Genomic DNA, 144,179 nt, shown 5'->3' on the forward strand with positions numbered 1-144,179 from the left:
TGCAGCAGCCTTCAGGTATGTGGGTCCAGTGAGATATACCATTTCTTGGTTACTTTTAGAGTGACATAATTAGCAAGGAGACAGGCAAAAAGATGTTGGCACTGAAGTACTGCTTTTATAATCTGTATTTTTTCCATGAATAGTTAGTGTAGCTATGAAACCTGGAAGCAGAGTACTTGCAAGATTACAAAAGAGAGAGAGAGGCGATACGTTGCAATGAGTGCACAGCATGCTGCTACAAGTGCACGAGATATAATTAGTTCTTTATTGTTTTATGCAATAAAGATAACTTCCCTTTTACTTTTGGCCTAAACCAGCCAAGCAGAGGTTTTAAAAATAAAAACAATAAAATAAAACGACACTCTTTTTGTTCATGTTCAGAGGATATTATGACTTGTATCCTAAAAGTTTTGCAGGGGTAAGGGGTTGCTTTAGGTAACAAAACCCACATTGTTTAAAGATCATTATATGGTACTTTCAGCTTCTCTGGTATTTCCCAATTGGTTGCGCCAGTGGATGGATCAGCATGTTGATTTTTGATCAGGACTTGGAACTGGCACAAGGAGTACACTAGCTTGTGGCTCCTGAGGCTGTGTTTGCGTATTCCTCTCTGTCACATTTAAGGTGAAAGTGCAAATAAACAAACTCATCTCAAGCCAATGCAGAGCTTTTCAGTATTCATCACAAATTCACTGGCTGACGTTTTAAATCCTTCATATATGCTTTTGTGGTTAGATTTCAGCATGTACAGAGAGATTTTCAGATTTATAGTAAATCAGGTAATAGATCATACTATACATTTCTTCTTTTAGCTGCTCTCTTTAGAAGTTGCCTGAGTTATTCATTCACCCTATCCCAAACATCCTCTGTCCAGCCAATGCTCTGCATGTCCTCCTTTACTACATCCATGAACCTTCTCTGTGGTTTTCCTCTTTTCCTCCTTTTTTTGCAGCTTCATCTTAAACACCCTTTGTCCAATATTTCCATCATCCCTCAACTGTGCATGACCAAGCCACCTTAGGCCTGCCTCTCTAACTTCGTCTCTAATCCGTTTGACCTGAGCTGTCCCCCTGGTATGTTCATTTCTAATCTTGTCATTCCTAGTCACTCCCACCTAAAATCTTAGTATCTTCAGCGCTGCCTCCTGTCTTTGTGTCGGTGCCACTACTTCCAAACTACACATCATAGCAGGTCTCACGTCCATCTTGTAAACCTTTCCTTTCACTCTCGCTGCTGTCCTTCTGTCACAGATCCCCCCCTAACACTCGTCTCCTCTGACTCCACAAGGCAAACAGATAATTCTGTAAATATTTCCAAACTGTTATTGATTGTTAAGTAGCATTTTTTTTTACATTTCATTTATATCTCATTAAAAAAATTTTTCTATAAGAGGTTTTTCTTTAGTGAGAAGTAAACTCTTCACCTCTCTACTAGTGCCTGTAAATCCTGTAAAAACATTTTGCATGTGGATGTCTTGGGTTATTTATATTTTTTTATGATAAACAAAGTAAAAGGAAAAATTAAATAGTCAAAATCAAGTTTTTTTTTCGTTTTTCCTTTTTTCTTGGTTCGCATGTAACGTTTTTTTTCTTGTAACTTAAATACCTTAAATACTTTTTTAAAGTGAGATTATTTATCCTCCATTTCTTTTTCCCTAATGTGGGCATACATTTTTTCGCTGTGCTTCATTAAAGGCTGACGTTTTTTTTTTTTTTTGTAGCATTGGGGCACAGTGTTCTCAGTTTCTCAGTGAGTCCACAGTATTTCATAAGGAGAATTAAAATGGGATTCATGCAGTCGGAGAGAGAGTGTGTGTGTGAGAGAGGTGGGATGGATGCGTGGAGGGGGGTGGGTTGGTGGGTGAGGGAGGCGTGGTGCTGAATGAACAGCTCCTCGGCTCATAAAGTAATCAGAGAGCTCCTCTGCTCCGTCAGAGCAGCACAGCCATGAGCCAGCCGAGTTCCCCGTCCTCAAGACCCGCTCTGACACTCCGCCTGTCCCCCTAACACACACCACACCACCATGAAGAGGCAAAACGTGAGGACCCTCGCCCTCATCATCTGCACCTTCACCTACCTGCTCGTGGGAGCCGCGATCTTCGACGCCCTGGAATCTCAGGAGGAGACGACCCAGAGGATGGAGCTGCACCTGAAGAAAGGGGAGCTGCTCCAGACATTCAACTTGTCCTCGGAGGACTTTGACGAGCTGGAAAAAGTGGTGCTGCAGCTGAAGCCGCACAAAGCCGGCATGCAGTGGAAATTCGCCGGCTCCTTTTACTTCGCCATCACTGTGATCACGACAATAGGTAAGAGAGCAACTTCTTAGATACTCTGCGGAAACTCGGACTTTAGTTTGACTCTCGGTTATTGCACAAAACGAAGAAAATTCGTCTCGACTATCAAATAAACCTGTGGAGCAGTTTTAGATTATTGGGAGTATAAAGACAAAACGCGATTGAATATGAGGGAGGAGGTACCCCGATTTAAGTAATTTTTGTCCAACACTGCTGATCACATTAAAATATGATCACTGCACAATGTCCTGGTCTAATCAGTGATAGCACAGATGAAAGAAACAGAGCATAAAATATCATGTTATTTAAAAACATATCAATGCAACAGGTTTATAATAAAATAGATACAGCCAAATCTGCCAGGAGACATGAAAACCGAGTATTTTAAGAGTATATGAAGGTAGCATGTGTGTGTGTGTGTGGGGTGGGGGTGGGGGGGGGGTGTCTTTAACCATAAGGGTTTAAATAATTTATATTTGTTTTATTCATAGTTAGGGAAATATACTTAATGTGATTGCTACATTTCTGGAAGACTACTGAGGGGCAGGCTTATCCGAGAGTTGTGCCTCAATATCACCAGTCCTTATGAATACGTGTGTGAGGAAGGTGGGAGAACATTTGGAAAACTTCTGCTGTCAGGAAATACCAAAGGTAACGTAGGAGTGCTGTGCCTGAATCAAAAAAACAAAAACAAAAAAGTAACCAAAAAGTCAGGTTAGAGCTCACTGGGAAAGCAAGCTTTGGATGTTACATCAGCTGGAAGTGGCCACATTTATTTTGAGTTCCAGCATTATAGAGGATCATTTAAAAGTCAGATTTGAAGCCAATGAGTGCGTAAACGTTAAGTGCAAACTTCTCGCCAAAGAATTCTTTTGCTCACAACTTTGTCATTAGACATGAGCTTCAAAAATCTGAAAATCTCTCTGTACATGTTGAGACACAATATGAAGGATTTAAAACTTCAGCCAGTGAATTTGTGATGAATACTGAAAAGCTCTGCATTATTGGGACCTTCATTTGCCTCTTCATTTGTGCTCAAATGCATTTCTCCTGTTCCGAAGGGTCCAAGGACAACACCACAAGCCTGGCAGCTCTTTACTCAATTTTTATCAGGCTTGAAAATTAACCTGTTTGCTTTAGTGGTTTCACTGGAGGTCAGCTTTACTCATTTTCCTCCATAGCACTCTCCGTGCTTTACTCAGTCTGACATCATATCAGAAAAATGGAACTAAAAAAAAACAACTTTAATTACTGTAATGAATCAAATTGTCTTGTGATCTGAGGCCAGGTTTACATCAGCTCATTTTGCTTTTAAAAGAGTTATAACCATTTGTTTTATCATTATGCTCAAAATAGCCATGAGAAAGTGCATCAGAGTGAAAGGAGGGGTGGTATTGATGCAAATACAGAGAATTATCACCAAATTTGCAGCTCCCTGCAGCTTTAGCACATCCTTCACTGTAAATCTGTCTATACAGTAGATTACGGCTGCAACAGGTAGCTCTACTCAGTGTAGGTTCTTTAAAATGCAATTATACCCATTGAGAATGATTGAATTCCCATTGAGATCACAATGACATCTTTTACAGGAGAGAAAAGTCGAGGTGGAAGTTGCATACAATCACAATCACTCTACAAAGTCTGGATTTCCAGGTTGTCAGTTCAGACAAAATATCCTCTGTACAAGGGGGAAAGTGAGAAAATGCTGGTTTCCCCACATAATTCACGCCATAAAACACACAGTTAGTAACTTGTGGATGACTATGGTAGGTCATTTAGCAGCTGATGAGTCACATACTTCCCCAGTGATTTGGTAGAGACATAAAACAATGATAAAAAGCAGCGAATGTTAAATAAGTTAAATATTTAGAAAAGTTAAAGCACTGTGCAACAAATTGTTGATCTTTTTTGATATTGCCTGAATTTTCAAAGAGTCTTTAAACAGTCCACTGTTCACAGACTTAATGCTTTTCCCTGACATACTGAAATAGCAGAAGTAATGGAGCAATTGATTAGCTTCTGTGTGAACCATGCGTGCACTTAAAGGCTGTTTTAAAACTGCACATTTTGCAATTAAGAAAAACAATTGTACTACCATAGTAAAAAATGGTTTGCATATTAATATATACCAATAAAATGTTTCATTAGATACTAATAATTCAAAAACCATATCCAATATAAGTCATAAACCATAGTTCTTAAACAGATAAGCTACCTCTGTTACTAGACAGCGAAAGTGGCAAATTCAGATTGTTTGCTCATAAAGTCATATTTTTATAGATTACACCACCTCATTTATTTCTATACATTTTTTAAAAAGGCTTCACTGTCTCCCTACATCACATTGTCCTTATCTGTCAGAAGCTGTTCTTATCTTCATCTCCTATCTGAGTCTTCCTCCTGTATTTAGTGGCCGGGGCAGCAATGACTATTGATCTGTGACTTGTAACCCTATCAGATGCAGGCAACTAATTGCACACTACCCCAGCCCCCGGGTGGCTGTAACTGCATTCTGTAATTGCGAGCCTCGAGGCTGCTACAAATACAGTGATTGGCGTTTCAGTCTGCCATTAAGTATTAATGACAACACCAGAGCCTCGCTGTTCCACTGGACTCCTGGCACATGAAATCAACAGTACGGACACTGTACTGTACACATAATATCACGCAGCCGTGGCTTATAGCAAAGTCCAAATATTGCTTCAGGATATGAGAGTGGAACGCCTAATTTGTTAAGCTGAAGCGTAAAAATAGACAAGAACCTCTTAATTCCTCGCTTATTCTTTGAATCTATAATTAAAGTCATTTTCAGAATGAGGCCTCAGAGCTCAGTATGATGTGCAAACAGCTCAGTATCAAGAATAAAATGGGGAATTTTCCATGTCAACTGCCAGCTAGCACATGACAGAATCAGTCCCTGCAAGCCATAATGATAATTTAAGATAAATCAATGAGCCACAATATTAAAATCACTGAAAGGAGAAGGTAATAACAGGGATCATCTTGATACAATGTAATGTTGTGCTAAATACCCCAAATGACTTAAAAACATTTCAAAGACTTTGAGTAATTGACTCGTCTGTGAGATACACCTTTAAAAGCCCAGTACATTAAGTTCCCACCCTGACCTTCAGGAAAAAAAGGCCCTACAGTCAGAACACTCTTCAAGGTATAATATGTTGACTTACACTATAGAAGTCTTTGTGTAACAAGCAATATGATATCACTGTATGATTACACAAGCCAAATTAAACGGTTGGTTCCCCGGAATTACGCTCACACATTCACTGAATTGACTTTCACTGAATCCAGACAGAATTCTGCAGAAAGAAAACAAATGATATTTATTGTTCTCACAAGTTTGAAAAACACGTTTAAAAAGCAAAAATAAAAAACTAAGAATTTTTCTATTAGTGTTGTATGGAAGGCCATTTCCGCCACAAAAATAAAAGTATCCATAACTCGAAATTTTGACTTACTAATTAAAAATTTTGAGAAAAGTAACTAGAAATTTCGAGTTAGCTCTGCCAATCAGTAATCTACGTGAATGACGTCATTTTCCTGTAACCCGGCAGGGTATGGTGCAGAGGAATGCACACTCAAAACCAGATCGCAACAAGTTGGCCCTTTCAAGAGTACATTTGCTGATAGTAACACCATGTGATTCAGCTAATAACACAAGGATTTCATTATTTGTGAAGCCCCGCTGAAAATACTCAGCAACTTGTGCATTCATGACTGGCTATAATACTGGTAGCTTAGCTGTAGCATTTGTAGCTGAGGGCTTCAGCTTCCAGGTACCAAGGAAATGACATCATTCACGTAGATTACTGATTGGCAGCGCTGAATCGAAATTTCAAGTAACTTTTCTCAACATTGATGTTTTTGGATGTTTGATAGAAATCACATTTGGTGTCACATATACAGTGAAAGCTGCTCACATCGCAGATGCACAAGATGTTCTTCAACACTGGTCCTGTGATGCACAGCAACAGACAGAGACCAATTTCTGCAAACTACAATCTTTTAATCAGCCTAATCAGGATGTTGTAGTGTCTAAATGGAACAGAAATGAAATCATCTGGCACCGAACCACAACAGCAGTCGCATCAAGGCACTTCATTCTGTAAGATAGTTCTCCTACAATAATAGAGAGAAAACCCAACAATCAGACAACCCACTTTGAGCAAACACCAGGCGACAGTGGGAATGAAAAAATACCTTTTAACAGAAAGAAATCTCCAGCAAAACCAGGTCCAGGTAGGTACTTTGCTGTGACTGGTCGTGGTAAAAAAGACAGCAAAAGTAAACAAAAAATCAACTGACCACACAGCTGAACAGACAGAGCTGTGAGTAAAACAGGACGCATCTGACCCATCACTAGGTTCAGATTTTGTGACATCACTGGCACCTCACCCCTACTTATATGGTCTTTGAAACACCGTAATAAACTTTATAATAACTTCCCAAATAATGTTTATAGGTGCACAAAATACCATTAAGCTGCAATTTTTTTAAGTTTTAGAAGATTTTGTTTTTGTAAATTTGTAGCTTTACAAAGATCTAATATTTTCATGCAAACTAAATATTAACCAACTGATCAACATTATTTACCACAATTCCTTTTTAACACTATAAAACAAGCTGGTGCATTTTAATTTAATGCAGTTCTGAGTGTCAAGACAAACCTACAATTGAAATGAGACTTTTTTCCCCTTTGTTTTAACATCCCTAACACTAGCAACACCTTGGTGACATCACAGCCTGGAAACGCATCAGGCCCAGCTTTAAGGGCTTTCATTGCAGGAAGTAGTCATGCTGCTCTTTGCACCAGTCAGTGTTTATAAATCCAGACAGCTTCACAAAAGCTAACGCAAAGCTGGATAGCATAGTGGCGTGGACTGGGTTTAACTGGGGCCTTTCTGTGTGGAGTTTGCCCCATGACAGCTGGGATAGACCCTGATAAGGATAAGTGGAAGAGAATGAATGGATAATACAAGGCTAAATTGTAATTAGATTACATCCAAGATGTATTACAAAACTGCATTTTTTCACCTTCTTGTTCAGTTACATCCACCTAAAGCCTGCATAAAAGTGACTGGTCAGTGGAAGTGGAGCTACAGGCAAACTGCAAGGCTTCTTTTACCTCTACTTCCTGTCCTTTAAAATCTTGTCTCCTACCTACATATTCACGTGCATGACTTTATAGAGATTAACGGTATTGTTAATTCACCAATAACAATAACTTTTCTCTAGCCACTCTTTAACTACATACTGAAAAGAAAAATGTTGTTTTATATGTTCATAAAATAATTATTACAATATATTTAGATTAGCTGTCTTAAACACTTGGACCACCTAAAAGAAAAAGAAACAAGCCTTTTCTAAAACATGTCCTATAATGGTGTGCCGTCTCTGACCCAATGACAGCTTGGACAAGCTCAAGCCTTCTCATAAGCCTGAATTTAATCAGCAATCAGTGGAAGAAATCTTTCTTTGCAGTTGCTGCTTCCTCTCTCCAACACCATCATATAAATAACTACAATTTTCTGAGGTGATATAATCATGCAAAAAGTCTCATAAAAGACGGGAAATTCAACAGGAACATGTCCCAGTAACTCTGAATAAACCGCAGACCTCACTGTGAGTTATGGAGCTGGTTCTTACAGATGTAATACTCTCATTAAAAGCACACTCTTCAGTAGATCACTCACTAGAATGAGGAAAACATAACTGGAAAGAGAAGAAAAAAATATGCAGGACAGAAGAAAAATGCATGAACGAGCTAATTGAAAATGAATAAATAAAAACCATTTCAACTTCAAATTCTTGTTGATTGAAGTTTTTTTCCTCCCACATGTGTAATATCATATCATGTACCTCAAAAAAATAAAATAAAATAAAAAACCAAAACCTTGGTTGTACTGCTATGACTCACTTGGTCAAGCAGGCAACCCATACACCGTAAGGCTAGGTTTGAATCTCCACTGTCCTATCTCAAAAATAGTTAAAAAGACCCCCCAAAATCAACATCTGTATTTTCTTTTCATGTCTTTCATTGGGCTATGTCCACTTCGGTCTGCAAACTATTTTCTGCAACTGTATTATTTAGGTGAATGATGCAAAAAGTTAGTTTTTATTTTGCATTTTCAGCAGAAAATTCAATATTTCAAAAGAGGAAAAAAACTAATAAAAAAATAAGCATCTCTTTTCCTCAGGATCATCTAATATCTAATCCCTGATGTCATTAACCTTCGCTTTGGGCTCATAAAAACATTTTTCTTTTGAATAGGATCTAAACCCACATGTTTATAGTTAGAAAACCATTACTTCAAAAAAAAAAAAGAGCATGTTTTGCTTGGACTTTTATGACAGTGAATCACCTCTTGTTAAATAGTTCTTGTATAAAGATCATTTGGCTGTTTGCCTATTGTTGATTCAGTAGACGTGAGCTCATTGTCTCAATAGAGACACATCATCATCTGTATTCTTTAAATCTTTAATCTTCTGAGGAGAAAGAAACTGAATCCAAATGTGTGCGGGACATGCTGTCTCTACTAGTCATTATAATCCCAAGATAAAGCCTTGGAGTGTTAAGGAGAATCCCCTAGTTTGTTTGCAGGACATACTCTGCCATCACATTAAAAGTGGCTTGGATCACAGTGCTGAAAGCCCTTCCAGCGCTGGTTTAGTTACTCTGTCACCAGCAGTACATCAGTTCTTGATGTGCTGGGCAGTTACCAAGTGCGTAAGCACATTAGTGTATGCATGTGACGTATGCTGCTGCTTAAAATGAGCAGGCGTGCTCAGCAAATCCTCGCTGGGTCAATGACTCTAATGTTTCTATATGTGGGCTGGAACTGAATAAAATATCGGATCATTTCTCTATCTCCATTGCTGGCAGCAGTTTGATTTGGCAGCAGGCACGAACCCGTCTTTTAGCTGTTGCATAATTACGCACGAGGGCACGTGTTGAATTATTAATGCAATTAATTACTTACATTAGAATCACCATTATTATTCAGTCAGCTTAAGAGGTTAGTGCAGTAAGTGGTTGAGTGCACAAAGAACGTAACTCTCAGTGGATGTTCCTCGTGGGCGCACCGAGACGAATACTTCAGCTCTTCTCAGAGGAGAGCGGAGAAAGTGTCGGCTCTGGGAAGATAAAAGAAGGTGAAGAGACAAGTGAAAAGACATCAGCAAAGATAAAAACAATTATTTATGTATTTATTTATTTATTTTTGTTTGACAAATAGTGAACTTTAAAACAAATTTTTTTGTTAATTTTGAATTTTACTCCACGTTTCAGTCCAGAGGTGTTACCAAGAAATCATTTTCCACCTGTTTTCTTCCGGTTTTCTTATTCAGTGACAGTGGCTGGAGCCTGCCTACATGAGGCGCACAAATACCTACAACTTAAAAAAAATGATTGTACCATCTGCAAGGCTAATGACTCAAAAAGTCATTGGTGTTATGGCCGATGTGATCCCATCTTAGTGTTTGACATGTGCAGTTCCCACTCATTTTGTAGTGAAAGTTTTAACTGAATTCCTAAAACATCAATATGAGAATAGAAAACTGGATGCATATCTCCGTCCACTAGTGTTATGCAAGCTCCTTAAGGTCCAAACTCTCTGTGGGTGCCACTCATGGATGAATTAAGGAGAACTGGATACTAAAAATGGTGTCTGCTTGCTTGAATGAAAATTGTTCGCCTGGAGCCCAAAAAGTTTCCAGCTTTGAGGTTTGCTTGTGCAGCAAACTGCACATATGCATTAGTGTTTTCCCTCAGTGGCCCTGAGTGTGGGTTTCTGCTTCCTCTGCTGGCTTTACGTTATGACGCACTAGCATTTATATAGTGCTTTTGTAGTCTTACTGCCCACTAAAAGTGCTTTAGAATACAGGCCACATTTAGTCATACATTTCATTCATACTTTATTCTATAGTCATTAATGACTTCATCTACCTCACGTACTTAATGAAGTTAGTATGTGAGCTAATGATATCATGAAAGAAACAACGTTTATGGGGGGAGAAAAAGAAGAGTAAAGATGCATACTGTATGAGTGTGAGGGAGGCTATACGGTAGTTGCCACATTACACCCTTCTGGTGTTTTCACTGGCCACAATTTTTACCCATGTCAACTAAACCAAGTCATAGAAATTCCTGGCCTGCATCTGCACATACCTGCAGACTTAGACATAGACAAAATTCAGGCAGTCCTGCTGCAGCAGATGTACAGTATAACATCCAACACCATGCAGGCTTCCTTTACGAACATTTGTGAAAGAAACGCTCATTCTAAACAACAACTAACTTCCAGTGTAGTACTGTAATAGGATGCCACCAGTGCAACAAGTCAGTTTGTGAAATTTCTTCCATATCAGACATGAGTTTCCGACCTCCTTTGGCATTAACATCAGCACAAAAACTGTGCATCAGGAGCTTCATGGCATGGGCCGAGCAGCTGCTGTAGATGGCAACCATAGAAAATGGTTTGTGCAATTAAAAATAGGATGAATTATGAGTAATAACTTAATGACAAATATGCACAAGATGAGTATCCGCTATGCTTTTCTAGCACATGTGCATGTCGCACCAATTCAAATTCAAATTCAAATTCAAATTTTATTTGTCACGTACACAGTCATACACAGTACGATATGCAGTGAAATGCTTAGACAACTGCTCGTGACCTAACGAAAAAAAAAGGAAAAGGTTATGAATAAGATAGGAAATAAATATGAAAAATTAAAAAGGGTAAATTTAACTAGGAAGGAATAAAATATAAAAAATTAAGGTTAAAAATGAAATAACTGTACAACACAAATTAGAATGAAGGGTAAATTTAACTGGGAAAGAATAAGATAAAATATATAAGTTGAAAATAAAATAACTGTACAACAAAATACACAATACACAGTATAGAACTATATAAGAATGTATGATTTACCAATTTACCAGATGCCCATGACAAACTAACAAAATAACTCAATGACAAAATAAAGAATTTATTTTAAGTGTCAAAATTTATGCAAAATTCATTTTCATATGGATTTATATGCACAAACTGAATGCTTGACAAAAACACAATAAACATGTAGAGCACACAGTCTTCTGTGACAAGTCACGTGTCTAATCACATTCAAGAAATCCTTTTTTAATCACATTAAAAAGGGAACAAGCTTTATTTTGGTTTGCAGCCTTTTTCATCCTTCAGGTCGCTTTGCACTTTATTAATAACTAATCAAGATCATGTGTTTTCTCTAAATTAAGGGGAAGAAGACACGTAAGATGACAGCTGTATTCCATATTAACACTTGAATTATTTTTAATGCTGTTGATGCATAAATGATTTTTAATGAATCCTTGTTTTTTTTATTATTTCAAAATATCAACGTTGCTCTTATAATGAGAACTCCCGAAACACAGTTTTCAAATGAAAAATAGTCAAATATTATAAAACTCATTTACAGCAAATAAAGAAAGAATAGTTATAATCAACCAGAGTGGTTTTAGTTTACAGTTTAATTGAATTAGCGGTGAACTGATCCCGATGCTGCTGGGGAACAGCTGCTATCTTTTCGGAGATTTCGGGGATAAGGTAACTTTAACTCTTCTGTGCTTCTACAGAAGGTCCCCCAAACAGAACAAATTACCTTACATAACCCAGTGTTGCACTCTGAATGTTGGGCTCTGCCCTCCAAACCTATCATGCAGACACACTTGGATGTAATGTGACATACACCTTGAAAAAAAAAGACAACCCTTTCCACTTCTCATTTTTACAGGAGTGACATAATACCAGTGTGTTTCCATAGCACATACCAGTTCCAAGCCATAAAGATCACAGCAAAAAGTGTGTATATGCATGTTAGTAATAAAACAAATGATTAGACTGAGAGTCAGTCAGACAGACAGTGTGTTCACAGGGTCGTCTTTGAAAGCCTGAAGAGTTGAACGGATGACTAAGCTTTCTTTGTTTTATTCGTCCAGCTCTGTGTCACTGAGGTTACAAGCAGATCACAAATCTGGAAAGGAAGACAGCTGAATAAGGCACACTGGTTAATGCAGATGATGGGGTCACTGAGGGAGACATCATCAAAAAAGGAGAAATATTACATAGAAGCCTCTGTGTAGGTTTTCAAATTGATATAATGTCAACTTTTGAGTCCTCCCACCTGATGCGTCTTTGTTTTCCAGTTTGTTTCAAGCAAAATCAGTTAAATAATCTCTATTATCTTAATTGGCCATGTTCTGATGCCTCCGTAAAGTCCCAATCACTGTGAACAGTGAGTTTAGCTGAAAAATACATTTTACTCTCACTTCCAGTCAAGCAAAGTTATGTAATATACTCCCAGACTCATACTTCCAGTAGTCTTAGTATGAACATATGATTAGAAACTGTAGTATCTCATTGAGCGGATGTGGCTCACTAATGCCGAGCTCATGTGACATACTGCAATGCACATAAAAATCCCACTGAAAGAGAGATAGCTCCTTTTAAATCCCCTCGTCTCCTTGTGGTGATGCTAAATATTGTTGTATTGATCTATAATGGACTTATGGTAATGATCGATGTTTTTCCTCAGGAAGCCGCAAACAATTGTGAGCTATAATAACATAAAGCTTGACTTCACTTTGTGGTCGCTGCTAATTATCTGCAATTACACGGTTATAAGTAAAGGGGTAGCTTCCCAAACAGGTTTTCTAAATAGAGATGAATGTAATGTTTTCCCTTTTGTCATGTGCTGGTGGAAGTGATGAATTGTCTGAACTCCCACAGAGTTGGTGTTCTTTTGGTTTACATCTGATGCCACCCATTGTTTGGATGGAAAGCTTTTAGAAGCCAGAGTGGCGGGCTGGTATTTATAATTCCGTTTCAATGATTTCATGTTGTTCTTTGCGTTACCATGTGACTTTTCCCCAAAATTCGCCCTGTAATTTATGATAGTGTATTTTGCATCCATGTTTAAAGCAAATCTGTCCTAACATTCTGCAGATTAAAGTGCACACTTTCTACTCATTTTCAGTTCCATGTTTTTTATTTGTGGACTCTACTGGAGTACAGTCAAGCGCTGTTCAGCATCTGTTTGTAACAAACTGTTTAACCTGTTCTCATTCTAAGCCAACCTTCTTCTGATTTGTCACCCTTTCAAACAAAACATTTAAGCAGGATGTGGGTGGGGCTTCTGTGCTTACAGAAAGGACTGTGTTCCTCAGCCATGTGCCTGAAATCCATAATAGGAATACATACATATATATTATATATAATATAATATATGCGTTTTAGAGGAGCCTGAAGCCTGAGCCCTTTGGCTCACAGGGGCTTCTTGCACATATGTGTTTTGACCCACTCTTCTTCACAAGACTGCTTCAGCTCATTGAGGTTTGTGGCTAGTTTTTTATGCACAGTGCTCTTAAGGTCACACTACAGAATTTCAGTCAGGTCGAATTCTTTGACTTGGGCTAATGATATTGCAAAATCTATTGCTTCTTTTCTGTTTTTAGCCATTCTCTTGTACATTTGCTGTTGTGTTCGGGATCATTCTGATTTTCCATGACTCACTACTGGCTAAGTTTTGGCTGCGCGAAAGATGGCCTTTTTGACTCTTGAATACTTTGGTATACAGAGGAGTTTGTGGTTCCTTCAATGACTGCAAGGTGCCCTGGTCCTGTGGCTGCTATGCTATGTTTGGTTTTCCCAACATGTGATGCTGTGCATTATGGCCAACTATCTCCACTTTGGCTTGGTCTGTCTAAAGGACCTTTTTCCAGAAGTACTGTGATTTGTTTAGATGAGACTTTGGAAACTTAAGATGTGTTGCCATGTTCTTTTCAGAGAGGCAATCCTTCCAAACAAGCCGTACTTGTTGAGTCTTTTTCTAATTGTGCTGTTATGAACTTAAACATTTAAAATGCTAACTGCCCGTGGAGTCTGAGATGTAGCTTGTGGAGTTGTTGAAGAGTCTCTGAGCTTTGTAAAGTAAGACCTTGGGGTGAATTTACAGCAGTCCACTCCTGGGAAGAGTGGACTGCTGATACCAGCAAAGTCCGCAAAACTTCTGCCTTTATAAAGGTTATTAACTGCATCTGATTCGCAGCACCTGTCTGCTACTTGCCCACTTAATTCCTGTGGTCACAGTAAGTTTTCACTCGGCTCTATATACTCTCTTCTGTTTCATATGACTGTAGGTCTGTTTGACTGTTAGCTGACTTCTTTACTATTAAAGGTAAACCAACAATCAGTTGTCAGTCAAAGATCTCTTTTCTGCCTTCGCGATATTATTGGCTGATGTAACTTTAAATTAAATACGAAATATTCAGAAATTTTAGTCAAAGTGTTTGAAAGTTGGCCAAACTTTCTCTGTTATGAATTGGGTTAAGCAAGTAACCAGCTTTTTAATTATGATGGCAGCACGCCACATAAACGAACTTTTACAAGACATTTTGCATCTAAATTTCAATGTTTCAAATTAAAAATACAGCACTGTATGTTCTTTGCATTAGTAATGAAGATGCAAACCTTTACACTCAACCACAGGCACAAACTAAGTGCATAAATACTGAAAGATGCGCAGCTGTTACTGGCTGAGGCAAGTTGTTGCTGGTTTGGATCTGAAGGAGTTAGGTCTGAGAAAGTTGATAGAAGTCACTCTCATTGCTGTTGCTGCTGCTTCGTTCACATGACCAGCCAATGTTTACCTATTGTGCGTCTGCTTTATGCTCCACTGCCTCTATGGAAAGTTGAGTACTTGCCTGACTCTCTAAACAAAACATGACATTGTATTTTTTAGACTTTATATCCCAGCAGGAGCTGGCTGGAGTTTAACCAAATAAAATAGTACACAGTAGTGAGATCTCCCACTGATTCTGTTCCAGAGTATAAATATACAGGATACAGCATGAAATCTTTTCTATATTGGGGTAAACTGGCTGTGTTATGGTTTATTTGATCAGAAATATGAACTCTTTCCTGTGTTTTTTCTCCAAATGTAAGAATGCCTATAATCTCATATCCTGCAATATTGAATTATGAGCCTCTTTCACAACCCAGAGCTTTTAGTGAGCGCTGGGCACTGCTGCTCGATTAATGTCCTAATCCTTCCATTGGAAATTTGAGATTAACTGAGATGTGTCCTAGCTTCATCAGACACTAAATATGTATTACAACTCAACACTGTAACAATGTAAAGAAATATTTCAGGGTGCATTGGAAAGAATTTGTGGGATTATACTGTTTGTCTGTGACAGTTTTTAAAATAAATTCTAAATGTAAAATATTGTTGTTAGATTTGCTAATTAACTCTGTTGGGAATGTGATTTATTTTAGTTTGTCTGTTTTTTTGTTTCTTAAAGTCAGGGACATGAGAAAAGCCTAACTCAGACCTTTGTGGGGAAATCTACATTATAACTTAGGATGTCACCGGAAAACCCTCCAACCTTATGCTTTAATCTTCCACGTAGTCAGATCTGTACCTTCTCAGAACTCTAACTATACATCGGGTCCACGCAAGCTACAATGACTAAATGGCATGGAAGGTAACAGCGTAGGGTTAAAAAGTGTTTCGACTTATGTTGTAAAATATAATATGGATTTCCTGCAGAAGTCTAAATCAGGCTAAATGCCTGGAGTCAGTCTTGATCCAGATTTGCTCTGAATTCAGGGTCAGATTCTTTACCATTGAATAGAATAGAATAGAATTCAACTTTATTGTCATTGCACATGCACAGGTACAGGGCAACGAAATGCAGTTTGCATCCATCCAGAAGTGCTTTAGTGATATAGATATATTACAATATATATTAGCAATAATATAGATATGTGAGTATATTACAGAAATGGGTCTATTATGGTATGTTATAATGTACACGGTATGAAGTATGTTGTGAATATTCTATAACTATAAGTATGTACAGGCTGTAGTGAGTACAAGCTATGTACAGGATATGAACAGGATATAAATATGAAAAACTATACAGAATATGAAATAAATAACTTTACAGAATCTGGGATATACAGCTATACAGAAATGGGAACTATGCAAGTTGTAAACAGTTGTAGGATTAAAGATTATCGAATGTACAGAATGATTATTTACACAGAGCTATACAGTAGTGCAGTTAAGATAAGTGAGGGTGTAGATAGTTTCTACAGAGGCTATATAAAGTGCTAGTGGTTGTGAGTGGTGGTTCAGTCCATGTTATTATTGTGTTTGAGGGTACAGTTGTCCATTGTGGGTGTGTGTATGTTCAGTCCATGAGTTTAACGTGGGTCAGATGTCAGGAGGCAGAGTTCAGGAGTCTGACAGCTGTGGGGAAGAAGCTGTTCCGGTACCTGGTGGTCTTAGTCCGGAGGCTCCTGTGGCACCTCCCAGAGGGCAGGAGGGTGAAGAGTCCATGTGATGGGTGACTGGGGTCTTTGATGATTTTCCCAGCCCTTTTCAGACACCGCTTCCTGTAGATGTCTTTTATGGCAGGAAGTGGTGCTCCGGCGATGCGCTGGGCAGTTTTCACGACCCTCTGCAACGCCTTCCGGTCCGAGGCAGAGCAGTTCCCGTACCAGACTGTTATACAGTTGGTCAGGATGCTCTCGATGGTGCAGCGATAGAAGTTCACCAGGATGTCTGAGGACAGGTGGTTCTTCCTCAGTCCTCAAGAAGAAGAGGCGCTGGTGAGCCTTCTTGACCAGCTTGGAGCAGTTGGTCGTCCAGGTGAGATCCTCGGAGATGTGGACTCCCAGGAACTTGAAGCTGCTCACACGCTCCACAGCCGTCCCCTTAATGTGGATGGGTGGATGTGGGTCAGCATTCCTCCTGTAGTCCACGATGAGCTCCTTGGTCTTCTCGGTGTTAAGCAGCAGGTTGTTTCTGTCGCACCACTCAGCCAGACGATCCGCCTCCTCCCTGTAGGCGGCCTCATCGTTGTCACTGATGAGGCCAATCACCGTGGTGTCATCTGCAAACTTAATGATGGTGTTGGAACCATCAGCAGGTCTGCAGTCGTGGGTGAAGAGGGAGTAGAGGAAAGGGCTCATCACACAGCCTTGTGGTACACCGGTGTTCATTGTGATGGTAGATGAGCAGCGGTTATCCAGCCGGACATGTTGGGGGCGGTTGGTCAGGAAGTCCAGTAACCATTTGCAGATGAGGGAGCTGATGCCCAGGTCTGTCAGTTTCCTGATGAGTTGTGAGGGGTGGATTGTATTGAATGCTGAACTGAAGTCTATAAACAGCATTCTGGCGTAGGTGTTGTTGCTGTCCAGGTGTGAGAGGACAGAGTGCATTGCGATGGAGACTGCATCCTCTGTGCTCCTGTTCCGGCGGTATGCGAATTGGTGGGGGTCCAGGGTGGGGGGGAGACAGGATTTGAAGTGTGCTAGGACCAGTCGCTCTAAGCACTTAGTGATGATGGGGGTGAGTGCTACTGGGCGGTAATCATTGAGGCAAGATGGGTTGGAGTTTTTGGGTATCGGGACGATGGAGGTGGATTTGAAGCAGGCCGGTACCACAGCGTGGGCCAAGGACAGATTGAATATGTCTGTGAGCACTCCTGCAAGCTCCCCAGAACACGCTCTGAGAACACGCCCGTGGATGCCATCAGGGCCTGCAGCCTTGTGGACATTGATCCTGCTCAGCACCGCTCCTACAATCGGTGGGGGAGAGAGTCATAGGTTGGTGGTCTGGCGTCATGTCTGCTTTGGTTGTGGTTGTGGGGTTCCCTCGCTCAAAACGAGCATAAAAGTTGTTGAGCTCGTTGAGGAAGGAGACATCAGCTCGTTGAGGAAGGAGACATCAGGAGAGACACTGAGCCTCGCGGTGTTCACGCGCCGCCATCTTGGATCTGTAATAGCGGGATAGAGCAAAAGTGGGCATGTGTATGTACCATATATCTTCAAATACACATGAAATTAAAATGAGAACTATAAGCAGAAATTTGTGTTTAATTAGTTTAAATCAAACTGTGATTTATCAGAGCCTCCATGTGGTTCTGAACGTAATAATCGGGTGAGGATCAAAACAACTGCACCAAGACTATTTTGAGATTCCAGAGACACTCCAAAGCAGTTTGTTTATGGTAAGAATGCCATCTGACCTCAGTCAAACCCAACTACTAGCTGTACGCAGGAAGTTTGAGCTAAACACCTTCCCATAGCCAGGTGTGCTTAGCACGTGTGCTGCCTCCTCTGCACTTCACTGTCTTAGACTCAGTGTATCACAGTTTCTTAAATTTCATATCAAATTCATTGTCCACAACACATCACCTGGTTTCTAGGCTTTCATTAAGCTGAAGGACACAACAGCACTTTAGTCTTTGTCAGATTTGTTATCCCAACCTCTGGTCAGGCCCATGGCGCATCTGTTTATTGAAAACATATATCTGTGTTCCTGCGAGTCAGCTGTCTTCAAAAAGTGATGCATTTGTGTTATAATATTTCCTCTGAATGTCTTAAATATACCCCTGACAAATACTCTCCATATTAGAATAATTAAGGAAAGGAAAGCTAACGGTGAAATCAATAAAAACTAGAACGAAACGAAATCATTTCAAACCACAGAAACTAAACTGAACTAAAAACAAAACTGAAAGTCAAAACAACATAAGAATAAAAAGTAATTAGGAGCTATAAAACTATAATAACTCTGGTTTTGCCAATGTTTGAATTCAATTACAGACCATAATGACTTCTAGGAACAAGATACATCAGGCTTTGAATACACAGTCTGTGTTTGTCAGCTGGACCAATTCATTTTTTTGTCTTTTGGTCTTTCATGTTACTTAATGACAGTATTAAGAACTTGTCTTTTTTTCGTTATAAAAGACAGGGCTGCTGTTGGAAGATGAGATGTGTGAATCTCTGCACAGAGCAGACTGACTGCTTGTTAAAACTGTCACTGGGCTGCGTTCGCCGTGTTTCTCTTCTCGTGACCTGAAAAGGAAAGGTATTGGGAACTTGTGCAGACAGTTGGGTCGTAACTCCAGGTGCAATGCTGGCAATAATGCTGTGAATATTACACCTCTTTGTTTTTCTGACTGGGTATGCAATGTACAGTAGAGGCAAAATGTGTGTATTACAGTGTGCCCCCCACCCACCCAGCTGGGCTGGTTTTATTTGACCGATTGATTTGGTTTTAGGTTGTAGCACAATGTGATAAGATGCCTCTGCTTCTCTAACTTCTGTAACTGAATGCAATCATTTCAGCCAAGAAGACATCTCTGTGGTTTACTTTCTATACAACAGACAGCTGTTTATACATTTTTACTTTTGGGACATCTCAGCCTGTCTCAACTTTGTCTGTTCTGGTCATCGAAGTTTGTGGATTTTTTGTTTTCGTAATCACTGATGTCCGAAAGCCATTAAAACGTTCAGTCACATATTTCCAGGTGGTATAACAGACATGTCTGAGCTAGCTGCAACCACACTCACTCATCGCTTCTGCCAGAACATGATAACGGTCCTTACATGACATAGAGATGGATGCACACTGCATACTGTTGAAAGAATCTGCATTTCTAGGTATCTGTGCAGTTATATAGACTTCATAAAAATTACTTGTAGGACAAATCTGCTATGTTCTGGTAGCATAATTTGTGCCATTTGGGCAGTTTAAACTTCAGATTTTTTTATTTGCTCTGCTACCCTTCTCTTAATGATTCTATAAGTGAGATTTAAAATTTTAATATGGCAGCACAGATCTATTGGGTATTAAAAAATAAAGCGGGGTAATGGGGTCTTTAGCAGAGAATGAATTCGTACTCCCTTTGTGTTTATAGTTATCCACATCATCATGCCAGGTTTATTCACATAAGTCTCTCAGTTTGAGCCTGTTTATAAAAAGTGTGAACATAAAACTGAACGCTTGATGAAAGGCTCCAGCCAAGAGAGTTTAGATTGCAATATAAAAAAAGAACAAAAACAGTATTTTATTCGTGTCATTTACCTCATTTATAAGAAATCTTTTCATGTAGCTCTGTCTCTGCAGCTGTTCCACTGCCTTTTGTTTCTCCATCCGAGCTACTAAAAGCTATAAGCGAAGGGCAAAATATGGAGATTGTAGAAGACTTATAAGAAAAACAAATGTATTTAAGAACAAAAGAAATGAGATACATAATCAGCAAATCGGTGATGCAGTTAGTTTGTAGACTTACGTATGCTGTATAAGTAAACCAAGAAATAAGAGTTCAAACAAAAAGTACATGGGACAGAGAGAGTAGTTGAATGCTTAGGACAGGATGTACTGGCGGTAAACCAGTGACAAAATTTACTCTCAACCAGGGGTGGGGCAACTCCAGACCTCAAGGGCTGGTGTCCTGCAGGTTTTAGATGTGTACTTGATCCAACACAGCTGATTTAAATGGCTAAATGACCTCATCAACATGTCTTGAAGTTCTTCAGAGGCCTGCTAATCATTTGATTCAGGTGTGTTGACCCAGGGTGAGATCTAAAACCTGCAGGACACCGGCCCTTGATGCCTGGAGTTCCCCAGCCCTGCTCTAATCCATCCACTCCCCTCATCTAGCCACAAAACTTAGGTTAATCTAGAGGCCTGGGAGCCATGCACAGTTAAACAAAGAGCAGAGGAGCGCAGCAAAACAGCCGTAAATACATATGATGATGGTTTGCTCAAGAATTAAATTTTAACCTTGCAACCTGAAAGTAATGATAAGCAGGGAGCTGGTAGAAGAGAATCTGGAGAGGTGGAGGTATGATCTGGAGAGAAGATTGAAAGTTAGTAGAAATAAACGCATATATGTGAATGAGAGGGATACGGGCATAACAGTCACAAGGAGTAGAGGTAGTGAAAATAGATAAGTTTAAAATACACTATATTGCCAAAAGTATTTGGGTGTACTTGAGTAACGTCCATCCATCCATCCATCCATCCATCCATCGTTTTCCACTCTATCCGGGGCCGGGTTGCGGGGGCAGCAGCCTAAGCAGTCTAAGCAGAGAAGCCCAGACCTCCCTCTCCCCAGCCACCTCCTCTAGCTTATCCGGGGGAACACCTCGGCATTCCCAGGCCATCCGAGAGATATAATCTCTCCAGCGTGTCCTGGGTCTGCCCCGGGGTCTCCTCCAGGTGGGACATGTCCGGAACACCTCACCCAGGAGGCGCCAAGGAGGCATCCTTGTCAGATGCCCGAACCACCTCAACTGGCTCCTTTCGATATGGAGCAGCAGCGGCTCTACTCCGAGCCCCTCCCGGATGGCTGAACTTCTCACCCTATCTCTAAGGGAGAGGCCAGCTACCCTTTGGAGGAAACTCATTTCCGCCGCTTCTATCCGCGATCTCGTTCTTTTGGTCACTACCCACAGCTCGTGGCCATAGGTGAGGTTAGGGACGTAGATCGACCGGTAAATTGAGAGCTTCGCTTTTGCGCTCAGCTCCCTCTTCACCACGACGGGTTGGTGCAGTGTCCGCATCACTGCGGCCGCAGCAACAATCCGTCTGTTGATCTCCGGCTCCCTTCTCCCATCACTCGCGAACAAGACCCTGAGATACTTGAACTCCTCCACTTGGGGCAGGAACTCATCCCCGACCCGGAGTGGGCGCTCCACCCTTTCCCATTCTTAATCCATAAGGTTTAATACGATGTTGGCCCAGCCTTTACAGCTACATCAGCTTCAACTTTTGTGGGAAAGTTTTCCACAAGGTTTAGCAGTGTGTTTATGGGAATTTTTGAACATTCTTCCAAAAGCACATTTGTGAGATGAGGTCAGATACTGATGTTGAACAAGAAAGTCTCTGCTCTAATTCATCCCAAAAGTGTTCTATTTGGTTAAAGTCAGAACGTTATTTCTTGACTGGACTTGTTGTGCAGGTGGCATCCTGTCACGGTACCACGCTGGAATTTATTGAGCTCCAGAGAGCAACCCAAGCACCGCTCCATTTTTTTAATCTGCCGCATCGCATTGAAGACACAAGTGTATGATTGTGTTGGTTTTTTAACACCATTTTAATTATATTCCAGCACAAACTTTGCAAATAACACTTGACAAAGTCTTGGCTTCCGATTTTGACGACTTCTCTTCCTGTGTCAGCGCTTATGCGGCAATATTGTCTGAGTGGCGATACCTATTGTTCAGGAGAATACCGCGGCAGCGGGTATAAATACAAGTGACTGTGAGATCGAGGTTGCAGTGGTGAGCGAAGCGAACATTTGTGAGTATATTGGCACCTTAATAAGAAGACAGGACAAGACTTGAAATGAGCACATCAGAGGAACAGCTCAGGTTGAGCAGTCAGGAGAAAAAGGTCAGTGAGGCAAGATAGTAGGTTCATGGATGTAGTGAAGGAGGACATGTGGAGGGTATGTGTAACAGAGGATGTTGCTCGGGTTAGGGTGAGATGTAGGCAGATGATCTGCTGTGGAGATCTATGATGGAAGCAGCTGAAAGAAGACGATGATGGGAAAGTGGTGGCAAAAGCTGAGCTGATGTTATTGTCTTCAATTAATATAACCTTTCTAGCTGTTAATGAAATACAAAGGGAGGGAAAGATGCAGCTTGTTTGGTTTGAAATGCCAGAACTCTGTGGTGGCTGCTCTCTGCACCTTTAAATCTACTGTCATGTCGCTCAAAAGGGACACTCATTCATAAATTATGTAATGGGCACACAGAAAAAAATGGATGGATGTTATGTTTATTGTCTCTGTCACATGGTTAAATTCAAGGACAAAAATTATCTGATGCAATTGTAACCATAGATTTGGATTAAAAATGCATCGCAAAGAGCATGTCTGCCAACTCTCAAGCACATTACAAGCAAATGTTCCCTTTTCATTCCCACATCTGTCACGTAAAAACAAGCCTGGATACACACATCTGCAAGATGGTTTTTACAAAATCAGATATTAGCTCTACGGCATATTTTCAACCAAGCTACACGTTCATTATTTTAAGGGACCTTAAAAATAAAGATTTGTTGTTGTTGACTATTTTTAATTGGTGAGTTCTAGCAGGAGTCCCCACAGGCTACAAATTCAATTCAACAATACTGTATATCTTACAAAAGATTTGACCTCTCAGAAATTTGAATGCGGATGACGTCCAAGCTTTTGCAGTTCATAGGTTATGAGCATTAATTTCAGAAATCCATGCAAAGCATTTCACATGAGTTGTCTGATAGGACTTGCATTGTGTTTATTAAATTTTGCAGAAATGTGATGGATAGCACTGACAAAACGTTTGGACAGACACTTTCTCTCAACCATGCAGAAGAAGCAAAATATTACAGCTCGCGTTCGGCTGCAAATTGCCTGTTTATTTAGGACAGAAATGACTAAAATGCTGATGAGAAAATTTCATCCCATAGCTCATAATGGCCACTCTGGTATGAGTGTGCTGCGCGTGAACCCTCTATAACCCATTCCATAAACATTACTGTACAGAGCCATAGCTAGATGTAGGATATGATGCATGCAAAGCTAATTCAATCAAGAAATCAGGAGCAAAACAACATCAGAAAACCAGAAATGATCTACATCTAAACAAATATTTCACCATATCATTTGTAATTACCCTCTATAGCTCTAAAAGGTCTACATCACTATCACACGACCGCACTATAAATCTCCCAGAGAAACACAGTGCCATAAAATGCACCCCTCACACAGATTTCTCTGTGTAATGGTGGGAGTGTTCATGCCAGCTGAGCCCTGATTGTGTGCCCAAAGCAGTGAGCTGTCTCTCCCGGCACCCAGCGATGGTGGAGCCCAAGTAGCCTTAGCTATTTTTTCCCCCCTGGCCTCAGAACATACATGTGGCAAAAAAAGAAAGCTCTGTCCATATCACACATAGTAGGCTTCTCAGCTGTGCGCAGTGCGTCCAAACACTGATGTGAGCGCTGAGAAGTTAATACTGCATGTTTATGGTTCACACTAAAAATGAGAGCCGTCCACGCCGTTCTTATCATAACAACCTGAAGTGATTTTTCTCACAATTCACTGGCTCCTGACGGCTCCAACTTCTCTGCATCCAGAGAGGGGGATTGTGTTGAACGCTTTGGTAACCCGGGTGTTGTATTAGTTTTACGCTACTCCAACTGGCTTTGAGCGCTGGAATGATTCAGTCCGACAGAGCCGAGCGACTGGAGCTCGCCTGGCTTATATACCGTCTCCCAGGGGAATTTGTTTTCCAATTTGTTTCCAGCATCTGTTTAATCTCTCAACAAGCCAACCTGGATGAAGTGGACTGTCACACACCGGGGCGTAATGATAATAACAGTAACAGTGATAGGTGAGTCATGTTTACCCCCGAGGGCTGCGAATGAAACATGAGAATATGAGTACACATTTAATTTCCATTCAAACAAAAAAAACCAACGAGAAAAGAAAAAAAAAACCCACAAAAGAAAACAAGTGTCCTGTGAGAACCGTGGGCTAAAACAACAGACTGCTATTTTCTCTGGACTAATCCTAATATCACAGCTGTCAGAGTGTTTGCTCCTTATCTACATGCTGGTTTGTGCTGGTGGAAAATGGTGCCAGGGCATTTACACCTTTGAACTATCAATGGACAGCAAAAAAATAAAAGATTTTAGTGGTGTTAACAGCTTCCATATTCGCCTATATGCTACCTGTTCATTTCTGGAGTTTTGGTTTTCAATTAACTTGCATTATGGCTTTCAGTGATGTGGACTTTGCAGTCAGTCTAAGTAAAGTTCAGTTTTGTGTGACCAGTCTGTCTTTAAATTTGCAAACTCTGACAGCTTCTTTATTTTTGTTTCAGTATTGGACATGACTGCATTCTCAGTTTCTCATGGCTGCAGGGCACAGAAAAGTTGATAACAAATATTTTGTCATATTGTGTGGCGCAAATCAAAAACAGAAGCTGCTGTGTAGGTGCAGCGCTCACTGATCTTTTGTTCTAATAGAGAAGAAGCACGATAGACACATACCTGGGAGTTTATCACTACATTCAAAACAACAGTCTACTACAAAGCAAGTTTAACATTGTCAGAGTTTCTTTGTGTTAGCTTGCTTGACAGAATCCCAGTCAGAGATAACAGGTATCAAGTTGGTGGTTATCAACTTTCTTTGTTAACCCAGGTTTCCTGCTCGGGCTCTGTGTGTCCTCACATAAAATGACGCATTCTCCTTTTAAGCAAAATGCCAGAGGTGACAAAATTACAGACATTCTGTGCTTAAGTAGAAGTACAGATACCAGTGTTGAAAAATACTCCAGTGAAAGTTGAAGTGCTGATTCAAATTTTTTACTAAAGTAAACGTGAAAAAGTACAAGTTCTGAAATGTACTCACAGCAAGAAAGTAAAAAGTAGCTCTTTGGAGGATGTTTCTAACAGCTATTTTTGTGCAAAGCTTGCTGAACCTTGTTCTATGTTAATGTAATAATTAAATAATATCAGTAGAAGGGCATAAAGAATTTGAATACATTTGCTTAGCTTGAATTATTTATGTTGAACATGAGCAGAGAAAAAGAAGGAAAGTAAAAAAGCTGTATTTTCTTTGCCCCTAAACAGGAAAACAAGTACAGTCAGGAGTTAGAGTGGAATTCAGGGAGTGGGGGAACCCTAAAAACAGTTTTAATGGCTCAGCGTGGGGGAAGGAAGCACAGCTCACAATAATTTCTATTGAGAGCTCCAGTAGATTTTCTTAAGGTACAGACCTGCTGCCCTTTGCAGATTTAAACACCTGAATTCAACCAGATGTAAACAGATGTTTCATGAGTTGTCCTGGCTGGTTTCCATTCTCAATACCGACAGTACACTGTTTATGCTGTCTTTATACTAGATGGCCACTGTGCACCAGTCACACACTGGCCTTTACTTTAAATCCATCACAGTACTGCAATCTGTTTATCCTTCACTAACCTGCAGAGGATTTTTATGCATCCTTATAATAACACAGTTAGTCTACCTCAATTTGTTTTGCAGCACATTTCACAATATGAAAAAGACATGTCACATGTTTACACCCAAGATCTGATTTAAAAACCTCAAGCTTTAAATTTCCAGTTTATCAAATACGAGTCCTCACCACCTCTTCTTCCTTTACTGCCCTGTCTTTCTTATCTTTCTCCATCTCTGAATGAATTTAGCTGTTTCTTTTCTCTCCCTGTGAAATACAGCTAGCAACACACTGTGCGACAATCTTCACACAAGCAGTTTGTGTGTTTGCTGATGTTTGTTAAACTGGTAGAAACGTTGCATTTGGAATTACCTGCCAGTTAAAAAATATTACTCCCTTTATCTTTGCAGCTCCTTTTTCTTGCAAGATACTGAAGTACCTGAAACATAACTTAAAGACATTTGCCGTTTTTCTGCTGTGGTGCCAAATAAATAAAAGGAAAGAAAGCGGGTCTAATGGTAATTAATTAATATTAATAATTTTAATTTGATTAAATTTGATCATCACTGCTAAGTGGTGAAATAAACATATTTACACAAGGCAGTAAAACATATGAATGCATTTATATGATCGCTCAGTGCAGTCTGTTTATTTCTAAACTCTAAACTGCATACACATTGACATTAAAAATTACTCAGTGTTCAGCTCTTTTGCTATTGGATGGATAGCTATTCTTGGTGATAAATAACAAAGACTTGGGAGTAAATTATGATTAAACATAAAAAATGTATCCATTTTCTGCATCACCATCTGAATGCAAATTCCAGTAACAGTACAAAGCACAGTTTGCACTGCTGTAACTTTACGTCTGTGCTTCATTTGGTGGTCGCTTTCAACTGATAAACTACACTCTGAACATAGCCTGCTTATGTGTTTTTAAAGTGCTATATAAATAATCTATGATGATGATGATGCTTAGGATCAGGTTGTTCAGCATAAATTATCCTGGTGATTTTACCACGTAAAACGACACTCAGCTTGTGACAATAAAATGTAGAATTTAGGCTCAACGTACCTCCCTAATGCTTTAATCTCACTTTGTTGACACACTTCTTCTGGATGGTCTGCTTAGACCTGGTAGGGTCTAGGCTCGTAATACACTCTTTTGCATTCGTATTAGATAACAGCGATGCATGACTTTGTCGCACTAATGATTAACAAAGTCGGCCTTGCAACAAAAAATATAGCTGTTTTAAACATGGATGGTGCTGTGAGATGAAATTCAGCCCAACAAGACTGATTTCACTATCTAGTGACATGAAGAAGTATTCAGATTTAGTTGAATATTGCTATCTTTCAACACCAATACAACTCAGGATGACAGAAATATTTTCTGTTCTCTTCAAAACATTTACAAATCCGTGCTGAAAATCTAAACATAAGACTATGGTATGACTAAGTATTGGTAACTTTTAGCATAAACTTGTTAGAGATCAAAAAGATCATCATAAAATGACTGAAGGACTTTATTAAGGTGAAAAATCATAGTTTGTGGCACAGTGAATACTCTCTTACAGTTTTAGATGCTGTGCTGTCATCGTTGGATAAAACAAACAGTTATAGTTGCGTAGCAGATCAAACTAATTTTCTGTGATGGATTGAAATAGGAAAGAGGAACTGTTCTCGTGTGTGTAATGTTTAAATAATTCATTCATCAGCACTGGCTGTTTACTTTTTAATTCATTTTGTTCACATAATATATGCCCATTCTTGCTGTATCAGCCAAATATTTTATCAGCTGGACAGTTTGATTCTAATAAATATAAAGTGTAAACTGGAGTGAAAACTGGTTTTTGTTTAACGCACTGAGTTTGTTACATTATAAGAATATAAGTCAAGACAGGATTTAAACCAAAAGTGGTGTTTTCTTCAAACTAGGATTCACGATAAGTAGTATTGACTGCCTGATGTATGGTATCAGGCAAAACATATTAAATGAAACACATGAAGTCTGGAGTCCAGCTCTCCAAGTAGGTTATCATGAATGCCACGGAGCGATTTGCAGATATTATGTGATCCAGCAGATTGAGAGGGGGTGGGGCACCCTGTCTCTTTGCTCCAGCCATATGGGCTGCCCGAGGCAGCAGTTACCTCACCAAGGTGACAAAGAGACCTGACAGTGAAAACTGGATAGTCATTCTGTAGCAGTTTTCCAAAGTTACTACACTTGCAGGATTTGATTAGGAACATTTATTGACATGTGATGCATTAGTGTACATTTTGCAAAGGCAGGTCAGTTCAAAGGGCTGAACACCCTTCTTGTTATAAGACCAGAAAACCTGGACGAGCAGGGACACTCGAGTGTATAAAATGATTGAATAATAAAGAAAAAACAACCAGAGCTGCCCCATTAGCACACTGTCAGCCTGACTTGACTTGATATTGAAAACCTGTGATATTAAAAGGTACACCTAACCTCTAACACACACATTATATTTGCCTGTCATCTTTAACTTAACAAGAACAAGTATAAAGAAATGCAGTACAAGCTCAGAAAATCCAATAAACATGCTGCACTTGAAAAAGACATTTGTTGCTGATAAAGACTTTTGTGCTCCCACAATTTTTATTGTTTGGCTTTTCCAGCCATTTCAATCGAGGTATTGAATCCCTGCTGCGAATGACAGCATGACTCTCTTATGAAAAACCATTAAGCCAAATGCTTTTTGCTCTTTTGTTCAGATTTATCTGTCAGTTTTGCACAAGAAATATAAAATAATCACAAGATAAACAGAACAACATACTGTCTTTGCAGAGGCACACAAGGAATAGTTAATTCTTTTTAGGGTTCATATAACACCTTAATAAGATCCATTACATGATTTAATTGCCTCTGGTCATTAAGTCAGGTGCCAGCATTAGTCTTGTGCATCACATGACACGACATATGATAGTTTTACAATGTGGCAATGAGCCTGGTCGACGGCTCAGCCAGGATGTTGATGGGCAATTGTGTCTCCAGCCGTTGTCTGACGACCACACATGCTCCTATCTCTGCGAGAGTGCTGTGATGCACCCACACATTCTCTCATGTGGGCTTGTGTTTGGAAATGTCTTTATCAAATTCCATTTTAAAAATGCCTCTTGAACTGCTGAGATCATCAGAGGACAGCAAATGGAAACCTGCTTACCTCTGACAAGTTAGTTTAACACAGGAGTCCTTTTCTCAAACTGCACCTTGTAAGTCACAAGAATGAAAAGTCAGACTCTTTTGCCATTGAACTGTACTGAAAATTAAAATAAAACGCAGCTAATGTTTGTTCTGGTGCGTGCTTAATAAGGAAATCCTATAAGGTTGAGTCTGTTCAGCTGGATGTATGCTTTTCACTTGAATGAAAGATTTTTCTCCCAGTATAAACGCATCAGATGAACAGGATCAACTTTCTGGTAATTAAACTTTCTTTCCATCTGATATCGCTATTTATGTATATAGAGCGGCTTCTGAGTTGCACACATCATTGGGTGCCATTAAATTCTTGCAGAAGAAGTAAAGTTAACGACATGATGTGACTGTAGGGGCACCGGTTCTGTCTTAATCAATAAATCAAGCGTGTGGCATGGATATGTGTTTGGCATTTTTTCCTTGTGCCTATTAATCCTGTATCAAGCCCCCACACTACTGTTCTGGTCTTGGCTACTCGCATAAACTAAAAAAAAACCCCCAAAAAGCACACTTTGAGACTTGACTAATCAATAGTTATAAACAGTGTATGGTTTAGGCATTAAAACTACTTGGGAAAGCCCACTGTGCAGGGTGGACCCCGACTCTCACTCTGTGGTAGCTGGGATAGGCTCAAGCCACCCTGCATATGGATAACTGGAAGAGAATGGATGGAACTAGCTTCTGTTCAGTATTCTTGTAAATCATAATAATGGTTCTGGAAAGACGACAGAGAGGTGGCCTACATAACCAAAAAAGGTTCACAATCCTTTAAAAAAGCCACAGGTCGGGACTGGGTCCGATGAACATGGGCACAGTTTAAGTTGTTTACGTAGCGAGACACGTGTCATTGCACCTCCTCGTGTTTCTATGGCCTCTTATTTAGTTCTGAGTTTTTCCATATTATCTTTTTGCTTTGAGTAAATTGATCTTTCTGTGTTATGTTCCAGACCGCCCCCCTCTCCGTCTGTCAGTTTAGGACAGCATCTGCTCCCTTTGAACAACTGAATCAGTTGAACATGAGCCAGAGCGAGCACGCGTATATCACTGGAATCAGGTGACAGAGGCAGGTACAGGCTGTAAAGACAGAGCAAATACAAGACTGAATTAACAGCTGAGGGGTCAGAATAAATAGATACAGAAGAGGATAAAGGAAAGTCATAAATGCAGAGTAAATAAATGTGAAAGGGTAAGCAATAGTCATGGAAACATGATCGCAAGACAAACAGCAGCTATTTTCTAACAGGGCATTCAGCTGAATAAAATAATACTGCTGTTCAAATAAACATAAATCGAAAGAAAAGTCAAATCATAGCAGTCTTGTTATGTATTTTGTTTAACACGCTGGACTAGACAAAGCCCCTCCAGTGTGTCAGGATCAACAACCATACAGTGTTGCTCAGGTTCTGCGGTACATCTGCTGCTTTAGCTGTCATCGCACGTGACAAACACAAAACACTTTTGGAGTCCAAATGGATCAAAAGGCATTTCATAGTGTGTGGATTATAGCAGTCATCTCCTCATTCACACTTGACCTAGTTCCTAGCCTAGATGTAAGTGTGTCTGTGCTTTTTATATATTCCACAGAAAATTGTCCTCGTCATCCTCGCCATCGACACCTGTGAGTAAATGTACCAAACCTGTGATTCCCAACCTTATTTGCATGTCAGGACAGTATATTGAACTAAAGTTTGTATTTCTGACCTGATGCGACCGCTTTAGAGGGGGATTTGATTATTTCAAAATATTATACCTCAACTGTTTGTGCATTATTGGTAGGTGTACTAGCGAATCCAGCTCAACCATTGCAGGGGATGGTCTTTCTTAATTAATACTGTATGAGCTATACTTAATGGCTTATGCCAAAGATCCAGTTACACAGGTCTAAAGACCAATCAGTGCCTGCAGTTTGTATGGAAGATCCTGACATGTTTGCATACAGTTACCAACTACTTTGCAACCAGTTTTACTGAAGCGGCAGCCAGAAACCTCCAGCAACCAGCCGGGGGATACTAATTGTTTTCCTATTAAACGGTGGCTCCACTGGAGTTTCTAAAACCCTGTTCTTACCTAAAATTGTGCCTCCTTGTGTTTTTTGCTGTCCTTTTATTAAATCTTATTTAGTTAAATTACATATTTGTTTATTTCACTAAAGCATTCAAAAAGGTTATAATCACATATTACTCTTTTTAAACATTACTAATTCATTATTCATTACTTTTATCTTTCCGGCTAGCCAATTATCCACTGCTCTTACTGCCCACTGAAAGTCACACTCTTAATTGCTACATATAAATCTACTTTCCAAGCCTTGAATAAAGCCTAGTCCTAGACTGAAGAAAACTGATGAAGACTGCCATTGAGCTCTAGGATTCGGCTAAATCTATGCCCGGGAAACTGAGCCATAACACTGAGGCATACCTCTCAATGTAAAGCTATTTTTACAGTTCTAATTGATATTTTATCAAATGGGTCGAGCTTTTCGACATTCTTCACTTCCTGGCTATGACTCGGCCCAGACTCATTCAGCAGTCAGATCGTGTCATTATTGTGTAAATCTCTGCTTGTTTTGGCTTAATGCGTCATTATTACCGGCATCGATGCTTTGCACGACCCAGAGAATTTGTATCTATTCCCAAAAGAAACTCTTTGAAATTCCCGTATCATATTACACAACATATTCTCCCTTTCTCCTGATTTTTTCACTCTCCCTGCCCACACAGGCACACTTTTAAAGCAGATAGCCCAAGTGGAGCACTTGAAACAGATGCGTCTGTTATTTGAGTTGACCTCCTAAAAGCGTAGAAAAGAAATCCCAACTCGAGCTCCTACATTAGCCACAACTACAAATTAGAGACTTCCTCCCACCTAAATTAAGACTTGAATGCGTCTGTACTTCTTTAATAGCCCTTTTTAAATTCACAACAATGCTTCAGAGGACACGATACAGGATAAAGTCATAATCTGTCTTACTTTTAAGTGATATTTCTTAACCTTGAATTTCTTCACTTCCCGTCATATTTCATCCCTACTGTCCTCTTCTGTCCTCCTCTCCGCTCTTACCTCCGTGTTGTGTACAGTGTTAGTGTATGTGAACCCATTTAAATACAGCTGTGTTGTGAGATTTAAACAAGTCCATATCCACTGTGTATCAGGTACATAAATCACATGATTTTTTTAATTAGCTAAGCCTCCCAGAGATCTCACACTCTGCTTGGAATGCCTTGCTTACTGACCTCATGGAAAACTGTGGCCTGCCAAGGTTTCCTCTCATATCCCCTAAAAAGGAACCTAAGGAGTACGTTTGGAAATAGACGCTGATAGGGGTTTTTTTTTCACAGTGAAAGCAAAACATATGACTTGGATGTTTGGACACACACAGACACAGCCACAGTGCTTTCTATTGTGGACAAAGGCGATTTGGCAGATAGCGGATGCTGCGGCTGTATGGCATGATAGTGAAAGGGTTTTACTACGAGACAGGTATATTTGGGGCACTGGCAGCCGAGTCGCAGCTCTCACATCTGATGCCTGGTCGCTTTGGTCTGAACGCTTGTGTTTGGGCCTCAGCTGTGTGCTGGATGAAAGCACATGCTCCCAGGCCCACACAGGGGTAACCAAGTTAAAGTGAACCCAGACAGACGCTCTGCCAATGCGCTGTCTCCTCTGGCGTTACATCAGATTGCCTGTGATGAATACATCCCGCATCACCCACTTTTTCTCGCTCGCTCTCAGCGGCTGGACAGGCTCCTTGTTCACTGTTGAAGCATGTAATGACAGCCTGATTGAAGAGATTATTCTCACTATTTCACAGTCAGCTGACAGCATCATCTGAATAATGTAGAAGCTGACAAATCTGACATCATTATCAGTATGTCAAAGTACAGCCTTGCAAAGAAATCTCAGTTAAAAGGCCAGTTCATTATGTTGTTGGGTGTTCTGAGATCTGACGCTACTACCAGTCAAAAAAGGCTATGATTTTTACAGCAATGGGGAACTATCGTCACCCGGGCAGGCGGGTGAGCATTAACTCAAGAACAAGGTGACATAGGAATTTCAAGTTGATGCCATAGGTGCACCAACAAGTAATCTTGGATGTTTTCAAATCTCAGTGACCCTGACTTCAAGATCAGAGGTCCAGTATTCTGAAAATCTTGACTTGAGGCCAGGGCAACGTAGGATTTTGAAACTGATACCATAAGTGTGTCTGCTAGGAAGCTGAGGGGTTCCAGTGGCTATCGCCAGTATTTTAATTTATTAGCTAGAGAAATACACTTGTTCATTCACACACTGACGGCAGTGATTTACACGACTAGTCATGTGTTGTACTGTACAAAGGAGCCAGGGACTCTATAGCTGCCAGTCAAAACTGTTATTTCCTGCTCTGCCTCTCCCATTTGCAGGATAGTGTTGGTTTTTTTTTTTGTTTTGTTTTTATAGGCACCTTTTTAAGCTCTCTTCATTGAGCATGTCCAGACAAATAACACCTGTTGATATGTTTTGGCTTGAGTTAAGGTTTATTTAAGGTTTAATGGGAACCCATCTATCGTCTGATGACTTTGCCTTGAGATGACAAACAGTGTTTTGAGGCTGTGGCCAGCAGATATCAGGGCCAAGACTTCATGTTCTCAGTTTACAAATTTTAAAAAGCTAATTAAAAACAAACAAACATTGAATTACTTTATTATTATTAATTAATTTTTTTAAACCAAGATTTCATTAATACAATTTTTAAACCAATAAATAAAGTGAAAAATGAAAATGTTGCATTTTTAGTTCTATAATTTCTTAAATACAAATGAAAAAGAAAAGTATAATTACCAAAAAAATAACAAACGTTAGTACAGATTTAAATTATACAGTTGTTCATGATGTCGATTTGAGCTCAAAAATGTCTCTTTTTATAGTAAAATTTAGCGACCCCTAATTTAAGCTAACTAGTATTGAAAGCAAAGGAAATGTTTGTGGTCATTGGTAAAAAGAAACATTGAAAGAAATGATGTCACCACCCAATTCTCGTTGGGTTCTCATTGGCTCTGCTTTGCGAGTGACCATGATTGCTAAGCGGCATATCAAAGACTACGTTTGCGCAAATTAATTTCATGTTGTGTGGTCAAATGTTTGTGCATGTTGAATGTTTTTCCCCTTTTTTGTTGTGGTCAGTGCAGTACTCCTGACATTACTTTGATTTTTTCTTTAATATGACCTAAAATACACTGCCTCGTAATTATCATTGAACAATAAAAAACTTTAGACCACACATCAGCACAAATCCCTGTCCTAATGAGGACACACATACTGTATGATCTTTCTCTTAGTATTTAGGTGTGAACACAAAGCTGACAACACAAGGCAAAGATGAAAACCAAGAGAGAGATACTTTAAAGTGATTGCCTAAGGGAGTCTACTTTAGGAACATGAACAAATAGAAATGGAGGATGCAGCCAGACTTCTCATCACTGACTTTGTTACCTGTTGAAGTTCAAGGTCTGGCTCCCGGGCTGGGGTCGGTATTCACTCAGCTTTAATATCACTCCAGGTTCTTGGCTAGCCTACAGCCAGCATGCTGTGCAGGTGCTTGCAAAGAGCTGAAGTTGTGTTAGCAGCATAAAGCAGTTGTTTCTGTCCTGGATGCAGTTTGCACTTTACCATCATGCTCTCTTCCTTTTGTGCAATAAATTAAAAGCATTGTCCATATCCACGTTGTAGACCGAACCACTATCCAGTTCCCAGTTCCCGTCTCTTGCGACTCCTGACTTAACACTGCGTGCATTAAATCAATATTGTTTGTGTGGAATACTACTTTTAAGTACTTGAGTTCAGCATTTAACTGTTGCTGTCATTATCTTTGGACAAGAGGGTTGAGATAATCAGCTGAAGCCAGTGCTAAAACCCTAGGTTGGTTAGCAAGATGGGTCTCTCATATAAATTGGGATGCTTTTTGGTCAAGATAAAGTACCCTAAAAAGCAAATATAGCCTTTTTGGAAAGACTGAACAGGTGATTTGGTTGACAATTAGTCCAATTATTAAATGCTTGACAAGTGAGAGATGTATGTGTCTGAGACGCCAATTTCACTGCAATTGTAACCCAACGCTCAGAATATCTGCTCCATTGTCTGTTTTACCAACACTCTCACTTGCAATTTGTCACATAAGGATGCCTGGTCAGAAACTCTTTTTTGTCACCCTTTAAAACTTGACCCATGAAATTGCAAGAGAATTCCCTTTAACAAACAAACAAACAAACAAACAAACCAATCATCAGGCATTTTTGTTTTTCAGGAAAAGTAAGTCCCACTGATAATGTAGAGGTCAAAAATCTAAGACATATGACACATGTGACACATTCACAATAACACTACTCGAAGCATTAATATCTGACAGCTATGGCTGCTGATCAAAGATTGGTATGTGAAACAATAATTTGCTAAATTAACATCAAGAAGTTTTTCAGAGGGTTTGAAGCAAATGATTAACACCATAAACCCATCAGGAGTTCATGAATCTTACTTGATTCATGATCTCAGTAAACATTTTCCTTCTGGACTCTTTATCATCAGAGGAGCCACCACTGAAGGCTATTAATACAATTAATGCAGGTTTTCTTCAGACCTTCTCTAAAGTCACTAGTCACTTTATTAGGTGCTCAACTGCTTGATAACATGAATATTCAATCAGCTGAACACATGGCAGCAAATTAATGCATTTATGTATGTTCAAATAGATCATCAAAGGTGATAAGGAGACTGTAATATGGCATAGTTGTTGGTGCCAGATGAATGGTCTGAGTATTTCTATTGGGATTTTCCCCACACAACCCTATTTTCTCCTAACTGTCTAAAAAGGAGAAAATATCCAGTGAGGAGCAGTTCTCTGGGTGAAAATGCCTTGTTGATGTCAGATGACAGAGGCTGATAACCAGACTGGTTCAAGCTGTTAGGAAGAAGATGGTAATTGGAATAACTACTTATTAAACCAAAGTATGCAGAAGAGCATGTCTGAATGTACCTGTTTAACCCTGAAGTTGCTGTTGTCTACTAAAAACAGGTAACTGAGGCTACGACTCAAACCGGCTCATCAAAATTGGACAACAGAAGACAGAAAAAAACATTCTGAAAACATTTCTGCTTTGACATTTGGATGGTAGGGTAAAAATTTGGTGTAAACAACATGAAAGCACAGTTCAGGCTGCTGCTGGTGGTATAATGATGTCAAGGATATTTTCTTGCCACACTTTGTACCATAGTACCAGCCAAACATCATTTTAACAGAATATTAGTCTTGTTGGTGACCATGTCCTTCCCGTGACCATGGCCACAGTGTACTCATCTTCTGGAATAAGGCACCATGTCACAAACACATTAGGTGAACATGACATTGAGTTCACTGTACTCAAATTGCCTTTATGGTCACCAGATCTCAATCCAATGGAGCACTTTTGGGATATGGAATGGGGTTAGGATTGGGACGATCAGGAAACGAATCTGTGTAATGCTATCGTGTCGTCCTTCTTGAGTCTGTGCTACAAAGAATTAAGACAGTTCTGACAGCAAAAGGCGGTTCAACTCAGTAATAGCAAGGTGTACATGATGTGTATAGCGTATATAATTTACTGTATGGGAGGAACAAATGGAATCTTAGAAACTGCGTCCACTTCACATCTTTATCTTGGCAATCAGGTTGGAGCTTAGAGGTGAATTTCTCCTCATTTTGTATAAAATTAAACATTTTCAGCATATGAGAACTCTAATTTTTCAGGTCACTGGAGTTACTTGAAGTCATCAACATGCCTGAATGTATTTCTTTGAAATCCATAACTCATTTCAAATAAATCAAGCAAGCGTGTTTCTGTTTTCCCAGTTCGTGATTACACTCACTCACTCACTGTAAATATTCCACTAAAACTGGTCTTAGAATTCCTGCCTTTCACACACACACGGACATTACGCAGCAGCTGTCAGCAAGGCCTTGTGGGTCAAAAGCCAAACGGAGTACTGGAGGGAGGTGGGAGGACCAGTGCTGAGCTGGAGTGCTTGTACTGTATAAACAATCGTGAGGTCGTCTGGAGTTTGAAGTGTCTGTGAATGACAATTAATGGGGGGGCTTTAGGTCCACATTTTAGATAAGAGTGGAATTGTATTTGTGGGAAATACAATGTCATAATGGCCTTTTAATGTGCCATCTTTAGGTGTTATTCTTCGAAAAGTTTGATGCTTACAAGTGGAGAAGACTTACAGTTTGTTGGGTCATACAATGATGTCTTTGGCCAGAGTCAACGAGAGATGAAAGCGGGCTGCGGGGAAGGCAAGCAGATTGGGCTGCTGCTCAAATACAGTCTGTACCAAGAGGATGACATGATGATGATGTGTTTATTTGCACACTTGTACAGAACATTCCCCAATCTGCTCAGCATTTCAGGGATGGTGTAAACGCAGATAAGGGTGACCTCACGCTGGGATGCCTCCTCTGGCCACCTGTACATTGAAGAACTAGGATGGCCATATACGGCTGAATATTGTGATTGTGTCCAACACCTCAGAGCACACTTCAGCTTTGCAGAAGGAATTTGTTTACAGATCACGACCGCATTACACACTGACAGCCATTCCCTCTCAGCGCAAATTATTACAACTCTTCTAGGTATGCTGCTTCAGTAGGTCTATAGAAACAGGTGGTTTTTGTATGCACATCCAAAGCTTTTTGCAGTTTTTTCCACTCATTCACTTTTGGGTAGTTCAACACATAGCTAGATAAGAGGCACTTCCTCCCCCCAGGACTCATGGGCTGGGTGTCAAACTACTCAGCCTTTTATGGTGCAACATGACACACGAGATAGGCGGGGCTAGAGTAATGCAAGGCATGTCAGGATATCATACTTGTAGCTAGCCCTCTGAGCATCTGCTGTGTTTAGCATGTTAGTCTATATATTTACAGCATGTTTCAAACTCCTTCCAAAATGCGCATCTTGTATAAATACTGTAAGGCTTTGGTGTTACACTGTAAGTGTTTCCTCTCAGCCTCTTGTTCCCCCAAAAAATTAATTAAAAAAATATTTAATTTTGACTACAGTTATATAACCACACCTCATCTTTAAGAAGTAATTTTGGAAACCCTAGTAATCATTTTTCTTTTGGGAGGTGAAACAGAACCGAGATGACAGAAGACGATCTTAAAAGGGATCGTGTTGGCAGAATCTGACCGATCACAAACATGGGCGGGTCTGTTGGTAGCAGAGCAGCTAAATTTCACAAATGATTTTAAATTAGAGAAATATAATAGTAAAAAATATGAAAAAGTTAAACATACATACCGCTGCTGCAGCCAGATCAGCAGTTTTTATTATTTTACCTGCAGCCGCGCTAGAGTTTCATAACCTGAGAGTAATGAATAAATATAAAAGACAGAATTAAACTTTAGGCTTAAGGTAAATGCAAATTCAATACAAGGCTCAAAAGCACAAATCGCTGCTTTAGGATCATGTGTTTATACTTGTACAACACAACAAATTGTTGTAAAACTGTTTGGAACCAACAAGAAAAAAACAACAACAATAATAAAGTTGCTTCTAATAACTTATATTTATTACTGAACCTGTTCTGGGAAGCACAAAGACTTTTAGATGCCCTTGATGGGTCTTTCAGGATCAGTGATGCCATTTTCCAGAGACCTGATTGCTCAGTAGGCAGTGATTTCATACCTGCTGATTTCTAATCGAGAGGGTGACCGCATCTAGAGCAGATTAGGTCTGCAGCATAAGTTACTATGACAATATACCCTGGCAGGAAGTGAACTGCTGTTGTAATACTAAAAATTGGATAGACAGAAATCATGCATCGTAGCGCGGGCCTCTGTGTACTCACAGTCTGTGAATGACATCGTCTTTTACATGACAGACATTAATGTTTTATTTTGGTTTCTGACCTTTGTTTATTTATTGTTACATATTTTACTAAATAGTTGTTTTAAATTTTATTTAAGTAAGATTTTTCTAACTTTTTAGATAACAATCTTTTATGCCACACAGTAAATAGGATAATATGCTAATTTTGTCAAAACATTAGCTTAAAATCTGAAATAATTCTCATCACACTTATTAAATAGACCATTCAAATGCTGCACATGCCTCTAGAACACCTTAACATGCTACCCAGCAAACAGCATCGTTTCCACACACTGAGAGCTTCTAATTTATTCAGTAATACAAAGAAAAGAAAACCAAACCCTCCACTCATTTCACCTTTGTCCCTCAGTCTTGTGTGAAACCATACACACACATACACAGAGAGAGACTGATGAGTGCACTACCAAGTTTGGTGCTGCCTGGGCTTCAGGATGCAGAGATGTTTAAGGACGTTATCAGTTGCCTACCCTAGAGAGTGTAGTGCTGCCACCAGCATCTAAGTTACAGACTCCATATCCTGAGATTTTGGATCTTTTTACATATATGGTCGCATATTGTGAATACACGTTACCTCTGTGGTGTATGCTGTGGATTAGTTGCATGCAGCCTATCCTTACAAATTACTGACAAAGAGCCCCTGATAAATGCACCACCTCTTTGAGAATCCCTTCCCATTAGGTGAGCTGATGAATAGGTTGTGCTCCTCGTCTTGCTGGCGAGAACAAATTGTGCCTGGTAATCAATGAAAATTTAATTGAGTGACAGAGAACTGGAGCCCTGGGAGCTGCATTTATGCCATTCTTTGATGTATTTTCAAAGCCCGTTTTGCCCCTGCCTAATTAATCAGCGTAATGAAGACTTTAGATGCAGTTGGGAAAGCGGTTAATGTTTTGTTTAAGGAGCAGGAAGGAACTGTATACACTGAATTGTTATCTGTAAAGGCAAACTAGAGTCATAAATGAGATATGACAACCAGCACCAGTTTTGTATTTGCATTGCTACAGATGAGCAGTGTTGGAAGGTATCAAACATTTAATTTGGAAAATCTGATCGAGGGTTAATATGGCACAGCACTGAATAAAGCTGTGCTCCCATCTGCTAAAGTGAATACGGATTAAAAACTGTGAAATGAATTACAGAGTAAAAAAAAGCCCAAAAGTATTACAGGCCAGGATTGAAATCTTGAAATGAAACCTCCAAATTACAAAATGTTGGCAAGGCTATCACAGGGGAATATTTCTCTCTGCAGAATGATTTGTTTTGCAGCACTTAAATTAGCACTATCCTGTTGCTAGAGGCATTAGCTTAAGCAACTGGCTGTAAATCCTGATTCTGCAATCAGAGGCAGCAGCGAGGAGGGTCTGAGTGTATGGTGCACCTGTGTTCTGCTGAAATTCATTAGCCTCCCATGCCAAATAAGTATTTAGAAAACTCTTATCTCCTTCCACAGTTATGCAATTTTCAGATTTTCTTTCACATGATAATTACAGGAATTGGGTTACGAGACAATCAGCCTCGGGATACGGCAAAAACCTTCAGTGCTGGTTTTCTATCATGCAACAATCCCAACACAAATTGAGAATCTGAGATCATTTTAGCGGGGGATTAGTGTCCCACCTCCCCCATGATCAATCCATCAAATATGCATAAACATTTGTGGCAATATCTTCATGACGACACTGCCAATTTGGTAAATGGCCTGTATTTGTATAGCGCTTTACTATCCCTAAGGACCCCAAAGCGCTTTACACATTCTGTCATCCACCCATTCACACACACATTCACACACTGGTGATGGCAAGCTACATTGTAGCCACAGCTGCCCTGGGGCGCACTGACAGAGGCGAATATGAAACTAGATCTTTTCTGGATTAATACTTCAGTTTCAGACAGTCAGGGGTTGTTCAAACAAAACCTCTTTATCTTCTATTGTTTTGTGACGGATGAGGCTGCACCTTTCCTCTGCCAGTCACTATAATCCATGCAAACAGAGCGAACAGCCCTGCTGCCTTCCCCTGCATGCCAGCACAAGCCGTGGAGACATCCTGTCTCATGATAACTTTGTCACTGTTTGGGGGCCTTTTCGAAGATGATTTTGTCATGTGCGACTCTTCACTCTCTCACATGGTGATAGGACTGCTGGCGTTGTTGCCTCCAGCTCCCGTGTGCGCCGGTGACGAGTGCCACTGTCACTCTGGTCATCCTCCTGTCTCGACAGGCCACATGCTCTTTGTGACAGCTCCAAACAGGCCTACAGCTCAACTTCTGTGCTCACCTGAGCATACACTGCCCTGCTTACTCCATGATGAATGATTAATCAGTGCATTTATTTATTTTTACTTACAGGTAAAAATCTTAAAAATCTTTCCCAATTTAAATTTGGCCATTCCTTTCACCGTCATCTCCCTAATGAGTTCTGCAGCATGTTCCAGTACTCCTATTTTTAGATCCCATCTTTTGGGAGTCCCAAATGTGACTGCAGCACGTGCATATTTGCGATATGTACGTCTATTATGTCAAAACAACAACCCTTCAACTGAAATTATATTTTGAGGAAAAAGAAAGAAGTCACATGGAGCCAAATGTTGTGAGCTAGTTGGATGGTGAGAAACCTACCCTACTCAGAATGCAGAAGTCAAGGAAGAATTTTAAGTGTAGAATATTTAAAATAACAAAAACTAAAAGCACGCAATGCTAACTGCCAGTCTACAGTAATAACATGTCCACAGGCATCACCGTCTTAAACGAAATGCTCAAGAAGCCATCGTAACAATGACTTTCTTGTCACTTTCCGCACTATTATTGCCTTTAACTGGATTTCCCAGTCCATTTTGCCACTTCCTCCTTGTTCCATTGGGGCTCCACCCTGGTGAGTCTCTGTGATGTATCGATCCCACTGTGCCAACTGCTACGCTGGACTCCTTTTATATTGGGTGACTGAGCAGGTGTAGGTCATTCGTTGAATTATGGAGATGCAGGTTGGAAGTAGTACAATTTCTTTTAATAAAAGCATGCAAATAAAAGAATAAGATAACCTTTATTCGTTCCACATGTGGGAAATTTGTTGTGTCGCAGCAGAAAGTGGACAGTGCAAAGACACAGTAGCAAAAATTAAGAAAAACACTGGAATAGGATAAGATAATAAGAATAAACAGAACAGAATAAAATACAACATTGTCAGAAAAAGACAACTGCGCTTAGGTTTTACTGCACATGTGTGGATGCGTGTATACAAAATATAAATAATCAAAATCAATATTAACGAAACCCACAACATAACATCACAGACAAGATAAAATATTAAAGTTCCTTCCACACTATGACAACACTCCTGACTTTTTCAGTGTGCTGTGAGTGACCACATAGTGACACGATGGCACAAGGCACAGCTAAGGTCATTCACGGCATATGGATGATACAAAACGCACATTCACAGTCTCACCTACAGGGATGCATTTTACCCTGCACAACCCTATCAATGTAAAAACAACAAACACGCTCCTGGTCAAAGCTGTGACCTGATGGCGCCTTCGCCAGGCTTGGACATTCCAGACTTTTCCACTGAAGACTGATGGTTGGTTAGTTTGTTGAAATCACATATGCACATGTGCTATGCTGCAGCACCTCAAAGAGGCTAGTGGCCACATTTAAATCAGGAATTATTTTTTATTTTTACGGGGAGAGCCACAAAACCCTGTGTGTCGCTAACACTTTAGAAAAAGAAACACACTCAGGGATTTCACCCCAACATCTTTTCTTGCACTGTGACTAATTATGTTAACTTTCAATGACTTCTTCTTCTTTTCTTCTCTACTAGCAGTGTGCGGGGCCTGAGGGGACAGTAATAAATAATTTCAAATGCAGAAGTAAGTTTGAGCTGCACCTTCTGAAATGAAAGTAATAATGAAAATTTTCCTTAGAAGGTTATGACTTTAATATATATGCATAAAAAGTAACACTGAGATGGAAGTTCGGAGGGATGGACTGACCATATGCATTTCTGATTAGCAGCATTTGTTGGAGAAAAAGCAAGTCAGTAGTCAGTTATTATAATAATGACAAATGCACATGACTGATTACAAAACTGTACAAACGTCTCATTTCATTACATTTTGATAGGAAGATGAGCCCGGGGATCGAACTGGCGACCTTCCGGTTACAGATACGCTTCCCAACCCCCTGAGCCACGGTCGCCCCTTTGTCAAAATTATCCCATACTACTTCAATAATGTTGAGGTCTGTGCTTTGGGGAGGCCAATCCATGACTGATAGTGTTACGTTGTGTGTGTTTTTTGTCCAGGGATCCTTTCACGGCACTGGCAGTGTGTTTGGGTTCATTACCATTTGACAAATGAAGCCATTACCAATCAGATGTTTTCCACACAGTGCTGCATGGTGGATCAAAATCTGACAGTACTTTTCCATGTTCATAATTTCAGAAATTTTCACATATGTCCAACACCACCAGCTGAAATGCAGCCAAAAATCCAAGACAAACTTCCACCGTATTTTAAAGATGGCTGTAGACCCTCACTGTTGTATCCTCCTTCATTGTTAACTAGAACTTTCACATTTCGTTTCATCACTACATAAGAAATGTTGCCACAGATTTTCAGTCCAGTTCTCTTGTATTTTGTCGGGTCTCTGCTGGACTTTTTCCTATTTATTCATAAGGTCCTAATTTTTAGATACTGTTCATCTGTTGTCAATAGTTTTTTGGGCCTCCCACTTTCACTGCCACGTCACTTTTCCAGTTTCCTCTGATTTCTAAGGACACATTGCACAGCAAGTGTGCCAAGTTTAGCTAGAAGCTCCCCAGCTCTTTGGGAATCACCCAAGGGGATTCCCAAAGAGCCGGGGAATCAGCTGGGTTATTGTTGTCATTTTTCATAGATTCAGCTAAAGCAATGGGAACAAATTGTGTTTTTACAGGTACAAAGATTGGGCTGAAAATGTAAAAAAAGAAAAAAAAGGAGCCAGTGTGCAAAGAAAAACTTTGAAAGACTTGACAGGAAAGCCTGGCTTCATGGAAGCAAAGTGTAAAGAAATTAAAGCTGACTCAAGACTTTTGAACAGTATATTGTAAGAACTGAATACAGCATGCAGGACGAGGTATAGCAGTAAGGTTGAAACATGTTAGTGAAAAGAAAGATTTAAATATCCTCAAAGGAATGGAGCGTGACTGGAACAGAGAGTTAACAACTTACGTTGTGTCCTTTAAATGGTTAATAAAACAGCAACCAGTTTGCTTAGTTAGCTCTGTAATCGCTTACAGAAAGCAAGAGAAAAATGGTTCTAATAGGTAACATTACAAACTTAGTTTTTAAAAGATTAACATTATAGACGGCTGAAATAGAGAGCTAAATGTACTGAATAAATAGCTGGCCAGATAACATGGATAAACAGCTAAAAGTGCTGATTAAATGTTTAAAATCGTTAATTCAAATTATTAAACTGTTTAAGCAGTTTGCTAGAAGTAATGGCTGAAAGCAAATAACAGTCACGGAGAACAGCTGGAAAAATTATTGCAGGCCTAATGGATAAACTGTTGAAAGACCTAAAAGTAAATTATTTAACCATCCCAACCAATAAGTGATGGAATAATAGTACGTGTGCTGCACCAGGAATGCTAATTTTATTCAAGTTTAAAAGCACTCCCGTGCAGATATTAAGCTCAACCTAAGGTCATCATTTGTCCCGAGACTCAGTCTCTTACTTAGAAAAGACTGCAGTCAGAGGTAATTTCTCTGTCTTTGGAAAATGTGATAAATGTCTTTGTGGGGATGAGATTAAAAATAGGCAAAGCCACAAAGAAGCAAGATGTCCTCGCACTCGGAGAACAGGTCAGGTTTTTCCTTCTACTGAGAGATCCATCAGTCGTAATGACTCTCATTTTGGCGGCACAACTGGGAAAGCTTTAAACATATTTGGCACCAGACAGACAGATGGTTCAAACGCACGGATCAGCACGGCAAAAGAACCAGAGCCAGAAGAATTAAATCAACCCAGGAGTAATTACATTCAACTATTGGTCAGCCCGTTCCACTTCCCCAGCCTGTTGTTATCGGGGACGTCATCTTTCCGTCCCGGCGCGCAACAGGTCCTCATATTGGGAACATATTTCACGCTGTAATGATGTTGCTTGCGAGGGAGTCATATCCTGCTGGGCAATAATAATGAGAAGATGATGTTATGACACAAAAGGCTGACAATTAACCTGAAAATACATCCTGAAATTTGGGAGCTCCATGCTCTGTATCTTTACAAAATCTCTGAGTCAGGCCATAAAGTAGGAGGTAGTGTGTGCTTGCAGGTCATTTCAGTGAGTACACATCTCCCTGACAGTATGTTTTTACAGTAAGTGGTTTATCAGCTGCTCTCTGTTTTATGGGGGATAAATTACAGGAAAATTTTCTCCCACTTTTTGATATATTTTGTGCCATAGATACTTTTTTGGGGGGCTTTGACTGTTAACGGCCACAATGCTAACGAGTTTCTATACCATGTGGGGCAAAAAGTGGTGTTATAGAAACAAACAAAAAGACCGGTATGTTCACACTACCCTACGGTGTCCTGTTTATTTGATCTGGAAAATGTTGAGTCCTAATTAGGTGCAAATGTACTCATTAGTTGAAGCCACTCTGCGGACACCGATTGTCAATGAATTATTCAAGCTCTCTCTCTCTCCTGTACACGACATCAATACTCGGCTCTTCCCGCCACACCGCTGTGCATTCTCATCTCCAATTGCATACTGCCGCTGTGAAATGAAGGGTTTTTGAATTCATCAGAAGAGCTGCTCAGAGAATACAAATCATTCATATCTTTCCTGCCTCCAGCCTTCTCTTCTCAGACCCCTGTCCTCTGCACTGCAGATTTAATTAGTTCTGCCCCAGTAACCCTGCTTCTTTCTCCCTTCTTCCCTCAGGTTATGGCCATGCAGCCCCGAGCACAGATGGAGGGAAGATGTTCTGCATGCTTTACGCCCTCCTGGGCATCCCTCTCACCTTGGTCATGTTCCAGAGCGTGGGTGAGCGGATCAACACCTTTGTCAGGTACCTGCTCCACCGCCTGAAGAAGTGCCTTGGAATGAGGCGCACTGAGGTCTCCATGGTCAACATGGTGACCATCGGTTTCATATCCTGCATGAGCACGTTATGTGTGGGCGCAGTGGCATTCTCCCACTTTGAGGGGTGGAGTTTCTTTCACGCCTTCTACTACTGCTTCATCACGCTCACTACCATCGGCTTTGGGGACTATGTGGCGCTGCAAAATGAGCACGCTCTGCAGAAGAAGCCGCAGTACGTGGCCTTCAGCTTCATCTACATCTTGACAGGTCTGGCCGTGATTGGAGCGTTCCTCAACTTAGCAGTGCTGCGCTTCATGACCATGAACGCCGAGGACGAGAAGAGGGATGCTGAACAGAGGGCTCTACTGGCACATAACGGTCCGGCAGGCGGACACATCAACTGCTCCGTAGATCCGGCCTCTCCTTCTTCCACGCATTCTGGGTTTGTCGGCGGAGGGAGTGCGATCGGAGGAAGCGGAGCGGCAAGCCGGGGTCTGCGTAACGTTTACGCTGAGGTGCTTCATTTCCAGTCCATGTGCTCCTGTCTTTGGTACAAAAGTAGAGAGAAGCTGCAGTACTCCATACCTATGATCATCCCCCGCGACCTCTCCACTTCAGACACCTACATGGAGCAGGGAGAGGCTTTTTCCAATCCCCTTCACTCTAACGGCTGTGTATGCTGTCTGCAGCGCCACTCGGGCATCAGCTCAGTGTCCACGGGGTTGCACAGCATCAACACCTACAGAAGACTCAATAAACGCAGATGTTCCATCTAGAAACCCAGAGGACTTTGTGCATTTAGATGAAGTCCCACTTGAAGTGAGGGAGAGCCCTCCTACTGTGGTGCGAGATTAGTTGTGGACACCAAGGGAACTCTATTTGCATCCTGAAGAGATGTTGGACTCTAGACGTTTGCCTCTTTCTGGCACTGAAGAGGATGCATCCTTCAGACTCCAGCCATGTATTTAACTTCCATTAATTAAGCACAAACCATTTAGCGCTAACATTGTTACTGATGTTACAGAGAAATGACGCTAATGGTTGTTTTAGAAGCATTCGTTACACAACTATTGCTGTTAGAAGACAGGGGGAAAAAACCACGTGCATCTCTCTGCACCTCTGAATATCGAGTATCTTAATATTGAACTCAGTATTTTCTGTGCTCATGAGGCGGAACTTTGTTTGAATATGAAAAGGGACAAAATACACTGTGAGACACACTTAAGTAGGGTGTACTAACTGTATAAAATCCCTGCCAAGATATATTTTATTGAAACAAAAAACAACTTAAATCCACATTTTCCAAAATAAATCTTTGGTTGTAAGGAGTATGGTCACTTCAGTGAAATTAAAGCTTGTATATATTTGGACACTAGTAGGTGTTATTGAGGGAAAACCTATTTTTTCAGTGAACGTTTAAAAGATAATTGATCTCAGTGTCTCCTGTGTGTCTACAGTTCAAGTTTAAACCAAACTTTCTGCTCTGCTAACTACTTTATTTTCTCCATCCATGAGATTAAACCACCGTGTAGGTGCTTAAATGACTGAGAATGATTGAGCAGGTTTGCTGAAGAACATTTTGGGGATCAAACCTGCGACAGTGTCTTCAACCACTAAGGCCTCCCTGACAGCCCATTCAGACTTCACTGCAAAGCGCTGTGAATTTCTTTTGCAAAGTTTCTTCGTGTGCATCAAACTATCTTATGTACATGTTGCTTGTCATATGTTTTCATATAGAACAACTGTATTCCCATAGTCTAAATCAGAGCATGCAAGCTCACTTACGTGTAGTGGAAAGGCATTACTCAGTGCTGCACCTTAGAGGACTGTCGTACACGCTTTCATACACTGGAGAACCATTTTTTTAATGGAGTCACATTATGTTGGCGATACACCCCAATTAACTCCTCCCACTTTACTACACAGAAATGTTGAATTCAGTACCGATGGCTGAGAATATCAGGCGTCCACCTCACTTACTGATGGCCTCACAGTTTGCACCTCATGCACTTATGGAGTCTTTGCTCCAGCCCCGTCTAAACGCACTTGGCTCAGCTAGCTGAGGCCTTTATGCAGTGCTCACTTTTGCTTCAGTCCTCTCTGAAAGAGTTTTCTTACATAATCTTTAGCTTATCATATTTTAGTTTAGTAGTTTTACTTTACAGAGTGTCACATTTCATCCTTTTTTTGTACTGGAATGTTCTCATTAACTGCAATATGCCTGTTAACATTGTTCAGCATCTCTTTTGAACCGAGTGATGAACAGTCAGCTTTGTGTGTTACTATACATTAACATTATGTTTTTTCTTTAACTATAATAAAACATGATTTAATTAACATGGCTCTCATTTATTACTCTTGGACAGTGTCTTAAATTTGATCTTGATGCTTTTGGTGTATTATTTTAATTTTTAATCATGATATTGGTGTCGATCCAATACCAAGTAAATACAGATAGTAGTGTTGATACCAGTACTGATACCTTTAACCTATAAAGGCAGCTTATATATGGGAGAGCAGTGTCTCGTGATTTTTGAGATGAATCATCATCACTTGAAAATTCTGCTAACACATTTCAATTACCAATAAATCCACACAACAAAACATACTTTCCAGCTTTACATTTATTTTGAAAATACATGTAACGCAATTTTTTTGTGTACAGCAGAGGTATATTTTTTCATTGTATGGACTACACAGTCGCATCATCTCCATTCACTCCAATGAACCTTTTTCTATTTTTTGTTGCAGTAATGGCGGATCATGGAGCCTCATAATAGTTCAAATCAATGCATTCTATTCAAGAGCTCTGGTTAAGTGTCCAGACAAATCCTCACATATTTTACTGTATGTATACATATTGATGTAATCACATATACAGTTGTATCTGGTATGGTAATATAATAAATCAATATAGTTATAGATTTATAATTATCAAAATTTGACAGTTTGTTGTTTGCTGTTAAATACTGCCGTGACAAACCCAATTCTGAACGCTCGCTGACACAAGTGACTTACTCAGTGGCTCTGGGTGTAGCACCATATACCATTCTGACACCAAATTCACCATGTAACTGCCAGTGGCATCATTCAACAACCAATCACAACCAATTGGGGAATATATATTTGGTCACACCAGTGTCTAGGTTTGCGTTACTTTGGCCGAATAAAATGTAGTAGTTGAATATATTTATGTTGAAAAATATACCTTCATGAAAGGAAACAGAAAACTACATGAAAAATCAAGAAAGAGCAAGTTAGCAACAATGCTTTTATTCTAAATGACACCCATAGGATGGAAACGCGCTTAGAAAGACGTAAAAAAAATTGTTTAGCAGTTAAACATAAATGTAAACAACGTGGGATTTTAAATATTTAAAAATATGTAAATATTTTATAAGTGAGGAAACACATTCAGCATATTATTTTACAATTAAAGGATGGCGGTCTGTGTAAACATAATCTTTGTTTGTTTACAGGAAATCTCCCGCGATAATGTTAAATAATTTACCAGTTCAGATGATTTGTCTAAATGAAAACATAACCAAACCCTTTCCACCCTCTGAAGACAGATGTTACGTGTTGCTTTTCTTTGCTTTTGTATCAAGTTTTATAAAGTTGCTTAGAAATGTGCCCCTAACAATGCCACATAGTGACTTTTTTTTTTTTAGTTTTAAACATGACAAGCTGTCTTTTATTTTGAAAAATTAAAGCACTTTACCCAAAAAATATTACCCAATTTTTCTGCAATAAAAAAAAATTCTACACCCGTCTGTGTGCATATGGTTAAATGTAACTCATAGCAAATACTCAAATCATCCAGCATTAGAGCAACAAGAGACTCTGCTACACATACTCTGGTACAGCCTCCTGGGCAGCTACTGTATGCATGTTTTTCTACATTTATTCAGTATTCAGTGTGTTATAGATTGCAGGGGAAGTCAACACTCATTGTTCTTTGTACCTTCCAGGGATTTAATAATGAATGAGATGCCCTCAACAGTCACAGTGCAGATATTCATTGAGCTGAAAATTCCTAACAGCACAACAGCCGTTTTTTCTAAACCCAAAGAGAAAATATTTTACATATTAAAGTTGCTTCAATGCAGAATGGCTTTAATAAAATATGTATTTAATGCATCATAAACAAAATGCATTAGCTTCAGGAAAAAAAAGGCCTTTAGTTCCTGTTTAAGTTAAAGAAATTATCTTTTTCTATCTTAATTTGTTTTCTAGTATTTTTGGTTGTCAAAGATTTTCCTACTTTTGTTTCTACTTTGTGTTTTATCTCAATTTTGGCTTTATGGGTATTCAGAAAATAAGAGTACATCCAGATTTTTTTAAACACCCTATGTAGACAAAGCCTCAAATTTTTAGACAAATCCATTATGTTTAATGAATAATAAATCTATGTGACCCATGTTGCAAAAACTCCCTGAAACTGTATTTGACTGCCACCAGTCCTTTCATCACGACTAACTTTTCAGCCGTGCAGGCTTCAGTGACATGTTACATAACCAAAGTTAGGATGGGGTGACTTGCAGTGTATTCATCCGTTTTGAAAATTATTATATAACTGTCACAGTCACACCTTCACAGCTGCAAACCGTAAACTCTTCCGCTCCACTTCCAAGGAGAAAGTGCACAGATGATCAGCCGAGATCTTCTTGTTGTTCGTTACTTTCCATCCTTTAACCCTGCAAGTACTGACCTGCAGCACTGCACTCAGCACCACTCTGCAGTTCAGCAGTTTCTCTATACCTTGTCTTTATGTTCACATCACAGCATAAAAACACAATCAAGAAGCTGCAGCTAATTTAGAGATGTAGAGGTTTTCTTTTCCTTGTTACATTCTTTTAAGATAATCTAAAGGGTATATAAAGGGGTTAACGTTTACTAAGCTGCTTTTAGGTCTCAATTTCTGGGTTCTTCCCTTCCCTCCACCTTCCATGTCACTGGTTGTGGTTCAAGTCCTGCAGGCAATGGATGCCTTCCAGGGCCTACATACATTGGCTCTCCATCCAGTATTATGTTACTGTCCTCACCCATAGACCACTTTGAGAATGCAACATTCTTTAAGACATAAGTAATACATTCAGATTATAGATACAGTGGGGCAAAAAAGTATTTAGTCAGCCACCGATTGTGCAAGTTCCCCCACCTAAAATGATGACAGAGGTCAGTAATTTGCACCAGAGGTACACTTCAACTGTGAGAGACAGAATGTGAAAAAAAAATCCATGAATCCACATGGTAGGATTTGTAAAGAATTTATTTGTAAATCAGGGTGGAAAATAAGTATTTGGTCAATAACAAAAATACAACTCAATACTTTGTAACATAACCTTTGTTGGCAATAACAGAGGTCAAACGTTTACTATAGGTCTTTACCAGGTTTGCACACACAGTAGCTGGTATTTTGGCCCATTCCTCCATGCAGATCTTCTCGAGAGCAGTGATGTTTTGGGGCTGTCGCCGAGCAACACGGACTTTCAACTCCCGCCACAGATTTTCTATGGGGTTGAGGTCTGGAGACTGGCTAGGCCACTCCAGGACTTTCAAATGCTTCTTACGGAGCCACTCCTTTGTTGCCCGGGCGGTGTGTTTTGGATCACTGTCATGTTGGAAGACCCAGCCTCGTTTCATCTTCAAAGTTCTCACTGATGGAAGGAGGTTTTGGCTCAAAATCTCACGATACATGGCCCCATTCATTCTGTCCTTAACACGGATCAGTCGTCCTGTCCCCTTGGCAGAAAAACAGCCCCATAGCATGATGTTTCCACCCCCATGCTTCACAGTAGGTATGGTGTTCTTGGGATGCAACTCAGTATTCTTCTTCCTCCAAACAGGACGAGTTGAGTTTATACCAAAAAGTTCTACTTTGGTTCCATCTGACCACATGACATTCTCCCAATCCTCTGCTGTATCATCCATGTGCTCTCTGGCAAACTTCAGACGGGCCTGGACATGCACTGGCTTCAGCAGCGGAACACGTCTGGCACTGCGGGATTTGATTCCCTGCCGTTGTAGTGTGTTACTGATGGTGACCTTTGTTACTTTGGTCCCAGCTCTCTGCAGGTCATTCACCAGGTCCCCCCGTGTGGTTCTGGGATCTTTGCTCACCGTTCTCATGATCATTTTGACCCCACGGGATGAGATCTTGCGTGGAGCCCCAGATCGAGGGAGATTATCAGTGGTCTTGTATGTCTTCCATTTTCTGATGATTGCTCCCACAGTTGATTTTTTCACACCAAGCTGCTTGTCTATTGTAGATTCACTCTTCCCAGTCTGGTGCAGGTCTACAATACTTTTCCTGGTGTCCTTCAAAAGCTCTTTGGTCTTGGCCATGGCGGAGTTTGGAGTCTGACTGTTTGAGGCTGTGGACAGGTGTCTTTTATACAGATGATGAGTTCAAACAGGTGCCATTCATACAGGTAATGAGTGGGGGACAGAAAAGCTTCTTACAGAAGACGTTACAGATCTGTGAGAGCCAGAGATTTTCCTTGTTTGAGGTGACCAAATACTTATTTTCCACCCTGATTTACGAATAAATTCTTTACAAATCCTACCATATGGATTCATGGATTTTTTTTTCACATTCTGTCTCTCACAGTTGGAGTGTACCTCTGGTGCAAATTACTGACCTCTGTCATCATTTTAAGTGGGGGAACTTGCACAATCGGTGGCTGACTAAATACTTTTTTGCCCCACTGTACATTATGTAATTTTACAAAAAGCTTGCAAAAAGAAACAATTTAAATAATAATTAATCCTGAGAATGTGTTAATGGTTCTCTTTCTTTTGGCTTCTCCCTTGAGGGGTCGCCACAGCAGATCATCTTCCTCCATCTCACCCTATTATTAGCATCCTCCTCTGTTACACCAACCCTCTGCATGCCCTCCTTCACTAGACCCATGGAAGTCCCGTTTCCTCCTGGCTGGCACCTCCATATTTACTATCCTTTGCCCATTACATCCACCATTCCTCCTCTCCGCATGTTCAAACCATCTCATCCTTGCCTACTTAAGTTTGTCTCCAAACTGCGTCATTGTGGACCCTTTTAAATTTGGGCAGATAACTGAATTTATGCCACGCTGACTCATACAACTCTTGGGGAAACGTGGATGTGGAAAGCATGAATTGGGAATAAAGTGAGAGCTTTTTCAACACCTTTTTTTGTGTATGTGTTTTCATTGTGTATTTGAGGCTCTTCATGAGATCTTGGAACCATACTTGCTGGTCCTAGGTGTTCTCCACTCTTTGGGTGTAATTTATTTGTTTATCCAAGTGTTACGTCTCCTTGAGGGCAGGAGGTGATAACACAACAACTCTGGAAACCCGGTACAGGTGTTATAAAAAGTTTAATAGCAGTGCTCTCACAAAATAAGTAACCCAAATTCAAACAACAAATGTGGGGGAGAAAGGGACACCAAAAAGACAAAAACAAAACTTAGCTGAGGTATTATCCTACAAAAACAAAAACAGGGGGGAAAGACCCTAAACCTCAACTCAAAACCAGCTCAAAATTACATGGGTGGCACCAACCTACTTACCTAGTGTTTCTAACAAAAAGACTCTACGTGAGTAAGTGTATGGGGTCCCCAAACCTAGTCCACTTTACTCCCACCACAACTATCAAACAAAAGAAATACAGCCGAGGCACTTTACACATGTGCCAAACAATTCGAAGGAGGGAAGAGAGCCACGCCCAGCCACAGGTGAGTCTCCTTATCAAGGTGTGCCCTCCTGGTTTGTCCAATCAGGGTCTCCCTCATCTAATTAGTTGGAGATCCCCAAATTGACATCAGCCTGCAGTCTGCGTACCTAAGGGAATGGCAAACAAAAGGAGAGGAAAAGAAAACATGCAGCCTGCAGACACGTAACACCAAGCAAACAAAAAATATACATAATAAGGATTTAGATGGGGGTTTTTTTTAATTACACCGATGATGTCTAGGTCTCAAAAACTCATGTAGGAGATATGATAGACTTGGCACAAACTGTGTTCTCTTAATAGGTTTGCAGGGATTTAATTACAATTGAGTTGACTGGCTGTACCAGAAACTGTACTGTACAGCCACTAAACTTTAACTGTGTTGTTTATTATAGACTGTACTTTCCGTCCATCATGTTTTATGGCTCAGCCCCACCAAGATAAGGTGGTTGCCAAGTGATTGCATTTAACTTTTTTGCTTTTAGCACCAATTACAAATAGTTGTGGTGACCAGCTGGTCACTCGGAGTCTGGGTGTGCAACAACCTTATCTTCTGTGAATTCAGCACAGATAATCACTGTATTATTACAAACTGATTGGGCATATTCATCAACTTGACTGATAGTGGACTGAGTCCACCTTATTGGAGTTTTATCGCTGTTTGACACACCAAAGTAGGTTTGAAGATGGCAGATAACTCAAAGGGATTGCAGCCCTGGTCCTCGTGTTTGAATCAAATATTTCAAGGGTAACAAGATCACAATTTCACTGCACACAGTTGCATTAATTTTATTTGTGTTGTTGGTCTCCAACCACTGTTTCCTGCTGTGACTGTAGCATTAATAATGAGCTCAGCTGGCCTTTCATAATTGCTTCATTTATTTCTCACAGTGCTGTGGTTGGGTCCATCATTGCTTCTTGAAGAATAAACAAGCAAAAATGTGCTACTGACGAGACAGTTTCTTAGCCTATCGTTTTCCATTTCCTCGTGTTTATCGTCCTCTATCATTCTTTATTGGCAACTGCTGCCTGACTGATTCATCTGAGAGAAGTCCAGCCCTCTTTATTTTTCCCCGAAAGTAATCATTTGTATTAATGATAAGATCCTATTACATATACAATTTGGAACGATGTGTCCTCCTTTTCGATTGAACTGTAAAATTTTCTTTTTCCCCCACACTGCTTCATAGGAATGTTTCTGGTTTGAAATCATTGTTAAAAAAGAAAGTCTAGCATAGGTTTACAAAATCTGCATGTAATGTTTGTGGTAATTTCCAAATTAACAAAAGAAATAGTGCAGAAATAAATTAGTTAAATGCATCAATGATTAAATACATAGCAAAAACATAATGACATAATGTCAGTATGTTTTTGCTATGTATTTAATCATTGATGCATTTAACTAATTTATTTCTGCACTATTTGGTGAAATGGACCAACGCAATTCGGAGACAAATTTATGAACAAAACCCAATGAGTATTTTTGGGACTGTGGACACAATCAAAGAAAACTACAGAATATGACAGGAAGCGTCCACAGAGTTATGAGCTTTTCGAGGACACAAATACCATCTGACAGGCTGCAGTTCTTCATGGTTGGACGGCCAAGCTTCACAAAAAGAGCACAAGAAGACTTCAATCTGAGGTGATGCTAACATCAAGCCATTACTTACTTTCCATTACTTACGTTCATACTTTTGTGTTACATGAACATAACAAAAGGACGTATCCTTCTCACCTCAGATAACATTAACATTGTTAGAAATGAGCAGCATGTTAAGACAATACAGGTGGACTAAATATGTTACAGTGTAATTAGACAGTAGGTACAGAACAGTAATGGCCTTCTCTGCAAGGCTGCTCTACGCTGCACTCAAGAATATAATCGGCATGCTGTGAAATCCAGGCGCTGATTTTTGAAAGGAGCTGTCAGCAGAGAAAAAAACCATCAAACTGAAGCCATTTCTCAAAACATCTGAAGGCATTTGTACCTGAAAATTGGTCACGTTTTATATATTTTGTTGTCCAGCATTTATAAAAACGCTATTCCACATTATCACCTCCTTCCTTGTTCTCCCGCATTTGCTGTCACTATTGTCTCCTGAGATTGGCAACTTGTAGAATAAACTAAAATTATTCCAAAGAATAGCATCTGGATGAGTCCTTTTCAGGCATGGCAGAGCATATTCAAAGAAATAAATAAAAATGAAGAGGGCGTACGTTCACCACTAAATGTCTAGCATTCAGTTCCTCTCACATCTCAGTCGCATTGCATTGCACGAGGCCAACTCATTTTCACAGGAAGCTGAAAATACAGCCGTCTGCCAGGACCCTTATCTCACAAGTGGAAAATGCCATTAATGTCCTACTCCGCTCCCTGCTGTTAATCACATAGAGAGGAAATGTCTTCTTATGTGCAGAAAACCATCTCCTTTGACAAAAGCAGTAAGCTGTTGTGCATTACTGAATGACATGTCAACATTACAAATTACAGACACTTTCCTGTCCTTTTTAAATTTCTTGTCAGCCAGCGTGTGGTATTTAATGTTTTAAACACTTACAACTTTGGTGTCAGCTACCAAACAAGTTGACGGCTATATAGTACATGCATGGCATATGTTCAAGAGGACAGTGGGTGGTTAAAAGGATTTCAAGCTGAACCTGTTGGTGATAGTTTTTGTGCTCAAGCTGTTTATTTATTTAACAGTTGTTCATTTAATGGTCTAATTAGTATGTTGACGTGACATTTGACTTTTGATTGCCTCTTCTTTAAGAGGATGCAACCAGCTGCAAGGTGGCTTAGCTCAGTTTGGCATAAAAAACTGTCAGCAAAAGGAGAAACAGCCTGCCTGGCTCTGTGCACAGGCAACAACATCTGTCAAACCAACACCAAACTCACTCACTGACTGTGTTGAAGCCTTCCATAAACCAAAGGACAAAAAAGGATTTGTAGCATGTTAGCTTAGGTGAGGTGGGTTTTAACTGAATTCCTAGTTCCTTAATGGTTAAACAAACAAGTTATAACTACAGACAGCATTGGAGATTTATTGTGTGATGTCATGCCACATTGCTTGAGAGTTATCCACCATATTGGAAGTGGTAAAAACAACAGCTGCTTGCAAGGGATTCCCCAACTGACTAGTTGCTGGAGACTTCTGGTTCTTGCTTGGTGTAAAGATGGTGGTACACCACAAAGCTATCTTACAAAACAAAACAAATCTTGCTTTTACTCACTTTTCTGGAACACGCTACATTTGACATGCGAGTTCCTGGAACGCAGCATTATTCACTTGGGTTTAGATTGTCACCATGACTGTTAGATGCCCACAAATGATTGACAAGTTGATGTCATGTGGTTAATTGTCACATGGCTGCAAAAGGTCTGTAAATGACGAACGTATCTACTGTGACGTTACCAGTTGGCTTCTGAAGTCCAATTTGGAAGCCTCAAGATGGGCCAAGAGTACATCCCATAGAAATCCATAATCCTCTCTGAAATAAGGACAAAAAAACACATAAACTGGACTTAACATTTTAATAAAGTTGATCTGCCCTTAAACTCATCAGGAATGTGTTAGCCAACCGGGGGCCATTGAACAAAAGTTTAAAGGGGAGTCCACATAGGAAGCAGTTTGCTCGTCAGCATTGCTTTATTGCTGATGGTTGGATCCAGGCTCTGCCTGTTTAAGTAATGTATTTGCTACCCTGTCATTTGTCAGTCAGCAATATCCTTTGCTCTCACTAGTAGTCACTTGTCTCAAAGTTGTGAAGGTTTACTTTTGAGTCGCCCACACTTATTCCACCTGTTAATTCTTGATGTCTTTGAATGTCATTGACTTTCTGTGGTCTTCAATTGATATAATAAGTGAACTGAATGAAAAATTCTGCATTGTTTATTCATAACAGAAGGGTTACCTTAATTGCCTTGTCTCTCTTCAGGCTGTTTGTTGTTACCAGTTTATTGATTGCTGACAGCAGCTGTGACAGTTAACCAATGATGACACTGCTAACATCATTAGTTTAAACAGACTGATGTTTAATTCAATACAACACTGGCTCTCGTTAATACTAAATATTATTCAGTAAATCAAAGAAGATTTTATATCAGTTGAAATTTCAAAGCTTTTTTAAAAAACAAATTTTTTTCAAATGTAAAACTTTGCTGAAAAGGTCAAAGTTGGAGGGGATTTTTTAATAATGAGACTAAAACAAGGGAAAATTTACAAGCTCATTTTAAGTGGGAGTCATTTAAAGGTCAAGATTGCACAAAGACTGACAGCGTTTTCATTCCTCCCACCAACACCTGGTGTCATGGTCCTGGGCCATGTGGGCCCAGTATTCTTAGTTCCTTGTATGTTTGTATTTCGTTCCTTATTTAGGCCATGTTTTCTGAGTTGCCCTGTTGTGTTGTTCCCTAAGTGTTTTCCCTTCATGGCTTTTACCCCCTGTGTGCCCCTCTGTGTATCTGTGAGCCCTCGTCTCTCCTTATGTTTTATTCCATGTTTCCCCTGCCCATTATGTCTAAGTTCTCCCCGTGCTCTCTCTCCCCCCTGTGTGCCCTCTATGTATTTATGAGCCCTCGTCTCCCTTTGTGGTTGTTTCATGTTTCCCCAGCCCGTTATGTCTGTGTTTTCCCCGTGCTCTCTCTCCTCCTGTCTGAACCTCTGTGCCTGTACATGTCATGTTCAGTTCACCCCGCCCTGTCTCGTTATGATTATCAGTGTCACCTGTGTTCCCCGTGTGTGCCCACTTTCCTCGTTTACCCTCTGTGTATTTCTGTCTGAGTCTCCCTCTGTTCGGCGTCGCGTTCTCCCTCATGTTGTGTGTTATCCTCCCCGTGGTTCGGTTCCTTGTACATCTCATGCTTTAGTTTTCCCAGTTTAGTTTATTTTGTATTGTTTCTCGTGGCCAGCAATAAAGCTGTGTTTTTTGAGTTTATCCCCGTGTCTGTGAATCTGCATCCTGGGTCCTTCTCCTGCCTGCCACACAACGTATCATGACACCTGGAGCTTTTCTGTGTATTTCAGCACATGAAATAATGACATGCTCGTCATTGTCGTGAGTAAACAAGATAACTCTGGCTTGCTATTTCTCTTTCCTCCTTTCCTGATGAATCGTTGTTTCTTGGCAAATAAATAATTCTAAGAATCCATGTACAGATGTGCATGTGTGACCTATCTGTCAAAATCAGTCACGAGTAAGTGCCTCAAAAATCGCAGACAGAATTTAATGCTACACATTTTCAAAAAAGAAGAAAAAAAAAGAACTTTCTCTTTGAAGTCAAAACACATTGGCCAGTTTCATGCTCATTTTACACCTGAATCAGCAGGACAGCAGGGCTGGTTTGAAGCGGCTGTGATGTGATTTTTAGGTAAAGGGAAAATGGCATTCAGCTACAGGGATGCTAGGGAGGGTCACATCTTATGTGAAGGTCTGACATTAGTGCTGTTATATAACTATGACCCCTGGCTCTGCCACTGCTGAGTCTGGTACAGTCAACCCCCAACCTTCCTATCTTTGCAGAAATCATTCTGCTTGCACGACTTCTGTCATGAGCCCAGCTTTCTGTCCAGTCAAGCTCTTGGCACTATCTGGGATGTTCTTCTGATTGGTTGAAGCTGCAACTGAAACGGGAACAAGCAGGAGAATGGGGCAGAGCTTTCAGAGCAATATTACTGATTTCACTGCAGTGAAACCATAAAAGCTGCATGAACTATGATGCCTAGTCTGCACCCAGCATGGAGTGGTTACACTTTATGTAGGCTTGTTTAAGCGATTATGCCTAAAAGGATTACTTTTTGGAAAAATATTGCAAGGAAAAATATCCATCACAAACAAAAATACAACATACATTATAAATAAGTTCAGTTTGCTCATACAACATATGTGGTTGCCTGCACAATTCATTTTCTGGTCAGATTTCCTTGCATTACGTGTTAAGTTATTTTGTCTAATGTATCAACTTCCTTGTATGGACGCCAAAATTTGGATTTTCATCTTTGTTTTTGTCCAAAATATTCTGAGTGACAGCTATCGAACTTCCTGCTAACTAACCACTTAAATCCTCTTTTCTGTCGAACCCTGGATGGTACTCTTGATTGCATCACCTGGGAGAACAGCTATACTGATCACTTTATTAGAGTTAAACGAAGCTGGACTCGGGGTGCCTCTGCGGTTGTTTGCTTTTGGGAGCTGAAGGAGCATTTAGATCCGTGCTTGGCTAATTATATCATTCTTAACAAGCAGACAAGCCTATGTGTGTAGTCACAAATGAGACTTTTGCTGATTAAAGTATCTGGTGTCAGTGGCTCTGTGTGAAGTCAGACATAATATATGACTAATGAGGAGGTTTGCCAGAATGATTTGATAGAAGAGCTCTGCAGCAGCACGATCAAAAGAGACATTCACAGCCATGAAACATCAAAAACCATGCATCCGAGGAGACAGAAGGCTTTGCAATTAATAATATACCCTTATACCTGAAGCTAATAACTCAATGTCTCAATTCAAGACTGTGGCAGCAGGAAGAATTTTAAATCGGTTTTAGAGCATCTCATGTTTGTATGTTCTTCTCTAATTCGTTTTTGCAGGAGTCTGTGATTGGGACAGGTAGCGCCGGTTTCACTACTAATATTGTTAGAATTAATATCCAGCTTAATTTAAATTGGTCTTGATGTATGTTTTGTTCTCCTTACCTATTCTAATCTTTCTCCAGTGTCACAGTGCATTGAGATCAAAACTGAAAAAGCAACACCAGCTTTTACAACAGTGGACAACAGAGCTGCAGGGAATCTCTGTCATATGTCAACCTTGGAAACTCAACTCCACTTTGACAGCCAAAAATAAATAAATAAAAAGTTTGTGTATGTGTGTTTAACATCCTTGCCACATTTGATCACAGTTCTGATTTACACAATTTTGAATTAGGAGATAACTTCTGGTGTGGAAACCGAGAGAGTGCCAAGTAGGGACTTAACATCTAGCACATTCTTCAAGGTCAACAAAATCTGACATTCAGTGACAAGCGGAGCACCACATGCTAGAGCAACAGGGAAAACCTGCATGCAAACAAGCTGCTCTCAGCTCTGTCCTCAGGGAGATTGGTATAAATTCAGTCTTTTTTCCACTTTTGCTCTTTTTCACTTTTACCGTATGTAAATGGGTGAAATGGGTGTCATATCACAGCCTTCATAACATCATTTCAGTTGCGCCCTTTTCTCTAGAAAGCTCCACTGAGAGCCTTGGAAATGTTTCTGACTTCAGGATGGATTAAGATCAAATTTGCAGTGCTGCTCTTGTGTCACTTGTGATTAGGTGTCCTCCAAGAAGATCTGCAGGAAAATTGGCCAGGCCCTTCTGTACACTGAACAGCCCAGCCATGTTGTGAAGCACCTCATTGGTTAGATAATCAGTCCAGATATGAGCTGATGTGACTGAAATCCATACGCAGTGCTGATTTAATATCAGGAACAAAGAAAATATAACCTATTTCTAGGCAGTGAATAATGATGTACTAACTGCAATCACACATAATCCTGTTTTACAGCACTGTTAAGGATTACGAATAAAAACATCAAACCCATATGACACAATCATATTTTTATTACTTCATCAAAATGTCACAGTGTTAAATGGACACTCTGAGCCTTCAGCGTTTTTTATAAGGATTCAGATTTTGATGAAGCTTCCTATGACCATAGATATGAAACTTTTGCATTCAAAAAAGAGGATCTAAGCATCACCCTTTCAGCCACTGAAAACTCCCCCCCCCCCCCCCCCCCCCCAAAAAAAAAAAAAACCAAACAAACAGAAAAACAAAAACAATCAGCAATATTAAAACTACTGAGAGGCATTGCACCCTAATCCCCGATAAGCCCCCACCAGTCACAAACCGATCATGACAAACAGGGGAGGCAACTTCATATTAAATTTTAAAAAAGAAGTGTGAGTTTATGAGTTTGAAATTGGTGAAATCGTGCAAAATCACAATCCAAATATCAAACAAAATACCATGGCTGCCAAGCACCAGAAACTGGGCTCTTTTACTTTACTTTACTTTACTTTACTTTACTTTACTTTAAAATAATCGCCCAAGTGTTGCTGAAGTATGAAGTAGTCATATTTACTTTAAAATGCACAAACAGCAGACAGACAGGGAGGAAGTTAGTAATTGAATTTTCTAATTTCCCACTGCAGATCAGAGAGGACTGTCAAGTGTTCTCATAAGAAGAGCCAATTAAAATCAAATAATGGATTCATAATACATGATTAGCCCAAAACAGCACCACACCTCTGAGTTCTTAATGTGAAGTGGATCTGATGCAAAATAAAGGCGAATAATACAAATCCAATCCCTCACGTGGAAACCAAAGGGTGGATTTTCTTCAAGTACTATTTGCTCAAGGGCCTCTTCAGGTCACTCAGGGACTTGAGAGAGCCCCGGTTCTGGCTACTAGAACAATGAGTACTGCTGGAGAGAGACTGCATAACCAGTGACATCTCTCAGTGGCTGATACATAATCACGACAACTGTCCTGCTGTGCTGCTGATACAACAGATATTAGAGAAGACGAGTGGACAGGCGAGACAGAGGGTCGCAGGTCAGGACTGTCTGTGTCAGAGATTTGGGGGTTTTTATTGTTATTTTAAAATATGCAGCATTTTATTAAAAAATGGCAAATGGCATTTTTTGCCATTAAAAATGTGCAAACCAAACAGTAAATTTGCTGTGAGAGAGGAAATGACACAACCTTTAGTTTGTGTGCCATTACAAAAACCATGAAATTACGCAAAGATTTTACTTCTAATTTGCATTGAACACACTTTAATGTAATCTGTCAGAACAGATAATATTAAAGCCTGTCCTCTATGATTTAGTCCTGGTTATGAAAGTGGCCAACTCAGATTATCGCAACTCGCCTTCAGACAAAGAATCTGTACCCACGGCCAAATATGGACGAATTTCTGATCTCACATGTGTTGCTGTTAGCCCTGCTCTAACATGCAAAAGCAGTGAATAATGCTTCAGACATTTAAGTAGGTTTAAATAGGCTTCCTAGAGTTCCAAAGTGGAAACTTAACCTTTGTTCTTGAATTAACTTCTGTGTTTATTTGACCTTTCACTCACTCATAAGATTTCTCATATGGAAAGAATGATATTTAAAAGCATGGCTCTGTCTGGAAGTCTTCTTCTGCACAATTCGAGGTATCTGTTGTATTTTCCATTCTCAGTATTCAACGCTCATGCAATAAATTTCAGTCCAATAAACTGATGTTTAAACAATGTCAGACTCTACAACACAACTAAAGCACAAGCCTAAACCCTTTTTTAGCGCAACTAACTACACTCAATAATAAGGAAAATGACACTGACATTTTTCTGAAAATAACTTAAATATGTTGAATTTAATTGGCCCAATCAGAATCATATATCATTTGTGGAAAACACCGAGTGAAACTTTGATGCTGATGTGCAGTCTTGTGCCTCCGTACAGATGGTACTTCATGAAAAGAGGAACCAACTGCATCAAATACAGTATCAAATACAAAAGTGGAAACGTATTTTAGACCCACTACTAAAGAATAAACTCCATTGAAGTAGAAGTAGAAACACTGGCATGGTCTTTAGCTATTTAACCTAAAGTGAAAGTATGACTTTTACTAAGTAACTGAATCATAATTATTTATCACTGCTGGGAAGAGGATTTATTCTGGAAAACCTACTTTCAGTCTTTTTAAAATTGTACTTGAACTTTAGCATTTAACTGAGGCCTGTGAACATTGCACAGCCTGACCTTGATGTGAATTTGCTGGAAAGATTGTTCCATCATGTTAACGTGCACCTAAATCCAGACCAGACTGCCAAAACTTCTGCTTTCATAGAGGTGCTCACACTTCCTGATTATCAGTTTTTCAAGTGGAATTGATTAACATGGCGGCGAGATGGTATGGCGTGGACATTCTAAAACTGCCACAGCGTCTACAAAAATGCATCGACTGAAATGGTGATTATGTAGAAAAATAAATAATTCTTCAACCTTTTAAATTATGTAAGTATTATAGAAAATAAATGTTTTTTTGAATTTCTAAATAAAAAATAGGAGACTTTACTTTTGGGATTGTCCCCGTAGTTTGTCACAAGGCTTTGTAGAGCAAAAACACAATACCTCAGTAAATTTATATTTTATTATCTTCAATTCTAGGTCCAGTACATCTCAACAACTGACTCAAGGCACTTTATATTGTAAACACCCTACAATGGCAAGAAAAAAACTCCAAACATCAGACAATCTCTAATGAGCAAGGACTGGGCAACAGGGGGAGGAAGAGCTCCCTTTTAGGAAGGAGAAGAGGAGAAGACACCTCCTGCAGAAAACTGCAAAAAGAAGAAGAAGAAAGAAATAAGTTGCTGAAGTTTTAAAGCTATTAGCAGAAAGTGGAGCAGAAGTAGAAAGCAGAACGATGTAGAAATAGTTAAAGTATCAATACATTCACATTACTTGAGTAAATGAAGTGAGAAGTGATGGACAAACAATAAAGTTTCATTATTGAAAAGTTAAAAAAATACTAAAGTAGTTTGTAGTTTACCAAGTGAATGTAGAGATGGTCTGAGTGGTAGTAATACTAATAATAAGAGAGGCATCCACTTTAACAGATCAAGTGATATTAAAAAAAAAACACTAGCAGTTTCTATTTAATCTAAAAGTTTTAAAAGTATGTGTCAGGGTACCACTGCTCAGTAATTAAAAACAACAACTTGCAGTTCAGTCCACAATGACACATTTTTGCCTCATTTACATGTTTTAAACTGTGAAAGAGATGAAGAGGTCTGTCCTTTCCATCAAGCGTCATACAACAGGCTCTTCATGACTAAAGCTGAGTTAGTACTGTATGTCAGCAGCACACGAGTCGTGATGGTTTCCAGCTGATGTTCTTTCTAGTTCCACCTTACACTGAAAAAAAGGCCATGTTGGATTTACTTGATTCAATAGTGGACATTGGTTGCACACAAATGTTTTGCTTTGGCAGAAACTTAAACAACTGAGTTAAGTCAACACAACTTTTTCATATTCAGTAAACCTGTGCATTTTGTGTTCATAAAACGCGATTGAAACATGTTCAGATGAAGTAAGTTGAGCTCTTGGAATATTTTAATCCTTCACAATTATGTCATTTTATTTCAACACTATTCAATAACTTTTACCCCAATACTACTTGGTCACTTAAATACTACATGCTGTCTTCATATTACATAATGTTCAACAAAGTCTAAATCCTGGTTACCATAAAAATTGAATGGGTCTTCAACAACTACCATCCTTCTATCTTTATCCTGGTTGCAGGAGGGCTGGGAAATAACCCTGAAGTGATGGGTTACAAGGCAGGGTACACCATGGACAGCTGACCAGTCTATCACATAGAAACAAACAACCATTTACACTTACATTTACAGGTAATTTAGAATCACCAGTTAACCCTAACTCTAATAACTGCGGGAGGAAACCAGAATAGCCAGAGAGAAACCTGCAAACTAGCCAGAATGTGGATTTGAACACAGAACCTTCTTACTGTGAAGCAACAGCACTAACCACCATGCAAACAATCTAGGAAATGTAGGAAAGCTATGATTTCCTGTATTTGATGCAGAATTTTTTTGTTTTTGTAATAATACACAATAAATAGCAATAGCATGCGCGTGGTGTGTGTGTAGTTGCCTGCCTCTTATAACTCCAGTGATTTTCCTGCAGTTTGAAATCTTGTGCGATCTTGTGAATTTCATGAGTTTAGCAACTAACCACTCTTCCTAGATTGTATCATGTCGTCTCAACAAGAACAAATTAAGTTGTTGAATTTCGTACAGATTCTTCATGATTTAATTACGTTCATAGAAACATGAAATTATTGTGTTCAAATTACAAGTTAGACTTTTTTAATGTAACAACCACCCAATTTACTTTTTTTGGTATACTAAAAAAAGTAGAGGTGGCTGCTCGACTTGACTGAGATGGATGCCTTCCTGAAACCACGATCTAAAGAGCGCGAGTCTGAAACCCGTGCAGTGTCGCGGGATTTAACATTGATATATTATTGACTTACTTCACTTCAACATGATATGAACAATTTAATCTAGCCTCTCTGCATATCATGTAGTTTCTACACTATGTAGTTACACTTAACTTTAAAGCATGAGGCAATTGTGTTAAATACACGCAAGATGCTTACGTAAATCCAAGTGCTGGCCAATCCCTTTTTTTCAGTGTAACAAACCGTTCATCCCAGACAGCGAGAGGACCTTGTGGGAATATCTCTGTCTGTGTTGGGAATAGCAGTTATTGTTGTTTTTAATGATTCACAATGATTCCTGGCCTGTTCCACGAAGGTCGAGAAAGAGCTGTCTAAGCCATTATGTTCAGCCGCACAGAAAGCAGTGCACATGCAGGGTTGTGTTTACACTTCATTCATCCAGGTGAGCTTTGTTTGAGGACTGTAAATGGATTCCAAGAGAGGCTGCGTAGATCCACTTCACCTGGGCCCACTGCATGTGAAGGAAGGCTCAAAGTTTAAACTACTTTCACCTGGGGAGGGCTCAGTCATTGCTTTATTTTTCCTGTTATAATTATTGGATTAGGTAACAGACAATAAAAACGATTGATACTGTCCCAGTAGACAAAATGACCTGGAGATAAATATAGCGTTTAATCTTTCTATTTCTGGTTTATTTCTGTCTCTTAAATGAGGTCACAGCCTGCATCACAACATATTCCTATAGCTCCATAAAGTAATGAGACCACTTATATATTCTGTCGGGCCCCTGATCAAACTAGTTCATTAGTCTACTTATTGACTGTGGCAAAATTGGTATGGATTTCCACAAGGTGATAGGGTTAAGGGATTGATTAAGTGATAGTGCTGAAAGAAAATGAAAACACAGACAAAAGCAAATAAATTCATTCATTCTGTTTCTGTATTGGATAATACACAAACAGTGGTACTGCTGATCCAATCTGTTGATTCAGTTAATTTAATCAATATGGCTCCAGCAGTCAATCTTTACAGTGTAAGTGCAGATACAATGCAAGTTGTTTTTTTCTGTGTTTTACATAAAAAGTTAAGACTTTTCTGTCCTTAAAACAACTGAAAAAGACACATTAGGCAGAAGATTACGCCTCCAGTCGCTTATTTTAAACAGCCAGCCCTTATCGTGTGCTAGGCCTTTTTCTTTTCCCGTTACAGTTCACAAAGACTTCAAAGAAACAGATTTTGCTGCCCTAAACTGTACATAGGAAACACCATAAACCAGCAGTGGGCGACGTTTTTCCTCAGAGGCCTGTACTTACTAAGATAAGGTAAGTGAAGGCCCAAGCTTTAAAACAACTTAAGTGAAACGTGATGCACATAGTGCTGAATTATGCTGAACTCCATGAATTTTGGCAGGTATAGCAGGTAAACCTGGGTCTTGGGGTTCTGTTTTCATTAGAGATACAGCTATATGCTTTTAGTGATATGCTTATTAATACATGAATAAATATATTCAAATATTACCCACTGGGCAGTTTTACTTAAATCTAGTTTAAGTTCTTGTTACAGTTTTTTTTAGCATCACTTTAAAACTAATGTGTTTAAGTGGGAAGTAGATTTTGTTTCTGCTGCAGATATGTTGTCCAGAGAGGATATACCTCACCATGGCAACCAAGAAAAAAGTTTAGAAGAATGTGGAAAAGTGATTTTTCTGAACCCGAGTAGTTTTTATTGCCGAACCCTGACCAGGTAGCTGGGAGGTAGTATGATCATTGCTAACCCCATCTGCCTCCAAATACAGAACTTTTTACCCCCTTAAACGTAAAATGTATTAATTTCATGTGCATTGGCACAGATTAGTACATTATAGTCCATTCACATGAGAAACTATGTCCAAGGACATGAAAATTTTTTTATATTCATTCCCAGAACGATGAAAGAGTAGAGTAAAAGTCATGAAACTGCCATATCAGTTTGTGGTTTGAACCCTGCCATAAGCAGCTTCTTTGGTTTGTTTGTATTCAAGAAGTTTCCGTATTTGGATAACAGAGCGGAGTGGTGAATTCTCTCTAGCTTGGTTATCAAAGTGCATTCACAGAGTGTGGGTGTCACACAGTGACGCAGATTTCTCTGCTTTGAGTCCAGTTCAGAGAGTTGAACTTCTGAGATGTAGCAAAGACCTAGCGGGTACAGTCAGCTGTGTCTGCACCAACCTGTTGCCATCCTTATAGAAGCTACACCCTTAATCATTCATAATTTTAAGCCTTCATAGAATTTAAACAGGTGAATGACTTAAAGCTCATTCCCTGTAAAGTTGTTATGAAGATGTAATTTAGTTTTTTAGTTTATGTCTTGTACTACACTGTAAATACTGTAAATTTAGTTAAATTAAGTTTAGAACCAGCCTCAAGTGGTGAATCTAGGAAATTAAGTTTTTAGTGAGCTTCATCTTCAACCCTGCAGATTATTATTTTCAAGGTCAAGTTAGATTTTGTGACCTTTTGCAGTCAGGTATAGTGAGCAGTAAAACAGAGCACAGCCTAATTAATGGTTTGAAGATGTTAACATATTCTATGTTATAAAAAAGAAAGCCAAAAAGTTACAAAGAAAAGCAGCCGAACACCCAGGAAAAAGCAGGCAGATGAGAGATTACAGATCTTCCTTACTGAACTTTTGCGTAAGATTTCTAACAGAAATCAAAGTAAACACTGAACAGAAACAAATAACAATTACAGGCTGGAAAAACTCAAACATGTCCAGCATGGCATAATTTAATAACAGCATGGTGTAGGTTAAAGTAATTGCTTATATGTTTATTCATTTACTGTTAATTAATTTATGGCTGCCGAGTGCAAGGCTGTAACAGCTGCAAACTTGGACTCTGAAAGAGAGACACTTGTAGGACTTTTCGACCAGGCCACAGTAAGTTTTGAAAAATCAGCTACAACTCTAATACATTTGACGTAATAGAAATAAAGCAGTACAAATGCTATGCTCACGCATCGGGGCATGACAAAGCTCCATCACTACAGCGCGTGCCCCATTCAGTAAGCTTCTCAAAATAGCATCAGATTGGATTTTATTACCTGATCCAGCTACAGCGACCTCCAGGGTAGAAGAGGTTTAAGGGCAGGGACAGTTGTGACAGCCAATTTTGATTGCCTTGTTAACGAAGTGATGTTTTATGGTTAGTTATTTAGAAGGAAATACAATATCTGCTTCCATTGCTCCATTCATCGCTTTGCTACAATCAATGTGATGTTTTCAAATAAGGCATTAACAATGAAAAGCATCTGTGAGGTTTGCCACAGCTAGTACAGAAAGAGTATAAAACAACAGAGCCAGCCTCGCAAAGCATCAATTGAGTGTTTACATACAGTACATTAGGTGAACAACCAAGGTTGATACTGATTGATTTGTATCAAGACTTTTTTAAGTCAATAAATATTTCAGATAATTTAATGTAATTTAATATTAAGTTTGTTAGTAAGTATAAAGACTTTTTGGGTGATTTAAGTGATTCTAAACAGAGGTTAAAGTGACTTTCATGCTGTTTCCAAATTACAAGAATAATTTTATTACTTATTTTTGATTGCAAGATTAAAAGTCATCTTGTCACATAAAGCCTTATTATCATGCAACATAATTTTTTTTAAGTAAAAGGAAGACACATTGTCAACCTTGGACTCATCACAAACCTCATTAAAGAGGTTTATTACTTATTATGCTTCTTGAGATTCATACAAGTAATTATGGTTTCACTATATTAAATATCACATACACATCACAAAGCAAAGAAACCAACAATGTAATAAAATTATTGAAACGAAGGAGAAGAAAAGAACCGAACAAGAGTGAAACTAAAAGCAGTCACATCCTAATGATGGCAAGCCAGAGAAAAGATCAGGAAGTAAAGCTGAAGCAGGACACATGAGAAAGTTATCCTTCAAAGTAAAACAGGAAGTGACCAAAGTCAAAAACGCTAACAGTGAGACATGAAGACTAACACTGAATATGATGACAGAGAGAAGAAAACACAGAAGCTGTCAGAAGTTTTATTCATTTGAAAAAGTGATTTAAAATGAAATTTTGATATTTTATTTTATTTTTTATTTAAAATAATACAAACTTTTTTCTTTTTTTCTTTTTTTTTTTTTTTACAGTTTTTTTTTTTTTGGCTTCAAATTCATTTTTTTTATTATTATTTTTTATATCTAATTTGCCATTTCACTATATTGACAGGTGAACATGGTAATATACTGATATACATTAAGGTTAAAGCTCTATTAAGGTGCAATGGCATTTTAAGGTAGGGGATCCTATTTCAATAGAATATACAGTAATGACTGGGCGATTCTTAGATTTCTTTACAGAGTTCAGAGATCTTGCTGCTTTGCGAACTACCATCCAATCAGATAACACTATTCGCTGTTGGTGGGGTAATTTTCCCCCCACCTTAGTGTATATCAATATGTTACAAACTTATTTGTTCTATAGTCCATCATGGGGTAATCAGAAACCATCTTTCTTAACTGTTGGTGCTAGCTCCTTCACGGGATCGGTGGCCATCTTCAAACAAAATGCTGATTTTTAACTTGTAACGAACGTGACACAGGAGCTGTCAATAATTAGTCTACACCCCTCCCCCTTGATGTACACCCACAGCACAAAGTTAGGGTCAAAAGACTGAAACTGAAAAAAAGGACCTGAAAATGTAACAAAGAGTTTGAAGCCCCCCCCAATACTGAAACTAAAAAAAAAAAAGAAAAGAAAGAAAGATAAATAATTTATTATGAAATACTTCATTTGAATAACATTTTTAGATGTTTTATTTTTAAATATCAAAACGCTGAATTTCACTTGCAAAAAACTTTTTCAAATTAAGAAAACTTGACGCTGATTATTTCCATTTTTGGGTGCTTCCCTTCTGTTGGGTCCTCAAGTTTCCACCTTTCATGTCATTGGCTGAGATCTAAGTCCTGCAGCTAATAGATGCCCTCCAGGGCCTATATAAGTGTCGTGTGTTTTGAAAGTGAGCTGTTAGCCTTTTGCTTTGTTTGTTTGTTAAGGTTCATGTTCCCGATTACCTTGCTTTTACTCATCACACTTGATCAATTTGCCCTTTGTTCCTCTGTCTTCTGTTACATTGACCAAAGGACGCTTGTAGGAGAGCTGCCAATCATTTTTCTCCTGTATTTTACTGGTTTCTTAGGGATTTGAGGTATATGTTTGTAGCTTTTCTTTTGCCTCAGTTAATCATTTGATGGTGTTGTATTTCAAGTTGGGTCTGTTTATGTATGTGTGCGTTGGCCTTGGCTCTCCTTGAAGCTAACTTGTACTTCATTGATAACATCCTGGCAATAAATCTTTTCAGACTCAAACAACCTCCTCATGTTTCTCCATCTAATACTATGCTACTCCCCTTATCCCTAGATCAATTTGTGGATGTAACACTCAGATTGACTTATTAATTAAATAAGAGTAATCAAATCAACAAATCAAACTGACAAATGAGGGCCTCTTTGACTCAGAGTTGATTTCCAATTAATGGACAACGGGGTTATTCGTTAATTGGGAGATTGAATGTTCGATCCCCAGCTCCTCCAGTTTGCACTGCAGTGCCCTGGGAACGATACTGAACCCCGGGCTGCCCTCATTTGCATTGCATAAATGTTAGATTTTTTTTAAAGTGCTAGGGTGAATGAGGCACATAGTGGAAAGTGCTCTGAGTGTTCAAATACAGCAGAAGCTCTGTATACAGTGGTGTGAAAAACTGTTTTCCCTGTTCCTTTATTACAGGTATGTTCTCATTGCCCAAGCAGTATAAAGAACTCTTTATTTTTTTCATTCACGGCAGCACTTGAGCAAATTTACGATAACTAAATGTTAAGTGGTAAGAGCCAAGAGGTTTTACTGCTGTCTGCAGAGAGAGGAGAGATGAGACACTTCACAGGGAGTCACTGAGGCGATGACTCCTTGTTCTCATCAGCTGTCTGGGAAGTCACCAAGAATTCTGCAGCAAATAGAAGCTGTGAAAGCTTGATTTTCTCAGGCTTTTGGTGTGAGTCATTCCAGTGAGGATTGTCCAAGTAACATTAAAAATGTGAATCTAGAGCCTCAAATGCTTAACTTTACTGTAAGTATTTTTTTTTTATTAAATGACACTGATCTTTTATTCAGAGGTTTAGAAAAGCCATAGATTGACCTAATATGGGACAGCATCCTCATGGAAAGTGGAATGCCTGTTCTAATTTTAATCAATGTGAGGCCACAAAGGGGGGGACACACTCTGGTCCCAGTTTGAGTTCTTAGATGGTCTGTCTGGTCTTTGACTCCACCTGCTGGTTATCCATGGTGCCTGCTCTGCTATGTTTAGGGACCCTAGAAAGCATTTGCCTTAAGTGCATTAGCTGGAAAGCAATGATGAATCAGATATGGTAACATGAGTGAAAAGAGGGGTTTTAGTTCAAATGATATGCTGCTTCACCACTATGTGATAAAGCTGCAGATATCAAGGACACTAGACTAGTATTTAACTCAAATATAGTATACTGGATGTGTTTAATGACTCAGCAGGATACTGTCTTTATAATAAATTGAGTTACCTTATACAGTTCCTCAAACTTTACACACAGTGCACTAAAATCTAGGAATGCACCACATGTTCTTATTTTTTATTGGTTTATTCTGGCTTTAGCAACAGGGAAACAGCAAAAACACTATGAAAAAAATGAGAAAAATGTTTTAAAGGTCACATTATATGCCTGTTAACAATCAGAGTGACAGACCAGATAAACACTGGTCACAGTTTTCAGTAAATGCCATATGAGTAGAAGTTAGTAACTGACAACAGTGAAAAGCTAATGTGTCAGTCCAGACTTGAGCCTAGAGATATGAAAATTCAATCATCTATATATCTTCCATAGCTCACCCTTCTAATCTGATCAAAGTCAAAGGTTGAGAGTATAACTGTTTTTTACTGTACTGTGTGCTTAGAGCCACCCCTAATTTCTGTATATTTTACTAGGAAAATGGCAAATACTGTAGGTGCAGTGATTTATTGAACTATGTGCAAACATACATGGAAGAATAAACAGTACATACAGCACAAACAGAGTTTGTACAATTTTAACAACCGTGAAAGTGAAATTACGACCACTTTTTTCTTTCTTTCTTTTTTCTCAACCTAGCTCGAGCTCTTTTAAGAAACTTTCATCTAATTTCTTCAGTAGTCTTCAGGAATAGTTCTCCATGTTTCTTGAAGGAAATTCAAAGCTCTTTTTTGGATGCTGGCTGCTTTTTGTTTCATTCTCTGTCAAGATGATCCCACAGTGCTCTGAGGAGGCCAGTTCACGACTGATACAATGTTGCGCTGTGTGTTTTTCTATCAAGGCATGCTTCTACTGCACTGGCAGTGTTTTGGGGACCACTGTCAGGCTGAAAAATGAAGCTGTGGCCAATCAGATGTTTTTCAGATGTTGCATGGTGGATCAAACCCTGACAGTCATTTTCTGTGTACATAATTGACAATATCTCCAACACCACTAGCTGAAATGCAGCCCAAGCCATGACGCAGCCCCCACTGTGTTTAAGAGATGGCTGTAGATGTTTACTGTTACACATCTTTCCTGATCTACTCTGTACATATTGACAACAAGTTGAACAAAAAAAATCTAATTTGGATTCATCACTCCATTAGGCCAGTTGCCACTGATTTTCACTTAAGTTCTTGTTTAATTTGGCATACCTCAGCCTTTTCTCAAGGTTTAATGGCTTAATGACAGCCATCCTTCCACTGAAACCACGAATCAACTGATGGTCCAGATACATGTCTCAGATCCTGTGTCACGTCTTTCCTGGAGAATTTTCCTCCTTTCTTAACGTTATGACTTTCAGATTCTGTTTTGTGTTTTGGGCCTGCCAATTCTTTTGTCCTCCACTTGTCCAGTTGCCTTTAAAGGGACATGAAACGCTACACATATAAAGGTTAATTTACACCATTGAACCCTGCTCTCAAAAACTGACATAGAGTTAACACTCTCTGTGAAGCCAGATTTAAGAAATAAGTGCTTAACGTTTCAAAAAAAACATGTTTAGCGCCATCTTCTGTCTGTAGGGAACGTGACGTCATGTCGTTGGTTGGTTGCGGCTGACTTACTTAATTTATATTAGATAACTAGGGACAGAATTGATTATTCAGAGGAAAATAACAATACTAAAACTAAAAATCTGTTTAAGGGGATCCCATTTGTGCTTCATTTATACATCCACTGAACCATCTCAAACTCTTAAAGTAGGCCTTTTCACTTTCATTTTTCATCATCAAAAGAAATGGGTTGCGTAATTTCCGACGAGTCCTGAAGGTAACACAGCTATAACTCTCGGCGGTCAGCTGACGATGAGCTGTCATGTGACGTTCATAGAGCGTGGCTGGGCAGAGTAGATCAAGCGGAGCGGGTAAACAACAGCGGTGTATTTCACCAAAACACAGCTCGGTGGTGTCCGTTTCCTGCTCGTCCCGGTCCATCCATCGTCCATCATGGCTTGGACAAAATACCAGCTGTTCCTCGCGGGACTAATGCTTACAACCGGCTCCATCAACACGCTGTCGGCCAAGTGAGTAGATTTAATTATGTTTTTCCCTACCGTGTCGTGTGTCTACAGTTACTGTAGCTGGAGCTTGGACCCAGGAACCGACCTGAACTACAGATTTAACATAAAATTTGAAGGGTGGTGGTGCCCAGTTAATTGTTTAGAGAAGTTAATAAATGTAGTTCGTTTATTGCATTTTCTTACAGATTGTTAACGTAGAGCTACCCCGTTAGCTAGTAACAATAGCGTCTCGTTTCCTTGTTAGCTTGTAAGCGGCTAACATTAACATATTTATCAAGCTGTGAGTTTGAATTATAACTAGACTTTCCTGTTTTCATGTGAAACTAAACTGTGGGGGGACGGTGAGATCACTTATTTCCTTTCCAAGTAAAGGTCGGGCTTCTGTCTGCTTCAAAAAGGGGAATAAAAAGCAGTTCAACTCATTTAATTCATCGAGACATAAAAATAACGTCGTCACATAAAAATAACTTTGGTCTATTATGTCTTTGATTTACACGTGTTTCTTGCATTTGGTTCATGTTGTTTCAGCAGAAACTGCATGATACATATGATACACAGAAAACCTGCTGAGCAGCTGCACTCTCTGGTGTTTATTTAATTGTATTTTTCCTTGGGTGGTATGTAGTCTCTTTTGTATGTCTGTGAAGGTTCTCAGTCATCCAGGTCATCGTAGTCTAAGGAGCTTGGAAAGAAAACCGTCTGGACTTCTTTAAGTTGCTTGAAGCAACTTCAAGAACCTCAACCTCAAGCAACTTAAAGAAGTCCAGACACTTTTCTTTCCAAGCTCCTTAGAGTAGTCTCTTTTGGTTCCTGCTGATGAAGTAAATAATTCATGATTCATTTGAAATACAGAGTATTAACATTACATTTGTTTTAAATAATACTAGATATCAGTACATTAACATTACAGTCAACTCTTGTAGAAAAACTTTTAGATGTGAGGTATCAGTATTTCACTTGCTTATCATCAGACAGACAGTGTTTATCACATGACAAAACCCGAAAGCATTTGAAAACAATGCAAATGCTTTATCTGCCACTGTAACCAAGGAGCACTGCAGCTGTGGCTTTATCACTAAATGTAGTTAAAACTAGACTATCATATATTTATATTTGCAACCTGTTATTGTTTTTGATCCTAGCTGGTTTTTAAAATATCAGAAAACAATAAAAAATGCTTCTTAAATATTTTAAAACTGCAAGATCTTTTAGTCTGTAGCCACATCAGCAAATGCCCAGCAACCCCCACCAAAAATAAATGTTTTTTAATATGTTATATGTTCATCCAGATGAAGCCCACAATCTGAAATCCACTGGTTTAGCGGGAAAGTTGTATATGTAAGTGTGGCTAGAGTTTTGACCTCCATACTGTGGAAGTGGTATAGAATGGAAAATTGTCCAGAAACCATAATTCTGCGTATTTTAGCTAAACATTTAGCAGCTGCTGTCTGCACTCTTGTTGTTGGTCTGATTTCCATCATTCAGCAGTCCATACGCTTTTCTATATTTAAAAAGAAAAACTGAATGCTGGATGATGGAAATCAATTTTCCTAATTTGATAATCAAAGTTGGGTTAATAAAGGTTTTATGTGACTTGAGAAGCTTTGTAAAAAATATCTACTACTGCTACTGAAAAGCAGCTCTCGACAGGATGCAAAGATTTATCTAAGAAATGCAACTGCATGACATTATTTGCTTTTGACTGTTTAGAGATCACTCTTCATTTTTAGATAACGTGTCCTCCTTGTCTGCTTAAACATTAAAACGTATACAGGAGATAAAAGTAATATGTCCACAGATTCAATTCAGCTTGTTTCAATTTTATTCATATAGCTCTAATCCACAACAACTCGAGATGTTGTCGTGATATTGTAAGGTACAGTTGATAAAATATTATAAAGAAACCCCAAAAATCAGACAACCCCCTATGATCAAGCACTTGGAAAATATGGGAAGTAAAAACTCCCTTTTAATAGGGAGAAAACTCGTAGTTCTTGGCTTGGGAGGGGAGCCATCTACTTCGACCAGTTGAGTGAGAGGGGAATGATGTAAAGAAAGCACAAGTGGGCCTGAAATCAAACCCTGTGGGACTCCACGTGCCACTGAGGACAAAGAGAACATTTGCTGAAACAGAAAACCTCGACTCTTTCAAATAAATCAACTTAATGTTGCAGTCTTTTTATCAGGACTGCCACAACCTGCTGAGTCACCCACTGGCTGCTAAATAATTAAATCACCAGATATATTTTTTGTCCAGTAAAGACAATTAACCAATTTATAGATGTCTTTAAATTGACCTTTTTGCTCAAAATCCAATCATAATTAACCATGTTTATCCCGAAACACTGAATAATTGCTGTAAAATTCTGTTTTATTTTAACAAATTAAAAAATAAATATTCATTTTTATAATTTTTGCTACATCCGGCATTTTTGTGTATTTTATTAATGGTGCTCGCAGTAGTATACTGTTTGTGTATGTCAATTTATTAGGGGGAAAAAATCACACTGAAGATGTTGGAAGTCATCATCAAAAACAGGTGTATCAAATATAACATACTTGGCGTCACAGGGTGAAATAAAAACGTGCACGTTTCAGAATCAGTGATTGTTGGTAATTTAGCTTAGGTGACTAGATTATCATAATGAGTGCTGACTGCATTTAGGATCTCTTTTGCTGTCATGATAGGAAGAGGTTTGTCATCTCAGTGAAACAAAAGATTCAGCTTTTTCAACTTCTCCAATATTCTGGGACATCAGCTCTCTGCTTCCTGACATGCACTTCTTTGTCCTTTTGTGGGTTTTGTCAGCTGAACACATCTCAGTTCTGCTGCTAATTGCAGTTTGTGTCAAACAAAACGGGTCATGTAGTGTTACTTAAGAGACAACTCGACAACTACCTGGTCAAATTTCACAACATTCACCTGAAACCAGCAGCATCTCTGTGCTGCCTCGCTGCCTTAAAAGCCCCACAACTCGGATCAGTTACAGCTCGGAGGATGATAGTTTTCGTGCAACTTCCATCTACCCACCATGTAAAGATATTTAATCCAAAGCACACCAACCTTAAATAACAGGAAAAGCAAGAGCAGATTTAGATGAGCAGACAGATCCACTCAAGTTTCCTTTGCGTATTGATGAGCTCAGAGTTTTCAAGAAAGTGCTGTGTCGTCACTTTTAAAGACCACAGTCCTGCTTCGCGCTGTCACCGGGACGCTCACATGCCAGTCATGCTGTCAGACAGTAAAAAAATAAAGGTTTATGCAGACTTAAGCACTCATTAACTTCACGAGTGAAAAGACACGTCATTCAATCATTCTGTCGCCGTTCTTCATGTCAGCAGGCAGTGAAACAAGTGACCTGTAGGTGAAGTGGAATTATTTCATCACCACATGTTCAAACCAAAACCTGGCATAATGTGAAGGAATACTAAACAAGAAAATGTATTTTTAATTTTCTCTTAAAAAACCCCTCTGTTTCTTATGTGTTATTTCTGACTATATATTTTATTGTTTTAAAAATCTATAATTAAGCTGTAATAATCATGTTTGGGGTTTTTTTTTTTCTGTGGCAGATGGGCTGATATGTTCAATGCGAAGGGTTGCCAGGAGGAACCAGAGCGTCCATTCTCTCACCCATTTCTACAGGTATGGTAATAAACTCTTAGTGACAGCTGAGCTCAGCACTTTGATCTCAGTTAAAGTTTTTTCATAATGTCTTGGTTCTTATTTTAAATTAAAGAAAATCTTTCCAATTTGTATTTATTATTATAATAATAATAATTATAATAATAATATAATAATAATAATAATAATAATAATGGATTGAATTTATATAGCGCTTTTCTAGGCACCCAAAGCGCTTTACAATTCCACTATTCATTCACTCTCACATTCACACACTGGTGGAGGCAGCTACAGTTGTAGCCACAGCTGCCCTGGGGCAGACTGACAGAAGCGAGGCTGCCATATCGCGTCATCGGCCCCTCTGGCCAACACCAGTAGACGGTAGGGTAAAGTGTCTTGCCCAAGGACACAACGACCAGGACAGAGAGAGCAGGGGGATCGAACCGGCAACCTTCCGGTTACAGATGAGCTTCCCAATCCCCTGAGCCACAGTCGCCCCCATATTAACATATTTATTTCATATATGCAGAGAAATTAAACATTTTAAATTGTTTTTTTTTGTCTGTCAAGTGAAAAAGCTTCACCTACATGTCACAGCTGTATCTTTAAACTCAAAACCTCTTTGTGATTATGTAAGTCTCTAACAGTTTGCATGGAAGATGCCGACTTGTCTGCACACATTTGCAAACTGCGGTAGCGACACTATGAAAAGCATGATGCAAACTAAAAATGGACACTGCATCCTGAAATTCATCGGTTGCAGTGATAACGTCTAAGTTTCTGGTTTGCATAGTAATTTTTCTGGTGTTAGTACAGCTCAGGCGAGTGTTTGCAGATGAGTTGTCTTCCATTCAAATGAAAGGCAACCGCTGTTTTTGGTGTAACATTCTCCTTCAGCTTCCAGAATCTGCTAACCAAGCACTTGGGGAATGTTGCAGACAGGTCTCTAGAGCTGTGCAACTGAGGCCTGACTTCATTTCACTGAACTTTTTACATTTTTGGTGGTTTTTCTTTGATAAAGAAACATGTCCATTCTTTTTGAGTGAATGAAGTGTAAACTAAGCGAACTGTTGCTATTTTTTTGCTTGTTTTTTAAATCTAATGAAGAGGATTTACATTTTTATTCTTGTTTCGGTTCTGCTAAAACTCCAAAAGAAGGTGCCAGAAATGATCTCCATACAGAAAAACCCAGGTGTATGTTTTGGGAGGTCAAGCAAGTGAAAACTGCTGCAAACCTTTTAAGATTCATCAGAAAACTTTTGAAAACAGAAAGATACATCTGGATTAATACAGTAACTCGTGAGTGTCTTTAGTTTTCTTTGCGGAATAACTGGAATAATTCATTCTGTCTGTCTCTCTCACTGTCCAGGCGGTGGGGATGTTTCTGGGCGAGTTCTGCTGTCTCGCAGCTTTCTACATCTTAATTTGCCACGACAAACGTCGACCAGAACCCAGGGTAAATCGTGGCCAGAGCTTCAACCCCTTCCTCTTCTTCCCTCCTGCCATGTGCGACATGATGGCCACCTCCATCATGTATGTTGGTAAGTGTCCACAGAATCTTTTTACAGGTCACCAGACCCTTCTCTTCCGTCTTGTTAAAACCGTTTTGTTTCACAGCTCTCAACATGACGAGCGCCTCAAGTTTCCAGATGCTCCGTGGAGCTGTCATCATCTTCACCGGTCTACTTTCTGTGGCATTTTTGGGGCGTCGCCTGGCACCTAATCAGTGGATCGGCATTTTTATCACCATTCTGGGGCTGGTGATAGTGGGCCTGGCTGACTTCATCAGTGGAAACAAAGACAGCTCACACAAACTCAGTGATGTGATCACTGGTAAGATGTTTTGTTTTCTTTGGGGTCTTTTTTTTTTTTTTAAACTCTTGATATGGATCTGATTTGTTTATTTTGTTTGTTTGATATGATTGGATCGCAAAGTGTTTCAGTAAAAAAACCCTCACAGTTTTGCTTTGTTTTTGTTTTTTGTCTGACTGCAGGAGATCTTCTGATCATCATGGCTCAGATCATTGTGTCAGTGCAGATGGTCCTCGAGGAAAAGTTTGTCTACACACATGACGTTCATCCCCTCCGAGCTGTTGGAACTGAAGGTACGACAGTTATAAGGAGCTTTGTCCAGCTTACAACATCAGATCTCTACTGCTGGAGATGAACTTTTTTAGAGTGGATGTGTATCCTCTCAAACCACAAACCTACAAAAACGATTACATTCCTGAATTCTCAGTATTTACTGAATGTCAATAATGAGATGGGCAAAGGTCTTATACCTCATACAAACATCTAGAATAGACCTATGTTGTCAGATGAAGGCAGTGTCAAAAGTAGGTCTGTGGTGTGCTGTTGCTGGTTTGTCAGCCGTGGAGAAGGGCGATGTTATAACATACAAAGAGCTGAAGTGAAACTGAGTGCTAAAAACAATCAAGTGTCTGTGCTGTTCATGCTGGTTTTTTTTCTGTTGTTTTGCGGTTCTTCCGTTCCCGGTGAACTCTGCATTCAGCAGATCCATACGTCATCTGCACAGTTGGGGTTTTGGAGGACTGCACAGGAGTACCTGTGTCGTGGGTTTAAAAAAAAAAAAAAAAAAAAAAAAATCTTCGCTCACTGTCCTGACAGAGACGTGCACACAGACCTAACCTTTGTGGGACCGTAACTTATATTTCAGAAACTCAGCTACACAACAGGCAGTGTGGCCTAACCTAGCATTTATACTGCTGTGTAATGTATCATTTGAAGTGCTGCATCAGATTTGAGACCACAAAGTTGTTTTAATATTTTTAAGCTTTCACCTGTTAAAAATTACAAGGAAAGGTTCTTTTTGCAATCTTGTTACACATGTAACAGTGCATTATGTATTTTTTTTAACAGACCCTTTTTTTAAGAGTGTAGAGGGCACAAACTTCATACATGGTTACACAGCAGCATTAATCAATATTTTTACATAAATAGTGGATAACAATATATTTCTTCTACTGTGAATTGTTTCAGGCACAGTATGAAAAGCAGTTTATCACCAGATCCTGCTTTTCTCAGATTGGCGCACGTTAGCGTGTTTAAACTCATTGTTTTGGCTTTACACTTTACCTTTTGTTTCTGGTTTAGCCTAATGACTCTCGTGAGCTTTAATTTTGTTGTCTCTGGTTTTCTTTTGTGAGTAACTGGGTGGGGTGATTTTAAGGTGAGGTGAGGTAACTCAAACACACACGACTGGCTAAAGTAATTTCTTTTTCAAAATATTTGTTTCCAGGTTTCTTTGGCTTCTTTGTCCTGTCGCTGCTGCTCATCCCCATGTACTTCATCCCTGTTGGAAACTTCGCCAACAACCCTCGGCACGTCCTGGAGGACGCGCTGGATGCCTTCTGTCAGATCGGCCACCAGCCTCTCATCTTGCTGGCTCTGCTCGGCAACACGGTCAGCATCGCCTTTTTCAACTTTGCGGGGATCAGCGTAACTAAAGAGATCAGCGCCACCACCCGTATGGTGCTGGACAGCCTGCGTACGCTGGTCATCTGGGTGGTGAGCTTGGCATTGGGCTGGGAGCACTTTCACGGACTGCAGGTTTTGGGCTTCTTGGTGCTGCTGGTGGGTACCGCGCTCTACAACGGACTGCACCGCCCCCTGCTGGCCAGAATACCGTGCTGCGCTAGGTTCGCGAACGAAGAGGAGGGCGGCTCTGGAGAAAGAGAGAGACTGCTGAATGACGGCCAGGTGCAGACTGGTGACAACAGCTAAAACTTGGGGACACACTCGGCACAGACAGAGTCCCGGTTTAGTGGACGGTCTGCCAGAGACACTGGTGTCAGTTTACTTTAAAAAAATCAGGTGTTCACATCTCAGATTTAAACTGGTACACAATGCTGTAACAGGTGAGAGTGTGAAAAGCATATTAAAAATAAAAATGTTGACATTTTGTAGAAAAATATGTTTGTTTCTTTTCAAGATTAAGCTGAGATGATTAATACTTCTAGAACAGGAGGAAACGCTGGTTCTGTCCAATCCCAACTTCCAAGCTGAGAAACTGTCTTGTATATAACTTCCATAGTTACACAACATCATGACATCTGCTTCTGTCTTATTAATCTCCTCATCTAACATTCTGTAAGACACTGAACATGTTTATTTTACAAAGTGTGCAATTTTTCAATCAACGCGGCCAGTGCTTAGGAAGAGTGGCCTGAGATAGATTTTAAGGGATTATTTTAATTTTTTTATAACTGTTATATAAAAACAATTAAAAGCCAATGTCAGCATTTTTTCCCGACCCTTTTAAATATGTTTGTCTTTGAAAATGGAACTTTCAGTGCCAAAACGCTAAGCCACATCTTCATCCAAAATATACTGTCAGCATCACTTTGACTTTTTTGAAGAATGACGGACCACGCTCATGTGTCTCATTTCTTTTTTTGCCACTCATAGTGTTTTATAATTTTGCTGACTGCGCAGTTTGATTGCGACAAAATGATTCACACCCTTGTGACGACACTACAGAGGCATTAGTTTAACATATCCTTCGTAATCAAACTGCATGCCCGTTCTCCTCACCTCACTTTAGTTCTTTTCTGAATTTTGAATTTAAAAGAAGTGTCTTTATGTTCCTCTCTTAGTTTTATTTGTACTGATGGAGACGTCAAGACTGTACAATCGATTTGTATTCTGTATTGTAAATCCACTTCTCTGTTTAGTTATCCAAGGTGCTGACTGTAATGTTCAGTAAAAGAAAAAGGGAACTATTATCAATTCACGCTTTTATTCACAGGCAGCCGCCTTTCTGATGTGAAGGTTCGCTACTTTTCTTTTAATCAGTTGAAGTCAGACTGTGGGCTTGAGGCACAGACTCTTATGTCCAACATGGATGTTAATAAAATCACCGTGTGAAGCCTCAAACTGAGTGTTTTGGGTGTCGCTATGTCGATGTTGTGAAAGTGGATGTGATGAGCGGGAAGTGAATCCAACTGAGGGGGGGGGAAAAAGAAGCTAATAATAAATAAACTTTTTTTTTTTTTTTTTTTTAAGAACATGGGTGAAAGAGGCCGTTTTGATGGGTAAAGGGACAGTAGCGGTGTTGAGGGAAGAGTTACTTGCCTCTCTTGGCTACAGACAGTGCAGGAAGGTAGGAGAAGGGCATCCATTGAGCAGGTGGCTAGGTCATTGCAAACTGAACATCACCATATATTGAATAAAGCTTTAAACTAGGGACTGAGCCCATAAACTTACCAGGAATCTTTTTCCTGAAGTCATAGATTCGACAGATGACTATAAACTGGACTTGTTTCTAGAATCAGAGGAGTTGCCCAAATTTAAGCCTATTCCTTCTGAGTTTTTCAGACCCAGAAGCTAATTCCAGATTTTTTTCCCGTTTCAATCATAAATTTGCTATTAGAGAAAACGGCACTAATGATCATGTACAATAAACAATAAAACACCAGTTTTTTACTGACCCATAACAAGCAGCTGAGTAACTCCTGTTTAAGATAATATAGTGAAAGAGTATAGGGAATACTGTTCAAAATCTAACCCTCAAGTTTAGAAAAATGCATCATTAAAAAGCTTTAATCACACCAACACCAGCAGCTGACACCTGCTTTCACTTCCTGAGTCAAGTCAACAGCCCTTCTACGAGAGGTCAGAGGTTAAACTGAAAACCCCCCCAGAGATCTTTGTATGTGTAGCGGAACAGGAAGAAGGAAAATGTGTTAACAGACCACATGCACATTGACACGTGGTAATTATCCATGTGAACACACGAAGAACAAGATAATGTTATTGTGGGTTTTGTTTAATAGACGACAGGTGTTCATTTTTGAAAAATATAAAATGATTGATTACTTTGATTTATTTAAGTAAATTTTATTTTTCTGTTTTTTATTTGTTGTAACCAAAATAACATAAAAATTTAGAGAAACTTTAAAACAAAAACAACTTTATACATGCTCGCTTTTTTTAAAGGAGTATCTAGCTTCAATCATGCGATTAACCAAAGTTTCCTGAAAAGTTTTCATGACATAAAAAGTAGTCCAGTGGACAACAGTGCCCTCCACAGTCAGCAGCTCTGAATCCAGAACTGAGCTGACAAATCAGGAGAACGGAGGTGATCACGATCGTTCCAACGAGGAGCAGAATCTAACATCATGTGGAGCGAAACCAAGAAACTGGGCTCATTAAAGAGCAAAGAGAGGCTCTATTCATTGTTAAATGAAGGTGCATTCATGTAACAAAACAGGTAGAAATAGATCTTTGACTTTGAGAATTTTTTAATTATATTCTATTATATTCATTCTAGTCCAAAAGCTCAAGAGCACAATTTTAAGTATAAAACCCCATCATTTGAATGTAGAAGCGATAATATACACTCAATGGCTACTTTGTTAGGTGCACCTGTTTAATTGTTTGTTAATGCAAATATCTCATCAGCCAATCACATCAGAGCAACTCATGCAAGCAAGCAGACAAAGTAAGGCAACCTGCTGAAGTTTAAACCGAACAGTAGAACTGGGAAGAAAATAAAGAAGATAAAGAGTATTTCAGAAAATGCTCATCAACGGCAACTTTCCTGTGTAACTAAAGCTAGATTTACAGAGAAAAGGTCAGAAAAAGAGAAAATATCCAGCTAGTTTCGCATGTCAATCCAATAGAGCACCTTTGACATGTGGTTGAACAGGAGAGTCACATCAAGTTCAGATTTCTTTAAGTTGTATTCTTCCTCTGAAGCAGTGTTCATCATACTCAAATGGATTTTATCAATCATGAAAGGCTTGTTTAAGTAAATCACTTTGAATTGTTGTTTTTGTATAAATAGGGCTTTATGGTTGCCTGATGGGATAATGGGAAACATGGCATCAGTACTAAGTTCATAAAGTGGCTTTCATGCTCTCCAGTGAAGACTAAACTGGAGGTTTTTAAGGAGGCGGTGTAAGGCAGGCTACTCTTTTACACTTTGTGGAAACTGGATTGGCTAAATCCACAATCAGGCAGGCCAAATATGACTACAGTACAGACCACACCACTAGATAATCAAACCATCAAATTCTGTTTATTCATAGAAAATTAACTTCATCTCAGATACAAAATATGCTAAATAATGAACACAAGCCTCTAGTCAGCAAAGGTCCTGTCCAAAGAATGCTGCTTTTTAGTGGTCTCAGACGGCAAGTACAGTCTCAAGGCCAAACACTCATGGCAGGCTGAGACATACCAGCATTTCACAGTAGACGATGGAAAAAAGACCCATTTACAGATGATGTGAAGTCTGAGATTTGTGGATGTAACAGAGGGGTGTATGTAAGGAGACTAACAGCAGAGAGAATGTTACCCACGGTGTATCAAACCCACAGTGAAATATGGTGGTGGGAACAGTCAAGTGTGGGGGTGTTCGCTCCGCTGGAGTTGGAAACCACGCTCTGGTTTACTATTTGTGAGAAATATTAAATTTAAGACTTTTGGAATACTTTTCACTTTGGCTTAAATTATTTTCCTAAAACTCTAACAAAGACCTGCTTTCTGTCCTTAAAAAATGGGGGCATGCAGCATGAGGAATACAGGCACACACACATGCGAACACATTCACTGCAGACCGGCAGTCTGTCTCAGCAAAGAAGAAACTGGCCGCTAGATGGCAGCATTTTGCTGAAAATAGAAGGCCGCTCTTCAGCGTGTGTGGCTGCTTTCTGTCATTGCCTCCGACCCTGTCATTGCCTGCGTTATACTGTCTGCAGTACTGCGATACTCACATTCTAAAATAAATAACTGTAGTGTAATAGATATAGCTCCAACTATAAGAATTACAGCGACGGGTAACATCAGTAACCCTGAAAAATAAGCAGCCTACAATGAAACCTGTTAAATGTGTCGAGAAATCATTTAAAGGTAATCGATTAAGTTTAATTTATGTGAGGTTTTATTTCCTTGTAGGGGGGATAAACTAAAAGTCTGGACATGTTTTTATTTTCAGTAAGAGTAAATGAATTAGTTCGGAGCATTTTCTTTATTTTCTTTACAATACGCGAAACCAAATTTATATGAGAGAAACATGTTTACAGCTCGAACAGCTGGATAAAGACGTAGAAAAATACACTCCTGGGACAGCGTGGAAAATGATTTCCAGTAGCTGCTATTGTGGACTGACTTTTCCCAGTGTGATCTGTGTGTCCTCCCCAGAGACAAACCGAGCTACAAGTATAACAAAAGTAACAGATAGATAGATAGATAGATAGATAGATAGATAGATAGATAGATAGATAGATAGATAGATAGATAGATAGATAGATAGATAGATAGATAGATAGATAGATAGATAGATAGATAGATAGATAGATAGATAGATAGATAGACCTGCAACCTTATAATTAGTGCCTGTCATTTTAATCCAATTCACTTTAACTTTACTGACGCGGAAGCTGTTATTATCATATCTGAAGCAGACCAAACCTTTTCAGTCAACCAGCGTTAGAGAGCAGCGGGTTTGCCTGTATGAACTATTAAAAGCTCCAGGCTGAGCTGCTCTGCATCAAACCTTGTGCCCTCGGTGCATCTGCAGAAAGATCTCTATACAGTGTGTGACTTTTTAGGAACTTATTTTGCGCATTTTTCCCCCACTTAATTGGAAAATGACATTTTTAAGCAGATCTGACTGCAATGGCCTGCTGGTTCATGCTCCTCGTGGCACCCCTCTGGAGAGCCAGCGAGCCTAATGGTTTGTTATTATGACCTTTTGTGTTTCTATTAGTAGGCTCCTCTCCTGCAGCCTTCAGCCCGCAGCTGCTTACAGTACGCGGGGTTTATACGTGTGTACATTTGCACACTGGGGCTGCAGAGGGCCCCGAATCTCTGTACAAGAAGCGACTTTAATCTGTTTTAATGTAAACAGACGGCTTTGCTCAAAGGCACAGAGTCACCATCTTATTTTAAAAGCCTCCATTAAAGCGTGGCCCTTAGGTTGTTTACAGCAGAGGCCGGACTGTGGTGAGTGTGATTAGTCTGCCACTCCAATGTCCAGCTAATGATCACTTAATGTGTCCAACTATGACTGCGCAGAGCAGAGAGTGAAAACCCAGATACCACAAAAGGAAACACGGTGCTGTAATGGGATTTACTCTCACGGGATCTCAGCATAACGGATTCATTTTCGGTACCTGCCATAATCCGTCTTTTTCTTCAGATAGTTATAAAAACACGTGGGCGATCAGCAGGTTATTGGACAAAAAAAGCTGCAGATTTCATGATTTCTAAAACTGACGTTTTAATTCAAAGCAGATGCGGCCAACTCTAGACTTTCACCGACAGCCAGAAAACCCCTAAAAAGTTTACCTTTTCCCATAATATGTATAAGGTATTTTCTGATTTTTTTTAATTTATTCTATTTTATTTATGTATCTTGCATTCATGTGGCAATGTGGCAACCATAATTCCTTGCTTTCTCGTCCTCACTCATATCAACATTGCAATAAATGGGGTATTAAAACGTGCAATAAAATTGACGTTTTCATGTAAAGTGGGTGAAGTGGATTGAAGTATTATACATAACAGACATGGGATGCACATAAAAAACAGCAGCTACATGTGAGTTTGTCCTGTAATATTAAAAATGTTACTCACACGAGTAAAAATAGTTTATTCTCAGTTTATTCTCACTAAAAGCCTTTGTGACCTTTTAAATTTTGAGTGCTATATACTTAAATCCTGACAAATACCATATGTTTGGATTACTGGTACTATTGTAGCAGTAGTACCAGTACTGAACACTTTTCTTTCTTATTTGGTGTGTTTTTCTTTTGTTTTGCTAGTATAATAGGAATACTGGCAGCAAAAAACTAATTTTCCTCTAGCCATGGAAATGTAAAAATAATCTTAAATTCCGACTTTTTCTCCTAGCTTTTTGAAATTTGCTGTAAATGTTAAGTACAGAAACCAAACAGCAATTTTGAACAGAAAACAGTTTTAAAAAACTCTTTAAACACTCTTTAAATTAGTACAAAACACTTTATTGAGCAGAATAAAGTTTAAGGTGCAGAAAATCCAAAAATGCAGTATCCCAATATGAGGACGCTTGCTCTCAGGAGGCTCAAATAAGCAACAAAAATCATAAAACTATTTTTGTGACTGATTTGTTTTTTCATTTATTCTACAAAACTACACAGTGTCCTAATGTAAAACAACAACAGTGGCATCTTTAAGTGTTTTCTTTCTTCCCTTTTTCAAGCCAGCTGCAAATACTCGTCTGTTTATTCAAATACAGGGTTAGGTGTCTATCTGAGTGGAAGGTTTTATTTAAAGGACCGCAAAACATGAACAGCAATGAAAATCCTTTGTGTGTTAGTCTGTGGAGTGAAAAGTTTCAGCAGAACAGCATCAGTGTTCAAACATTTTTCCGTCTTAAAAATACTTTTAAAAAAAAATCAAAAGTATATAAAACGTGTGTGGAATGTTTTCATCAGTGTACCAAATGGTATGTGTGGTGCACTGATATATGTGAATGATTGTGTACATGTGTATGTATTCATAACTGAAAACGCATATAAGCATGAATACATATATATTACAGTATAAGAAGGATTATTTATTTAATACAGGATAAATATGCATGATGTACTGTCAGTAAGTGTCTGTGTGTATGAATGATTCTATGTACAGATAAGTAGGTGTTGGTAAATTGTATACACACATGTGTATATGGGACATGAACCGGTTAATTGAAAAAAAAAAGAATATTGTAATTACTGTAAAGAGACGAAGGGATGGGATTAACATAAGTTTATCCTTCTTTCCATTCCTTTTCAAACAATCGGCTTCTTTATATACAAGAGATTAACGTGTAGAGTAATGCTTTATTTTTGAACGTGCAATTTATTGTTTCATTTAAAAATGTAAATAAATAAAAACAAAATGCACTTTGTTCTTTTGAATGCTTGGAATAAGCAAATTTACCACCTTAAAAAAATTAGCACGGCGCGATAACAGAGAGAGCGGTTTTTCATTGCTGTCACTGGGGGGAGCTACTCGACATACCTTCGTATGTCATTAATATTCCACATGTTGTCTGTGTAAATAATCACTATTTAACCCATAACCTGCTGATCACAGAGCGTGTAAAATTGTAAAAGGGTTTCATTTAATTACATAAATATTTATGATTAATGAATTTAATGATTAGTAATAACAATGGATATTTATATAAATTGCTTATTCGGAGTCAGAAATGAAAAAGGGCCTAAGTACATTTGCACGTGTTTATGTTTTTTTCTTTATTATATCTTACTTTATATTCCTTCTGCTAAATTATCTCATATCTAATGTCCTGTATCGGCATGAAATAAAACACACTGATATAACTTAAGCATTAAAACGGAGCTTACCCACGATTTATTCATGAGTAAAAATGATATGATGTGTTATAGAAATAAGCCACTTTGTGCCTAAAGAACGATTTTGTTTTTGTTCTCTTCTAAATGCGCTGTGGCACTTCTACTTTTGCTAGGTTAAAACCATCCTCAATACTGTTATCCATATATCCATAACCATGTTTACTATATGATCAAAAGTAGTCGTAATTGGACGAACAATCATCCGTGTTTCATTCAGTCAGTCATTCAAAAAGAAAAAAGAAAAAAAAAGCAGACTATGGTTGCTGTCACTTTGACATTTAACCTCCTGCGTGTAAATTAGAGACCATTCATTTCAACCTCGGACAGAGTTCAGCGTCTGAAATACACGGGATGTGTTCAGGGTCACACAAACGGGACGGGCTTGTTTTGAACTGACTTTAAACATATCCCTAAGTTCTTTTTTCTCTCTGTGGAAATGGTGGCAGTGTGCCATACAGAAGGCTGTGTACAATGGCCCAGGTCCCATTAAATCTGCGAAAGTTCCTTCCTGAGGCAAACATTGCCAGAAATAGTAATCTTGGCCTGAACTGGAGCCTTACGAGAGGGGAGCAATAATTCTCGGTGTAATAATGGAAATCGTTTAATTCTGTCCAGCAGCATGTGATCCTGCAGGGCTACGGTGCGAGGTGCTCATTCAGTTTTCCTCCGCCTGATAAGACTTCCTGAAAAACACACAGCGAGCAATCAGGCGACAACAATAGGCTCCGTCGGACGCTTTAAACTTCAGGTAGTCAACAGCGCAAGATTGCACGGCTTTGTTTTCCCCCCATAGCTAGCATGTGACTCATGAACGCTTTGAGATTTGGGGTTTCATGTTGTTTGTTTGAGCTCTGATTGCACTCTGCAGTTGATTGTTCAGCTAAACCCTCATTAGCGTTTTAATCTTCTAACATATTTTATTGGTCTTTTAATGGGCGGTGAGACCTCAGTCACGGGGGTGGGGGGTGGGGGGGGGGGGGGGTCCTCAATTTTCTTGGACTTTTTAAAATAAACTCAAAGGTTGGAGAGATTTTAGCCTGATGGAAGAAGTCTTCGAAACCTGTGATGTAGGAAAATCAAGAAATAGACACAATAATTTTGAAAAACCCTCCAATTACGAGTAAATGAACTCTGTGTTTATGAGCACAGAAGTATTACTAGCAGAACAGTAAAAAAGATTCATACTTTTTGGATATCTTCTACAGAAAAGCAACCCTTAAACTACCATATAATATGTTATGTAAAAACTGGTTATCTGTCAGAGTCCTGAAATCTAACAACAGCCACAAAAAGTACAGGTAAAATGACCGGCTGTACTTCAAAACTGGTACACTTTAAAATGGGGTCGGGGGGAGGGGGTGGGGGGGGGGGCGAAGCTATGACGCCCGAGGGATGCCTCCGCACCAGTTCTGCAGCCGAAAAATGCGCACACCACCCTTAGAAGGATGAGAACACACCAAACCCAGTGCATGCACAGTGAAGTCAGTTCTAAAACCTTCACAGTAGGTGAGACCCAACGTGATTCCCCCAGCCCAGATTTCACTCAACCTCCCCCTACACTCACCCTCACTTGTTCTCTTCTGCCCCATAAAACCAAATGCACTACAAATATGATTTTTTAAAAGATACTAAAATTGCACGAACACGGTCACATTACAGTTATTTTTTACAGTTATTTTTGCATGTAATACACACGTATAGTGTATATGCAGGCACTGTAAATGTTTTGAGATCTATTTTTCCTGTATTTGTTTTTTTTATTATTAGAAAGTTCAATTCAGAAAGGTTAGTTAGGTATTAAATATTACGATTATCATTTTTCATATCAATTCTAAGCCTGCAAAGAAGGCCAAACTCTAACTGTACAATAAAATAAAAATATCTCTGTCTCATACAGAAGGTTTGGAGTACAGTGCGTAACTGGGAAGGTGCACTAATCGTGGAATAAGCAGTCTTTACTTCCATTAAGGGCTTGACTAAAAGGTGACACACACGATATTTGGATGACATATTCTGTGTTCAGACTACTTCAGAAAACCCCAGTCACACTCATTCAAGTCTCATGCACTTACAGTCCCTTAACCAGAGCCAGGCACAATCGCTGGCTCTGTACCACCTGCCATCATTTATTCAGCCTCACCGAGGAAAGGAGCGATAAAGGTGAAGAATTAGTTCCACAAATCATCAGTAAAATCTGTGAAATCAGCATTTTTTTTCCTTCCAAAGATTTTTTTTCTTTTGGGGGTACCCTCGAAAGGTGAACACCGGTACTGTCACTTTAAGAACTTTAAAAATTGCTTAAATGAAAAGCTGTTTGGCACGAAAAGCCCTATGACCTGATGTCTTTAAAATCGTTAAAAACGTTGTTCTCTCCGTGCCTCCTTTTGCGTTGTATGCGCCGAATTCTTACTCTCATACTCACTTTCTGCAGTTTCTTACATTTTCCAGATTGGCTCATAAATGTGCGCCAGAACTTATATTTTCAAAGCAGGAGTGCTCTCCCGAGCTATGAAACTTGACTGGGCTAAAATGGGTTTGGTAGTTTCCACTCTCTCCCTGCCATTCACAGTTTGTGCAGTGACAAGCTGTGCGTAAAGGCCGATCTGAGGCCCTGTTTTCTTATAAACTTCCCACCGAAAAAGCTCATCAGCTGCACCTGAAATAACTCGAGGCGTGCTGCGTCTGCTACATCCTCTTCCCTGGATTGTTTTGACTGCACGGTGGAGGGCAAACGTTAAATGTCATTTCTAAATTTAACCCGGAAAAGTGTCACTCGAAAACATCATGATAGCGGGCAGTCAGGGTCATCGGCCCTTCCGCCCGCATGAATCAAGACTAAATGAATGCGAACTTCAGAAGCCATTGTTTCAACACATGCAAGAGAAACATGCAATCGGAGTCTTTGAGGAAGGAGGAGGGGGACCCGAAAACAGAATCAAGACAAGACAGTATCAGAGGAGAAGAAAGTGAAGGGCAGTTCATTTAAACTCAAAATGCAGACAGCGCAGACAGTCACACTTAGAAACACAGTATTATCAGATCAGAGATGCTAAAAATCGGTTTGTTTGTTTGTTGTTGTTGTTTGTTTGTTTGGGTTGGGGTTTTTTTTGGGGGGGGGGGGGGGGGGGGGGACCAAGCCAGGCTGCAGGATCATTTCTAAGCAAAGTCCCTGATTATAAAATCTTATTGGCCGGTGCCCAGCGTGTGTGCGTCTTGAGGGGCCTTGCGGATGAAGTATCGCCTCTGAAGTTAATTGTGTTTTCGTTTTAGAGGGGAATAGATTTCCTCTGTTTATTATGAGCATGGGGACGGATTTGCGTCACCGTGCAACTTGCAGGTCGAGATAAAGTTGCACAAATATTGAAAAAGGGAAGTTCTAACAGTCATTATAAAGTTTCCCCCCCCTCAGCTCCGGAAGAAATAAGGATTTCTGCTGTATCCTAAAATACTAAAACATGTTCTATTTTGGGGGCAAATCTAGCAGGCATATCCGCTCATTTAACACGAATCACAGCCCATCAAAAACAGGATGAGATGGAGCTAATAGAGACTCTCCTGGGCCCGGGGTTTTAACAGTTGACAGTTCATTATTAAATAGTGATTTTCGCATCACTGCGTGTTGCCCGTCTTTCGTTTTCATTGCAAACTTGTTTTGTTAAAAAAAAGAAGACAAAAAACAGACCTATATTTAAAGTCCGCGTCAATTTCCACGAAGAAGAATCGAAATTAACGTGACAGTCCCTGTGCGTAATGACTGTTTTTGTATGTGGTCATATGAGTGAGGAGGAGGTTCTCTTTAAGTGATCAATCCATCATCTCAGGATCAAAATTGCTCCAACGAGCCCCGGTCGTGTGTGTGTGTGTGTGTGTGTGTGTGTGTGTGTGTGTGTGTGTGTGTGTGTGTGTGTGTGTGTGTGTGTGAAAGAGAGAGAGACTATGTTACACATCATCCTCATTTACAAGGGCGTGATGTGAGCAAATGCAAAACATCCATTGGCTCCGACAGCGACCAATCAGTGTCAGCGGAGAAACTTCAGAGTGGAACTGCAGGGTTAGGATTTCAGAGTTGAGAGAGCGATTTGGCACTTACACAAAGAGCACGATCATCTGTCCTCCTAAAACGCCACCCGTGCTTTTTTACATGCCTGTCCTTTTATACCCACTTCTGAGCAACAGCGCGACGCATTAGAAGCTCCGGGATGTACACGGCCGGGCTCAATCCGTTTTATGCATCAAACTTCAGCCTCTGGTCCGCGTACTGCGCGGGGGGCTTCGCTGTGGATACCATGAAGAAACCCTCGTTTTGCATCGCAGACATTTTGCAGGCTGGAGATGCGGAGAACATCTCGGGATCGTCGGCCCTCATGGTGCACATGGGACACCACCACCATCGCGCACAACAGGGGCACTCGGGCAACTCTCCGCTGCGCCCTTCTCCCGTTGCGCCGGAGCCGTACGGTGCCAGGGTGAATCCGGCGTCACCCTACCACAGACACGGACTACAACTAACATCAGTACCCAGAACGGCATTTAACTCCCAACAAGTCCCCCCGCCTTCAAGCAAAGACCTCAAATTTGGAATTGATCGGATACTGTCAACAGACTTTGATCCAAAATACAAAGAAAAGTCGTCACTAAGAGGTGAGCGGAGAGGTTTTTATCCCACTCAAGTTACATTTTAGAGGCGGTTAAACAACAAAACAGGGGTGTGTTTATTACCTTAAATATTTCTATCTTACCACATAGCTGTACAAGAAGACAACACAAAATCACATCCAAAGCTTAGAAACTGAAACCAGAAGCAACCTGCTCCACTTTATAGCACTGACAGATTGGTGACAGAGTCCGGGCGCACATAGTCTCGCATTAACGAGTCCTGTGGGGAAATCTCCTCTCTTGCCCCCCCTAACAAGAGGTCAGAGGTCAGGATCAGCTTCAAACTTCAACAACGCAGCTGGAAGATGGTTACGCAGTACTTTAACCAAATCAAATCCGGGTAATAAAGTCAGAAAGGTCCCCCCCATCCCCCCAAACTTTATTTTAAACTTGACAATGTTTGCCCCCAGCAGAAAAGAGCGGAGGTGTAAGTGTGTGTCTCTGCGATAATTGTGTGCTGACTGAAGCCCCTCATCTCTCGCTCTCTATAACAGATCTCGCATCCATCGTTAGCTCGAACCGTCAGTCAGGCATCCACGTCCCCGTTCAGCCTTCAGCCAGCCAGTTCTTCTCCTCCATAGACCACGGGATGAGCGACGCGTCCTCCATGATGAGTTCACTAGGCAGCAGCAGACAATCAGGCCAGCATCAGTTTCAGGACACCTTCCCAGGTAGACATCACACTATAGGACTGTAGCAGACGGAAAAAAATCTAATATCTTTTTTAATGTGTGACACACCTGCTGAGAATGTCCACTATGACTGTTGGAGTCTATTTTTTTTAACCTCATCGTGTTTTCTTTTCTTTTGTCCTTTTCTTTCTTTTTTCTCCATTTAGGTCCATACGCTGTCCTCACAAAAGACACGATGCCTCAGACGTACAAGAGGAAAAGGTCATGGTCCAGAGCAGTGTTTTCAAACCTGCAGAGGAAAGGACTGGAGAAAAGATTTGAAATACAGAAGTACGTCACCAAGCCAGACAGAAAGCAGCTGGCTGCCATGCTGGGACTGACAGACGCTCAGGTAAGATGCAGTGTTTACTCAGGAGGATGGGGCCTGCACTGGCCTGTTTTTGTCATTCTTCTTCTTCTTCTTCTTCTTCTTCTTCTTCTTCTTCTTCTTATTATTATTATTATTATTATTATTATTATTATTATTATTATTATTATTATTATTATTATTATCTCAGAGACAGATTTTGCAGATTAGTAATTTATTTTATTTATTTTATCAACAGCTCACGTAAACCCGCTTTCATATATTTATTTTACGTAACCTAAGGTATCTTTTAAAGTAGATCCAGGAGAAGTCAAGGCAACAAGACATGAGGCATTTTAAATACACTCGAGTTATGAACCCATTTACCCCCATAAAATTGCCCAGTCAAAGTTTATGTTTAGCCTAATTCCCCTGCTCTAAAAGCTGACCTCTCTGCCCTCTAAATCATTGCACACACTGTAAAATACCCACAGTGTGCTTGTTTCTCATACTTCACTGTAGGCTAGTTAACCCAGCTGTTGCCAAACTCAGCGTCCTCACTTGCAGCCAGTGAAGAGGTCAGATGATTTTTGTGCCTCCCCACATTTGTAATTCTCCAAAAAGGTTGTTTTCAATCTTTTTTCTTCTTCATTTTTCTGTCTTTTTTGGGCTCGTTTATATAAAGAAAAAAGAAAAAAAAGGAAATGAGTAACAAAGCTGAAATCCTAACAGGCTTTTACCTCCACCTCAGGCAGCATTGTGACTGTATGGTGCAATGTGATTGGCTAAGAGGCCTTCTGCCATGTGCCAGATCTCACCCTATATTGGGCAGCCTTTCGCCACGTTTCTTTTGTGTTTGCATTTCTTCACTTAGCGTCATTTAATCTCACCAAGCAACATTAATGCTAATAACTAAAATAGAAACAGATTCTCATATTTAATTAATCATATATTTTTATTATGTCACATTTGAGGATATATTTTATATGAGGGTTCCAACTTCTTGTCATCTGCAGAGGTTTTATAGCTTTTGCTTTTGCATTTGCATTTGTGGTGTTTATTGCTTTTGGACTGCTCCTTTGTACCAGTGGGATTCACCTGGTAAAGTGAAATGTTCCTGGGCAGTGGTTTGCCTTGAATTGTGTCGACTATTTTTCATTTTTAACAAGAGAGGAAAGAAAGAAAATATTGGGATTTTTTTTTCCTTGAACAAAAACTGTTTAACCCTTGAAATGCTGCTCCAGTTTGTGTGAAGGTTTAGGGGTTGTTTAGGGGAAGGGGAGTACAAGAATTTAACGCTTCCTGACTTAAATGTTTGCTTTCAGGTGAAGGTTTGGTTTCAGAACAGACGCATGAAGTGGAGACACTCCAAAGAAGCGCAGGCCCAGAAGGACAAGGAGAAGGACGAGAAGGGCGAGAAGAGTCTGTCTGAGTCCGGCGGCAGGGAGCCCAAAGAGCCGCTGGAGTCTGAGTGTGAGAGCGAAGGCGGGAGCGATTGTGAATCCGACGAGGCCGGGGAGGAAAGCGCTGATGGACACTTGGACATTTCTGAGCACAATAAGCCCAGCGTGATCATGAGCGGGAGCGCGCCGGCGAGCAGCACAGAGACGGTGGCCACAGTCACAGACACAGCGGCATCACAGGTGCTAATATGAGGACGTATTTAGGTCACGAACAATCATTAGAAGAATGAGAATTTATAAAAAAAAAAAAAATCTGACAGAAGAACGACAATATGTTCAGACGCCGGGGAAGCAGTATCACTTCCCGCTGCTGTGGTGGAGAAGTTAAGCTTGAAAGGTCGGTTTAATTCCTGGAAACACGTGACGCAAATAGACAGCTTTATTGCAAAATACACCCAGCATGCTGCAGATTATGGTGTGAATTTTACTAAATTTGATCTCTGTTTTGGCCTTATAATAAAACCACAGTGCACGTAAAGTTTAAAGAAAAAAGAAAAGAAACAAAAGGCAGACTTCCGGCCTCCTCCAGTGTCTGCTTACTGTCGTTTTCCTCTCAAGAGCTTCTGTGTGCATGATGTTTTCCTCATGCGAAGGAAATACGGGGTTGTGAATTTTATTTTGAGGTTATGAACCACTCGTTTCACGTTATGAATGAGATCTCAGAACATCACGCCAGTGTTCATGTTATATATATATATATATATATATATATATATATATATATATATATATATATATATATATATATATATATATATATATATATGCTATTTTGTTAATCATTTGCACTGAAAATGTTGTAAATAAAATGTTTTCTTACCTTGAAAATCGTATTATTATTATTACTATCATAGCCACACTATTAACAAAGATATTCTGTGCGATGCATGCTTGGCTGTTTGCTTGTAAACAGTGCAACTAGAAAATTCAACTAACACAAACAGCAATAAATTTCAGAAAAATAATGTAGGTAACTTTTGTTACATTTATTTTTTTTATTTTCATGAAGGTTAATAGCAGCTGCTGTCCAAAAGAATAATCTGCGAAAATAAAAGACGATTAATATCAATATGTAGCTAATTTTTTATTATTATTTGGAAACACCAAACGAACTTATCATTGTTTAAACATTTTAAATGCAACATTAGTTTTAAAACATAATAATTTGTAAATCTACCGTAAATAAATGTTTGCCCTCGTGGAAGCGCATTTCTGTCCTCTGGACGCTGTTAATTCAGGCAGTGCCGAAAACGGGGGAGACACCCAGAGGATAATTTACAGTTTGTATACAGTTACTGGCTCCAGATAGCAGCGAGGACCCGGATTAGTATATTTTATGCATCCAGACAGATACAATCAACATCTATTCATAATCTCCCATCTGAAGTCACTATTCACACCAAATACAAATAAACGATGCCGCTCATAATCCAGCATCAAATGATATGTCAGTGACCCAGTGAAATGTCCCAGTTAGCCAATCACGAAGGCAACAGGGGAAAAAAAATCAACATTGTTGCAGCCATATACAGAAAGCTGCACGTGCAGGGCAATGAAGTGAGCTAAAGGATGTTTAATAGCATGATGTCATGACACACTCCCCACTTTTACATGTCTATTATGTCTATCTGTGTCTGTAGGAGTAATTCTGTTTTATAAGGCACTCGTAAATCTTGACTAAAACGCAGTGACATCTCCTCAAACTCTTCATTCCTCATACTGCAGTTTTAAATACAATGTAAGTGTCATAACAAAGATCAATATTCATTTCTGAGTGGTCATCATAGCTGTCAGAGTCACGTAAAGCACTCTGTTACGAAAAAAGAAAACCCAAAAAACAATTGATGACTTCTCCAGAAAATTCCTCCTGTGTAAGTGTTTTCCAGGCCAGCTGCAGGCCAGCGTAATGGTTGTGTAAGATGACAGTTTGAGTCACACTGTTGTTTATTAATGTGAGTATAAATATATTTAAGAGCTCCAGTGTCGTGCGTCTTGTACAGCAAGGATAATTTTTGCATTAATCTGAAGCAACCTGCCTCGGCTACTAGAAGGTCTGTTGATGGAAAATAAGCCTGAAGGAACTTTATGGGAAAACAAGCTAATAAATAAGCTTTGTACTGTTTTACAATGTTTCCTAAACTCCTAAACACCAGCACTGGAAGATGTATGAGGATTTATTGGAGTTAGTGCCACACAGTACTCCTAGGCAATGGGCATCCAGGATTTCACGAAAACTATTAATGAACTGAAAATTGCGTATATATATATATATATATATATATATATATATATAAAAAACACCCAGCACGCCCCTGCGGGCGGTTTATCCTTCAAGCTCGGGTCCTCTACCAGAGGCCTGGGAGCTTGAGGGTCCTGCGCAGTATCTTAGCTGTTCCCAGGACTGCGCTCTTCTGGACAGAGATCTCCGATGTTGTTCCCGGGATCTGCTGGAGCCACTCGCCTAGCTTGGGAGTCACCGCACCTAGTGCTCCGATTACCACGGGGACCACCGTTACCTTCACCCTCCACATCCTCTCGAGCTCTTCTCTGAGCCCTTGGTATTTCTCCAGCTTCTCGTGTTCCTTCTTCCTGATATTGCTGTCATTCAGAACCGCTACATCGATCACTACGGCCGTCTTCTTCTGTTTGTCTACCACCACTATATATATATATATATATATATATATATATATATATATATATATATATATATATATATATATATTCTTGATTCAAAGGCATTTTATTTTATTTTGTTAACAATCTGTACAATCCTGCTATATTTCAAATATTGTGCTCCTGTGGTATTTCTATATTTACTTAAATCACAGATTTAAACAGGTGCAGCTTTCACTCGGGTTTAATCAATTCAGTCCAAGAACAACAATAAAGCTGATCACAGCGTGACTAGCTGGAACTATTTTCACTAAGTCAAGCCCCTTTCGAGATAAATATCATAGAGAGCTTCACAGTAAAATGCTAAAAAGATAAAGATTTTTTTTTTTTATTAATTATTTAAAAGAAATGTTGAAAAAATGAGCTTTTAGCAGCCATATAAAAGAGACTCCACAGTTTTTTTTTATGCTGCACAGTCGCCAGGTCATGATCACATGACCTCAGGGACTTGCTGGGGATGTAGGGATGTAAAAGACTATATGATAATCTGTAACAGTATTCCTTATTCATTATAAAGTTACCATTAGTATGTGTGATAAATCCCAATTTTCAGACTATGACATAAATGTAGCTGAAGATAGCGCAAACATTTAAACATTTTTTTAGATTAAAATCTTCCAAACAGAATGAAAATGGGGTGGTGGCATGATTTGCAGTGATGCACAAATTAATCTCCACCCTTAATCCACTCAGGAAACTCAAAGTTCTTCGCTCATTCTTGTCATGTAATCAGCAACATCATAGTGAGTTACCCAAAAAACCTGGACCACCAGAAACTTTCTCAACTACGGAGTCCTCTCTCTTCTCCTCCGGAAAGAGCGCTGCCCCCCGAGAGACCTGGGGGTTTTCCGTTTTACTTTAGCATCTTGAATTTCACTTTCCTGCCGCCATGCCTGGCCGTACAGTATACCTGCTGCCTTTTATTTACCCCTAAGCTTGATTCAGCGTCGCTTCTCCTAAACTTGGCTTGGGACGGTAGAGAAGTAGATGGCACTCTTCATCTTCCTCTTCACTCTTAATTCTTGCTGGATGAGAAGTTGTCAGAGTTATGATAGTCAGTTTCCATGGAAGGCAGTAAAAGCTCCGGGCACTTTATCAAGCTAATATTAACTGTTAAACACTCGTGTATTAAATGTCTGGGTGGGTTGAGTCTCGAATTATCCTCAAAAAGCCATAAATTACATTAGTATTTGCAAATGTACAATAACAATAACAATCCGAACCCTTAACATAATACTGAGAGGCCTTGATTTGTGAACTGTCCTAAGAACTTTTATGAGCAGGATAGGAGAAAGTCCATCTGGCCTGTATTTAATGTCAGCCTTTCCGCCTCCATTAAAAGCTGTCCTATACGTCCCTCTTGACAGCCCCAGGACAGGGCAACCCATAAAACAAACCAACCTCGCAGATTTCAGCCAATATTTAACGCTTTGAAAAAGTAACTGTGTACAACAAATTACCTCAGTGAGAGCAGAGGAGGGGGTTTCTGTCAGCAGTGCTTGAGAGATTAACGTGACTAAAAGCCATGACGTCTCAAGTGCTTTGAGGCATTATCTGTGAAGTTGCTCGATAGGCTGATGGAGATTTCTCCCGCGTTGCTGTAACACGTCAGACAAGGCCTTAGCGCCCATGGTGTTGCGTATGTCTCTACAAAGTAACAGAACAAGTGCTTATGAAACTGCCGCTGATAAAAGCTGCGTGCAAAAAAACATAAAGGTTTATGTTAGTAAGTCTGCTTCTTCCTCTTTTGGAAGATGATTTTGATAGCATCTTTAATTGTCATGGTGATAGGGATAAGGATCATGATGTAAACATTTCAAGAAAATGATCATGAATTTCTTCAACCAGCCTAGAAAGAAGAAGTGTTAAACTGGCACTTAACTGCTTAAACTTACACGTTAAGACCTTTCAAATGAGTTTATTGGATTATCATGCAAATGTTGCACTTTAATGGTGTAGCAGCAGAGTTTTAAGTCCTTTATTGTGGTTATTAAATAACAATGCATCATGTATTTTACAAGCTGAATATCTGGTTAAAGTGTGTTGGAAGGTTACAAAGGACACAGAGTGGTTCCTTTAGGGTGTTTATCTAAGGAGTGAACCGCATTTTATTTTATTTATCTGATAAAAGTCAGTTACTAATTTTAGTTACATTACCTACATTGATCCAGTTTAGTGGCTCATTGTTGTAGTGGTTTACACAACTGTCTAAGAAATGAGCATACAAGGAGACAAACATCCTTTCAGGGTTGCATCGAGAAGCGAATTTGGTATAAAAATATGCTGTTGGAGCCATAACTAAATGTATTGAATTTTGATGATCACTGGGTTTTTCATTTGTTTGGTTGTTATGGTGATTTGTAACTGGAGTCACGTGGGTGCTAGCGGCGACATTAAGAGGGCGTCGTCAGTCTGTCATTCACTGGTTTTGATTTTGACAGAGAGGAGGGCTGGGTAGCCGTAGTTTTTGTTGACCGCTGCACAGCGAGTTTCCCCTTGGTGCATGAGAGCCTGTGATGTTTTAAGAGTCTGAATCGGGAGCCGATCACATTACTCTGTAAACTTTCAAAGCACTTTAATAAACAAGCAAGCAATTCCACCTCTCGCATTATTGCGTAAAGTTGACAGCGTGTCAGGCAAATAGGCAGGCTCCATCCCCGGCCTTCAGCGACTGTGGAAGTCGCTACATATGCGTAAAAGTGGCACTGCCCACTGCGGTCACCCTTTGTGAATAGGGACCTAGTTGAGATCACTATAACTGGATTGTTTTTGCTCAAGAATCCCAAATAATCAAGACTTTTATTTTAAGCTGCTGATGCAAACTCGCCTTTTTCGTATTGTAAGTTGTACAAAAAAACCCAAGACACCAAGTTACCAACAAAAACCTTTATCCAGTACTTACAGGCAGATAATGGCTGAAAACTGTTAATGTGTTGTTGTCTGTTAGTGATTGTTGACCACCCTACTCTGCTAAGGGCATTCCTTTGTGACATTTGATATAAAGGAACAGTTCACCTCTCAGCCCTTAGTGCCATCTAGGTGCTTTAACTGTGAGCTTCCTGGTTTTGAAGACACTGAGTGTAGCGATATCTTCTCTTTAATATAGTGGAACTTGATGGCACTTGCCTCAAGGTGCCAAAAAAACTGAGGCAGGTTTGAAAAGTGGATGATGATGATGATGATGATGATGGGAAAAGCCCGATATGACATTTGCCAAAAAGAATGTACAGAAGGGTATCAGCTGACATGGGCTGGCATTAGGGTCAGCTGATCTAATGGGACTGCTACAGGAGTTTGACAGAAGTAACCTGTGCTTAATATGAAAAGGTCACAAGCAGTGTTTCTTTCCAGAAATCATGACGCAGCTGCTCCACTAAACTTGTTGTGAGTAGTTTCATGGAGGAACCTTTTTTTTGTTGTGTCCACATGTACTTATTAGAAGAGGTGCGCTGCTATCCAGTGATGTCTAATTTGTGTCATGTTTGCTTCATAAAAAAAAAGAATAAGGAAAAAAATGTGAAAAATAACAGCCCCATTGTCATTTGAGGTGTTACCCATGTGTAAACCATACTTTGTGTTAAAGTTGTGTTAAATCATATGAACGTTTTCACAGGACTCTGCAGTCGTGATTTAGTAGCTTGTAGAACCACCTTTGGCAACAATAACTAATCATTTTCATATGATTTCAGTCTCTCAGTGTTGCCCCACTCTTCTTTACAATGTTGCTTCATTTCATTGAGGCTTGCAGGCGTTTGTTTATGTACAACTCTGTTTAGGTCGCGCTGCAGTGATTCAGTCGGGCTGAGGTCTGGACTTTGACAGGGCCATTGCAACACCTTGATTTTGTTTTTCAGCCATTCTGTTATAAATTTGCTGCCGTGCTTGGGATCATTATCCTGCTGTATGACATCGTTTCTGCCCAGCATTAGATTTAGACTCGTGCAGAGCCCTCACATTCTACGATACTTTCATGGTCAGCTCAATGTCTGCGTAGTTCCCAGGGCCTGTGGCTGAAAAATTAATCCAAATCATCATCCGACTCTCTCTACCACCATATTTCACAGTTGTTGCTGTGTGTTATGGCCAAACATCTCCACTGTGAGAGCTCCGCTCGGGGTGATCGTGTTGGCAGTTCGTCTTGTAATCGGAAGGTTGCCAGTTCGAGCCCCAGCTCCGACAGTCTCAGTTGCTGTGTCCTTGAGCAAGTCACTTCACCCGTTGCCTACTGGTGGTGGTCAGAGGGCCCTGTGGCGCCAGTGTCCGGCAGCCTCACCTCTGTCAGTGCGCCCCAGGGCAGCTGTGGTTACAATGTAGCTTGCCATCACCAGTGTGTGGATGGGTGGATGACTGTATGTAGTGTAAAGCTCTTTAGGGGCTAAGTAAAGCACTATACCAATACATTTCACCACTTTGTCTCGTCTGTTCGAAGGTGATTGTTCCAGAAGTCTTGTGGTTTGTTAACATTAGCTGCTCTGTCATGTTCTTTCTAGAGAGAAGAGGCTTTTTTCCTTTCACAACCCTTCCAACAACCCATACTTGTTAAGTCTTTTAGTAACTGTACTGTCATGAACTTTAACATTTAACAAGCTAACCTGATGAGTCTGAGATATAGCTAATAGATTTTTTTCACAGTCTTAACTTTGGGTGAATTTGCCGGGATGTCAACTCCTGGGAAGATTGTGGGATTGTGCTAGAACACACCTGAACCCTCCAGATCAGAGAACTGCCAAAACTCATACTTTTGTTAGTAGTGATCACACTTGCAGATGTTCAGGTTAATCATGTGCATTTGGTTAGTAGCACCTGGCACTCTTAATTCCTGTTGAAGCAGTAAGGGTGTACTTAGGTGAGAACTGCACAGAGTCCTGCGGAAATATTCTTATTCACATGACTGTGGGCACAAACAGACCTTAAATTATATCTGTGTTTATCCACCGTTTTAAAGTTTTGACTGTGACATTTGCACTCATAACCACAGCTTCACAGTCACCAGTCATCTTACACAATTCTTACACTGTCACTGTGTTGGAGAAACCCATGGAAAACACTTATTCAGGAGGAATTTTCTGGATTAGTCATCAGTTTTTGCACCAAAATACTTTACATGAGGCAAGGGGACTCTGACCACTATGATGACTTAAGTGTGTCCCACTGCTGACATTTCGGATCACTCCCTAGCTGTGTTTGCACACAGCATTAGAATATCTTAGATCTTAATGAATATGTTCTGGCCTCTGCTGCACTCAGAGGTGTTAGCTTTTGGCTAGAGTGCCTTAAACTAAAAAAGCCCCAAAAATGTGTTCATCATCAATGGAGCATTTTATTCAGTAACTAACGAAGGCGAGTGTCGAGGTATGTTTGTTCCATCAAATATTGATTTATGAGATCGGCTGCATGCTTTTTTCCCTAAATGAGCTCTGAATCATTGGCATGAGAGATGACTTCCTCCCGAGACTAGCAAAATATTATTGCATGGTACAAAGCTTTAATTTGATACCAGGCCAAAATGTTTCCAGCCGCCCCCCCTCATTTTAATCCAATTCTCTGGAATAACCAGTATCAAGTCTTTTATTTATAGCCTTTTATTCCAAACACAGTTGGGATTTTCTTTTTCCCTGAGTATTAGAGGAGAGTGTGGCTGAAGTTGCTATGGAGAAACAGTCAAATGCACATTAACTGACCACAGTGCCAAGCCAGAGTTTATATCTGATATACTGCATGTGAAATTTAAATCACCAAAAACAATCCCCAGAATATTTATCTGCGTGATCTCGATTCCCTTCCTCTCACATCACATTAGGCTTCAGTAAATACACCACCACTGTGTAAATCAAGGGATTTTCTGAATACTACTGGTACTCAGGGCTTTTCTGCAGCTGCACAAGTACCAAACATGTTCACCAGCGCTGAAATCTGACCCTCTCGTACAGAAGCTGTCGCCACATTTCCAAAAAGCCACATTATTGAGTGCTTTTTTAACATGGTCGCAGTTTCCAAGCATCTTTGCTTTGCTTTCAAAACCAGGCTCTTGCCAGCAGTTGGGAGTGGAAGAAGAAGAAGGAAGAAAAAAAAAGAGAGAGAAACATCTCAAGTTAAATTTAAAGACGTGTTTCTCTTGGAAGCCAGGCTGCGCTGCCATAAACCAAGGGAGACATTTTCATGCTCCACATTTTTCATGGTTTCTCTCTGAGTTTCCTCCCTTCCTTTCTCACTCCACCTTGGCTCCACAGTTACCTACTGCTGCACTGACTGCAGACCACAGCCAGCGGAGCACTGTGGGGTGGCCCATTCCTCCCTCTCAGCCTGAAAAGAAACCCTTCCCCACTGCCTCCACTAAAAAGTTCTCCTGGCTGTCCTTGGATGGCTCGCTCAGAGGAGAATCCCTCAGAGAATCTGCCACCTGGACAGCGCTACTTAGGCTCTTTTCACCACCCTTCTCAAATAATACACTGCCTCCACACTCTGAGCTGATGGCCAATGGTAATCAGTTACAAGCTAAAAGTCCTCTGACCTACCCTGCTTTTTAAGGTGGCCATGAAGGAACCATTTTATTGCAGACTGCAGACTGTTGTCTTGAGCCAACCTCATGTGGTATAGGCTGTAATTTGTAAATGGTGCAGAGGTTTGATATTAATTAGGGCTGTGAAATGGCAGCGGTTCGACCGCCTGCCTGTTTCCATAGAGGTTGAATTCACTGAGTGATGTACACACTGGGAGGAGGATTATGGCCGAGCGCTGGCTGCCCACTGAGATGCAAACACAAAAGGGAGGATGTAAAAAGCACTTTCATTTCACTGGACCTGTCATCAGCAGCAAATTTTCACTCTGCTGCCTGAAACCGGGGCGAAGTGCCTGTGGCTTTTAGACTAACCGTACGCTATGTCCACGCATCAGATAGAGTTGATGTTATGTGTGTGCAAATGAGAGAGTTGCTAGCATATTCAACCTTGGCTTTGGCTTTCAGGAGGATTAAATTGTTATTTCTGTCGGTGATGTGAATATCATAGTATGAGGTTAAATTTTAGGCCTCGTGTACAAATTTCAGAATGGATTCGACACAAAGTTGAAGCTGGTTAACTTAAAAGAACAAGTTTTCTTCCTGCCCTACAACTTTAGCAACCCAGTTAAATTAAAATATATGAAACATAAGTAATAAAGCTCCATCCCTTAGAAACTAAGTTGCTGCATCCTTATTAGAATGAAATGTAATGCTGGCATGTTATCAGTTATGAAACAATTTTTAAAACTAAAGGAACTCAAAGCCCAGAATGAATAAGGCCCTATAGAGCTGTAGCTTTTAACAATTTTCTGTTTCAATGTGTTTGGAGTAAAAGTTAGAGAGGCAAGGCTGAGATGGTTTGGAAGTGTGAAGGTGAGGGATAGTGGATATGAAAAACATCCCATCCTAAATCCTTCACTGTTAAATGAGTATATATCTGCAGATTGTCAACATTTTATGGGTACACTTCACCGTAAGAAAAAACAAAAGCACATTAATGTTGTTATGGTTCAGTTCAGGTGTTTGATCAGTGTTATACAGTGTTGGGACTAACGCGTTATTAAGTAACGCGTTACAGTAACTACGTTATTATTGTGGTAACGAGCACGGTAACTAGTTATTATGCCAAAACCAGGCATAATAACACTCGTTACTTCTTGTGGTGGCTATCGCGGAGCTTCCACAGATTCAGTAACATTAGCAAGTGGTGGAGGCCAGCAGGTGGATGAGGGAAAGGGGAGGCAAGAGGAGAGACCCGAAGCGGCCGGCGGTCCAAGTGTCAGGTGAACCGAACTTCAGGTAAGAAGTTATGACCTGCAGTCTATCTGGGTCAGATATAAACCAAGTTTAGGTGGAGTTTATTTTCGTTATGCTGACTTTTTTTGTCCTGCGTGCTAGCTAGCATGACGGAGTTTCTATACAGCTGGGTGGGTGCTATGATGTTACTGATGTTGAACTTTATTTTGTTCATAAGGTTAATTATTAGAGTTGCCAACCGTCCCCTAAAAAACGGAATTGTCCTGTATTCAGAGAAAACATTACGCCTTTCGTATTGAGGTGAAAAGGAAGATGAAACCAGGAGATGTCCTTACTGGATCATCAGAGCTGAACAGGTGATGGTGAAACAGGTTTACCTTTTAGGTGACATGAACGAGTTGAAGGGAAGTTATGAACTGTTTCTGAGAGACAAATAACACCAGGATCCCTTTCTATGTAGCTGACAGCTGGTAACTGTGCAGGGGCGGGTCTAGCAAAGTTTTGCCAGGGGGGCAGATAGGGCATTAACATTTAAAATATCTAGCTTTTAAAAAAATAATTATCTGAGTCTTACAACAAACGATTGACAAATTGATACATATATACCATCAAGACAGTGTACATCACTGTCACAACAGTGTTTGTTTTCATTCAAAGGCTTTATGATTTTTCCTATAATGGCGTGCCGGTCAGTCAAAATGCCCGGGACGATTTTTTGTCCCAGTCCAGCCCTGTATGCAGCTCATCTGCAGTCTGGTGTTACCTACATCTTCCTATTCAGAAGGCAGAATTTCCGAGTTCTGAGTACAATCGAAAACACCACGACTGCAGTTTTTGTGTTGGATATAAAAAGCGCACAGGCTAGAATCATGGCGGCGGTCAACGACGGTCCAGGCGTGGGATTTCTCTCGTGGAAATATGCACATTATCTTTTCCTTTCTATTGGTAGGTGGCACAGTGCACTTGTGGCAAGTAAGCAAGCTAGAAGACTGGCACTCTGGCTGGGTATCCAGTTACGGAAGCAACACATTAACAAGAGAATTCTGAGTTAAACCAAAGTTACTTTCCCTAGTAACTAGTTACTTTGAAAGTAACAAGTAACTTGAAGTAACTGAGTTACTTTTGATAGAAGTAACTAGTAATGTAACTAAGTTACTCATTTAAAGTAATTTACCCAACACTGGTGTTATATAAGCTTAATCTAAACTAAAATATTGGCTTTTATCTATAAGCAAGTGCAAATAATTACTTTGCTGCTTAGCACCATTCACTCCAATGTATTGAGAATCACTTTGACGAATTACAACCAGTTTCAGTACAATTAATAAGAAGGTAAGAGGCACTGCATAAAGCTGCTCCAGTCCTGGTTTGAAGCCTTGACAAGCAAGAGGTAAGTCAGACTTAGAAACAGAGGACACTGTGCACCCATGACCTGCTTTACCTTCCTTTCTGATCTTGCTCGTCATCAGAAAGTGTCCGATGATGATCCCAGAATGCTGTCCCTACACAGATATCCCACAATCCAGTGATGCACCTAAAAGGCAGTGGTGAATGGGGACTGGGTAGATTCACTCTACTATTGGTAATTCTTACAAAGCAAATATTAGTGCAAATATAACTACTTCCTTACTAGCTGTAATTAGGAGGTTGCTATGGGTTACCCAGCCTTTAAATGGCACCTTATCACTCAGAAAGTGAAGCTAAATAGTGTGTCCAAAACATTTTGCTACTCTTTATTGTCATAAATTTTGCTGAATAGTACAAAAACACAGGATTTACTGTTTTGATGTCATTTACCACCCGGAGTCTTATCAAGGTTATTTTTTACAGTTATTTTATTGCTTATTTTTGTTTTTTGACTGTTTAAAATGCTAAGTTTATGTGTTTACTGGAATAGGGGCTGGTATGGAGGGCTTCAACTTTGCAGATTGGGAATTTGTGTGCAGAATCCCATCCGTGTCTGGGTTTCGGTAACAACAACCCTTTAGCTAAAGTTAGGAGAAGACTGTGGTTTTTCCCGTATGATGCGTTAAGTTGTACAGCTCAAAAAAGCCGTGTTACACTCAGACAGAACCTGACAAATGCAGCTAAGTTCACCTGCGTGGCCTCTCAGAAGATAAATGTTAGGTCTGCTGAGTATAGTCTGAGGTTTCCTTATTTCCCCTTTTCGGTGCTTATCGTGGCTTGCAGATGCAGTTTTATAGAGAACAGCTAAAACGAAACACCAGTCAGTGAATACCAAGACCAACTGTATATCCCCTATTGCTTATGTCAAATGACTAACAGTGTTTTTGCCTCTTCATTGGGTAAATGACAAGTCACCATATGTTCTCCGTTTATCAAATCAGATGTTATCATTTAAAGGCAACACAAATGTTCCCTAACCTTTATTTAAATTCAGAGTAAAGCAGCACTACTTTTAAATGGCAACGAGAGTTGACGGTGAAGCGCAGCATACCAACGCCGAGTTTTTTTTTTTTCATCATTAAAATATTTTCAAAACCACTTTTAAATCAGGCCTGTTTACATTTGTGGGAGAGACAGCAAGCCTGCAGTATTTAGACCACCCCAGGGACCAATCACAATCAGGCATGTCACTTGCCTCATTGCTCATGCTGCTTTTATCTGATATTGCCCCCCTCATTATCTGACTGTTGTAGCATTAGACCTGGTCACACTCCATTATAAATACATGCGAGTGTGTGTGTGTGTTTGATGTCAACACTCTGGAGAACACACACTTTGGACTGATACTGAGTGATTATCAAGGAATTCCTCTTCACAACTCTGCTTGTTAAGGGGAGGAGAGGGCAAGAGCGGGAAAATAAATAAAACGTCACTTGGGTTTGTCTTGTTCTTGTTCCAAAATAAACAGAGAACTGCTGGGGCTTTCGGGGCTGCTGAGTTTTAAACAGCTCCTTTGATCAAAACAATTTGGATAGAGAAAAGCGCCACACACTCGTCACCACAGCAACCAGAGAGGAGACATGCAAGTGAGAGTGAACAGGTGATTTATAGAAATCACTGCTCGGTTTCACATCCTTTATTCCCACTTCCTTTTAACTGATTTAGCAGACAGATTCAGATGCGGGTGAGAGAACATAATTACTGTCCTTATTTGTGTTTGAGTGGTTCCAGTAAAGCCAATTCTGATGCACTGACAGATACTCTAATTTTTACTGGTTTAATAAGGGTCACGTAGTCCACGCGTTCGTGCAAGCCAATCGGGACGCTGTGACTTTCTTGCTCTGCTATGTGTGTGCGTGTGTCTCTGTGCGTAATGTTTGCACATATTTAAGTGCACGAACAAGCGTGTGAGTACGAGCCCTGTAACCCATATGCGCAAGGGGTGAGAGTTCAGTTCCTGCAGGGTTTGTTTAGGAATATATGACACTGCGCAGCTGGCCTAATCATCTGTGCATATCTGACTATAAAACTTTACTGAGCGTCGCCAGAGCCAGCTGCCTTTATCAGGGAGAGATGGAGTTATTCCCACTATGGACATATGGAGGCCTCAACCCCAGATCTGCTGCTCCGCTCCGCTCCTCATCAGGAACTGCTCTGCTCCGTCTACTGTACATTAAATAGCTGTTAGTGCTAATACCAGAAACACCAGAAGGACCAACTTCAGAAAAACTGCACTTGAACTAAGGACAGAAACCTTCTTGAATGAAATGAAAGTGGTAAAGATAAACATCCAAAAGTTGTGTTTGCACAGATGTGACTGTTTGGTGGGTTTCAAATTAACCCAGTAGGTCTATGAATACACAGTCCTGTATGTTAAGACACCTGCATACTTCCTCCGCTGGTTTTATCCATTATATTATCTTATACATCTTTTGATTTTTCTTATATGCGAATTAAGCAAAAACATAACTTGCTTTAAAGGACAATTTCAGACAGCTGCATTACTGATTGTTTTTGCTGGAATACCTTCTTGGGGTTTTTCATGCAGCAGTGTATCCAACAAGATAAATGCTAAAACCTGGCAACAACAAGGCTCTGTCATGAAGAAGTAGCCAGATGGACCCAATAGACCCAAGTAAGCAGTGGAAGTGAAAACATAAACACAAATCACAGTTTTTATAGTCACGCCCGCTCTCTTTCTGTATAAATCCTAAACAAATGAGATTGTGTAATATCATTAAGCTGTCTGTCTGTACAACTGTTCACTTCAATTCAGTTTTATTTATACAGCGCCAAATCACAACAACAGTCGCCTCAAGGTGTTCGTCGACTTTGTGATGTTGGTTTATGAACTTCCATGGTTCTGCAATTACCGCAGCATTTATAGGAGAACTTAAAACTGTAGCCTCTCTAAAGGACTGCAGGGGTTTGACTCCTCTGATTCCAAAGACAAGTCTGGCTGTACAGACATGTGGATGCTAACCATGAGACGTGTGACACAATCATGGTAACCATGTAGGATTGAGTGAGTGAAACTTAGAGATAAATCAAGAAGCAACGACTGGTTCTAAAGGAAAAATGAGTATTCCACGGACGCTAGTGGTTGCTTATCCCTGCAGACATAGTCTGAATGGAAGTGATGGACTTGTCTACAGACACTGTCCAACTGCTCTCTTTACTGAAACTGAAAAGTGTGACAAAAACTGGAAACAGGGACCATTTGCCCAAAAGTAAAAGTGCATCTTTTGAAACATGTTAGCTACATTTTTGAGGCAGAACTTTTACTTTGAAGGTGAACTTACTCCATTTCCAATTTGCTCCATGAACCACTACTAACTCGTTAGGGAATACACATTTTTCTCCAACAGCCAGTGGTTGTTAGGCTCAGTAGAAGTCTACAGAAAAACCCTAACAATGTCTTGCTCTGTCATGACTGAAAACCTTTTATATAATCTCAGTTTCAATTAATTATTTATTCATTTATTATTCATTTATTTATAAGCACATTTAAAAACAACACAGGTTGACCAAAGTGTTTCAGTTATTATTTAACACAGCGCGATGTTCGTTTTATAGTTGATGGTTGTATTTAAAGAAAAATACATAGTAAAGGTGCGTGTTGTTTTGCACAGGTCTACCTCATTATTAACAGGTTGCTACTGTACATACATACATATCAGCATGTCAATAATGTAAAAGCATCTTCAGTTTTTCATGTTTGTTGATGTTTAACAATGAGTACCAAAGCATTAAAGTGAAGGCTCAGGGAGTCCATCTTTTGTTTACAGTCTATTGTAACTGCCTTGAAAGTACATCATAACTATAGCAAAACCAGAAAAAATAACATGAATCTCCTGCTTCATTGATCATAGCTTTGTCTTTTTTTTAATGCATCTTTGTCATTCATGCTCTCCAGATTAGGCTGGACTGAACTTCCAGCATGGTCAAACATATTTTCCATGAGTGTTGTTTATGTGCCATGTGGTTTTCTGCAGCTATCTATTAATAGCTGCTAATTCATATCCCTTTATTAACACAGGTTATTTAAAAAAAAAAAAAAAAGATTATGATTTGCTTCAGTGCCACAAATAGCACTATTAGGAAGTAGTCTAATTCCTGGTAGTGTCAAATGAGTCTCTAAATGTAATTGTTTTGAAGCTTTTTCCATTGCTGCACATGCAGCCTTGCATAACTGGCCTTCACTCTATTTCCCCGTGACACACAGTTGACCTCGGACTCACAACATCCATCAGGTGAACATTACAAGTTGGAGGTCATGACCTGCACACTCCAATCGCCACACCTCTGCCTCTTTCTGTAGTAACCCGGTGTTGCATACATACCCCTCACTTCCTCTCCTGCTGAAACAAAAAGTCATCAGCTTCATAATGTTTCCCCTGGTACAAGCTTGTGGATTGAGATATAAAGTGATCCTGTGTGATGGCAGGAAACAGTCACAGAAAATGGAGATGCACTGCATCGCTTCGAGTGCCACTTCAGGTTATTTATTTGGACAGATTTGTATTTTTTTTTCTACATGGGAATCCCCCTCCCTCCATCACTCTTGCATTCCCAGAGCTGATGTCGGAGGGGGCCGGAGGAACAAGTCTGCAGTGTCATGTAGCCTGTTGAGGCTACAGGGAGGGATCTCTTCCCTTCCCTCTCACCCTTCTCCTCCTCCTTCAAACAAAAAAATTCATGTGGGGAATCCAATTAGTTAATCTCACTCTTCACACACTTCTACTTGTGCACAACACAGACACGCCATTCCTTCACAGAGCCTCTCATAACAAGCTGTCAGAGAGGAGAGCGAGGCAGAGAAAGTCAGAGCTGCTCTGAGTGAGGCTATTGATTATAAGCCTTAAACAGACAGGGAGACATCTGGCTTCCATTACAGCCCGTGACGGGATGCAGGGCTCCTCAGCAGCAGCAGTGGAGGCCACACGATGCACAGACACATGCTACGCAGCCTGTAATTACTGCATATGGGATTGATGCTATACGATCTGCAGCAGAAACAGGTTTATAATTGACTTTCCATTATTAAACCAGCTTAGCTGCCACTTTTTATGTCAAACTGGTGTGTTACTTAATTTGGTGTTTGTGATCATGATTTCAATCTGTAGAGTGGCACTGCAAGTAATTTTTAAAATGTTTAAGAAGAGACATCATAAAACATAGATACTTGAAATCTGGGTGAGGATTTTGAGACATCACAGATGTTGGGTGCTTCCAAAGAGTTCAAGAAACAAACAAAACTGAGGCTCACAAAAGTTTCAACTGTGGGACTGCAGACGTATCTACTTGTCATAATAGTGATGATGTAGGTAGGCAAACTTTTTGATAATAAACATTTCAGATTGGGCTTTTAAGGAAGACCTTAAAAGCTGAAGCTTCGTACAAACATAGCAGAAGTAAAATCTGAAGGACAAAAACGTTTCTCTCTAGATTCATTAAAATTCTGTATTTAAGGTGCATTCAATCATTTGCTTATCTTTGATAACTAAAAAGCCGTTATGATGGTGACCATGTGGCAATACTTGTTTGCTGACATGTATTTTAACTGCTCACATTGGATGAATCTGCAAAACAACCACAGCATGCAACAATTTTTTTTCCAAAGTGCCATGTCAAAAAAACAGAAACCAAAAAAAAACTGCAACTGACTAATTAAAGTAAAACTGACAGAGTGAACATTGGCATAAAAAACTGCATAAAAATATTTTTTGTGGATATTTTGTTGCTAGTAGCAAACACTTCTGGCCTAATTCTAAAGAGGTTTAAGTGACAATTTTACAGTGGCCATTTTCTCTCATGAAATGCTACTGTTTTTTTTCTTCTCTCTGCTAAATGTTGGCACATAAATTCTTATATAATTAAAGTTACATTGTGATTTCCGTGTTTAAGCTTGGTTCTATAGGTTACCAGCAGTCATGAGGCTAATGGGTTGCTAATGCAACCTTTTGTGCATTTCACTTTATCTTCCAGTCTTAAAGATCCAACTTGTCCAACTGGTCACAAGGTCAGGAACCATTCTTGCCTTATTTCAACATACCTGATACCCATTTATCATAATTTTCTAATAGGCAGGTTTGAAAACCTCTCCAGAAAACAATTTTTGCAAGAGTTAGAGCAATAAATGCTGGGGTATTACTTCATAACAATAATCTTTCACTTTTCCTTTTTTCACTGGGGTTAGGTTTAGTCACCAAAACTACTTTGAAAGGATTAAGCAATAAATAAGTATATTTATTGTTATATTTAAGAATAGACCATGGATTGGGCTAAAATACACATTTTTACAACATTAACCACACATAACATGCCAAAGTAAATTCTTACTTACAAAAAAGGATAGTTTTATTTACCACAGTCATCATGACAATGACCACACCGTGTGAGCACATTTGCCTGGAGACTCACGATTTCAATCTTTGGGGTTCTTTTTAAGTCTTTAGGGCTCAACTGCTTTTTGAAAAATGACCTAAAACGACTGCCAGTGCAATATCTCCTGACCATGCGTCAGTCTGCTAGGAGCGGAGACTGCGTGTGAAGGGTTTGGTATGGTATGACTGAACTACTGAGTTCTCCTTCCTATGGGTCAGCAGAGTGGCGCGGTGGTTAACACTGTCACTTCGTCGTGGTTTTGAATCTCTCGGCCAGCTAGGGCCTTTCTGTGTGGAATTTGCTTGCTCTCTCTGTACCTGTGTGAACGCTCTATGGTAGGTTACTCGCAAGCATAAATTATGCAATTCTCCTTAATCCAATTTTCAAAAAGAGACTGCATACATTTTTTGCTGGTTTTGTGCAAATAGAATTTTTAAAAGTTGGGAAAACAGGTTATGTATTTACTTATATTTGTACAACAGATGTAGGCTTAAACATTTGTAGCTGTAGACTTCCCTTTACTGCCTAAAAACCCACTACTCTGACCAAAGTGTCTTCACCCAGCAGCGCTCATTAGGGTTCTCACGGTCCAGCGGCCCTCATCTTGCAACACAGACTGTATCTTCTGGAGACATCTCTGTGGCACCTCAGTAAACACCAATGACGCTGTCTTCTGTTACCATGAAAAGCTGAAAAAAGGTAATGTGTAATTTCAGGCATTGTTCTTTAACTTTCAAGGGAATTCTCCCGTACGACCAGTTACCAAGAACATGTGGTCCAACTGATGTTTTTGCATTATGCAAACTCCCAAAGAGAAGTAATGGTAAAGACTCGCCCTGCTATATCACTTATCACTGTCTCAAGATGGAGATTATCGACTTAACTGGTGTAAACATCGAGAACGAATGATTTAAGCCTCCCCCCTCACACTCTGATATTTGTGTATTTTACTTGACCGGAGGTAGGAGAGAAAAAAAATATATTTATTTATTCTTTGAGACAAAGATGCAAGCCACGAGCTGCGCTGTCATGTCAAGACTAAAAGCTGTTGTGACTTTAATGTGCTTATTTGGGGTTGTGGGGGCGCGTTGATGAGGTGGGAGTGGGTCATGTCATGGCAGCAAGTAACACAAACAACACTAAATCACCTCCTGAGTTAAACTAATCGAACGGGCGCGCACAAACACACACACATTAAGACTGTGTAAGGACAGGAGATGAATTTGCCTTTATTGGAGAAATATGTTGCAGCCATATAGGCCAAGATTTAAATTGTTAGTCCTCTTATGTTTGTCTTTAATTAGAAATGTACTGATATAAGCTTTTCAAAGCTTCTTTGCAATTTTTCAGCAGCTTCTAAAGCTGTTGCGTTTGTGCATTTTTGACTTGCAGCTCTGCTGCACGGAGCTACTAAAGCTGCTGGTTTTACTACAGTATCTCATCTCTATCAGTTCTCCTATAAATAACAGTCTCGAGTACACACAGGCATGTGTGCATACATGTGTACTGTGTATGTTAACTTCACATGTGCTCTGTTACGTGACAGACACTAAAGCTAAACCACAAAGCAATAATTTACTAATGCACCGCTCTGCTATGCTCCCCGGGCCTGTCTGAAGCTTCTGATGGATGCTGACGGCTCCAAAGATGGACTGCTGCTGATAGGGAGTGACCGGAGAGGAGCCTGATTAAAAGTAGTGGGGCACGGTAAAGGGCGATAACCCCAATCCAGCAGTGATGAATCCACTCTGGACAGGCTGCTGTCTCATTAGGGTCTAACCCCAACCAGGCATTGCATGTCCAAATAAACGCTGAACAATCCTGCTTTTATCAGTGGGATTATGCTTGTTTTCCTTTCCGCAACTTAGCTTGTGTGGGCTCATATAGAGCATCCAACCCCCCTCTGCCGGCCTCTATAAACTGAAGGTGTGATTCACCAGCCCTGACTCCACTGTGTTTATACAATTCTGGGTCTATCTTCTTGAATTAATGAGCACAGGAGCACCATTAGACAACTATTTGCCTGGCTAATGTGGAGCCCATATGAAATAGTGAGAAAAAGTTGAAATAATCTGCCTTTATTTGCGATAACATAAACAGTTGAGCTGTTTTAAAGGGTGATAACATTAAATATTGGGTCTGGGGAGGGGGACAGAAAGAGGTAGTTTACATTCCCGCTAGAGTAGTCTTGATAACAGGCCAGGGGGAATATGAGTCCCTTTAAATGTGTGCATTAGTGTAATTTATTGGGCTTCCCTCTCAGCCCTGCTGTTGCTCCAGCTCCTTTTTCCCAAACAAAAGACAGGCCAAGGCTCCAGAATGGATGGGAGCAAAAAATCATTCACAGTTGATAATCACATAAAACAACGGCATATTTGCCGCCTAATAAGCACAAAACGTTCCATCGGCCTCCTCCCTTCGATCAGGATTAGGCGACTCCTCCAAGCAGAGAAGCTTGATTTACACTCGCGTTTTGGTTTTGGAGTGGGTACGAGCAGAGTCAGGGAGGTTGGGGTAAGGCCAGAGATTTCATAATTCTTCGCGCATGTCTGGAAGTCATCCACGCGTTCCGATTTTTACCAATTTATGTCCGAACAGAATGACCCTGGGAATTAATGAGGTTCTGGCTGTGAGTTCCAGCACAGCAAGGTCAAGTAAATCATGCTTTAGGGCTCCAGTCCTCCCCACTCTGCTCCCTCGCTCTTCCCAGCTCCACATCCTGCGATAACAGAAAGACAACGGGCCTGAGAAATACCACCTCATTGACACTTGTGTCCATGCAGTGGGACATATTTTAGAGCAGGAGCGCCAACTGGCTGTGAAGCCCGCTTTTAGTGGAGGCTGAAAGCTGATGAATGGGAGTCGGGCAGAAGCAGTGGGACTAGAGTTCACTTATTTCATTTCACAATTCACAGCAGATTGTTGATGTTATACAAGTTGCTCTCTCCAGAGGTGACTTCTTTCTTCTGGGCCCGTGTTTTATTGAAACATTATAAAGAGTATAATCTTGATTTAGCTGTGCCATTCCCCTTTGACTGAGCCCATTCGCAAGAAGGAAAAGTTGACATCATTAGACATAATACCATGAAACCTAATAGAGTAACACCTAAGTAATGAGCGCTGCAAATCAGTCAACTGGTTTTATGCAGAAAAATAATTTGTCTTTTCATTTAATAGCTGTTAAAATGCCATAATTTTTACACATGTGTTTAGTGTTTCATATTTAAGAGGAAAAAGGGTGACAACATTGTCAAACAAGCATGAAACTGGAGCACAGTTCACCACTCATGGAACATTGTGGAGAAATACTGCCAAGTCCTGCTCGCCTGTGTTTTCTGTCCTACTGTTACCAACGAGGCAGCATTTACAACATAGATCCAACCAAAAGTTTCCTAGTCTCTCTTTTATTAAACTTCGATCACAGACGTTATTTGTAGGTGAGACGCAAAGGTGACAGGACTGACACCTGCTTTCCTCCAAGTGTTCTGGGCTTGCAGTTCTTGCCACCTTGTTGGTCTGTGCTGCTTGTTCATGTAATCTGATCTTCATGAATTCAACCATAAAGCCAAATGACCATAAATTGTGTCCATGCTGCTGCATGTTGATTTGAATGGAACTGGATGAAGAGGCTGAAGCTTTTTCAATTATGCAACTGAGTGGACTCGTACATAAGTACAGGGCTGTGGAAAAGTATTTCCCCTCTTTCTGATTTCTTAGTCTTTTGCAGAGTAAATATAAAATGCAGTTGTTAAGTAATGAGTTCAGTTATTAAGGTTAAAAAAAAGTATCCAAACATCCATGACCCTGTGTAAAAAGGTAATCGCCCCCTAAAGCGATTAAGTGTTGTGCCACAATTAGCAGTAAGAACTGCAATCAAACATTTGTGATATCTGATGATGGGTTTTTTACATTACTTTGGAAGATTTTTGACCCACTCTTTTCTGCAGAATATTTTTCATTCAGCCACATTGAAGGGCTTGAGCATTAACGGCCTGTTGAAGACTGGGCCAAAGTATCTCAATCTGATTTGAGTCCAAACTTAATTACACCTTCATTGTGTTTTTCTGAGGTTGGTTTTTGAATCATCGTCAGAGCTTAAACTGATCTCCTTTAGGATATTGTGATCTTATCTTTATTCTGAAATGTGTCTTTTTTTTTTTTTACAAATATGCAAAAAACTAAAAAATATCAGGAAGGGCCAAATACTACAAACTGGATGTTTATGGATGATTTTAGAATTTTCTCTACTAGAAATCTTTCTTTCTGCTCAAACATATATACTATTGAAAGTGTTCCCCGCGATATAATTCTTGATGACCTGACGAAGGCTACAGGCTCAGACGCGGCGTTGGCTGAGCGATAAAGTTGTTCATCATACTACAAGTGTTGCTGGAGCTACTCTGGAACTGGATGTTTGCCAGTTTAAAGCAAAGTTTGGAGTGGTTTGCAAAAAAAAATGGCTGGGAAAGCAAGTGATGGATGGTTCACCCTGCATGCAGCGCAACCATCAGGGTGCCCTTTAGCAAGGCACTTAACCTCCAGCAGTTTAGTGTTCAATGTCCAGGAAACACAGGGAAATCCAACATGCACAGATGATCTTTTCCTGATTTATTACATTCTCACTGCTATCTTTCTAATAATGCAGACAAGTCCACTAATAAACAGCAAAACAAATAAAAAGATTAGATTAGATAGTCTCCTCTGACCTGTAGTATAAAAAAGTTTTACTTTGCATGTTAGATTTATGCTTTATTTTGAAAAAGAACATACATATAAAACTGTAGTCTAGTGGTTTAGAAAGTCATGACGTTCACATGAGACAGTCCCAAAGTTTAAGCAGTGGTGACCTAGATATCCCGATTTGGTATGGGACAACCTCAAAGTTCCCATAATGCATTTTAATAGTTTGTAGCTTCGATTTATAATGCAGGAAGCTTTTGTTAAAAATGTAAAAGTGTCAGACTTGAACTGAACTGACCGCACTGATGTAAGCAGGAATTTCTTTTTATTAAACTTTTAAAAACAAAATCCAGGTTACAGAAGATGTTATACAAGTGTTTTCACAGGCAGTCCGGTATTCCTCGTGTTAAGTAAACTGAACTTCACGCGTAAATTTAGTGGGCCTTTAAAGTTATTACATGTATCACTGATATGGTTTAGGACAGAGCAGGAGAACTCCCTTCTTGACCATTTCACAACCTAAGTTTATCCACACATTCTTTCCTCTGGCTAATGCTTTACCTTGTTTATAGGATTATCCTCCCAGCAACTGTTAACTTAATGTATGAATTAGACCAGGGCGACGACTCCGAATAAATCTGGCCTGTCTGCAATTATCGCCATTACATACTTCAGGGTCTGTTAAAACAAACGGAGCGGTGATGTCAGGCGTCCGAGTTAGACCGGCTGAGAAGAAGCAGTCTCCACACTCTTGGCCGATGGCTCCAGACAAGCACCTTGATGGCTGTAATTACTGTCATGTTCCAAAAGAGATGAGAGATACCAGAGGCCCAAATAAAACCTAAAACGGTTTTGATATGATGGATTTCTGCAAATCTGTTTAAAAATTCCTTGAGCTGTCTGTCTGGAGACTCAAGGAGATGATGACTTGAGCACTAAAGTTGCTCCATTCAGCCCTTCAGCGCGCAAAAGCTTTATAATGTTTAAATCAATAGATTTGAGGTTTGCACGCGGCTACAGCGGCTGCCTGTTTGCCTCACAAGTAAGTATGCAGACTGGCTTCAGTAAATGTCTGCTGTGTGTGTTTACATTCTACCTAATGCACTCAGATGACACTGATTCTAAACACATTCACACAGAGACTCTGCACTGCTCAGCTTTACTGGCACATTCCAAGTAGGTCCATCTTTATGAGTCCAGCTGTCCTTAAGCTGAAGTTTCCCACTGGCTAGCATTTAAACATAAGCACTCACTAAGTCAACAAAGATATGAATTATGCAGAGTGTTAAAAGAAGGAATTTTTATTGTTTGAGTATTTAGCAGTGGCTGAAGAAGATTCAGCCCAGATTCTTCTTTTGAAAGTGTCGTGGTCTGGGTGGTTTTCCACAGCATCAGCTCCTCCCCACTGGGTGGAGTCTTTGTTGTTCCTCACCTGATGGCAATCGGACCAGCAGTATTTATGACCGGCGCACTCAACTGGTCTTCGCCAGATTATCTGCCAACTTTAGTCAGTTCTCGGCCTCACGTCCGTTCCTTGGTGACTAATCGTGTGTATTAACCGTATCTCTGTTTTTTTTCGTCAGCCTCTGAAAACCACCTACCAAGCTCTCCTGGATACCAGTTTGCTGCCACCGGTAACCCCTCTCCGTTTTGGAGCTGCCATTCTCTCCTGCCTGCCTCCCTGCATTGCATGCAGCACCCACCTGGACCTCTCCTGCCTCCCCCCTCCACGCAACCCCCACCTGCAAGCTTTGCCCGGGCCCGCCACAGTTTTCCCTGCCCAGTACCTGCACCCAGTTATCCCTGCCATCTAGTTTTCACCACAGTATTTTTCTCTCGCCTCAGACATCTAGTTTATGTTCATTGATTCTAGTCTGCACTTTCTGTTAGCCTCTGAGCATTGTAAAAATAAAGTCTCTTTTCGTTACACCTCACCCCTGGCCTCCGGTTTTGAATCTGCGCTTGAGTCCATCCCATGTCCACGGGCTACTGCGCCTGACAGTATAATCTGGCCAGTATATGGACTCAGCGGATCAAATCCGGACTGCCGTCTCGAAACAGGGCGCCATTCTTGGTACTCACGAGGACGCGCTCCAGTTTCTCCTGGCGAAGGTTAACTCACTCACTGACGAGCAAGAGAAGATGCAATCCGCGGTTCAGAACCTTCAGTCAGCCACTGCCCCTGAACCCGAACCCATTCCCAGTACGTTGGCACCGGTACCCGCGCCGCCGCCGCCTCAGCCCGCTGCGGATTCTGAGCCTCTGCAGACGCCGATGTTCCGCGATGCCGCCTCCCCGGAGCCGGAACCCTTTTCTGGCGGCCGGGGGGGATGCAGCGGTTTCCTCCTTCAGTGTGAGCTAGCGTTCGGTCGCTCACCCCGCTCGTTTGTTTCTGATACTGTGCGGATTTCTTATTTAGTCGGGAAACTGCGCGATCGCGCCCTTACATGGGCAGAGGCTTATCTAGCTAGACATCCGTTACCGACTTGTCATTATGATGACTTTTTGAGAGAGTTTAAGAAAACTTTCGCTCACCCGACCTCTGAATGCAGTTCGGCGCGGAGGCTGTTGCATCTTCGCCAGGGACGGCGGAGCATTGCGGACTTCCTAATCGATTTCCGCATCGCCGCCGCCGAGGCGGGCTGGTCTGATCGGGCTCTGCATGGGGTGTATTTGCACTCTCTCAACGATGAGATGAAGGACCACCTGGCCTCCCGGGATGAGCCCGCTACTTTTGAGGAGTTGGTTTCCCTCACACTTCGCATTGACAGCAGGTTGCGGGAGAGAGAGTGGGAGAGGGACTACAGTTCCCGTCGGTCCTTGTCATCTCCGGTCGTTTCTCCCCCGCCACCGCTTCCGGTTCAGCCGTCCACTCCCATTGCTGGCACCGGGGGTGGTGAACCGGAACCGGAACCCATGCAGATCGGGCGTTACCAGCTGACGGTGGAGGAGAGAGAGAGGCGCCGCCGTTCACGTTCTTGCTTTTATTGTGGCTCCGGTGAGCATTTGATTTTTTCCTGCCCTAAGAAGGGAAAAGAGACCGCCCGCCGGTAGGTCCGGGGATATGGGTGGGCGGTACCAGGGTTAACGCCAAGCCCCGATTTTTGCTTTCTGTGACACTCTTACTCGGTCAGGGAGCCCACGTCTCATCAGCGCTGGTTGATTCAGGGGCCGAGCAGAGTTTGATCGACAGGGGATTTGCTGAACAGCTTCAGATCCCTCTTTTTGAGTTAAATCCGTCTATTCCAGTTAGGGCATTAAACGATCAGGTCTTTTCTTACATTACTCATCGCACTGCACCGGTTACCTTGATCACTTCCGGCAACCACAGAGAAACACTGATCTTTTACACCTCACAATCCCCTGACACGCCCATAATTTTAGGTTTCCCATGGCTAAGACATCATAATCCTCACCTGGATTGGGTGGGACAGAGGGTCGTAAGTTGGAGCCCATATTGTCATGCCAACTGTCTCGTCTCAGCTGCCCCACCTGGGGCCACTGAGCCCTCTAGCAAGGAGAACTGCACCCCTGACCTCTCTGCGGTTCCCCCCGAATATCATGACATATCAGAAGTTTTTAACAAAGATAAGGCACTGTCCCTACCACCCCATCGCCCTTACGATTGTGCCATTACCTTGTTTTCCGGCTCCACGTTACCTTCCAGCCGTCTCTACAATTTGTCACGCCCTGAACGGGCTGCCATGGAAAAATACATCGGAGACTCACTGGCGGCTGGACTCATCAGACCATCGACTTCCCCCGTGGGTGCTGGCTTCTTCTTCGTGGGTAAGAAGGATGGCACACTCCGTCCATGCATCGACTTTCGGCCCCTTAATGACATCACAGTTAAAAACAAATACCCATTACCACTCATCAGCTCCGCTTTTGAGCCCCTCCATGGGGCCACCATTTTTACCAAACTGGATCTCAGGAACGCATATCACCTAGTCAGAATCAGGGAGGGGGATGAGTGGAAGACTGCGTTTAACACACACTTAGGACATTTCGAGTATTTAGTCATGCCATTTGGCCTCACTAATGCACCTGCAGTTTTCCAAACCCTAGTGAATGATGTCCTTAGGGATTTTCTGGATCGTTTTGTCTTCGTTTACCTCGATGACATCCTGATTTTTTCCAAGGACCTCAAGGAACACAGAGTCCATGTCCGGGCCGTACTCCAGCGGTTGTTGGAGAACAAATTATATGTCAAAGCCGAGAAATGCGAATTCCATGCACCATCTGTGTCATTCCTGGGTTACATTCTTGCAGGGGGGCAGGTGAAGACAGATCCGGCTAAAGTGAAGGCAGTAGCGGAGTGGCCACTACCTACCTCACGAAAACACTTACAAGGGTTTTTGGGCTTCGCGAACTTCTACCGCCGCTTCATCAGGAATTACAGTCAAGTAGCCGCTCCCCTAACTCGTCTAACTTCCTCTAAGCTTCCTTACCATTGGAGTCCAGAGGCCGACGCCGCCTTCTCCCGGTTGAAAGAACTGTTTACCTCTGCGCCGGTCTTAATCCATCCCGATCATAGTAAACCTTTTGTCGTGGAAGTAGACGCGTCAGGCGTTGGGGTCGGGGCGGTGTTGTCCCAGCGTTCAGGTTCATCTGCTAAGCTTCAGCCCTGCGCCTTTTTCTCCCGCCGCCTCTCACCTGCGGAGAGGAATTATGACGTTGGAGACAGGGAGTTGCTTGCTGTAAAGCTAGCGCTGGAGGAATGGCGGCATTTACTTGAGGGAGCAGAGCATCCATTCACTATTTGGACTGACCATAAGAACTTAACCTATTTACGCACAGCCAAAAGGCTCAACTCGCGCCAAGCTCGATGGTCCCTATTCTTTACTCGATTTAACTTTTCCATCTCTTACCGACCAGGCACCCGCAACACCAAGCCGGATGCTCTGTCCCGCCAGTTCGACCCTGTGTGTGACCCGTCTGATGCACCCACCATCTTGCCGGCAGGAGTCAAGATCGGTTCTGTCGCCTGGGACGTGGAGGAGGACATCCGCCGTGCGCTGGAGACTGAGCCAGACCCCGGCACGGGCCCTCCGAACCGACGCTATGTCCCCACCGTGGCTCGCCCTAAGGTGATCGATTGGGTCCACAAGGGCAAATTTTCTTGCCATCCGGGTGGGGGGAGAACAGGCTCACTCCTTAAAAGGTATTTCTGGTGGGAGACTATTGATAAAGACGTCAAAGAATATGTAGCTGCCTGTCCTGTCTGCGCACGTAACAAATCGAGCTCACTACGCCCAGCTGGACTTTTACGACCCCTCACTATACCTCATCGCCCCTGGTCTCACATTGCGTTGGATTTTGTCACTGGCCTTCCCGTCTCCTCAGGTAAAACCACAATTCTCACTGTGGTAGATAGATTCTCCAAAGCTGCACACTTCATTGCCCTAAACAAACTCCCCACTGCAACGGAGACAGCCAAGATTATGACTGAGCAGGTCTTCAGACTCCACGGCATACCTTGCGAGATCGTGTCAGATAGGGGCCCTCAGTTCATTTCGCGAGTGTGGAGGTCGTTCTGCACCGCTCTCGGGGCTAAACCCTGCTTGAGCTCAGGATTTCATCCACAGACGAATGGGCAGGCCGAACGGCTCAACCAGGAACTGGAGGCCACCCTCCGTTGTGTCGCTGCCTCCAACCCCGCCTCATGGTCCTCGTTGCTGCCGTGGGCAGAATACGCTCACAATTCGCTTACGTCTTCTGCTACTGGCCTCTCGCCTTTCGAGGCCTCCATAGGTTACCAGCCGCCTCTCTTCCCCGACCAGGAGGCCGACCTCGAGGTTCCCTCGGTCCAACACCATCTCCGACGTTGTCAGCGGGCGTGGAGGTTGACCCGTCGGTCGTTGTGCCGGTCCGTTGCTCGCCAGTGCCTGTACGCGGACCGTCGCCGCAGGGCAGCCCCTGCCTACTCCCCTGGGCAGAAAGTGTGGTTGTCTGCTAAGGACGTTCCCCTCAAGGTGGCATCCCGTAAGCTGGCCCCGCGTTTCATTGGACCCTTCGAGGTGGAGCGGGTCCTCAGCCCTTCTGCGCTGCGGTTGAAGCTGCCTTCCTCGCTGCGCATTCACCCGACCTTCCACGTCTCCCAGGTCAAGCCGGTGGTCGTGAGTCCGTTGTGCCCTCCTTCCGCTCCCCCTCCTCCCGCCCGGCTCGTGGATGGGCATCCTGCCTTCGCGGTCCGGCGCATTCTGGACGTCCATTGGCGGGGACGGGTCCGGCAGTTCTTGGTGGACTGGGAGGGTTATGGGCCTGAGGAGCGGTCCTGGGTGTCTCGTTCCTTGATTTTGGATCCTGCTTTGCTTTCTGCTTTTCACGGGGCTCGACGCGGGCCGCGGGTGGCTCGGTCGCCGGGGGTCGACCCTTGATGGGGGGGTAGTGTCGTGGTCTGGGTGGTTTTCCACAGCATCAGCTCCTCCCCACTGGGTGGAGTCTTTGTTGTTCCTCACCTGATGGCAATCGGACCAGCAGTATTTATGACCGGCGCACTCAACTGGTCTTCGCCAGATTATCTGCCAACTTTAGTCAGTTCTCGGCCTCACGTCCGTTCCTTGGTGACTAATCGTGTGTATTAACCGTATCTCTGTTTTTTTTCGTCAGCCTCTGAAAACCACCTACCAAGCTCTCCTGGATACCAGTTTGCTGCCACCGGTAACCCCTCTCCGTTTTGGAGCTGCCATTCTCTCCTGCCTGCCTCCCTGCATTGCATGCAGCACCCACCTGGACCTCTCCTGCCTCCCCCCTCCACGCAACCCCCACCTGCAAGCTTTGCCCGGGCCCGCCACAGTTTTCCCTGCCCAGTACCTGCTCCCAGTTATCCCTGCCATCTAGTTTTCACCACAGTATTTTTCTCTCGCCTCAGACATCTAGTTTATGTTCATTGATTCTAGTCTGCACTTTCTGTTAGCCTCTGAGCATTGTAAAAATAAAGTCTCTTTTCGTTACACCTCACCCCTGGCCTCCGGTTTTGAATCTGCGCATGAGTCCATCCCATGTCCACGGGCCACTGCGCCTGACAGAAAGTCGTCATAATACATATAAACAGAGTAAAAATTCAAATGCTAATATTAGCTACATTTGCTGCAAGCATCATCATATAAAAATAAAAGGACTTAATATAGAAAAATGAGGATTCAAATTTTCTAAATAAAACGTTATTGTTTATGAAGACATTTTTTCAAATGCAAAGATACTTGCAAATAATGGTAGTTATGCAGTATTTAGCAAGTTATTTAAAATCTTAGCACTTTTATAGTCTAAGGCTGGTCGGGGTTATTTCTCCTTCTTTTGCTCTTTCTCTCTCTTGCCTCTTACGTTTCCTTTGCTTTCAGGTGGAGATAAGTAGGTCCTGCCCATCTCCACCCTCTACCATCCCTTTACCTCCTGTGAAAACTCTGGCCAGTCACCATCTCCACCACCTGCTCCACAAGGAACTCATAAATATTCAGTATAACACTGGCAACATGGATGAATCTACTTCCTCTCTCTGATAGAAGTCTGCTCCTGTTCTCTGAAGTGAAACTCACCTGTGGTGAGCTGAACATTCCTCTGCTTAACCCGAGGGCCTGTACTAGTTGTACTAATAGTCTAATAGTCTTTAGTCTAAAGTCTTTACACGCATGTTAAATACTCTGCATTTAACTTTGGGGGAAATAGAAAATTAGACACTTTGGTTTAACAAGCAGCTAGTTTACAATTGGGAAGTACTTAGAGACCATCAGCAATGACTGCATATCCAAACGCAATACTGCAAAGCTGAAGGGCATGCAAGAAACACAAAACATATTACACAAGCACCCTGTGGAGTTACCAGAAGGTGTTAATGAGCAAATCTCAGGCCAAACACAGGGGTCTGAAGTGACATGTTGCCAATCACTATCTGTGTCAGTAAGAGCACTGGTAGTGTCACCTTTCTGATGGAACTCTCAATTTTCATTGTGACCCAGCCAAAAATGAAGGAAAAACTACTAAAACCTGAAAGTGATTAGAGGCAACATGCAAAGCTTTAATTTTGCAGTCACTCCAGGAAAAAGAGAAGTTGAACAATGTGGCAAAGCCAAAACTATTGCGACCGTGTGCAAAAAACTTGCAGTCTTGTTATCTTTTGAAATGTTTACTTCAAAGATGAGGACTAGGTCTGCGATCGGTTGCCAGTTGCCGTCTTCAAAGCAACTTTGGTGATGATGATGATCAAATGGCAACAGGATGGACACAGTCTGCTGTCAGTTTGATTGATCGGGGTCAAGTTGGCAATGGTATCCAGTGTGTTTGCCATCTGTTGCCATCTGCATACACAGAAATTCACATTAACTGCTTAGATTCAGAGTCCAACCTCTTAGATCTGAAACAGAAATTCCTCCACAATTAGTTATATAGTTGCTGCAAGATAAAGCACAGGAGCTCAGCAACCTTGCTTTTATACAAGAATGTAATCGGTTAGGAACAAGTTGAGTCCCCGACTGCAAAGACACATGCCGTTGTTGAGTTTATCAGTGCAGACTGAGTCAGATGGATGGCAACGCATTGGCTTGGCCTGGTTGACCAGTTGGTCTATGCAAAGACATTTTGCATAGACCAACTGCAAAAGCTTTTAGTTAGACTACAGTTTTTATGGTGCATTCATGACTGTACTGTGTTTTGTTTTTCTGCTTTGTTACCTCTGTTGTGAAGCACTTTGTAACACACATCTGTGACATGTGCTATAAAAATAAAGTTTTACTTACTTTACTTTTACTTTTTACTTATGCAACTCTTTGCAACTGGCTGCTGAATGCAAATGCAATCATTGGGCAACAACTGATTTTTTTTGCTTGTAAAAGGGAATTCGCTATCTTTTATTTATTCTAGTGCGACTGGGCCAAAAATAGAAGCATTCCCATATGCCAGAGATGGTAAAAACAACCCTGTATGAGTGTTTATTCACGCAGGTTCGTGTAGGTAACACACAGAGAGACAACCATTCGCACCTACGGCCAATTTAGGATCACCAGCTAACCTAACATGCATGTGTTTGGATTGCGGGAAGAAGCCGAAGTACCCCGAGACTGAAAGAACGCAGAAAGGCCCCAGCCGGCCGATGGATTTGGGCTCAAGAACGTCTTGTTATGAAGTGACAGTGTTAACCACTGCAACACTGTGCCGCCTACAGTGATTATTTAATTGTTGCTATTGCTGGGTTTATTCAGTGAAGCCAGAAAAAACAAAGTGGTGCCCAGTTTTTTAAGAAGTATTCAAACTATTGCTCACTTAGTACAAGGGGCTAAAACTGCAGTACTGACTGAAAAGGGTAAAACAGTCACTTTTTTACTCATGTAGGTTGAAAATAGTGTTGTTTATAAAAAGCACAATCCACAATGACACATTAATGTATACTGTGTATCACTTTATAATGAAATTGCTGCTAATCTATAACAGATTATAACGTATTAACTAGATAATGCAAGTTGCCTGCAGGCTGTTTATAAACTGATAACATCTTCTGTGTAGACTGTAAGTACCTCATTTATTCCCAAGTACAGAACTCAAGTCAAGGTCCTTTCAGCAACTGATATTTAGCGTTGTTTTCAGTGCACTGTTGTTTGAAATGATAATTTTTCTGCACAACTCATTACCCCTCTTATATTACCTCACAGCTCTCCAATCATTATACCTTCCAGTTGTGTTCTGATGGACTCCAGTTAAGTAAATGCGTCACAGTGGGAGCTGCCACATCCTCACAGTGAGCGTGCCAGAAACTTAAAAATGAATGACTCCAGCAGTCACTTGAGGTTTCACAGGCCGTTTCTCGCTCCCTCCGTGCTGCAGGACTTAGCACACCGGGGAGATAAAAATCTAATTTTTGCAAATGGGATTAAGGCATATGGAATAACAAAAGGTGAATGAATGGGGTTACTGTACTAAAAAAAAAAAAAAGATGTACATGATAGTCCCTGTGAGGTTTCCACTCAACAGATTTTCATAAATAGTGGACAGCACGGAGACGCCATCCATTTAAAGGGAGGGTTAGTTATGTGTGGGCCAAACTGCTGTTTAAATTTGTCAGGATAAAAGTCTTTGTTCACCGAGATGAGCGCCCACAATGGGTGATACATTTTAAGGGAATAAAGTTTTTATTGGCGTACGACACACAGCGATAGCTGACCGCTCTGCTTTCATGTGCCATCAAATATCAGCCTTAATCAGATGTAGTTTTACATTGTGTGCCTGGCTTCACTCCTGACCTGCAAAAGGGAAAATATCTCTCTTGCGGCCTTGAAATTCCTCCAAGCATCATAAATCAGTAAGCATAAGAATTTAGATGAATAGCTTTTATTTTTATACTTTTTATTCAGATGTCCTTTTCTCTCTTTTTCGTGCTGGAATAAAATCATCTCCTCCAATAACCTGCGGCGCCTCCAAACGCGCTTTAAACAGCCTGCCGACCTTGCTGTTTAACTGCGTGTCTGTCGAGTTGAGAGGGTAATACTCGATATGCCTCCCCTGCTTAGCGTGAAGAGCAAAGACTGAACAGACTCGCCAATTCTCACCACAGTTTCCTCTCTTTAGAAGCTCTGATGCTGCAATAACACTAACGCGCCAAGGAATAAACGGTACTTTCGGCTTGTTCGGAGCTTTTAAAATCTGAACCCAAATGTCAGCATTTCAGGACTACGTCATGTGTATGCGCTGTATTGTAAGCGACAAGCATAATCTCGGGAATAACTAGATGGATAAGCAGACAGAGAGAGAAAGACAGACAATGAGCAGAACTCACCGTGAATTGGAGGGAAGAGAAAGAAGAGATCCATATGCCCTTCCTAAACCACAGGTATGATTTACAGGGGTGGGTTGGTCGCCTGCGTAAAATTAATAATAGGAAATGCAAGGGTAGTCCAGTGACTTGTCCAAGATATACTTTCCCTGGCTCTCTAGACCCCTGGAAAACCTGGGTGGCCTGCAACCGGGCTTCCTCTGGTTTCTGATGTTAATGTCATTGCTTTTGCTGGTATGACAGGAGTTTTACCACAAGTGTGGTTTGGGTCAGACAAAAGGGTCAAGCTGCGATAGCAGGATACAGCACCATATTTTTATTTATTTCCATTTTTTGCTACAAAAGAAGGAATTCACTCTGCATTTGTCCTGGTATTTTTGTCCCATGGTGGAGCCTGTTGCCACAGAGAGGGAAGGAATGAAGGAGGAGGATGACATTTTTCAAATCCGATTGTTTTTAAGTACTTCACTTTTCCAGAAATCAGTAAACCACACGGTGTATTATGGTTAGTGGATGTTTTGAATTACTTCAGCAACTTAATGGTTCCTCCTTACCCAGCCCACAGAATTGTTTCATAGTGGTTTTCAAACTTTGCTCAAGTCATTGAGTTGGATGTTGAGTAATCTGCTTTCTAAACCTACTCTTCATATTTAAGCATGTAGGCTGTTCCTTCATTGGAAGCAATGGAAGTTGCTTAATGTTGAAGTGGCGCATTATTGAAATAACTTCAAGAGAAGGACACAAGTTACTGTTATTAGGTAAAAGCTCATTTTGGCCTGAAATTCAACAGTTCACGGAAGTGAAACTCACAGTTTACATATGTATGTAGGTCATTTAAAGGATTAAACTAAGCTAAACTAAGCTCAGCTTGTTTTTTCTCTGGTTACATAAAATCTAGTGTTTCATTAAAAGCCTGCAAGTTAAAGTAACTTAAAGACTAATAGAAAAAGCACTATTAGTCTTTAAGTTAGCCCTGCTAAAGTTGGCCCCATTTTGAAAATCCAATTTTAAGAAATAACAGAGGATCTAAGGGCCATTACTCTATATACGGAGTGTTGTAAAGAGGTAAGTGGAAGTGGGCGGAACATTTTGTAAATCTTGTGTCACCAAAACCGCCGCAAGCAGGATGAATGTGTTTGCTTCGCCAACAGGATATCCCCTCAGACGTGCTCAGCGCGTCGGTGATGAGGATAACAGAGGGGGCATTATTTTTGCTCAACAGCTCGGGAAGGTGATAAAGGGCTCCCAGATTCCCCCGCAGGAGTGCAGCCGTACGCACACATCTATTTAAGTTTTGATGCAACATTTCATCTCCCCAGCTACAAAGGGCCGGGGGGTAGGGGGGCTCTGTCTTTGGACTCTAAAGCAGCACCATAGCCAACTCAACTAGAGGGTTTGGAGGAAGGTTTCTCAACGCACAGCTGCCTGCACACATCCCATTTCCTTATAAAAATGTCTTCATAACATTATTAGAAAATGATGTAGTTGGAGTCTGTTGAATATTGAATGTTATTGTAGTATAAATGTGTCTGCAGTTTCAATTTCTCTGCTGTACTGTTCTTGTAGCACTGCAGACATAGTCTTTAATGTTGATACAGAACAAAGTGTATACTCAGCTGCTTTAAGGCTTTTCTCATATCAGGAACATCATGTTTACTTTTAATGCAGTTCTCAAAACTGTAACACATTTCCCCACCCACTTTATCGTTTCTCGTTGTATTTACACACACTGTTGCTGTATCTAGGTATGCTTCACTAACAAATGGCTTTGTATCATTGTGATGATACATCTGACTCCAACGACTCATCAAAACAATTTTCTGCTTTCGTCATTCAGAACTACAGATCTCTCATTTACCATAATACCGTCCAGCATCGCAATAGTGTTTTCAGTCAAATCACTTCAAACTCGTTTCAGGTATGTATGAAAGAGCCTAGCCAGCAAAATAGCAAATAGGTATGCATGCTCTCAGACTTGTATCACAGGTGCATGTCATGACACAGAAGTATATACTATACATAGACTGTGTGCAGTTTGACAGTCTTTAGTGCTATACTTTTTCATTTGTCTGTTTTAGATGCATATAGTTTCAGATGTATCATTTTGATTTTCTCAGTTTCAGGTATTATATTGCATTGCATTATAATGTTTCAAATAAATCCTTCACATTTTGTGTCTGAATACTTTTTACTTTTGCGGTTTTACTGTGTATTTTGGGTTTCCTGCTAAGTTACACAAGTTTCTTGTTAGCTAAGGTTTGCCTGTTATAACTAAGCTAGCTGCTGTGCTAGCATTGCGCTAGTGCTAAACTAAGTCTTAACAGGCCTATTATCAGGTTGGAATAACTGAAACAGCTGCTGACAGGAGGCTAAATTTTTGCTTGTTGTCACTGCTGTAGTATATATGGTTTGTGTGCAGTTTTAAATTATAAGTGGACTGAAATCGGCAGAAGTATGCGATAGGTGTTAGCTCAGCCTTTTAGCAAGATTATGAAAAATTATGAAAATATGGCACTGGTCATGGTGGAGGAGAAAGGTTGTTTTTAGAGATTTGTGTCACAAGTGCATGTCATAAAAACTGCTACTTGTACCAATGTATTAGGTACACCGTGCTACTACAAGGAGTGGCCCCCGGCATTGTCTTCTGCTGCTGTAGGCCATCTACATCAAGGACCAATGAGATGCTCTTCTGCATACCTTGGTTGTAATACCTGGTTGACTGAACTACTGTTGTCTTCCTATCAGATCGAAGTAGTCTGGCCATTGTCCTCTGACCTTTGACATCAGCAAGGTATTTTCACCAGTGAATTGTCGCTCACTGATTATTTTCTCTTTTATGGACCATTTTTTTGTAAACCCTAGAGGTTGTTGTTGAGATATTTTTGATTTTACCTCTATATTTCACCTTTAAAATATGTTTACCTTGTCTTGTTTGGTATCATTATTTTCAGCACAACCTGAAATATCTGAAATTTGAGTTATTTTTTTCATTTTGGCAAACTATATAAGCACAGTTGATCTAAATTCAGACAAAAAAATTCAAAATCCGAGTAGAAATTTTTTTTATTTTTTACTGTAAAACCCACAAACATGTTTAACGAATCATTTTCATAACTTGAAATGTAAATAGAAATTGTACATTTCTAAAAATTATGCACAAGTTTTGCAAACAACAAAGTTATATGGTACTATTTACCTGAAAATGCAGCCAAGGCCTCTAGTGTTTTTTATGTAACCATTTCGATCTATTTACAGAACAACAAATAAGAAGGCACAAATTATTTTTGCCAGTCCAAAAAATGTAGTTTGTGTTCAGTATAAGACAGAGGAGAACACCACAGGCCTAAACCCTGCAGGTCTGACAGCAGGAGGTGTATAAGTCCAGTTTTCCATGTGGGAACAGCGTTTACACTGGAATCTGCCTTTGACGGCTTTTTTGGAGCAAATGTGAAATTCAGCAGTATAACTGACACACAATACAAAACAATAACTACACAACACACTAACTACAGCCTCCAAACACGCTAAACGTCACTAATGTCTCACATATGAAAACTCCCTCTCTCTCTGTCTTTCGCTCGCCCGCTTTCCACTCCTAAAACTTCCCCCTCTCCCTAAACAACCAAGTGTCACATATTGCCATATCATTTTTTTGATTGGCTGACATGGTAAACTCTAACACCAATAGGTGTTTTTTCTTTTTCTTTTTTCACTCACGGAGAGTGTTTGCTAGCGCTGTCCGTAGAAAACGTCTTCCTGCTGTAAACACCACTGTTTGTTCAGAAAAAACATCGCGTGTATTTTTTATCATAACTCTGGTTTTACAATTCAAAAACTGGTATGTAGTTTTAAGTCCGCACTTTCAACCCAAGTTGAAACGGAGACTCTGAGTCGCTGCATCTTGTAGCTGTGTCTTAAATTGGTCATGTGATTTTGACGCCCAGAGGGTTAAGCAGGATGTGTTGATCACGCCTACATGTCTAAATGCTTTGAGTTGCTGACATGCGGTTGGCTGATTCGATATTTGCATTAACAAGGAGTTTAACAGGTTACCTAATTGACTGCTGAATGTATGTAGCGTGACCTTTCTGGACTATAACAGTATTTGCTGCTATGTTCCAAGATTGTATATATTTTCTTTCTCTGTTTTCAGACATACCATTTTGATTTTACTTGATTTCAGCAAATTTGCATCGTTTCAAAAAATAATTTATCACTTCATTTTTTCACTTCTTACTCTAAATGAGGCCGACATTTTTGCAGAAATGTTCCCAAGGTTAATAGCGTTTTGATAAAAATATGAAACTATTTAATGTCTAAGCCTTAAAACGGTGGGTTTTTATTCGTTAAAGCGATTAGCTGACTTGACTGCATGTGTTGAGATGTGAAAAAGGTTTTGACTGTTTTAGTATCTTTAGCACAGATGAGTATGAATTATATAAATGACTTAACTGTTCTGAGAACTGAATAAGGACTGTTGAGAATGACATGAAAAGCAAATATAAACCAATACTTAAGGTCACGTTTATCATCTTGGCAATATTTCTTCTATAAAGACGGATTAATCTAAACACAAGGTTATTAAAGCTCATCATATTAATACAATATCACTACTGCAAAACAGCCAGCCAGCGACAAGAAAACTCAACATTATCTTTACGATAACCTGTGAACTGTGATGAATCGTGAGCCAGATGAGCTACTACACTGTTGACGTTCTGGTTTACTTTGCTCAAACTTAAGGCGTAACTAAGAGTTCACTACATTTAGATTCTGATTTACTTGTAGACATTTCTCTATTAAAATTGATAAATAATTAATTTGGTTTCTGCTACATCAGGTTTAGGCTAAATATACCGGTGAGTCTCATTAATAACCCTCATACAGGCAGGTCCGTATTTTGCATTCTCTGATGCTTAAGATCCTGAAACAGAGATGACTTCATTTGTCTGGGAATAAGTGCAGATTATACTGTTTGTGCAAGAAATGCATGGCAAGTAAGGTTTATATGATAAACTCTACACAGTGAAATATGTATATTTTTTTATTATTTTAACAGTTAAGTCAATATTTACAGGAGCGACCAGCCTTTAGACAGATGCTATTTTCGGGTTTATAGTAAACAAACTCTGGCTGCAGCACCTATGACTGTGCGTCATTTTCTGTGGGTTGTGAAAGTCTCAGCATTTTCAAAATGACTGAGTATGATGTGAACAAGACACAATCTATTGTCTTTTGTGCCTGGTGATTAAAATGAATGATTCCTGTTATGACTGCTAGTCCCGTTTTACTTCCGCTCTATCTACTAATAAGGGCAAATACTTCTAGTGAGGAGCAGTTCTCTGTCTCGATCAGTTCTTGATGCACACATATTTTTAAAACCCAAACTTCCCTTTATTTCTGTTATTTTTGGCTTATGGTCAGTATTAAGCTGTGTGAAAAAAGGGCTCCAACAGCTGGCCTCAGGTGCTCCGGGTCTGCCTGTAAAACCAAGAGGAACATGTCTAAACTTTGGCCTCTTTGAGATTTTGAGGAGTAGCATAGGTTGGTGGATTTTGTGGTCATTTTTCTGTGACTCTTCATGTTGTTCTGGACTTGGTTAGCAAGCCACCACATGTTGTTCTTAAAATGGCACAAAAGTTTTTTGAGACGGTGCAAGCTGTCTGCATTCATAAAAGTGCAGTGCTACAGAAAAGCCATGCTAGGATCTCATATTTGTAGTGATGTCTCAGTTTGTCTACAGCTGACGTGTGTCTAGCACCTGTTGCACGTGGACATAATTTCAGTCTGGCCTTTACTCCAAATATTAAAATCTTTGGCTGCCTTATAACCTCTTTCATCTAAGTTCATGAGTTTTCAAATTATGTGTGAAAATATGAGTGTTTAAACTTTTCTCAGTATGAGCATATTGCTCACTTATTCTTTCATTTCACAGAAATTATCAGCGCTAGTGTACAATTTATCAATATGAACTAGCATGGTAGATTAAGCATAGACACCGATGCCATGAACCTTCTGGTGCACAGTTTTAATGCCAGAGGAGGTTTGGAACTCTGAGTCAGCAGAGTGTTGTCAACATTTACCCACTGAGTGCATCAGTGCTTTATAAGCCCGCCCTCTAACTCTGCGTAGTTTCACACCTCATAGTTGAGGTGATGTGGTTGCTAAAGCCTTTGCCTTTGCAATAATATCACTTGTAGCTGACGATGGTGGCTCTATGGTGCTGTGGTTTACACACATGCCTGAGAAGTAAAAGATCCTTGATTTGACCCTGCAAAGAGGGGGAGGGTTGTGTCACGAAGGCCATCCGGCATAAAGATTTGTCAAATCAAACATGCCTCCTGATGTGACCCCATGTGGATAAGGAACTTGATTCCACACGCGAGCCTTGTGCTTTACGCTGGGATGAGGGGAAAGGGGCGGTAGTTACACTCAGTAGCACAGGAACAGAGCGGGAGGGAGAGAGAGAGAAAGAGAGCCAGGGACAACAACGTCACATTAGAAAGGTATAGTAATCATCCACAACTATTTTCGGTTGCAGATGATAAAGGATTCAGAAAGTTTATTCATGCAGGCCCATATGACAGAGAATATGCATCTTCTTTGTGTTTTCATATTTTAATTTATATTTAATTGTGTTGTGGTTTGCAGTGTTTTGTGTTGTTTCACTTTAAATTTGTAAAAGGAAAAAGCTGAAAATTTAAATAGTTAAAAGTTGAAATGTGAATAATTGGTTTTTGAAATAATATGATTTATTTATTACATTTTATGTGGAGTGAATAAATAAATGTCTATTTATGGTGGCCCCTACAGGCAAAGCAGATACAAACTCCAAAACACGTACAAACTCCAAAACACGTAAAAACTCAAAACACGTACAAAAGACAACAGAAGTGCTCCAGTGTTGGGCGCAGTGTTGAGCTTTTGTTACCTAGTGGCTACACAAGCCAGCAAGTCCACCAAATCCACCAACGACCAGATTTGGTGTGTGGTAGTAACAGGTAAATGAATTTTTTTTTTAATTTATTAGAATATATATGAGTGCTTGTGTATAAATACACAAACAATACACATATGATTTCAATTGTGTAATTTAAGTGATCTAGTAGCTCTGCTTTGGAAGTTCAGTTAACGCTAGAAATGTGTTTTGGAGTTTGTACGTGTTTTGTCTCAAGGGACCACCACATATATTTATATATAAACATATATAAATAAAACCACTTTTTTTTTTACGTTAGTAATTCCTTTTGTGCATAATTTTATATTATTGTTAATAATAAATTAATTAAAGCAACAAAACAACCTGAAGAGCCGGTTCAGAGCCGAAAGAGCCGGCTCTTTTTAATGAGTCGAGCCGAAAGAGCCCGATCTCTAAAAAGATCTGGAAATCCCATCACTACAGTGAATAATCCAACAGTATCTAGGCTACTTTATTTGCTTGCATTTGCATTTGACTTTTGCTGTTATGGATATATTACCACTGTTGTACGATAATGCTGCTCATGTCTTCTTGCAATAGATTTTCACTTCGAATTAGTAAATGTGCCATGAATGAGAATAGCTCATTGTAAGAAGGAAAGATGTAAAATGTCCTTTATTTACTTACACTTATAATTGCAGCTGTCTGCAAGCTGCAATAAAATTGTGAATTTTTGTGAAACACCATGATATTGCTTAGCTTTCACCCCAGGACAGCTCATTTAGTAGAGCAAGTGTTCTCAGTTTGCAAAGCCAGTTAGATTGTCATAGTTGTGGCAAATGATATGTTATTGTGTTATTGTGACTCAATGACTGGTTGTAGATGAGGCTAAATAAAGAGTTTTGTTGAGTGACATTTGAACTGACTTAGCTGAGGTTTTGTTTCAGCCACACACCAACAAAGCCCATTTCAGAAAATAGACGGCACTACCTTTCAGATGGAGTTCCATTTTTGCTTTACAGTTATTCCATTATGAACTTTTCTATTTGGGCATATAGATGAAATTTCAATTTTAAAAAAACAGTTAAGCATTTGGCAAATAAATCATTTCTCCTTTCCTGCCTTAATATTCCAGTCATGTCTCTTTAAATCTGCCATCTTTTCCACAGTGCAAATAAAGAAGTAGCACTAAATCTCATCAGTGAACATTAAGACTGGTGCACTTTTTGTATTTTCAAAAGCCTTAACTGTAGAAACCTTAGCACTGATTTACTGAAAGTTCAATAATGAAGTCTCTCCATCACTTCCACAGCTCACTTGTTGAAGGGAGCTGCTCTTAATTATAGTAAAGGTGGCCGAACAAAACGCTTCTTTTATAGCGCTGAAATCATTTCACAGGCTCTGGTAGCGCTGGCATAATTTTAAAAAGCCTGGGTCTGAGGTAGCCCATTAAAGATGCTCATAAACATTAATTTTGCCAGTGGGATGTGAGATTGTGTTACCTTCTTGGCAGAAAAGCGTATAAAATATGTGGTTTTACTTTGGCTCACAAATTTCCCAACACTCTCCTCTTTTGAAACGTGTGTAATCTAGACTGAGACTGTTTGTCAACTCGGTTTCAAGGAATTGGACAGAACCCAGTCGCCATATGCCTTGTCATGATGGTGATGGCGGTCGTGTCAACGTTAAAGCCTGCAAGCTTGAGGGAGGTTACCCAGCCAAGGAAATGTGCTGACTGATTAGCGAAGCACATTTCACATATCCTAAAGCCAAAATAAAACAAATAAAGATCAGCGATGAAGATGGAAAGTTACTGAGACGTTTCCAGTACAATGACTTGTTTGAATATGGTTTTCAACCATTGTTGTTCTAGGAAACTTTTTTTTTCAAGAATGGAAATTCATAATGAATATAACCTATGCTTCACATTAAAACCCACAAGAAGGCATACACTTCTCCCTTAATCACAGAAAACATTTTGACTTCAAGTAATCCACGAACCATGAAGAAAATTTAGGAAGCAAAAGCATTAACCATTGCAAGAAAAAAATTAATTAACTCAGTGTGAAACTAAAATAGAGCTTTAATTACAGGCCGAGGATTGTGCCAGACAGTTATTTCCAGCTCGTTCTCATTCCCAGAGTTTTAGTTACTGCTCTTTTGGCGCTCTAAACACACAAGATGTCCTTTGGTGAAGAACCTGGAAAACTGGGTTTAGGCAGTGTTCACACAGGTCTGTCACTACTGACTCATTGAATAATTTTAATCCAAATTGTAATCTTTTCCTAAAACTAAACAAAGAGTTGCCAGTTTCTAAAACCATCGAGTGTCTAAAACTATAATTTAGACATGTGCAGCAGAGGAGAAAAAGAGGAAGACCTCAGAGAAGATTCAAAGACGTAACGAAGGACATGCAGAGGGTTGGTGTGATAGAGGCTGATGCTCGGGATAGCGTTAGATGGGGCCCTAGAAGCCAAAAGGAGAAGAATATGAGGGGAAGTAGAGGAAAAACTACTTGTGGAAGATTGGCAACTAGTGTGTGGAAAAAACTTTCGTTGGGGAGCTGACCAAGGGATGATAAATGATTCACAAAAAGCAATATGCAAACCTTGGTTTTTCAGACCAAGGTAGGAAATACTTCTAATTTTGCAACACAGCTAAATGACTGGCATTTAGTCTATTCAAGAATTCAACTTAAGGGAGTTTCAAGTCACAGTAACGGCATCCAAAGTACTATCCTTCTTTTTTCATTCTGAAATGCATGTTACCAATGTCATGTTTGAGACAGCTGGGACTGCTGTTGTGAAAGCAGCTTTGTTGCACGGGGTGAAATGTTTGCAATGGCTATCACTCAGCAAACACCTAGACATGTCAAGCTGTGACTTGTCACCCTAATGTAATGCTACTATCTAAATAAGGTGTCTGCCACCATATCAATGTTTTAAAACAACTTTTTAAGTTTATGATCATTTAGTTTTGGTATTGAAGTGGACAAACAGTCACACAGGCCAAGAGACTGGTCTCTAGGGAAAAATGTCTGTTCCCTGACTGTCATGATCCTGGGGTTTGTACCCAGCGTTTTCTGTTTAAGACTCGGTTTTCTGTTTGCTATTTTGTTGCAGCTTCGGTTAGGCTTTCATTCCTATTTTGTATTTATCGTTCTCTTTGTTATTCTCAAGGTTTTTCCTGCCCTCCTATGTTCCCCATGCTGTGTTTCTGTTATATCTTCTGTGGTTAGTCAGTTTTGTCTTTGTGTTCACTCTGGCATATCAAGTTCATGTGTTTTGGTAACAGTCTTAGTGTTAGTTTCCTGTTTTATTTTGATAGTCTCTTGTTCTATGTGTGTTGTGTTCAGTTTTGCTTCCCTCTTGGCTCGCTAATTGATTCTGTTCACCTGTTCCTTCTTTTCCCTAGCTGTGTCTCTTTCCCTGATTACCTCATGTCTGTTTAAGTCACAGGTGTCGAACTCCAGGCCTCGAGGGCCGGTGTCCTGCAGGTTTTATTGTCCTTGAAATGGCTAAATGACCTACTCAACATGTATTGAAGTTTTCCAGAGGCTGGTAATGAAATAATCATTTGATTCAGGTGTGTTGATCCAGGGTGAGATCTAAAACCTGCAGGACAATATGTTTATATTGTCTATCCTGTAAAATAGTCAGATGTCTATTCATATTAATGTACAGAATTCACCTGCTTGCTGCTACTACTGCACATTCACCCAATGTATATACTATATATATATATATATATATATATATATATATATATATATATATATATATATATATATATATATATAATGTTCTTCCTCTACACCCCCCCCCCAATTTTTTTGCACATGTCGAGGAGTGTGTCAGGCTACATTTCACTGTGTGTTATACTTGTATAACTATGCATGTGACAAATAAAGAACCTTGAACCTTGAACCTTGAACATCGGCCCTCGAGGCCTGGAGTTCGACACCCCTGGTTTAAGTCCTCAGTTTCCCTCTGTTTTTTGTCGTGTTATTGTCAGTCCCTCCTCGTGTGTGCCGTTTTCTCTGTTATGAAATCAGTAATTCTAGTTTTCAGTTTAGGTTGAGTTTTTTTGTCGTTTTGTATTCTGTTTCCTGGGCTCCAGCAATTAAGCTGTTTAGTTTTGTTAAGCCTGTCTGCCAAGTCAGCTGTATTTTGGGTCCTCTCTCTGCCTGCCACACATCATCATTTGACAGACTTGTTGACAGCTGGTTGCGAGAGCTTGTTGCTTGGTGAAATCAATTGCAAAGAGTGTGCTGCAACAAAATCTTCCTTGCTTTGCTTTGGTTGATAGCTGATTGACACTTAGCGAGAGTTTGCAGACTTGCTTTTCTGCAAACTCTCGCTAACTAACCACTGAGCAAATGAATGGACTGGTTCTTATATAGCACTTTTCTACTCTGAGCACTCAAATCACTTTGCACAGCTTCTTTCACTGACACATGCATTTTTTTCTATACGAGTGCTTCTCTCTAACATTCACAAACATTCATAGTCCAATGGATACATCGGAGAGCAACTTGGGGTTAGTGTCTTGCTCCAAGGCGAGATACTGGCTTGCAGACAGGGAGCAAACCAACAACCTTCCAATTAGTAGGTGACCTGCTCTACCACCCAAACTACAGCCACTGAGCAAAAGTAAAACTTGAAAAAGTGTGATGAACACAGAAAATATTTGATTTTAAAGTCAGTTTTGCTTCACTTCTGCAGCCAACATGAGGCACAACGTGCTTCAAAAGCACCACATGCAATGTGTTGGCATCTTCTAAGCCTCTGCTAGCAATCTGCAAGCAGAGGTTTCTAATGCATCTAGTAACAGCAAACATCCTCCTGGAACCACTCACCAAGCAGTCAGGGAATAGCAACTGGCGGATGGGGTTGGCAACCAGTCCCTAGACCTAAGTGACTGGCCTAAATGCTTGAAACTAACCAAGTAGTTTTCTACTGCCTAAACCTTACTAAGTGCCTTCAACTGGCTCAAGCAGATAACATAGTTTTTAGTGCCTAAGCCTAACTAGGGAATAAAAATGAAAAGTGAGTGAAAATAAAGAAGAAAACCTAAAGACTGAAATGGGACATCTCCTGGTTGACAAATTTGTTACAGCTTATTCCACTGCCAACTCTCCAGACTTATAATGCAAACTGCAGACTCTTATGTCTATGCACCCAATATTGTCAATGGTTGATAAAGAGGTTGATTTAGATATGCCGATAGCAGTATTTGATGCTTTAAATGAAAATGTGTTGTTATTTCAGTCAGTGTCAACCAGTCAGAGTTTGATACACAAAAGAAGCGCGTGATGTTAATTGTTGAGGCCTGCTATAGGTCAACCTTAGGTTGGGATCAGCATGACTGAGTAACAGCGTCTTCGATCTTCTTCAGATTTAAGGGTTATTTGGATCTAATTTTGGCAACAGCCAACACTAATGTATCAAAATGAATTTGACAATGACAAGTTTAAACACTGAAATGTGGTGATTCAGCATTCCAACTCAAAATACTCATCTTAATGGCAATTTCAGGTGCTGTGAGCGTTCGCAGAGCAGATCAAAATGATGTGAGGAGTGAGATATATGAGCAGTTCTGTGGTAAAAGGGGCTTGGCTTCCTGGCACACACTAGGTGCATGGTATTGATGCTGAGCCAGCAGCCTAACCCACACCAGGTTAAATTTATGGGTAGATATTTAGCTTGTCTCTGCCACTCTGTAGGGCAGAAAGAATAACATCGGCCCTTGTCTGCTCGTTGTGCTTGAAGCCAGTTGATGTTTTCCCCTCAGAAAACCAGCCTGGCTGCACATCACACGCCAGCTGAGAGTAAACTGAAAAATGTCTAAAGCTCCACACCACCCTCCTCTTTAAAGTCATGTGGTTTATGGTATTATTTTATGGCTAGGTTTGCTTTTAAGACTCTGATAAAAGGGAAAATAATTTCTAGTTATGTCTTCATAATCAGTAATATATCAGTAACATACAGCAAAGTACCTTTATTAACTTTTCTACGTTATTTACCTCTTTTGTTCTTTGGCAGCCTGTAAGGCTGATGATAATAAAACAGGAAACACTCACAATGTGTCATTATCAGAATGAGGAAGTAAAGATGCTGCGGTATCAATATAGTTTTCTAAAGAAATTATGAGTTAGCAGTGACCAGTTAAATGACCTGTTTTAACACAGAAAGCACAGTGTTGAAGTAACCAAAACTGTGAGATCGGTCATGCTAACCATTCATTATGTTATAGATTTAACCTCCACCATCCACTACTGAAGGCAACATTGGTTTTTTTTTATTATTTAGTGTGAAATTACATATGGTGTAAAAATGGGGAAGTACCACTTTTATTTTCCTGTTACATGAACTTGGAACATGCTGCCTTCCAGCTGCTCCAGCGGCTCAGCCCTAAAAGTAGTTTCACTTCTCTATGTCTCAGGTTTTTTCGTTTAAGTTGCAAAATACCTAGTAAGCTCGTTGGTATGATCACTTTCTCCCAAACCACACTGTTTTAACTGCAGGACTCCAAATCACTGACATTAGGTATCTGGCTCACGCATTTCAAAAGAACTACAGTCTGAGTCTGCTTAAACTGAACTAGTGTTTATACTTTTGCCACACCATTACCTGTGAAACGTGAAGTGGAAATCCTCAATTACCTAGAATGCATAAGGGGAAAATCCAATTTGCCAAGCACTTACGATTCTTGCTTCCATTTCCTGGAGTGAGTAATTACTGTGTTGATCTTTGATGTCTTTCCTGAGATTCAGTTTCTTCGTTTAGGGGTTTTCCTCTTTTTTATCCATGACGTATACTGCCATTCAAACTAACTATTTACATTTATCCTACATTTTC

General features: G+C 40.3%; 3 protein-coding genes across 4 annotated transcripts; all 3 read left to right on the forward strand.

The window, feature by feature from the left end:
- Positions 1-1,903: 1,903 nt before the first annotated feature.
- On the forward strand, positions 1,904-47,072 carry kcnk3a (potassium channel, subfamily K, member 3a). Its single transcript, XM_085372454.1, has 2 exons — positions 1,904-2,305; positions 46,156-47,072. The coding sequence occupies exons 1-2, from the start codon at positions 2,023-2,025 to the stop codon at positions 47,070-47,072; spliced, it is 1,200 nt and encodes a 399-aa protein (XP_085228580.1). The 5' UTR covers positions 1,904-2,022.
- Positions 47,073-74,459: 27,387 nt separating this feature from the next.
- slc35f6 (solute carrier family 35 member F6) lies at positions 74,460-82,843 on the forward strand. Its single transcript, XM_085372754.1, has 6 exons — positions 74,460-74,644; positions 78,215-78,287; positions 79,636-79,807; positions 79,884-80,099; positions 80,261-80,371; positions 81,526-82,843. The coding sequence occupies exons 1-6, from the start codon at positions 74,568-74,570 to the stop codon at positions 82,008-82,010; spliced, it is 1,134 nt and encodes a 377-aa protein (XP_085228880.1). The 5' UTR covers positions 74,460-74,567; the 3' UTR covers positions 82,011-82,843.
- A 10,809-nt stretch (positions 82,844-93,652) lies between these two features.
- Positions 93,653-97,402, forward strand: hlx1 (H2.0-like homeo box 1 (Drosophila)). Of its 2 annotated transcripts, XM_085372690.1 has the most exons (4): positions 93,653-94,276; positions 94,786-94,962; positions 95,130-95,314; positions 96,595-97,402. In XM_085372690.1, the coding sequence occupies exons 1-4, from the start codon at positions 93,835-93,837 to the stop codon at positions 96,922-96,924; spliced, it is 1,134 nt and encodes a 377-aa protein (XP_085228816.1). In that variant the 5' UTR covers positions 93,653-93,834; the 3' UTR covers positions 96,925-97,402. The 2 variants fall into 2 exon arrangements, with proteins under 2 accessions (XP_085228816.1, XP_085228817.1); XM_085372691.1 differs by lacking the exon at positions 94,786-94,962.
- The last annotated feature ends 46,777 nt before the right edge of the window (positions 97,403-144,179 follow it).

The sequence above is a fragment of the Diplotaxodon limnothrissa genome, linkage group LG15 (assembly GCF_057381915.1).
Source record: "Diplotaxodon limnothrissa isolate DT_005_m linkage group LG15, D_limnothrissa_male_GT1.1, whole genome shotgun sequence".
NCBI classification, from domain to species: Eukaryota; Metazoa; Chordata; class Actinopteri; order Cichliformes; family Cichlidae; genus Diplotaxodon; species Diplotaxodon limnothrissa.

Excerpts from the sequence above, each read along its gene's own strand:
- kcnk3a (XM_085372454.1), top strand. The coding sequence starts at position 2,023 with ATGAAGAGGCAAAACGTGAGGACCCTCGCCCTCATCATCTGCACCTTC. Across the intron at positions 2,306-46,155 it reads CACTGTGATCACGACAATAG|GTTATGGCCATGCAGCCCCG; the intron begins GTAAGAGAGCAA and ends TTCTTCCCTCAG.
- hlx1 (XM_085372690.1), top strand. The coding sequence starts at position 93,835 with ATGTACACGGCCGGGCTCAATCCGTTTTATGCATCAAACTTCAGCCTC. Across the intron at positions 94,963-95,129 it reads GTTTCAGGACACCTTCCCAG|GTCCATACGCTGTCCTCACA; the intron begins GTAGACATCACA and ends TTCTCCATTTAG. Across the intron at positions 95,315-96,594 it reads TGGGACTGACAGACGCTCAG|GTGAAGGTTTGGTTTCAGAA; the intron begins GTAAGATGCAGT and ends GTTTGCTTTCAG.
- slc35f6 (XM_085372754.1), top strand. The coding sequence starts at position 74,568 with ATGGCTTGGACAAAATACCAGCTGTTCCTCGCGGGACTAATGCTTACA. Across the intron at positions 78,288-79,635 it reads TCTCTCACCCATTTCTACAG|GCGGTGGGGATGTTTCTGGG; the intron begins GTATGGTAATAA and ends CTCACTGTCCAG. Across the intron at positions 79,808-79,883 it reads CACCTCCATCATGTATGTTG|CTCTCAACATGACGAGCGCC; the intron begins GTAAGTGTCCAC and ends TTTGTTTCACAG.